The 144,179-nt window shown below is 39.7% G+C and overlaps 6 protein-coding genes across 9 annotated transcripts; 3 read left to right on the top strand and 3 right to left on the bottom strand.

Moving 5' to 3' along the window:
• Positions 1 to 47,870: 47,870 nt before the first annotated feature.
• LOC139163855 (zona pellucida-binding protein 2-like) lies at positions 47,871 to 63,046 on the bottom strand. 4 transcript variants are annotated; one of them, XM_070745073.1, is made up of 10 exons: positions 62,941 to 63,046; positions 60,240 to 60,320; positions 59,875 to 59,988; positions 54,916 to 55,053; positions 53,969 to 54,181; positions 52,761 to 52,861; positions 51,617 to 51,791; positions 50,270 to 50,440; positions 48,834 to 48,912; positions 47,871 to 48,271 (listed from the first exon to the last, which is right to left on the bottom strand). In XM_070745073.1, the coding sequence occupies exons 1-10, from the start codon at positions 63,029 to 63,031 to the stop codon at positions 47,920 to 47,922; spliced, it is 1,515 nt and encodes a 504-aa protein (XP_070601174.1). In that variant the 5' UTR covers positions 63,032 to 63,046; the 3' UTR covers positions 47,871 to 47,919. The 4 variants fall into 4 exon arrangements, with proteins under 4 accessions (XP_070601174.1, XP_070601175.1, XP_070601176.1 ...); XM_070745074.1 differs by lacking the exon at positions 60,240 to 60,320; XM_070745076.1 differs by lacking the exon at positions 48,834 to 48,912 and having other exon boundaries at positions 48,016 to 48,271.
• Positions 63,047 to 63,165: 119 nt separating this feature from the next.
• SNAPC2 (small nuclear RNA activating complex polypeptide 2) lies at positions 63,166 to 73,672 on the top strand. The gene is made up of 5 exons (XM_070745077.1): positions 63,166 to 63,595; positions 67,261 to 67,374; positions 67,461 to 67,529; positions 67,764 to 68,034; positions 72,957 to 73,672. Exons 1-5 carry the CDS (start codon positions 63,413 to 63,415, stop codon positions 73,313 to 73,315), a joined length of 996 nt encoding a protein of 331 aa, XP_070601178.1. The 5' UTR covers positions 63,166 to 63,412; the 3' UTR covers positions 73,316 to 73,672.
• A 2,080-nt stretch (positions 73,673 to 75,752) lies between these two features.
• Positions 75,753 to 95,698, bottom strand: PIF1 (PIF1 5'-to-3' DNA helicase). Its single transcript, XM_070745071.1, has 12 exons — positions 94,886 to 95,698; positions 92,535 to 92,661; positions 89,588 to 89,713; positions 89,349 to 89,502; positions 85,696 to 85,810; positions 85,513 to 85,619; positions 83,895 to 84,034; positions 82,807 to 82,913; positions 82,444 to 82,531; positions 81,125 to 81,270; positions 77,540 to 77,731; positions 75,753 to 76,196 (listed from the first exon to the last, which is right to left on the bottom strand). The coding sequence occupies exons 1-12, from the start codon at positions 95,456 to 95,458 to the stop codon at positions 76,143 to 76,145; spliced, it is 1,929 nt and encodes a 642-aa protein (XP_070601172.1). The 5' UTR covers positions 95,459 to 95,698; the 3' UTR covers positions 75,753 to 76,142.
• A 186-nt stretch (positions 95,699 to 95,884) lies between these two features.
• CFAP144 (cilia and flagella associated protein 144) lies at positions 95,885 to 100,295 on the top strand. The gene is made up of 4 exons (XM_070745079.1): positions 95,885 to 96,117; positions 97,396 to 97,455; positions 99,315 to 99,418; positions 100,029 to 100,295. Exons 1-4 carry the CDS (start codon positions 95,982 to 95,984, stop codon positions 100,137 to 100,139), a joined length of 411 nt encoding a protein of 136 aa, XP_070601180.1. The 5' UTR covers positions 95,885 to 95,981; the 3' UTR covers positions 100,140 to 100,295.
• Positions 100,296 to 100,583: 288 nt separating this feature from the next.
• EBNA1BP2 (EBNA1 binding protein 2) lies at positions 100,584 to 110,884 on the bottom strand. The gene is made up of 10 exons (XM_070745078.1): positions 110,735 to 110,884; positions 110,008 to 110,121; positions 107,802 to 107,885; positions 106,905 to 107,071; positions 105,525 to 105,648; positions 103,949 to 104,038; positions 103,689 to 103,764; positions 102,715 to 102,811; positions 100,975 to 101,137; positions 100,584 to 100,875 (listed from the first exon to the last, which is right to left on the bottom strand). Exons 2-10 carry the CDS (start codon positions 110,080 to 110,082, stop codon positions 100,828 to 100,830), a joined length of 924 nt encoding a protein of 307 aa, XP_070601179.1. The 5' UTR covers positions 110,083 to 110,121; positions 110,735 to 110,884; the 3' UTR covers positions 100,584 to 100,827.
• A 33-nt stretch (positions 110,885 to 110,917) lies between these two features.
• On the top strand, positions 110,918 to 140,445 carry CFAP57 (cilia and flagella associated protein 57). Its single transcript, XM_070745070.1, has 22 exons — positions 110,918 to 111,354; positions 113,592 to 113,908; positions 116,982 to 117,265; positions 117,915 to 118,122; positions 119,170 to 119,322; positions 120,378 to 120,517; positions 121,438 to 121,603; positions 122,460 to 122,573; positions 124,463 to 124,675; positions 125,082 to 125,255; positions 126,291 to 126,452; positions 127,216 to 127,371; positions 127,509 to 127,602; positions 128,283 to 128,473; positions 129,628 to 129,801; positions 130,823 to 130,981; positions 131,293 to 131,436; positions 132,823 to 132,939; positions 134,949 to 135,083; positions 135,482 to 135,625; positions 136,025 to 136,166; positions 139,627 to 140,445. Exons 1-22 carry the CDS (start codon positions 111,198 to 111,200, stop codon positions 139,836 to 139,838), a joined length of 3,756 nt encoding a protein of 1,251 aa, XP_070601171.1. The 5' UTR covers positions 110,918 to 111,197; the 3' UTR covers positions 139,839 to 140,445.
• Positions 140,446 to 144,179: the final 3,734 nt, after the last annotated feature.

Genomic DNA, 144,179 nt, shown 5'->3' with positions numbered 1-144,179 from the left:
CAAACAACTATTTTTCATAATGCTTTGAAAGATCATCCTAAGAATATAACAGTAAATGTAATACTTTACCACTGAACAATGAGATTTGGTATCTAAACAGGATCAGCCCTTACTCCTCTCAAATTACATCGGGTTATTCAAGCTAAATGACTCCACTGACATTGATGAAGCATCTAGCTAAATCCTAACCATCCCATAGCTATGTAGAAAGTTGCAACTCACAGTACAAGAAGATCTATTTTAATACTCTAAAAGTATGATTAAAGCATGGGATTATGCTTGCCAAACAATGTTAATTCATATTCCTCCATAAGAGAGATCATGTTGTAGGAACTATTACAATAGCAACAAATGATACACAGTTACCCATCTGCAAAGCTCCTGTTACATACCATTATTTTATCATAAGATAAAATATCATTTTGCAAAGCAATTTAATCTCTAATCCAGAGATTTGCCATAGTTTATGCATTCACTCTAATGTAACAACATTTCACATAATGATTATGTTTACCTTGAAACAATGTTCAGTTAAATATTTTTAAAGTTTATTGGAATGATTCTCAGGTGTGATCATAACAGTACAAAATTGACAAAATATTGTTTCATATGTTTGGGCTCTTATTACAAAGTTCAGATTGAAAATTGATGCTACTCTGGCAAAGAATCAGATAAGTGAAGAATTTACCAATGGCTATGTGATCATTCATTTGCAATGTATTTTTTTTGATGGTTTGAAATCTACTCAGTTCTGGAAGGATTATAACCATAATGTAAATAACTGATAAGTAAGTTATTTACTTATTGTTTTAAAATATTTATTATTTTTCTTTTACTTAGAAATCTAAACCATGTTGATACTTCTTGTAACACTTTGGAAAATGTTCATTCCTGTGCATAGACAAAGAAAGAATATTGTCTTATGAATGCAGGTATTTGAGAATAACCTATTAATAAAAAAAGAGAATAACACCTTATTTTCATAGTCTCTATCTTTACTATTTTGTCATTATTCTAGTTTGTGAGATAGACACCTCTTTCTCTTGTGTACAACCTGATAGAATCTGTAGTTGGACAATTGCGCACAACAGCAAATGATTTATTGTGCCTTCGATATCTCATGTCATCACCAAGGGCATTCAGATGACATACAAAAATAGAGCGTGACTCTGAAATGTAATTATCCTCTCTTCAAAGAGAGGCAAAAGGAAAACAGTGCCTTGTTTTTATAATGATTATTTTCCCCATATTTAAAAAATGGTAGCAAGCTTTTTATTTTGCTAATGAGATTTGCATTATGCAATGTGTTTAGAAAATTTAGGAAGTAATCTACTGAATAAAAAGAATGAAGGATAGGATCACAGGTATAGATAGCCCTGAAACCAGATTAAGAATATCATTTAAATTTATCATAGAAAATAAAATACAAATACAAAACAGTAAAACAAATAAAATGAATAAAACACAACGAGGGTTTTATATATATTCAGGAAGAAGAAGGAGGAGGAGGAGAAATAGTGTACAAAAAAGGTCAATTAAATTTAACATTTAACTAAGATCACCCCTGGCTAGATGCTAAAAGGAAAGAAAAAGTAATATGTTGTCCTCCCCTTTTACAAATACATATACAGGTATATAAAAGGGAAAAAAAGTAGTTAACAGGTTACCAGTGTTTCCCAACCTTGGCAATTTAAAGATATTTGGACTTCAACTCCTAGAATTCCCCAGCCAGCGGATGCTGGCTGGGGAATTCTGGGAGTTGAAGTCCAGATATCTTCAAGTTGCCAAGGTTGGGAAACAATGGGTTAAGCTAACACTAATGTTCAAATCCCTCTGTTAAACATCTTTTATTACATTTAGCACATAGAAAGTCCACAAATTGTTTCCAGCCACTTAGAAAGCTGTCTAGTCCATTGCTTTTAATCAAAGCAGTTAAGTTCACCAGCGGAGAGGGGCGGCATACAAATCTAAATAATAAATAAATAAATAAATCTCTGCTAATTCTGGCAATGTCAAAATCCATTCTTCAACAGTCGGCATCTCTTTTTCTTTCCAGTGTTTGGCCAGTACAATCCTAAATAAGACTAAGAATATCTTAAGACCCAACTAAGAAAGACGCCTCATGTAACGTAGGATTACATTATTCAGTCATCGTATTTGTATAAATCTATAAGCGGACCTCTGGAAAACGTAAATCTTTTGTAACTATCTTTGAGACCACCTCCTACCGCATAGCTCCCAGTGACCGATAAGGGCCCATAGAGTTGGTCTTCTCCGCGTTCTGTCGGATAAACAGTGTCGGCTGGCAGGCCTGCAGGGTAGGGCCTTCTCTGTGGTGGTTGCGGCTCTTTGGAACCAGCTACCTCCTGAGATCTGGACTGCCCCCACCCTACTGGCCGTCCAAAAAGCCATAAAAACATAGCTTTTCTGGCAGGTCTGGGATCGTTGATCCACTACAGACATGCATGAATTTTTTCTTAACTGTTTTAATGTTCTAATTGTTGATTTTAAATGGTTCTGAATTGTTTTTAGTATTTTTATACTGCATTTATACAAAGTTTATATAATTTATATAAAATTTATAAATTCAAGTCAGTTTATTAGATTTGTATGCCACCCCCCTCTGAAAACTCGGGGCGGCTCACAGAATAAGTATAAAACAAAGCATGTAGAACAAATCTAATATAGTTAAAAAATTCAACTAAAAACCCTAAATCAGTCAGACAAAGCATGATGGTTTTTCGAGACTGAAGAATGCCAATGCCCAGAATTTTTTTGTATTTGACTCACCCAGAGTCCTTTGGGAGTTGGGCGACATAGAAGTCTAAATGAATGAATGAATGAATGAATAAATAAACAAACAAACAAACAAATAGTTTCACAAATATCCAGCAATCAGAACATTCATTTAGGAACAATCACCTTGTTCTAAAATCCATTACAGTTGTTCTAGGATTCCAAATGTTGGGGAGACCAGAGGAATAAAAGAAATGGAGAAATTCTAGATTGCAGGAAGTGCTTCTCACTCCTTTTTAATTTTTACAGGGTTTTTTTGTTTTGTTTTGTTTTGTTTTGCCCAGGACTGCAGGACATTTTGCCAGGAGCCCCATTTCACTTGCAAAAGTAGAAAAGTGACGTTCTTCAATCCACTGAAAATGTTTGTTTTATATTAATGAAAAGGCTAAGCATTCCCTTGAGTTAAGTTCAACTCTTGTCTATATACAGATGGTCCTTAACTTACAAATTCATTTTTTGAGTGACCAAAGTTACAATAACATTTAAAAAAATGACTTATGACCATTTTTCACGCTTACAACCAATTTAGCATCCCCGTGGTAACATGATCAAATTCCAGACACTTGGCAACTGGCATGTATTTATGATAGTTGCAGTGTGTCAATGTCATGTGGTCATCTTTTGTGACCAGACAAGCAACGTGGAAGTCAGATTCATTTAACAACTGTGTTACTAACTTAACTGCAGTGTTCACTTAACTGTAGCAAGATTGTAAAATCGGCAAAACTCACTTAATAACTGTTTTGCTTAAGTGGTGGTAAGTCAAGGACTATTTGTAGTTCTTGCACATATATCAGAGTGGTTTGCCACTGTCACATTCATTCTGCACCTTCATTATCCTCCAACACTTACCCTTTCTTAGATCTATCCACCATCCTGTCTTCTTTGTTTCTATCTTATTGTGTCACTAGATGACAAAGATGGAATCAGAAAGTAAAGTGAACTTGTCCTAAAGGTTGTCATGCTACTGATGTACGTGTTCCGAAGTTACAAACTCGCACTTACATTAATCCAAGCTTTCCTAGCTGGCTGCTTTATAATCTATTAGAATGCAAGGCACAATCAGTATGGGCACAATTGCCATAATCACCACCACCATCTGACATAGAATGCTAGAGTCAACGTGTCCAGTCAACGAAGCAGTGGAAGTGATGTGCCGGTGTCTGGAGGCTGTTGGGGTCTGGATGGGTGTCAACAGACTCAAACTCAACCCTGATAAGACGGAGTGGCTGTGGGTTTTGCCTCCAAAGGACAATTCTATCTGTCCGTCCATCACCCGGGGGGGGGGATTATTGACCCCCTCAGAGAGAGTCCGCAATTTGGGCGTCCTTCTCGATCCACAGCTCACATTAGAGAAACATCTTTCAGCTGTGGCGAGGGGGGCGTTTGCCCAGGTTCGCCTGGTGCACCAGTTGTGGCCCTACTTGGACCGGGAGTCACTGCTCACAGTCACTCATGCCCTCATCACCTCGAGGTTCGACTACTGTAACGCTCTCTACATGGGGCTACCTTTGAAGAGTGTTTGGAAACTTCAGATCGTGCAGAATGCAGCTGCGAGAGCAATCATGGGCTTCCCTAGGTATGCCCATGTCACACCAACACTCTGCAGTCTGCATTGGTTGCCGATCAGTTTCCGGTCACAATTCAAAGTGTTGGTTATGACCTATAAAGCCCTTCATGGCACCGGACCAGAATATCTGCGAGACCGCCTTCTGCCGCACAAATCCCAGCGGCCTTCTCCAGGTCCCGTCGACTAAACAATGTCATCTGGCGGGACCCAAGCGAAGAGCCTTCTCTGTGGTGGCCCCGACCCTCTGGAACCAGCTCCCCCAAGAGATTAGGACTGCCCCCACCCTCCTTGCCTTTTGTAAACTTCTTAAAACCCACCTCTGCCATCAGGCATGGGGGAACTGAGACATCTCCCCTTGCCTATGTAGTTTTATGTATGGTATGTGTGTATGCTTTTTATATAATGGGGTTTTTAGGCTTTTAATGTTAAATTGTTATTTTAGACTTTAATATTAGATTTGTTATTGTATATTGTTTTATCACTGCTGTGAGCCACCCCGAGTCTGCGGAGAGGGGCGGCATACAAATCTAATAAATAATAATAATAATAATAATAATAATAATAATAATAATAATAATAATAGAGGCGACTAGGCTAAGTACATAAGAATCATGTATTTTAATGGCCAATTATGTGTTTCTACATTTTTTTTCATTTGAGCAAACTGTGCGCATGCATATGCATATTGTCTTAAGCACAGATGTTAGCTCCTACCCTTATTCTGAAAATAGTTGCTGTTTCCACACCGCCATAGCTTCACAGTGCAAGGTGGAATCAAGTAATTAAACACTGAGTCCAGTCACTGCCTTGCTGAATATAGCATTAGAAGCCAAACAATAAGGATAAGAAGCACAATAGCGCATGAAGCAAAGGCAAATAGACGTAATAGAACGTTCTTATTTGCACTTCCAGTATCTGTGATCTCTTCACTTCTTCTCCCATTAACTGTGCTTTTCCCTAAATAAGCATCAAAGAGCATTCAGAGTGTTCCTTTCATCTATAAATGCTGGAGAAGCCCCAAGATTGGATCTCCTCTCCATACCACTTTGGAGTTGATATAACAAATTCCATCCATTGCTAAGGGAACATAAAAACATTGACAAGTACAGCTTATTCACTTCTGTTGCCTTAAGCCGGCTCAGCTGGAAAGGCTCAGGAAGTGCCACGACTTTACTTCCATGTATCAAGCTCTTTCAATTATATGATGACACTGGCAGTTTAGAGGTGGGATTTACCTAATTATTCCTATTATTGGAATTGCCTTGTTAGGATGGTATAGAACAGTAGGATGACCTTGAAGTGCTAAGGAGAGCAAATACAGCTCATTTTATAGCCCACAGAAATTTCACAGTGTACCTGTAATTTTGCTTGCTTGTACAGAAACAACGAGAACCTTGAGATACTTAATGCTGGTATACTCGTAAGACACTTAATGCTATCTAGGTTCTGTTGATATGTCCTGAAACAACAGAGAAAGATAGGCATTGTGAACTAGTATCACTGTGAATCATAATTTTATGGAGATGGAAGGACCTATTTGGGCCATTTGGGTCATATCCAGTGCAGAAATCCAAATTAAGCAAACCCAACAAATGATTGTGTAGCTACCACTTAAATATATCTAGGAATGGAAAGCTCACAATCTCCTTTGTTGAATTGCTCTTACTATTAGTACTGCCTATGACTATTATTCTGTACACTGGTGGGACAACAAAAAATAGAATGTGACCTATTTCTGGGTTCCATATCTTCAGTTGCTTTATTTCAGGACAAAACTTCTCAATCTTTCTTTCTATGACCTTGTTGGAATTAGCTTTAATCCCTCAGTTATCATCAATGCCTTTTTCTACACCCGTTCCAAATTGTATCCAAAGTGTCCAGAATTTGACACAATTCTCAAGGTATGGGTCTGGCTGATGATGAATATAATAAGTAGAACTATTATATCCCGTGTTCCAGAGACTAGACCTATTTTGATTAACCTGTAATTACACTTATTTTGGCCCCAATTAATGTGTACCTTGTGTTTGTCTTAGAGCCAATAGATTATGATCTGGATGCTGTTTCTACCAGCAATTTGCAATAATCAGATCACTTCTGATTTGATATGTGTAGGATTTAAGAATAGGGAAATAAAGAGGTCAACAATAGATATATTAGAGATACAGAAATTTATGAGAATACAGCTTTTAGGAAATACAGGCAGTCCTTGACTTACGACCAAAATTGAGCCAAAAATTTATGTAGCTATGAACTATATTCACAATTAAGTGAATTTTGCCCAGTTTATGACCCTTTGTTAAGTGAATCACCACAATGGTTAATAACACAGTTTTTAAGGGAATCTGCTTCCCCATTGACTTTGCTTGTCAGAAGGTCGCAAAAGATGATCACATGACCCTGGGGCACTGCGATTGTTGTAAATATGAATCTATTACCAAGTGGCCAAATGCTGATCACTTGAGTATGGGGAAGCTGCAACAGTCTTAAGTGTGAAAAACTGCCATACGTTTTCAGTCACTTTTTTCAGTTCCATTGTAACTTTGAATGGTCACTAAATTAACTCTTGTAAGTCAAGGATTGCCTGTAGATAATTTAAATATATTATAGATTTAGTAGTAAGATATTAATTTCTAAAACAGTCAAAAGCATTTATAATGAACAATTTTTTTTCTTTGTAAGTTTTCTTTTGTAGAAATCAGACCATGACTCAGAAATATCCAAGCAAACAACATTCAGACTAATTTGCAGCTCATAAAAAGGTATTTAAACACCTGTGTTCTGATAGACAAGCACAATTCAAAACACACTTATAATGTCTCCTCAAATGGTGACAAACCATTTGCAACCAAGTTGCCAAGCTCTGAGCTCAAACCAGCAGCCTAACTAAGAGCCGTGATGGTGCAGTGGTTAGAGTGCCGTACTGCAGGCTACTTCTGCTGATCACCAGCTGCCAGCTAAAAGTTGGCCCATCCTCCATCCTTCCAAGGTTGGTAAAATGAGGACCCAGATTCTTGGGGGCAATATGCTGACTCTAAACCGCTTAGAGAGGGCTGTAAAGGACTGTGGAGCTGTATATCTTGGCCCCATATTTTGGCCCTGAGTCCTCTGGGATTGGGCGGCATAATAATAATAATAATAATAATAATAATAATAATAATAATAATAATAATAATAATAATAACAACAACAACAACAACAACAATAATAAAAGACTAAGTGCTATTGCTATTGCTATTACCAACCCAAGCTACTAATATTTAAACACATTTCTTTTGTAGTATCCCTATCGGGTTCTTAAACATCCAGATGACTATTCGCTGGCAGCCAAGCATATTAGAGTTCTCTGTACATTTTTGCATTTTAATTTATGCTGCCTGGATCTCATAAACGTATGTCTGTGGGATTGATATCTGAAAGTAGACACAGTTGCGGAAACAGAAATAGCGGAGATTGCATGAAAAACAGCATGTATTGCAACACTAAAAAAGGAGGGTGTTTCCTGATAAGATACTTAAATGTTTTCAGAAAAACATTTTTATAGATAAAGCAATGGAGATGATTGTGGTACCTTAATGCTGAGCTTTTATAGATCTCAAACTATCACCACATTTGTCAAATGGAGTGCGTTTCCTGTTGAATCGCAGCTGAGCCAAAAGTAAAGTAATTTAGTAGCCCTCTGGAAAACTTCATAGCCATGCAGCCCCTTGGGAATGTGCAAATCCCATATAGGGATATGCACTTCAATTTATCATGACAAACCTTTTAACATCTATTACTGGTTTCAGCATCTGCTATTATGTGACAAAAGTGGTCTTTGCCATTTCTTTTCTCAAGAATCTCAAGACCATGTTGAGGTCGGAGGCAGAGTGTCTTGGAAAACTGTGGTGCTGCCTCGTTTTTTTTAATATTACCATTTTTAAAATCAGATTTGTGCCTTTTTTCCTTCTGCTTAGAGATTAACTACATTGTTCAATATAAAAATACAACAAACATTGTTTGCAGATGATATTGTCTACTACAATAGAAGTTAGCAAGTGCATGTTCTTCTGATTTGTGGGGAATTTCCTAAAACCATGACACCAACATAGCTAAAACAGCCAAAAAATCCATATGCCACATTTTTTTACACCATCTTAGAGATATCTCTGGCTGGCAATGATGAGAATAAATGTGGATGAATTTAAAACATTTTTATAATTTCGGGAGTGAAAATAGAGGCAGGATTTGCATATGGATAAGAGATTCTCATCAGCATTATTTTAACCAGCTAGTCTATGCAGGAAAATCTTGTTGTTTTTAATTACTGTTTTGCTAAAGGAGGCTTTAAGTAATCCTCATGACCTCTTGACTTTCTAGCATGCTGCCTGTCTCATTCCCAACAATATATATCTAAATGCTATTCGTGCTGTATGTGCCATTTTTTCTGCCACAAGACTTGATTTGCAGATGGTGATTACACAAGTAGAAATGAAACATGAACAGCAACCGAACAAATATAATTTATACTGTGTATCTCTGCAAACAATGAGAAAAGGAAGGAAAGGAAATCAAAGGACCAGTCATATATAATAATTTTTAAATGATCATGCAATCAAGAACAACAAATATTAGATAAGTCAAACAAAGTTAAAATATTAGTAAACCTTTGTAATTAATAAATCAAATGCTGTAACTAATAGTTTTCAAGTTTTTATAACATATGAGGAGGGAAAACATCAGCTAATTCAAAGGACTTTATTTGTGGATGTGAAGTGTGAAATTTAACTAGATTTTATCAAAGTGGCCTTGTTGAAAAGATCTCATGTCCTTGCTGGAATAGGAAAAGAAAAATATTGAAAAACTTTAATATTTTGTCCATGTAAGAAGGGTTTTTTTTTTTCAGACGGTAACAGTTTCACCCGCATTATTCATTTAAAATGTACAATAAATCTGATTGCTTCATAACTGTATACAATAGAACAGTATATTTGTTTCAAGCAAATAATAAATCAGATCTGATCAGCAGATTAATGATGAAGCCTGATGCCCTGCTCATTCTTCACCCCCAGCATTCTGATTAGTAAGTGCAAAGACTCTGCAATTACTTACCAGCAACAAAGGAACCAGTAACATCTTATATAAAGCAAGGTTTATATAAAGCAAAGTGTTGGTCCTGACCTTTAAAGCCCTACATGGCATTGGACCAGATTACCTCCGGAACTGCCTGCTACCGCACGAATCCCAGCGGCCGATAAGGTCCCACAGAGTTGGCCTTCTCCGGGTCCCGTCGAATAAACAATGTTGTTTGGCGGGCCCCAGGGGAAGATCCTTCTCTGTGGCGGCCCCAGCCCTCTGGAACCAACTCCCACCAGAGATTAGAACTGCCCTCACCCTACCTGTCTTTCGTAAACTACTCAAGACTCACTTATACCACCAGGCATGGGGGAGTTGAGATATTCCTTCCCCCTAGGCCATTACAAGATATGCATGGTATGTTTGTGTGTATGTTTGGTTTTATAATAAGGGTTTTTAGTTGTTTTTTATTATTGGATTGTTACATGTTGTTTTATCATTGTTGTTAGCCGCCCCGAGTCTACGGAAGGGGGCAGCATACAAATCCAATATATTATTATTATTATTATTATTATTATTATTATTATTATTATTATTATTATTTAGGAGGAGAGAAGGGCTAGAGATAAATGTATTAATCATTCCATTTATTGATTAGATTGATGCCCATCACAGGGTTCTTGGTCTTTACATCCTCCATCATTGCAAAGAATAAAAAGTCCAGGTTAAAAACACATGAGAGAAAGTAGCAAAATAAATCCTAATATTCACAGCATTAGAACTATTGGTTACAACTCATATTTCAAAGGATTCCTGAACATTCACTATTTTTATAACATTTGAACATTTGATAGCACAAAGGTGTATCAAATTCCTGGGTAGGGGCTATTCAAAGGTGCAGATGTACTAACCAAAAGTACAGAATCTGCAAGTCTCACTCGACTTCCTTTATGGAATTGGAGACTTCTAGCAGGTTGTCTTGGGACATAAGTTTTGGGCAGGGGGCAGTTGAAGGGCTACCAAAATTTTTACTACCACACTGTGGGCATGGCTTATTAAAATTATTATAAAAATAGATTAAATGATCTTTTAGATTTTGTCCAGGATTTCAACAATCAGTTTAAAGCAGAATCATCAACAACATTTTTATTCAATAATTTCTTCTAGGAATTAACAGCACCTCCACCTAACTCCATCAGATCGTGCTAATTAAATGTTAAACGTTGGAGCGATTGTTGCGTTGTGATGCATTCTGTTATCATTGGTTTGGTTTTTTTGATCAGACTGAAGCATATAAGATTTTCATTAAAATTCACATATCCATACTTCTGTGCTGATAAGGTGCTAGAGTAAGATTGGGAAGAAACAGGTTAAAATCCACTGTCAATAATGGATGCCTGCTGGAGGTCTGAGCCAGTCATTTCCCTTCAATTTAATCTCCCTCACAGTGGTTGTGAGGAAAAAAATCGAGGCAGCATTCTGTCACGCTGAGTTTCCTAGAGGAAAGATGAAATGGAAAATGAATTAGTGGAATATTCTTAATTACAGTGATCCCTCGATTTTCGCGATCTCGTTCTTCGCGAAACGCTATATCGCGATTTTTCCACCCGATGACGTCACTCTCTTCCTTCCTTTCTCATCTTTCTTTCTCTCTCTCTTTCTCTATCTTGCTTCTTCCTCTCTCACACTCTCTTCCTCCCTCTCTCATCTCTTTCTTTCCTTCTCTCTCTTTCTCTATCTCTCCCCCTCTTGCTGGCGGGCGGCGGGCGGCGGGCGGGCGCATCAGCAAGGAGCCGGGGTTTCCCCTTTGCGTGGGCGGCGGGGAAACCCCGATCTTCGTCTGCTCGCTGCTGCTGCAGGCAGGCAGCGGACAAGCGGCGGGCGGACAAGCGAGGCGGCGGACAAGCAGCGGCGGACAAGCGGCGGACAAGCGGCGGGCAGGCAGGCAGGCGGCGGACAAGCGGCAGGCGGACAAGCGGCGGACAAGCGGCGGGCGGACAAGCGGCGGGCGCGGCAGCAGCGAGAAGCCGAAGATCGGGGTTTCCCCTTTGCGTGGGCGGCGGGGAAACCCGGATCTTCGGCTCCTCGCTGCTGCGGCACTGCCGAGCAGATCAGATGCTGGGCGGCAGAAGGAACCTTCCCTGGGTCTTCCCAGGTGCAGAAGTAAAAACACTATCTGCGCATGTGCGGCCATGGAAAAAAGGGCGCGCATGCGCAGATGGTGTTTTTACTTCCGCACCACTATATTGCGAAAAATCGAGTATCGCGAGGGGTCTTGGAACGTAACCCTCGCGATACTCGAGGGATCACTGTATTACCAAAGACCAGTAACAATTACTTTATCATTTTCTGCATTATATGCTATTTTTGTATGATGATGTATTTAAAAATATAACACTTGTGGTGGGGAGTTTCCTGATTTAAAAAAAAAAAAGTTTCCTGAAGACTCATCACAAGGTATAATTGATTATTCATGAGAAATGGAAGCCTGATCCTCTCTTTATGGAACTTCAAGGTGAGAATGATATGTTCCAGACCTAAACAAAGATTGATACTGTGACTGTTCCAAAATTAAACTACTTGAAAAGTGATCCGTTCTTTTTATGTCTTTGCTTCAATCAGTTGGAGGGGGTAGTATTTGTTTTGATCCCATGATGAGTGTGGAGAAGATAGTTAGATGTTCTATCTTTCCCTGTAATTATTTGCTGTTTAAGAGAAAACTTCTCCCCAGGCAGGTGCTGTTATTGGCTGCATAGGAAGAAAAAAGATAAGTACAACAAAGAACATACTCCATGTTCTATGTTGTAAGCTGCCCTGAGGCCTTCGGAGACGGGCGGCATATGAGTCCAATCAATCGATCGATCGATCGATCGATCAATCAATCAATGCTACTTTGGGATGATTGAAATTGCAAAACTGTCAGGGCAGGAAGTGTTTTAAAATAACTCTTGGTCAGTGTTGGGCTGCCCCTGGAACGCCTGGGATCGTTGATCCGTTAGCGTCCCCATGTGCCTCCGCACAATAATTTTGGCGATTTTTAGTGTTTTTTGGCCTTCCTTTGCTTCTGCACATGTGCAGAAGCAAAGAAACTGTTGAAATCTCCTGCGTGCGAATGTCCTCATGCGAGATTTTGGCAATTTTCAACTATTTCTTTGCTTCCATGCATGCGCAGAAGCAAATTCTCATGCAAGAGTGCATGCACCCACCGCCGCTTCCCCTGCACCCATGCCGGCCTCCGGGACCAATCCAGTAGGGAAAGGTAAATGTTAATGTTGGGAAAGTCAGTCCCATACTCCAAGGATGTAACTATAGTCCCTTCCCTTCCCACCTTTCCTCTTTTCTTCTTCCTTTCCTTTCCTTTCCTTTCTTCTTCTTGGACTGGATTAATTGTTCTGGGCCATCTCTGGCCCAGGGGCCAAGATTTCTCCACTGACCACCAAAATTTTCTCGCGAACCACAAATGGTCCACGGATCACAGGTTGGTCAACTGTGCTCTATATCATCTCAACATTTTTACCCCTTCCCACAAACAATCATATTCCTGATTGAATTTATCTTATATTATTAGTTTGCTGCCCACATTGTAAGATTTATTATCCCTTAATAGTAGATGGCCAAGAAAGTGAAAACGGGGGAGGACTAGGACCATATTGACAATACTACTTTGCCGAACTACTGAAAGGAATCTGATTTTAAAAAAAAAAAAGGTTAACAACAAGGTTTCGTGAGAAAATGAACAGAATATTCAAGAGATACAAAATTATACTGTAGAATTCCAAAATTGAATACAGTGAGATTGAATACCAATACTACTCTCTCTTGGTTTAACAATGCTTAATGAAAATGCCATTCTACTGCATTTGGACTGTCCTAGATGAAGAAGACTGACTTTCCCTCTTTGACATGCTCTCCCTCTCCCTCCCACCCACTCCCCACCCATGCACAAATGTGTGTGAGTGCACACCAGGGGTGGGTTCTGGATTATTTTACTGCCAGTTTGCTCAGGGATGTGACACGTGGAAGCGCACGCTTTGTGCGGATGGGTGCACTTGCACAGTGCTAAAACAAAGTTTCTGTACATGCAAAAAACAAGATGGTACCACCAAGAGAATCAGCTTGGGGACATGGCAAGCCTGGGTTACTACCGGTTCCAAAGACCCGGGCTGCCAAGTTACTACCAGTTCTGTAGAACCAGTCCAAACTGGGAGAAACCCATCTCTGGTGCACATGCACAATAATCATTATAGCACAAGAGAATTGCTTCACGGCTATCATTGCGTCCGATCATTGACTATATTGGGCTGGTGGGATTCCCAGGCCACGCTGGCCATGCAAATTTAATTAATAAATAAATATAGTCATTAGTTTTGAGATTAAGAATGTGGCCTAAAACCATTGGGAGCTTTGCCATTTGCCATAATCAAATCAGTAGACCAGTGTAATGCAATAGATCTAACATACTCTACTTGGACTTTAGTAATGCTTTTGATAAAGTAGACTACAACCTGTTTCTCTACAAATTGGAATTATCAACAACCTAGATGAGGGAATAGAGGGGGAACTAATCTGGTGGAGGTAGCCAATACCCCAGAGGATAGACTCAAAATACAGAAAGATCTAGATAGACTAGTAATGTGGGCTCAAACTAACAAAATGAAATTTAATGTTGAAAAAAGCAAAATCTTACACTTAGGTAAGAAAAATCTAAGAGAAACTACACTTAACAGCAGCGACTGTGAGAGAGATCTTGGAGTCTTGGTGGATAACAAACTAAACAAATAATTCCCTCAACACTGTCAGACTTTCTACTAAATCTGCACTTCTATTCTACTAGTTTTTCTCATCATTCCTATCACCCATTTCCTCCCATGTTGACTGTATGACTGTAACTTGTTGCTTATATCCTAAGATTTTTATTAATATTGCTTCTCCATTGCTTATTTGACCCCTATGACAATCATTAAGTGTTGTACCACATGATTCTTGACAAATGTATATTTTGTTTTATGTACTCTGAGAGCATATGCACCAAGACAAATTCCTTGTGTGTCCAATCACACTTGGCCAATAAAAATTCTATTCTATTCTAAATGTGAGCCAACAATGTAAAGTGGCAGCTAAAAAAGCCAACACAATCTTAAGCTGCATCAACAGGGGGATACACTCCAAGGTTAAGGAGGTACTAATATCACTCTATAGTGCCCTAGTCAGACCACACCTAGAGTACTGCATTCAATTTTGGTCAGCCCACTACAAAAAGGACATTGAAACTCTTGAGAAACAGAAAAGAACAACCAGAATGATAAGGGGACTGGAAACCAAGACATAAGAAGCGAGGTTGCTGGAACTGGGCATGGATAGTCCAGCAAAAAGGAGGGGCAGGGGGACATCATAGCAGTATACAGATACTTGAGGGGTTGCCAAAGAGAGGAAGAGTCACATTATTTTCTAGGGCACCAGAGAGCCTGACCAGGAGCAATGGATGCAAACTGGCCAAGGAGAGACTCAATCTGGAAATAAGGAAGAACTTTCTGACGGTGAGAGCAATCAACCAGTGGAACAGCCTGCCAGCGGAGGTTGCGAATGGCCCATCACTCGACACATTCAAAAGGAAATTGGACTGCTATCTGGCTGGAGTGGTGTAGGGTTTCCTGCTTGAGCAGGGGGTTGGACTTGATGACCTGCAAGGTCCCTTTCAACATAGGTAGGTAGGTAGGTAGGTAGGTAGGTAGGTAGGTAGGTAGGTAGATAGATAGATAGATAGATAGATAGATAGATAGATAGATAGATAGATAGATAGATAGATAGATAGATAGATAGATAGATAGATTTGCTTCATCCCATTGATTACCATTTCTCAAGCTCCAGGAAAGCCTTCAAATCAAGTTGTCCTTTTGGTTTTTTTACTCTTACAAAGCACACATGGATCGCTTTTATTGATGAACAGTAAAAAACAATTATTATTCTGTGTTTTCCAAGCCTGGTGAATTTTAATAACATTAAGAATAGCTGTTCTTTGTTTATTGTTTCACATTTCTGTTGCATCTGATGGAGATTATGAATATTTTGTTTTCTGGGAAGTCATTATCACTAAAAGAGCATAAAATGCAGTGAAGTCTATCCATAAATGAAAGATAAACCTCCTCAGAGTATTGTTGTCCTACATATTTCAAAAACAACAGGATAATGTCATGTGGCAACCTATAAACCTGCCCTAGTTCTACTTTCTGTATGCCTTGCAGTGAATCACCAAAATGTCAAAAGAAACACTTGCAGATAGCAGTTTTTCAAGATAAAGAAGGCCATATCCCAGCTGATATCTATTTGTGTCACTTATGCTAAATTCATCAGAACCATGCTGATTCACACCACCTCAAGAAATCTTACCAAAGGTGATCTGACATATTAGAAGACCAAGAGAATTAATCTCCTTGGGCAGAATCATTCGCCCCCAATTCTACATGTTTTGACCAATTTCCAATGGTGGCTGTTCTGGGTTCACAGGATTTTGGGAGAACCTCTAGCTAAGATTCTGTGCAGTTCAGAGAACCCCCAAATCCCACTCCTAGCTGGCCCTGCCCACCTGACTCCTCTCAGGAGTCCCCATGCAGCCCATTTTTGGATGCAGATAAATATAGGGTACGTGGGGCGGGTGAAAAATGGGTCTACCGGAAATTTGGGAAGGCTGGAAACAGACCTGTTAACAGGTTTCAGAGGGCCTCTGGAGCCTGGGGAGGCTGTTTTCACTCTCCAGGAGGCTCAAGGAAAGCCTCCGGAGCCCAGGGAGGGCAAAATCACTCCACCCAACATTGTGCAGAAGGCTGGCTAGGCCACGCCCACCATAGCCACACCCACCCATCAACTTCCACAGATCAGGAGGGAAGTGTTTTTAATAGGAAAGTGAACACAAGAACAAGGGGACACAATCTGACGTTAGTTGGGGGAAAGATCAAAAGCAACGTGAGAAAATATTATTTCACTGAAAGAGTAGTAGATCCTTGGAACAAACCTCCAGCAGACGTGGTTGGTAAATCCACAGTAACTGAATTTAAACATGCCTGGGATAAACATATATCCATCCTAAGATAAAATACAGGAAATAGTATAAGGGCAGACTAGATGGACCATGAGGTCTTTTTCTGCCATCAGTCTTCTATGTTTCTATGTTTCTATCATATTTCCACAGAATCAGTCTGTGCTCTCCAGGGTTGTGATGACATATAGAAAAGATATTTAAAATACTTAGGAATTTGCATTGTTCTCTTTGTTGTCTCCGTACTACTGCTCCATGTTATTGTTATTGCACATCTTCAACATTACCTTTCTAGTCTTCTTCAAGCCCCCCTCTTCTGAGCTGAAGTGCTTTCCAGCAATACTTGAGTCAGCATGTAGCATCTTGTTAAACACTTTTTCTCCCTGTGGATCACAATCAGGCTCGGTACCTCTTCGTCGCCAAGATGCTTTGTGCCTGATAGTCACCAAAAAGTTTCGAGCAAACTGGCTGATGAAAAGGACTGCACTTTTCAGAAAATGGACCAGATGTTAGCAAAGGCAGCTTAACAAACGTGGCATTTCTCTACTCTTTCCTTTAATTTTCCTAGAATAAATGCAAGTACAGAAGGAAGCTGTGAGGAAGAGAGGGAGATAATGAAACAGATAAGACACTGTAAAATGCTCTTTGAAATTGGCTGCTTAGAGTTGAATGTTTATACACTGCTCAAAAAAATAAAGGGAACACTTGAACAACACTATATAACTCCAGGTCAATAAAAATTCTGTGAAATCAAACTGTCCACTTAGGAAGCAACACTGATTGACAATCAATTTCACATGCTGTTGTGCACATTCAACTTTGTACAGAACAAAGTATTCAATGAGAATATTTCATTCATTCAGATCTAGGATGTATTATTTGAGTGTTCCCTTTATTTTTTTGAGCTAACAAATAGTTTGTTAGGCTAAGGCTACTGCTTGATCTTCACCAACTCAAGGTTGACTCAGTCTTCCATTCTTTACAGGTTGATAAAATGAGGACCCAGGTGGTTGGGGGCAAATTGCTGAGTCTGTAAACTGCTTAGAGGGGGCTGTAATTTAGGATTCAATAGTATATTTTGTATGTTCAGTAATAGTAAATATCTTGTATCTCTTTGAGGCAGGAAAGGCCAGGCACCCTAACCCCTGACATGAGTGACGTCAAATTGGCCACCTTTAAGCCAGTCACATGACCTTTGAGCCACTCCTAGTCACGTGATCATCAAGTCACTCCCACCTGGTCACATGGCCAGCAAGCCACTCCTACCCAATCACATGGTTGACAAGCCACTCCCACCCAAACACATTACCATCAAGCCACACCCACAAAATAAGCTATGCCCACAGTATGGTAGTAAAAAATTTTGTGGCCCTGTGAAGTGGTATATAAGTCTAAGTACTATTGCCATTCTTACTGCGTACATTAAATGCTACTGCAAATTGCTGTGTATGTAGGGGAAAGTCTTGTTCTTCCTCCACAAAAATTGAAATGAAATAGGTGTGAAATTTGTTGTCTACTTGCAAACCCCTGACCTGTCCCTCTTGCCAGCAGTGACAGTGGCATGATTTCCTCCCAATACAATGACTGACAAGTCCTAGCAGTTGTTTTTTTAATATATAAAATTGAGGTTGATCTTGAATTACATCAGAATGAAGAGGAAAATATTTTAATGTAATTTAAAGATGCCTGTCTTACCATGGGCTTAGGATAAGATAAAGGCAGTATTTTGTGCAGAAAAAGCAAAATCTGTTGTCAGGAATGCTACTGCAGCACTCGTTAGATACCAGCTAAGAAGGCCCTAAGTGTTGTCTGAGCATCAGTAACAGCCTGTGTGAATATGGTGTGAATATTGCCTTCTATTCATTATCAAGTAAACATGCTTAGAAAGATTCATTCCACAAAACCACACACTTGTGTTAATTCCATTCATAAGGAGATTGTTTTGAGAAGGATATTAAGTGAACAGTGACACCACGATTGTACACTTGTCTTCTCAGAAATAAGCCTTATTGAGCTGACTTTAAGCAGCTAAAGAAGCGAAAGCTGCAGCTTAACTCCTGTCATTACAGAATGAGTGAAGGCACTGGCACAGAACTTGGGTCATTATTTTAATGTCATTTTATCCCACAAAAAAATTCACGTGCGACTCCCTGCAATCGTAACAAATTGAACTGAAATGCTAGATGAAAGTAGTAGGTGCTTTGGGCACATTTACAAGCATGTAACATACGCAGGGAAAGCAAAATGTTTCATCCTGCTTTGTTCTTAAATTATCTAATTCGTGATCATGACAATAGCAAAGATCTACTCCAAGTATTCTAAGCCAGTGTTTCCCAACCTTGGCAACTTGAAGATATCTGGACTTCAACTCCCAGAATCCCCCAGCCAGCATTCGCTGGCTGGGGGATTCTGGGAGTTGAAGTCCAGATATCTTCAAGTTGCCAAGGTTGGGAAACACTGTTGTAAGCAACCTGGAAGGGTCCTTATGAACAGGTGAATAAAGCAAACAGAATTCTAAACGAACACCATTTGCTCAATACCAAAAGCATTGGACCTAAAACATCCATGAAGTATGCTTGATGTGTTTCCAGGTTTGAACTTTCAAGGTGCTACTAGGATCCCTTGGCCTAACACGATTAGGCCTTTTTGGTTAAAAGAAGTCCCACCTGGGCTCTCTAATAACCACCTCCTAGGAATGCTTGCCTTTACTTTGATACTGAAATAAGAATCTAAAAGGAATGGTTGTACTTGTCTCGCTTTCCGTAAAAGTGTGTCCTTTAAGCATCTCTCTACCGAGCTTTGTTCCCTGGGATTCTTCGTGGCGCTTTCAGTGGGGTCATGGTTTTATATTTTTTTTGAGAAATGTCAGTTTGACAGGAGTTCACAAGGGGTAGAAGCAGAGGCTCTGAAAATGCCACACCAGCCTTGTGACAGCATTTTTAAGTTATTCATTTTCATGCAGTGTTTGTCAATACTTAAAGATTTATTTATTTAATTTATTTATTAGATTTGTATGCCACCCCTCTCCGTAGACTCGGGGCAGCTAACAACAATAATAAAAACAGCATATAACAAATCTAATATTTAAATTACTAAAAACCCTTATTAAAAACCAAACATGCACACAAATATACCATACATAAATTGTATAGGCCTGGGGGGAAGAAATATCTCAGTTTCCCCATGCCTGACGAGAGAGATAGGTTTTAAGGAGCTTACGAAAGGCGAGGAGGGTGGGGGCAATTCTGATCTCTGGGGGGAGTTGGTTCTAGAGGGCCGGGGCCACCACAGAGAAGGCTCTTCCCCTGGGCCCCGCCAAAAGACATTGTTTAGTTGATGGGACCCGGAGAAGGCCAACTCTGTGGGACCTAACTGGTCGCTGGGATTCATGTGGCAGAAGGCGGTCCTGGAGATACACTATGAAAAAGTCCAAGCACTTTGTTTAAGGACTCTGGCATCTGCCATGAAATAAATACACATAGTTTGAGAATCTTAAAATTAGGATTCTCTCTTTTTTTTCCTTTGGTTGATTGTGAGCTGCCAACTGGCCATAGGGGGGGGGGACCCCAACTTAGTTTACTCTTAGTTTACTCTTGGATCCTTAACCAGATCTGCAGAAATAACAACAAATAAGTAGTACAGATAGTCCTCATTTAGCAACTGTACGGCCTAGCAGCCATTCAAAGCAGCAGGGGTTGCTGCTCATGGTGTGCTGAGCACACAGCTTCAGGTCTTTGGCATGTGTGCGTGCACATCCCAGCAAGATTTTGCTTCTGTGCATGTGCAGGAAGCAAAATCTCATGAGGGGACACACGTGTCAGAGAGATTTTGGCAATTTTTTTGCTTCTGCACATGCACAGAAGCAAAATCTCACTGGGATGTGCATGCACACCAGAGACCCAAAGCTTCATGTGCAACTCCATTTTTACTACCAGTGCAACAATCTCATTCCTACCAGTGGGAACCCAATACTAGTTCAAAGTTACGATGGAGTTGAAAAAATAATTTGATGACCAGCCTTCACGCTTACAACCACGGCGTCCTCCCCATGGTTACATGATCGAAATTGGGCCACTGTCCAACCAGCAGGTGTTTATGATACCATGTTTCTCTGAAAATAAGCCCTGTCCTTGTTGTGGTTGGCTCTGGCCCAGCTCCTGCCCCAAGGAATGTGGAGGTGGATGCATGGGAAACATCAACATGTCCTAGGCCTGTTTTATTGCCGACAGAAGCGGGTAGTGCAGTTTCCTCGGATGAAGAAGAAGGTGGGGGTGACTTGGAAGAGGGGGGGCTTGGCACACAGCCCAGGAAGCCAATCTCCATTATCCTCAGTCGATTCGGATGTGGAAGTCTTGGACCCACGCAGGCACAGAATTATGCATCGAAGAGACCAATTGAAGAAATATTACAGGAGATAAGAGAGGCCACCTGTTTTTGGGTGGGGCTCTAGTAATTAGAGCTGCTGATACAAATAGCAGCGTGCTGGCTTGGCCGTTGTGGAAGATTGTCTGATCGTTGTTCTTCAGGACCGTGCCTTGCTGTTTCCGGACTTTGTTTGTTGATTTTTCATGACTTGGAAACCAAAGCAGAGCAAAGTGTGTGTGTCTCACTTTGTTGGAAGAAGGAGGGCTGTGACTTTTCTTCACAGCTGCTAGCTAAGTACTTAAGGACTGATTAAGGGGATTGTACACACTACAAGGTTGTTTTGGGACGAGTGCTCTTTGCAATACAAAAAGGGTGCTTTGTTTCTTTTGAATTTTTGTGATAAAGAACATTGTTTTTGAACTTTCAAGTGTGTGTGTGTGAAATTTGTACCCTTGAATTTTCTGGAGACTCATACCATAGAGCCTGGCAGAACAGTCCTGAAAATAGACCCTAGCTTGATTTTATGTCTGCCCCTCCTATCACCCTATCCCAAAAATAAGCCCTAGTTAAGACCCCGCCCTGATTGTACCCCATTTCCCCAAAAATAAGTCACCCCTGAAAGTAGGACATAGGGGAAGTGTCGTAGAATTGCCTAATATAAGGCGTCCCCCGAAAGTAAGACGTAGGAGACGTTTCGTTTTGCAGCATTCCAGACCAGAACATATATAACATATACTGTATTTGAAGAAAGTATAATTGTTGTACATGGAAATAATGGTACAGTAATAGTAAGAAATTCTTGATAGGATTCAGTTTGTCTGGTTATGCTGGTTTGTGATGACAACTACTGTATAGTATATAATAAGTGTTCAGTTTTTTTGTTCAGCAATAAATGTGAATTCTTCTTCATTGAAAAAAAATAAGACATCCCCTGAAAATAAGACGTAGCACATCTTTGGGAGCAAAAATTAATATAAGACGCTGTCTTATTTTCGGGGGGAAAAGGTATGAGGTGGGGTGAGGCCTCAGATGCCCTGTACCTCCTTATCTTATGACCACTGCAGCTAGGCCTCCCACACCCCAATACTTGAATTGAATTGAATTTGAACTTATTAGATGAATAAGCTGTTGTGGTTAGTTCTGGCCCAGCTCCTGCCCCAAGGAATGTGCAGGTGGATATGGGGGAGACATCCACATGCCGCAGGCCTGTTTTGCTCCCGATGGAATCTGCCGACGAAGCCTCCTCTGACCAAGGAAGCATGAGTGACAGGGAAGAGGGGAGTTTGGCAGACAGCCCAGGAGGAGATCAATAATCTGTATCATCTTTGGATTCTGAACAAGAATTAATGACACATCCACACATGCGTAGAGTGTTGCATAGGAGACAACAACTGAAGGATTATTACAAGAGAAAATGAGGCCACCTGTGGTTAGGTGGGGCTCCAGTAATTAGGGCTGCTGCTATAAATAGCAGCATGTAGGTTTGGCCGTTGTGGAAGAATATCTGATCGGAGTTCGTCAGGAAACTTGTGTTGCTGGACTTTGTTGCTTTTTTACGCCTTTGAAACCAAAGCAGAGCAACGTGTGTGTGTGTGTCTCACTTTATTGGAAGAAGAAGAGGTGTGAAGTTTCTTCACAGCTGCTAGCTAAGTACTTAATGACTGCTTAAGGGAAATTGTACAGACTACCCGGTTGTTTTGGGAAGAGTGCTCTTTGCAATACAAAAAGAGTGCTTTGTTTATTTTAAATTTTGTGATAAGGAACATTGTTTTGAATTTTCAAACACGTGTGTGTCTGAAATTTGTACCCTTGAATTTTCGGGAGGCTCCTATCAGAGAGCCCAGCAGAACAATAAGCTGCCCTTCTGCAATGGATTCAGGGTGGCGTATACAATGAGTAAACCTCCATGAATTTAAAACATTCACCCGTCAATCATTCATCATAAAACCTTCGTCCTAATATCATAAAAACATTCGTTCATCGATTCGGGCTGGAGCAGTGTGTTCTGGCTCAAAACCATGTTTTTAGGGCATTTCGGAAGGCCAGGAGGGAGATGGGGTATATTGATTCCAGAGAGCTGGAGCCCCCACAGAGAAGGCTCTCTCCTGTGGTCCCACCAGGCAACACTGTTTGGTCGATGGGACTCGGAGGAGGCCAACTTGTCGTGCCACTTCCCCAATCCTGACACACATTGATTTTCACGCATGTGCCTCACCTCACCTCATATAATCAGACAGTGGAACAGAGTGGGCGGGATCTTAAATAGGGCTTATTTTGGGGTAGGACTTATATTAGATGCACAGGTTAAAAGTCTCACTGCCAGTCCCAATCGTGGTTTCTTAAGGATGGACTACCTGTACCGTTTATTTCTTCCCTAAGCTTGGCAATGGCAAAGATTCACACAAAAAAGGCCACATGATGTGACAGTTGAATTTGTGTTTTACTGGCTTTTGTCAAGCCCAGTTTCTTTGACAAAATTAGCCCATTAATGCTGGGAGAACAAATTTCAAGGACTTCTATGCGACACAGTTTTTATTAATTTTCCACCCTCCCTCAATGCAGAGTTAAAGTTTATTTATTTTATTTATTGGATTTGTATGCCGCCCCTCTCCACAGACTCGGGGCGGCTAACAACAATGATAAAAAACAACATGTAACAATCCAATTTAATAAAACAACTAAAAACCCTTATTATAAAAACCAAACATACACACAAACATACCATACATAACTTGTAATGGCCTAGGGGAAGGAATATCCTAACTCCCCCATGCCTGGTGACAAAGGTGGGTCTTGAATAATTTGCGAAAGACAAGGAGGATGGGGGCCGTTCTAATCTCTGGTGGGAGTTGATTCCAGAGGGCCGGGGCCGCCACAGAGAAGGCACTTCCCCTGGGGCCCGCCAAACGACATTGTTTGGTCGACGGGACCCGGAGAAGGCCAACTGTGTGGGACCTTATCGGTTGCTGGGATTTGTGCGGTAGAAGGCGGTTCCGGATGTATTCTAGCCCAATACCATGTAGGGCTTTAAAGGTCATTACCAACACTTTGAATTGTGACCGGAAACCGATCAGCAGCCAGTGCAGACCGTGGAGTATTGAAAGTGACATCTCCTAACCTGTGAGCCAAGATAAAACTGAACAGGAATAACATTTGCGCTCTTCACTGTTGATGTATGCTCTGCCACAGACACCTGTCATCCACCAGACTGAGGTATCCTTATTTACTGGGTGAAGGGCACATTGAGGAAAGTTATTCTTGAATTTCCCGGGGGAGGGAGATGTTCTTCTCCCCCCAACAACCAACACCAGCCAGCAGAAGTAGAGTCACCGGAAATCCTCCTTAATGTGGAATAGGGAGGTTAGAGTGTGTCCTTGGGCATCTGTCAAAACTTACTTCAAAGCAAATATAAGTAATCTTTAAGAATTATGTGTTTTAATAGTGCAGATTTTCAATGTGTGTGTTTGCACTTTAAAATATTTGCATTGCATTTTTATTCTTGTTTGTCACTCAGAGTTGCTACGGGTAACAGGCAGCCTTATATTTGTTAAATGAGTAAATGGCAGGGTTGCATAGTGTAGCAAGAAGGACAATGCCACCTGCTTCTTGGCCAGGTTATTTCTAATCATGTGTTTGTCACCATTTTGGAAGAGCATTAGGTTCATAGATAAAAATATCTTGTTACAGCTAAATGAGCTCACCAGTTTTGGGAATGGAGACCACAAAGGGATTGGAGCAAATCAGGTTTATTGTGTACAGTGGGACCTCTACCTACAGACGCCTCTACTTATGAATTTTTCTAGATAAGAACCAGGTATTCAAGATTTTTTTGCCTCTTCTCAAGAACCATTTTCCACTTACAAACACCGAGCCTCCGAAAAAGGAAAAGGAAAAGGCAGGGAGAAGCCTCCTTGGGGCCTCTCTAGGAATCTCCTCCGAGGAAACAGGGCCATAAAAGGTGGGGAAAAGTCTCCATGGGGCCTCTCTAGGAATCTCCTGGGAGGAAACAGGGCCTCCACCCTCCCTATGGTTTCCCCAATCACACACATTATTTGGTTTTACATTGATTCCTCTGAGGAAAAATGCTTCTTCTTAGAAACTTTTCTACTTAAGAACATGGTCACGGAACGAATTAGAGGTATCACTGTGTACAGGTTCAGGTACTCCTGTCTGAACCCCGGGTTGTGCCCGAGGTGAGATTTTTTATTTATTTATTTATATATTATTTATTAGATTTGTATGCCGCCCCTCTCCGTAGACTCGTGGCGGCTCACAGCAACAATAAAGCAATGTACAACAAATCTAATAATTTAAAAAACACTAAAAACCCCATTATTAAAAGCAAACATACACACAACCATACCATGCATAAACTGTATAGGCCCGGGGGAGATGTCTCAATTCCCCCACGCCTGATGGCAGAGATGGGTTTTAAGGAGTTTGCGAAAGGCAAGGAGGGTGAGGGCAGTTCTAATCTCCGGGGGGAGCTGGTTCCAGAGGGTCGGGGCCACCACAGAGAAGGCTCTTCCCTTGGGTCCTGCCAAACGACATTGTTTAGTCGACAGGACCCGGAGAAGGCCAACTCTGTGGGACCTAACTGGTCGCTGGGATTCATGCGGCAGAAGGCAGTCCCAGAGATATTCTGATCCAATGCCATGAAGGGCTTTATAGGTCATAACCAACACTTTGAATTGTGACCGGAAACTGATCGGCAACCAATGCAGACTGCAGAGTGTTGGTGTAACATGGGCATACCAAGGGAAGCCCATGATTGCTCTCGCAACTGCATCCAGTCAACGAAGCAGTGGAAGTGATGTGCCGGTGCCTGGACGCTGTTGGGGTCTGGATGGGTGTCAACAAGCTCAAACTCAACCCAGACAAGATGGAGTGGCTGTGGGTTTTGCCTCCCAAGGACAATTCCATCTGTCCTTCCATTTCCCTGGGGGGGGATTATTGACCCCCTCAGAGAGGGTCGCAACTTGGGCATCCTCCTCGATCCACAGCTAACATTGGAACACCATCTTTCGGCTGTGGTGAGGAGGGCGTTTGCCCAGGTTTGCCTGGTGCACCAGTTGTGGCCCTATTTGGGCAGGGAGTCATTGCTCACAGTCGCTCATGCCCTCATCACCTCGAGCTTTGATTACTGCAATGCTCTCTACATGGGGCTACCTTTGAAAAGTGTAATTTAATTAAGATATAGATTAATTATTAAAACAAGGAAAAGAAAATCTAAAAATATAAAAATATAAATAAGTTCTGACTTATTAGAATGTTCAGAGTCCCGAGGGGGAATGTCTCAGTCCTGGGTAAAAAGTCTCTTCTTGATGTTAATTATCCTTTTTCCGGCTCTTTGGTGCTGGCCAATGCCACGGGCCGACACTCCCAGGTTTCCCCTCTGCCACCGGCTTCTTGGCTCCCACAGGACCCCAGATCTCGCTGGTCGCTCCCCGATAGCTTCCAAAAGCGTCGCTGATTTCCGAGCGACATCTCTGGTTCCCTATCTGCCAAACAGCACTGCATGGCCTCCAGTCGCTTGTAGTCCAGTGGAGCAGCATCTCCTAACTTCCTCCTGCTGCCCCACCGGAGCCAGAACCGGCCAGCAGCCCCCTCCAGTATGCTCTCAGCTGGGCTCCTCGGTTGCCGCCCAGGTCGCAGCGGCTCTCACCCGCCCCCCACGCTGGACGTCTTAGATGGTCCTCCACTTTTATACCTTACATCACATCAGGATGACCAGGCGTGTCATCCATCAGCCAATAACAATTTATAGATGATATTATGTCCTTAAACAGAAAAAGGAGAAGTTAGCAAATTCAAATCACATAAACAGGAAAATGTAGGTCCAAACAGGCACTTTATAACCACATCTTACACCATCTGGTACTTTCTGGCTTGTGATATTGTTCTTTGCGTGTTCCAGTAAGCAAGAAGTTTTCTAAAAGTTAGCAAAGTGTAAAAAGGGGAAGTTAGTGTAAAAGCTTAGCATTGTAGAAATGATGATGAATATAATGTATGTGAAATAATCAGTGATGGGCTGCCAAAAATTTTACTGCTATACTGTGGGTGTGGCTTATTTTGTGGGTGTGGCTTGAAGGTCACGTGACTGGGTATGAGCGACTTGCAGACCATGTGACCAGGTGGGAGTGGCTTGAGCGATCATCAACGTTCAAGTGAATTGTTAAGTTTTTGGCTGACAACCTCACCAGTGTTGCTCTCTGGGATAACAATTTGTTTCGCTCTCCTTCCTGGGTAATTCCCTGCCTCAGGCTGGGTAGCTAGGCAAACGGGGGCCAATCAGCTGTTGAGAAAAGAGGGGGAGGAAATGGGCCCCCTACAACTCCTGCCGGTGCTGGTCTCTCTGCCGCTTTCCGAGGAGGAGGAAGAGGATGGGAGGGTGGGATGGTCAGCTGGAGTTGGGCACACAGCTTCATTTATGTTGTGAGCTGGCCCGAGTCCTCAGAGAGGGACAGCATACAAATCCAATAAATAAATAAATAAATTTCCACTGGTGGAACTGTATTCCACCCCGTCCTGCCTGCTGTCCACATTTGTCTGTGTGTCTGTGTGTCTGTGTAATATCTCTCAACACATGCTGTTCACATTGGGTTTTGCAGCACTCCTTATCCTTCATTTTATTGTTACATAACACATCACATGAAAATTATCCAAAGCTACGGGGCACCCTCATCGCCACGGTTAAATCAGAGGCTGGAGACCACGGGTAGGTAACCGATCTTTTATTGACGTAGAATAACCAGTAGTGCTTTAGCTGAGAAGGCAAGCTTCAACTGAGGCAGCGGTGAAAGCCGCACCTATTTATACTTTTTAAAACGCGGGAACTTTTTTGACAGCCGTTTGTTTTTGGCGGCAAGTCTATTTTGACTTGCTGCGTCAGAACCAATCAGCTACCTCAAGCAGGACATAACTACACAGCTTCTGCTCAGGCAATCTCACACTACTCACAAGGGCCTACAAAACTTTTGCCAGACCCATCCTAGACTACTGCTCATCTGTCTGGAACCCATACCACATCTCAGACATCAACACCCTTGAAAATGTCCAAAGATATTTCACCAGAAGAGCCCTTCACTCCTCCACTCGAAACAGAATATCCTACGAAAATAGACTAACAATCCTGGGCTTAGAAAGCCTAGAACTACGGCGCCTAAAACACGATTTGAGTATTGCCCACAAGATCATATGCTGCAACGTCCTACCGGTCAATGACTACTTCAGCTTCAACCGCAACAACACAAGAGCACGCAACAGATTCAAACTTAATACGAACCGCTCCAAACTTGACTGTAAAAAATATGATTTCAACAATCAAGTTATCGAACTCATTACCGGACTCAATTGTGTCAACCCCTAACCCCCAACATTTCTCCCTTAGACTCTCCACAATTGACCTCTCCAGGTTCCTAAGAGGCCAGTAAGGGCCGTACATAAGTGCACTGGTGTGCCTTTCATCCCCTGTCCAATTGTCTTTCCTTTCTCTCGCTTTTCATATATATTTTCTTCCTTTCATATATCCTCTCCTATAAGTTCACTTTACCCCTATATATATTACTACCTGTCTATTTTTCTTTCTATGTATTTGTGTATTGGACAAATGAATAAATAAAATAAATAAATAAATAAAATAGCAGCTATGTTCCCTCCTACTTTGTTTAATTATATTATAATGTAGGGTCTTTGGGGTTTTGGTGGCTTTAGGTTTAGGACTATTCAGTCTACATCTCAGATTCATCATTGTACCCAAAGGGAGAGTCACTTAAACATCCATGAAGTACGTTTTGTTTGATGTGTTCCCAGATTTGAACTTTCAAGGATCATTTGGGCTGTATAATTAGGCCCTTTGGTCAAAAGAAATCCCAACTGGCCTCTCCACTAACCATTTCCTAGGAATGCTTGACTCTACTCTGAAACCTTACTAAAGTTTTCTCCAGCAGAAATATTGCAAATGGAAACAGCTGGGTTTTCAATTTTCCAATGTTTTCTTCAGGCTATGTAGGCAGCAGGAGGACTAAAAACATGTTCCTAACCTTAGGGAGTACTTTATAAAAAGAAAAATAAAGCAATTGTATTAGGCATATTAGGAGTGTGATTTGGAATGTAGGTCAAATTCCATGGTGCCACATTGGGTGAAAAATAGATCCGACTTCTGACAAAAGCATCCCATTGCCATTTATCCTCTAGTTTAGGGATGGATTCTGTTAAAGATATCTTGGAAAAATATTAGATTTAGACAAGGTTCTGATATTCTCATTTGTCCAGTTTCTACCATCTTTTGTAAGAGGCCAATGCCTGCAATTTGGTTTACTGGACTCCCTAGGCCAGGGGTCTTGTGGACTTCAAGTCCCAGAATTCTTGTGGACTTCAACTCCCAGAATTCTTGTGGACTTCAACTCCCAGAATTCTCCAGCCAGTTGACTGAATAATTCTGGGAGTTGAAGTTCACAAGTCTTAAAGTTGCCAAGTTTGAATACCTCTGCCCTAGACTAAGGCTAATAATAATTTTTAAAAACTTGACAGGGCTCTGATATGAGAAGCATGCATGTAGGTTGCAGCATCCAAATCTTGTCTTGCTCTTTATTTCCAGTTTCAGTCTCCCAATGTGTATTCTGTGAGAAGAGGTAGGATGTTTACAATTGGGCATTGCAAAATCATATAGAAAGCTAGTGGGCAATCTCAGAATCAGGAAGTGAGTAGAAATAACATGGCGCAATTCAACGGCACATAATTAAGATGCGTTATGGCATTTCTTTATTTCCTGAGAGAGAAATTCTTAGGCAACTGCAGAGATGTCAATATTCTAAATAACTATTTTAAATTATGAAGAGTTGCATCTAGATAACATGATTAGGCCTAACTCTTAGCTTCACACAGTGGAGGGCTGATAAGGCTGTTTTAAGTAACAGATGCCCTGTGAATCAACATTTCACAGCAATATAGACAAACCCAAGGACTGATGGCTTAGTTCAAAAGTATGCAACATAGCTTTTTCAATTTGTTTGTTTGTTTGTTTGTTTATTTATTTATTAGATTTGTATGCCGCCACTCTCCGTGGACTCGGGGCGGCTCACAACAACAATAGAAAACAGTTCATAACAAATCTAATAATTTAATGATTAAAAAAGAAAACATTAAAATCCCCATTATTAAAACATACATATACACAGACATACCATACTTAAATTGTATAGGCCCGGGGGAGATGATTCAATTCCCCCATGCCTGACGCCAAAGGTGGGTTTTAAGGAGTTTACAAAAGGCAGGGAGGGTGGGAGCAGTTCTAATCTCCGGGGGCAGCTGGTTCCAGAGGGTCGGGGCCGCCACAGAGAAGGCTCTTCCCCTGGGGCCCGCCAAACAACATTGTTTAGTCGACGGGACCCGGAGAAGGCCAATTCTGTGGGACCTAATCGGTCGTTGGGATTCGGAGAGGGGCGGCATACAAATCCAATAAATAAATAAAATAAAAATAAATAATAAAATAATAAAATAAATAAATTTGTGCGGCAGAATTTGCAGCTATCTGCTTTGGCACAGGTTGAGCATTCTGTTCCTGTACCTGATTTAATTCTTTTAGGCAGGCAGGAAGGGAACCCATATACTGGAAAGCTAAGGCCATCTCTGACCTTTCCAGAGGTGTTCCTGACCTCATAACCAGATTTCTTCAAAAATGAAAATGGTGAGTGGGTTTTGTTTCAATGATTGTTGATTTTTGAGGGGGTACATATGCCCGTCTGACCAGACAAAAGCCAAAGATCAAACGTGGGGGCAGAGAGGTTCATTGCTCTGTGCTGTTTGTTCTTTGTCTGATGAATGTAAATCCTTACATAACAAGTGAGTCCTTGTGGGTCATTTCTATTCTAAGCTGATGGTGCTGATAGATTAACTGAGAAATGTTATGTACGCAATTTTAGAGATCACCACATGCTCACACCCATAGTATTGGGATTCTCCCAGAGCACAAAGCAGCTCAGGGACATGCTATTAGCAGCTCTGCAAAGTTGTCTGGACTCCATGGCCAGGTGCTGCAAGTTCTGAACATAGGACTGATTTTCTGCCAGGAAACTCTCCAAAAACACACATCTGTAAGGAGAAGAATACAGGCTGTTAACCTGATCCTACGTAGCTTCTGCTCCGGCAATCTCACACTACTCACAAGAGCCTACAAAACTTTTGCCAGACCCATCCTAGAATACAGCTCATCTGTCTGGAACCCATACCACATCTCGGACATCAACACCCTTGAAAACGTCCAAAGATATTTCAGCAGAAGAGCTCTTCACTCCTCCACTCGAAGCAGAATACCTTACGAAAATAGACTAACAATCCTGGGTCTAGAAAGCTTAGAACTATGATGCCTAAAACACGATTTAAGTATTGCCCACAAGATCATATGCTGCAATGTCCTACCTGTCAATGACTACTTCAGCTTCAACCGCAACAACACAAGAGCACGCAACAGATTCAAACTTAATATTAACCACTACAAACTTGACTGTAAAAAATATGACTTTAACAATCGAGTTGTCGAAGCATGGAACTCATTGCCAGACTCAATAGTGTCAACCCCTAACCCCCACATTTCTCCCTTAGACTATCCACAATTGTCCTCTCCAGGTTCCTAAGAGGTCAGTAAGGGGCGTACATAAGTGCACCAGTGTGCCTCTCGTCCCTTGTCCAATTGTCTTTCCTTTATCTCATATATCATATATATTTTCTTCCTTTCATATATCTTGTCCTCTATTTTATATTTTTCTTTATATATATTACCTCATGTCTATTCTCTTCTATATGTATTGTGTATTGGACTAAATGAATGAATGAATGAATGAATGAATGAATGGCTGCAATGGATGACAGAACATTCTCTTCCACCCCAGGGGTCTGATAGCTGGCAGTGATCCTTGACTTTCAGTACCCAAGTACCTGCTCCACAGCTTTACCGCACCCACTGCAATTTCTGGAACCAGGGGATCACAAGTAACCTCTTCAGCCATCTTCCAAAAGAATCCTATCATCTAAAATGGTGGGATGGAAAGAAGATGCCAACATCTATAGATGGTAGTGGGATAACCTGAGACAAATATACCAACTTTCATTTGCATTGAACAACAGAGAGTTTTATAAAAGGAAAGGAACACACTGGATTCCACTATAACCCACTCTCATGGAAAATTGTGGGAAATATTTAATATGGCAAAACCCTTCAGGATCATCTGGCCTAAGTACAGATGAAACCTAATGGCATGTGACTCCAGCAATATCTCATGGCTCATCTACCCCTCTTTTTCCTCTGTCTTATTCATTGTACTTCTAGTTCTTATTCATCAGACCCTTAGACTATCCACTGTTGACCTCACCCGATTCCTAAGAGGTCAGTAAGGGGCATGCAGAAATGCACTGCATGCTTACCGTCCCTGTCCTAATGTTTCTCTATTATTAGTACCAATATCATGTATATAAACATTGTTATATCTGTCACATTTTTTTTGCTGAAGTTGAAAATCAAGAGAGACTAGAATATATCTATTTCAGCCTTATTTTAGCCTCATCAGCTAGCCATACCCTCACTGGAACTTGAACTTGCAACCTTTGCCTTATAAGGCAGAGAATTAACCCCTAGGCTACAGTATCCAATCCCTTCAGCTCTGTACCAGGGAAGGGTTACATCATTTTTGTGTCAAATCACCCTGTATCTATGTATACTACCAATACGTACTTGACAAACAAACAAATAAATAAATAAATAAACAAACAATTAAATAAATAAACAGATAGACAGACAAACAAACAAAATCTGCAGCTTATACCTGCAGACAGAATATGGAATTCAGGCAGGCCCAAGGAACGCTGCTAAACAAGCAATTAGTAAGATAACTTCAGCAATTTTCAGCGAATGCTTATATGTGCCATCCATTTTGTCACCCCATCCTTTTACAGGTGATTTCCAGTTTAAATTGTAGAAACAGAAGTTGTCCAGTGGGCAACCTCATCAAACAGGTTGGAATTTTTTGCAACTCCAAGTATAAATCCAATGTGAGGCATCCGAGTCTTCGGAGAGAGGCGGCATACAAATCTAATAAATTGTTGTTGTTGTTGTTGTTGTTGTTGTTGTTATTATTATCCAATAGTTGAGGTGAGGTGCAAAATTGTGGCACACCTGGAACAATGTTGACCACAACATGTAACCTTTCAAGGGCAGAGGATGTAGCCATTCTCTCCCATGAAGCTCTGTAACCATGATATTTCAGCCTTCCCAGATTATTTCTGAATATTTTAGTCATGTAATTCTGCCTGCTGCCCACTGACACTGAAAGAAGGGTATCTTCTGTATTTCCAAACATACAGGATCACTGTTTCCTGAGTATCAGGCAGTTGGGAAGTTTTTTTAGGTTGCGCGTGTATGCAGGCACACACACATGCACATATTTGAGTCAGTGTTGATTCCTGGCAATTCCCTACACTTTTATTGGCATTTTCAGAAGTAATCTGCCATTACCTGCTTCCAAGGCAAAGAGAGAGTGACTAGCCCAATGTCATCTAGCTGGTTTCATGCATAAAGTGGGACTAGAGCTCAAAATCTCCCAGTTTAGGGCCTGGTGTCTTAACCACTGCACCAAATTGGTTCTCTTTAGGACTAATGCTTGCTTCCCTTTGAAGAAAGTGGAGAAGCTGAAGGAAGTAGAGGTAAGCTGTTGATTCCCACTCTTAGGAATGGTCATAGATAAATGCCTTCCAAAAATATCAGTTGACCGGTTTCCATTGTGTGGCAGCCAAAAATAGAGTAGGGGTTTTACCAGAAAGAGTTGGCTGATTTTCATGAAGCTTGGCGAGCTAGTAATTCCCGGTACCAAATGTTTGACCTGCCTTTAAGACTTTATAACATCTTGCATGGCAATCTATAGCTGAATCTCAGCAGTTTTGATCTATGAAAGAAAGGGCTAGATGGCAGAGGCTACCTTGGGGGACCAAGGTAAATAACAAAGGCAGCATCAGCATCCATTGTGACCTTTACAAATATAAACAAAAGCTGTAGGACTTGCAGCACAATGGTTTCATGCTGCTTTTGTTATTTTAATAAACAGGTTCAAACCAACAAACACCTCTGCTTAGTTGCTTGACCCCAAAATATACCAAGCCCACTACCTATTTGCCTTTGAAATACAGTCATACCTCATCTTACGAACCTAATTGGTTCCAGGGGGAGGTTCGTAAGACAAAAGGTTCGGAAGACGAAACATTGTTTCCCATAGGAAACAATGTAAAGTCAATTAATCTGTGCAACCAAAAAAAACCCCCCGCAAAAAAACGCTGCCGCCCGGCTGTCACCTTTTAAAACAGCCTGGGGGCTTCCCAGCAGCCTCCAAACACCAAACCCGGAAGTTCGGGTTTGGCGTTTGTAACACGAAAAAAGTTCGTAAGACGAGGCAAATTTTTTTCTGAACCGTTCGGAGGCTGCTGGGAAGCCGCGCGGCTGTTTTAAAAGGTGACAGCCGGGCTGGGGGGCTTCCCAGCAGCCTCTGAACGCCGAACACGGAAGTTCGGGTTTGGCGTTCCGCTTCGGGAGGCTGCTGGGAAGCCCCCCAGCCCGGCTATCACCTTTTAAAACAGCGTGCGGTTTCCCAGCAGCCTCCGAACGCCGAACGCGGAAGTTCGGGTTTGGCTTTGGGGGGCTGCTGGAAAGCCGCGTGGCTGTTTTAAAAGGTGATAGCCGGGCTGGGGGGCTTCCCAGCAGCCTCCCGAAGCGGAATGCCAAACCCGAACTTCCAGGTTTGGCGTTCGGAGGCTGCTGGGAAGCCCCCCAGCCCGGCTGTCACCTTTTAAAACAGCCGCGCAGCTTCCCAGCAGCCTCCGAACGGTTCAGAAAAAATTTGCCTCTTCTTACAAACTTTTTTCGTGTTACGAACGCCAAATCCGAACTTCCGGGTTTGGCGTTCGGAGGCTGCTGGGAAGCCCCGCAGCCCGGCTGTCACCTTTTAAAACAGCCGGGGGGCTTCCCAGCAGCCTCCCGAACGCCGAACCCGGAAGTTCAGGTTTGGCGTTCGTAAGACCAAAAAAGTTCGTAAGAAGAGGCAAATTTTTTCTGAACCCCGGGTTCGTATCTTGAGTTGTTCGTAAGATGAGGGGTTCGTATCTTGAGGTACCACTGTATAGACATTAAGTTAGACCAGTTTTATGTAAAGCTGGGAAGGCAGGCTCTGTTTTTAACATATTTCTACTTCTTGCAATGTAGGAGCGTACACTTCCAGCCCATTTTGCACTTGCTTTTAAGTGATATAAAAACTGAGATAATAACAAATAATAATAATAGAATGGATAGTTTGACTGCATGCAGCCAATTATCACTCCACTGTGTGAGCTGAATAGCTGTTGATCAAAAACTCCTAATTACAGTTCATGTTAATAAAAAAGTTTGCCTGGATACAACCCAATATTTGATGTTAAAATTGACTTCCCAACACCTTTCCCTTCCGTTTCTTTTTGAGCTTTCCTTAATCCCAGTTCTGCACCTTCAGTGAGACAAAAATCTATTCTTGTGTCACCTCAGGACTTGTGAAAGCTAACATTATTGTCACATGCATATAAATTGCTTTCCTTGTTGTTAGATTCCATATTGAGGACTACAGCGTTCCCTCGATTTTCGTTGGTTCGAACTTTGCGAATAGCCTATACCACTGTTTTTTTAAAAAAATATTAATTTAAAAATACTTTGCGGTTTTTTTCCTATACCACGGTTTTTCCTGCCTGATGACGTCGTACGTCATCACCAAACTAATAATTTTTGCAAATACTGTAAATAACAAAAAAATAATTATTGTGAATAAATAATTATGTTTATAAATATCAGGATCACTAAGTGTCTTATTCAATGGTGAGTACCAGTAATAATGGTGAGTAAATGGTTGTTAAAGGAATGGGAAATGTTAAAAGTGTTATGGGATGGGTTGTGATACTGTCCATAGCCAAAAATGGTGTATTTACTTCCGCATCTCTACTTCGCAGAAATTTGACTTTCGCGGGAGGTCTCGGAACGCATCCCCTGCGAAAATTGAGGGAACACTGTATTTCTCGTCACATTGCACCCAAAAAATAAAAATGAGATAATGTATTTTAGAAAAGGGGGGGGGGGGATAATCATTTTCTCTTGATTCCATGGGTAAACTGCCTTCTTTAGAATTATTGTAAATGATTCAATATGCTGCTAGTATTTTAATTTCTTTTGACTTCAGTGGGAGAGATTCTGCAGATGTTTACGGTTCTCATTGAAGACAATGAGTCTGCAACTGAGCAATTTTGTGAACATTTGTGCTGATGGGGGACAGGAGACCCACTATCTTGCACCACACCAGCAGCGGCCCAATCCTGTACTCATCCAGTCCAAAATGGCAAAGACACAATCTAGTTACCCTGTTAACATCTGAAACAAAGCATGTCGTGCCCACCCATCCTGGATGATTATAGCAATCGTCTGCCATACAACTCAGATACAAAAGATAGATAATTCCCTGCCTGCAACGTTGATCTACTTTCAGCCCAGGATAGCTTCCTGTCCTACATAAATACAAATGATGCCACAGGCTTCTGGAATGCAGCTAGCAATGATCGGGTTGGTGAGAATTTCCCTCACCCCTACAGGAAAAAGTTTGTCCTGTTAGATCACAATGTCACACAAACGGAAGGAAGGCATTATTTACATTGCTCGGACCAATTAATCTTTCCAGCACTGTTCTGCCTTGGCAAACAATGTGAACAATCAGTTCTGCTAACGTTTCTTTCCCATTAGCTTCTTCTTAATGCCATAAACCTAAGTATAGAAAAGAAAATTCTTCAATAATACTGATTTTCCCTGTGATCTCCCTATGATGTCTTTTGAGCCGCCATGAAAACAGACTGACAAGAAGGGGTTTCTATCCATTTTCATTGCATCCTGCATTGCTTATTAATTCTATCTTTTGTTTTCACTGCTTTTTTAAAAATTCTTTTTAGAAACTTTTAATTTTCTGGGCAGGTTGTCTAACCTGCTTATTTAATGGTTTAGGTCAGGCGTGTCAAACTCGGTTTCACTGAGGACCACATCAGGGATGTGCTTGACCTTGGGGGTTTTATTGAGATTGTTATTTCCTCCAGGGGCCAGGGGAGGCCATTTTTGTCCTCCCTAAGCACCAGGAAAGCCTCTTCAGCTTGGGGAGGGCAAAAAACAGGCTCAATGGGCCTACGCAAACTTCCAGGAGGCTCATTGGGCCTGTTTTCCACCATTCCTAGGCTCCAGAGGTTTTCCTGAAGCCTGGGGAGGGAGAAAACAGCTGAAAATCTGCTGGCCAGCACATGCATGTGTATTGGAGCTGACAGCTTGCGTGCCGGAAGATATGGCTCCGTGTGCCACCTCTGGCACACATGCCATAGGTTTGCCATTACAGTCATAGGTCATGCTGGTCATCTTTCCAAAGTCATGCAAGACTTCCAAAAGCTCCGAAAGTCCAGCATGGACAATCTATATTTATCACAGAAGCCACTTCACAGTTCATCAAGTTGCATAAAAAAGCTCTCAGAATGGAGAGTTTATTGTTAAATTGGCAGAGGAAGAGGCAGGAGGACACAGCTGAGACAAATAACACAACTGTTTTATTTAGTGACAACTTGCAACCCAACAAAGCCATGTCAGACTGCTTAACCAATCAGGGCTGAGTATCTTTCCCGCCATTCTGAGTGGAGCCCCAGTTCTTGGCTCTTTGAATATGTAACATCCCTCCTCCCCTGATTAAGTCTTTGTCCAATGGTTTGGATGTAGTCGTGTAAGTAGGCGGGCCGATGCTGTGTACCATTAGACCTGCACAGATCAGTTGCCTCGATGCTGCCTCCTGGTTCGGATGGGGTAGCTGCTGCCTCTTGTTCTCCTAATGGAATTTTTTGGGCATCGATCTGGAGCGTGGTCATCTGGACTTCAGCCTGCCTCCTTGAGCATTCCTCGCTGGATCTATGGTTCCTGAAGTGGGTCAAACTGTTATTTATACTGAGTTGAGTTTATTTTAGGTATTGATTCGTTTTGCAGGCGAGGGACCATAGGGACTTGGTGCTGGTCAGTTTGGGCTATCTCTGCCACAGTCTGGAGATTTCCAAGTGGCTATGGAATTGGTCTATGTGCCATCACCATAGCCTTCTGTCCTCCAGTTCTATTTTGTATGATTTGGGTCCGGTTGATGTCATCATTAAGTGAGGCAGGAGGCAAGAATCGCATCATCTGGGAAAGGCATCTTGTCCTGGACAAGGCCTTGCACCTCTTTTTATTGTCATCCATTAGCCATCATCTCATTGGGTACTGGAGAATACAGAATCTTACTGGCTAGTTCAATACATGGGTGGGCCTCATGATTGCCTCGTGGACAGTGAATGATCAGTTATGTTGTTTCATGGCCTACGTGCAGTTTTGGGGGGTATCTCTTCTCTCCAGGGTTGATCAAGGAGGAAGTCTGTTTTTAGAAAAGGTGGTATCTGTGGAATGTCAGTAATTGTTTATCTGGTGCCTTATCACAGGATTTAAGTCATTTCCGTGGTATGCCAGCCAGAGACAGATTTTAATCCTGTCTCCACATCCGGTTACTTCAACCATCTTGCCAGGGACCCAGGGAGGCCCTTCTGTGTAACTGTGGCTGTATACTTTATCCACTGCTGGTTGAGTCTGGGAGTGTTTGTGCAATGAACTTGGAGTGTAGGTGGTCTAATTGGGACCTGAACCATCAGCTTATTAGAAGTTCAGCTGGACTTCTATTAGTGGCAGCTGAGGGGTCAATATGTTGTATTAGCAGGAATTTGGGCATGCCAGTCCCTGGGGCCCATCCTTGACAAGGCTTGCTTAGCTGACCGGACCATTCTTTCAACCAATCCGTTGCTGGCCAGATGGAGTGGAGCAACCAGGGCATGTCTGGTTCCCAGCCCAGTTAGGAATGATTCAAAAATGGTGGCCATGAATTGGGGTCCATTGCCTGAGACCAAGATGTCCAGTAGGCATGGGTGGCGGATAATCACCATAGTACCCACTGCTTTGGAGGTGGTTGTGGGCATGAGCACCATCTCTAGCCATTTAGAGTTAGTATCTATCACTATAAGGAAGTTCTGGCCTTTTACTGACCCTGTGAAATCAATGTGGATTCTTCCCCAGGAACACTTGAGGACTTCCCACTCCCTGACTCGGGCAGTGGGGGATGGGGGTGCCCTGGATTCCTGGCAAGACGAGTATGTGGCAACCCATTTGGCTATTTCTTTGTCTAGATTTGACCACCAGACATAGCCAGTGCCTTTGAGGAAGATGAGCTAAGCACATTATTTTCTATCACCTTTACAAGCAGTGTATATATATATATATAATTTTATCTTTAGATATTCATAAGTATGAACACTTTCTCTTTAGTAAACCTTCCATCGCCTTTAGTGAAACATACATTGTCTCCCTAAAGCAAACCTTGCATCGTTACTTCCTCTTCTTTCCTCTTACTAACTTCTGAATAACCGATGCTTACTGGAACTCGCAAGAAACAGGAACACTCAAGGAACAGTGTCACAAGAGTGAAACTAACAGATGGCATAAAATACGAATATAGCTGCACGATTAAACCTACCTTTCCTATTTACGTGATTGTATTTGATAACTTCTATTTTCTCTTATTAAGGACGTGATATTATGCATGGTCTGTAATTGGTAGAGATAATGAAATGCCTCGATCATTCTAACTTTCTGTAAGTATAAAAGTACTTCCTCAACCACAAACCGAGGTTCAAACATTGCCTTTTATTTTCTGAACCTGCATGCATAACACACCTGTATGAACTGTGTGAACCCTGAACTGATGAACTGATTCACCTGCAACACCTTCATCTTGACTATGCCATGGATGCCCTTCATGCAATACCGATAAAATCATTTGATGTAAATTCTGTGGCACCATGACCCATTCCCCCCCATAGCGAGCAGCCTTTAATAACAGACAGCTCATGTTGACGAATAGAAAGTGGTTGTACTTCCCCTTTATTTTATTTATAGTTTGTGTTGGAAGGGACCCTGTGGGTCTTCTAGTCCAACCTCCCACTGGTGCAGGAGACCCTATAGCATCCCAGACATATGGCAGTCCAGTCTCCTCTTGAAGATCTCCAGTGTTGGGGCGTTCACAACCTCTGCAGGCTGGCCGTTCCATTGGTTTATCGCTCTCACCATCAGAAAGTTCTTCCTTATTTCTAGGTTGAATCTCTCCTTGGTCAGCTTCCATCTGTTGCTCCTTGTGTGGCCGTCTGGTGCCTTGGAAAACAGTGTGACCCTCTCCTCACTGTGGCAGCACTTCAAGTATTTGAAGACTACTATCATGTCCCCCACTGGACCTTCTTTCACTAGACTATCCATGCCCAGTTCCTGCAACCTTTCCTCGTATGTTTTGGTTTCTAGTTCCCTTATCATTCTGGTTGCCCTCTACTGTACTTTTTTCAGACTTTCAATGTCTTTTTTGTAGTGTGGAGCCCAAAATTGAATGCAGTACTCTAGGTGAGGTCTGACTAGGGGATTATATTAGTGCCTCTTTAGTCTTAGATTGTATGCCTCTGTTGATGTAGCTCAAAATTGTATTGGCTTTTTTAGCCACTGCTGCACATTGCTGGTTTATATTTAGTTGCCTGTCCACCAAGACTCTCAGATCTCTCTCGCAGTCACTTGTGGTGAGTGTGGTTTCACCCAGTTTGTATGTATGTTTTGTTTTTGTTTTTTACCATGCTGCTTTACTTTTCTCTACATTCACTGAGCCGCCCCGAGTCTACGGAGAGGGGCAGCATACAAATTTAATAAATAAGTAATAAATGAATAAATGAATAAATGAATAAATGAATAAATGAATAAATGAATAAATGAATAAATGAATAAATGAATAAATGAATAAATGAATGAATGAATGAATGAATGAATGAATAAACAAACAAACAAACAAACAAACAAACTTTAAGTGGTCGCGCTGGCCACCTCCTCCACACCCAATTCAAAATTTGAGATAACACTTTTTCTTTGGTGGAATGCCTCACTATTTCAGCTGCTGTGAATGGGCCAGAGGCAATGTCCTCGGTCATTAGGACAGAAGTGGCCGGAGCGGAATAGTCCCAAAGATCCAGGGGGGTCAATTTAGGGACTTCCCAGGTTGATGCCGCAGGGTGTAGCTGTACTCTGCCAGGAAAATAAGCCACCCTTATGGAGAAGGGTGGCATAGAAATCGGACCAAATAAATAAATAAAATAGTCCAGCGAGTCATTCTTGGTGACAGTACAGTGAGGGTAGGGTCGTCACCAGCCAGCAAACCCAGTAAGGGCTTGTGATACATGACCAACTCGAATTTCCTGGTATACAGGTATTCGTGAAAACCCCGGATTGCTGCAGTTGCAGCCTATGCCTCTCTGTCCAGCTGGCTGTAGGGTTTTTTGGCCACTGATAATGTTCTTGAATAAAAAGCAACGGGCGCCTGAGTCCCACTAGGCATGCAGTGGCTGAGGACAGCCCTGACCCCAAATGGTGAGGCATCACAAGTCAGGATCAACAGCCAAATGTCATTGGATTGAATCAGGAAACTGTCCTATGATAAGTCTTTTAACTGCTGCAAAGGTGGTGGCCTCAACCTGTCCCCACTGCCAAATTGCTTTTTTTATCTAGTAATTTATTTATTTATCTAGTAATTTATCTAGTAATATGAGCCGGGGTGGCGCAGCAGGTAGAGTGCTGTACTACAGGCCACTGAAGCTGGCTGTAGATCTGAAGGTCAGCGGTTCAAATCTCATCACCGGCTCAAGGTTCACTTAGCCTTCCATCCTTCCGAGATGGGCAAAATGAGGACCCAGATTGTGGGGAAAATATGCTGGCTCTGTTAAAAAGTGCTATTGCTACCATGTTGTAAGCCGCCCTGAGTCTAAGGAGAAGGGCGGCATAAAAATAGAATAAATAAATAAATAAATAAATAAATAAATAAATAAATAAATAAATAAATAAATAAATAAATAAATAAATAAATAAATAAATAAATAAATAAATAAACAAACAAACAAACAAACAAACAAACAAACAAACAAACAAATAAATAAATAAATAAATAAATAAATAAATAATTGTTGGAAGGGTTCTGCCACAGTTGTCTTGCATGGCAAAAATATGTTACATAAATTCAGGAGGCCCAGGAATGCCTGGAGCTTCATTTTGTTTGTAGGGGTGAGGGTTTCCTTGATAGCCTTAATTTTGCTCTTTGTGGCTACATGAATATGTAATATTGATGTTTCAGACTTGGGACAGAGAAGAAATTTTGAAATCTCTAATTCTAAAATTCACTCACCAGATCTACATGTGGATAGCCTTGAGAAAAGGAGGGCCAGGGCGGACATGATAGCAGTCTACAAGTATACGAGGGGATGTCACAGAGAGGAGGGGATCACTTTTCCTTTTATGAATGACCAAGCTCCATGTTAGTTAATATAAATATTCCAAAAGAATGGACTATTTTGTGACAACAAAAACACCCCCAAGGATTTTGCAGCATGGAGCAGATGTTCTTTCTAGACAGTATTTCATTCCATAAGTACTTAAGAAAGTTTCTGCTTGAATTGTTCCTGACTATATTTCACTATATTTTATGAATATAGTGTATTTCTTCAGCAGCAGTGTAATTCCAAAACTGATTTGCATTGCCTCAAGTCCTAAGAGCAATAGCAGAATCATAGAAGAACTCTAATCTGATTATGTTGGAATAAATTACTTTGTCATGAACCATGTAATGATTTGGTTTCCTTATCTAAATGCCGAGATTGCTTCCCCTATTTTCTCAGTAGATATGAGTAATATTTACTCATTTGATATTCCATATATGGTTCCAGGTAAAGAGAAGTATGGTGTTTTTGTTTGCTTATGTGCTTCTATCAGCTTCTGGATCTGCTGAAACCACCAGAAAAAATCTTTACAGGAGTTAATAAATGGGATTGACTAGTGTTTATAGGCAGAGCAAGAGTAAGTTATTGTAAAAGAAATGTAAATGCAACAATAGGAATGAACAAATGGACACACTAGATGTACAGTGATACCTTGTCTTACAAACGCCTCATCATACAAACTTTTTGAGATACAAACCCGGGGTTTAAGATTTGTTTGCCTCTTCTTACAAACTATTTTCATCTTACAAACCCATCGCCGCCGCAGGGATGCCCCGCCTCAGGACTTCCGTTGCCAGCGAAGCACCTGTTTTTGCACTGCTGGAATTCCTCTGAGGCTCCCCTCCATTGGAAACCCCACCTCCGGACTTCCGTGTTTTTGTGATGCTGCAGGGGAATCCCAGCAGTGCAAAAACGGGTGCTTCGCTGGCAACGGAAGTCCGGAAGTGGGGTTTCCCAGCGAGGGGAGCCTCAGTGAAATCGCAGCATCGCAAAAACATGGAAGTCCGGAGGTGGGGTTTCCCATGGAGGGGAGCCTCAGGGGAATCCCAGCAGCACAAAAACGGGCGCTTCGGCTGGCAAAAGGGGTGAATGCATTAATTGCTTTTCCATTGATTCCTATGAGAAACATTATTTCGTCTTACAAACTTTTCACCTTAAGAACCTCATCCTGGAAACAATTAAGTTTGTAAGACAAGGTATCACTGTATTACATATTTGGTCTTAAGCAGTTTTAGAAATGTGCCACCAAAAAACTCTCAGCTTCTAAATTGCTGATGGATCATTGGATCACCGCTGTATAAAAACTTAGAATTGAGATCCAAGTTTCTCGACCATAAGAATTGTGGACTAGAATTCCCCAGCAGGCATGTGCTTTAGATGAATATTTGGATCAGATTCTTGTCAGAGGAAAACAGGACTTGTTACCTTAATTTCTTCCAGCAGTGTACTCATCTAACCTACCTCCCTTGCTAACAAGATAAATACTGGGCATTATTTTGTGGAAATGCAGCCTCAGTTCTGGCCCATTTATTTTCTTTCTCATTAGCAATACGTTCTTTGAGCTCTTTATCAAGAACTGGCAGATGGGTGGTCTATTTATCACTGCTGCATAGGAAATGAGGAAATTAACAGAGGCTGTCAAACGCAAGACACATAAACTAGGTGTGCCCAGTTTCTGTTCCTGAAAAAATTAAGAGATTATGCTTTCCTTGAGCCTATAAAATATCATTAATCAGGAATTGGCAACCTTTTGGTAGCTGATGGCCACACAAATCTTTGAGATGTTGAAGACAAAGTGTAAACAGCATCTAAATTTGGGGGGATTTTTCTGCATTTTTAAAGGAACTATAAGGTCTTTGTTCTTTTAAATCAGGGTCACAATTCATCCTTCTTATTTTCTGAAGGACCAGACATCATCCAGGGTTGATATAATTGAGAAAATGTGTATGTTATGTAGACATGTCAGTCTTTAACACAGGAGAGTTTGAGAATAACGAAGGGGAGATGAGCCACCCCCAAAGGCAAACTGCTCCTATTCTAACTCTTAAAAGCACTTTAAATACTGAATAAAGTTATGACAAAATTCAGGAATAATTGCTGCTAAATGACTCAGTAGAATGACTTTGGGATGAGGAGAGGTGTGTATCTATCCATTATATTAGAGATTACACTGGATTTTGCATTTTAACTAAGTCAGGACTGACTTCTCATTTTCTCTTTCCTATTTCATTACCCTCTCCTTTTGAGATAATTGCGTATTGGTGTATTTCTACTCTTGTTCATGAATATGGCTGCATGATTTCTCTCTTGCAAAATACTAGCTAGCACTTCTTACAGAAAGTAATACAAATCTAAACCTACACACCAAATTTATTTGTTTGTTTGTTTGTTTGTTTGTTTTGTATGCCGCCCCTCTCTGCAGACTCGGGGCGGTTCACAACAACAGAAAACAATATATAATACAAATTCAATAATTAGAAAGTTAAAACCCATAATTTAAAAACCATACACACAACATACCATACATAAACAGTATAGGCCTGGGGAAGTTGTCTCAGCTCCCCCATGCCTGATGGCAGAGGTGGGTTTTAAGGAGTTTACGAAAGGCAAGGAGGGTGGGGGCAGTTCTAATCTCAGGGGGGAGCTGGTTCCAGAGGTCGGGGCCACCACATAGAAGGCTCTTCCCCTGGGACCCACCAAATGACATTGTTTAGTCAATGGGACCCAGAGAAGGTCAACTCTGTGGGACCTAACCGGTAGCTGGGATTCGTGTGGCAGAAGGTGGTCCCAGAGATATTCTGGTCTGATGCCATAAATCTAGTTGAGCCTTCTACAACTTTGTCAACAACAAACTCAAGGACTCTAGACCTACCCCACCTCTCAAAGGACCCAACAACAATACCATGATGATTCATCCAAAGCTAACCTCCTCAACTCATTCTTTGGCTCTGTCTTTGTTAACAGTAACGGCTTGATATATTTTCATACCATTTGATATAGTTTACTTCGAGTATATTCACTATAACCTTCATTGTGCATTATTATGTATTGGAATAAATAAATAAATAAATAAATTGTCTGCAGCATCTTAAAAATGTAGTGCTGTACCATAATTTGTAAAAATAAACATATAAAAGATTACAACAATAAAATTAAATATGCAGTACTATGATTTTTTTTCATAAAACAATCACCAACAAATATCTAAATTTAAACCTGAGACCCAGTTTTTGTGTCCCCACAACCCTAGGACAGGACTCGAATTTGCTAGTTTCCTTATGAAAATGTTGTATTCATATAGCCACAACTTGTGCAAAAGAACATATATAACCCGGATAAGACGGAGTGGCTATGGGTTTTGCCTCCCAAGGACAATTCCATCTGTCCTTCCATTACCCTGGGGGGGGAATTATTGACCCCCTCGGAGAAGGTCCGCAGCTTGGGCATCCTCCTTGATCCACAGCTCATCTTTCAGCTGTGGCGAGGGGCGCGTTTGCCCAGGTTCGCCTGGTGCACCAGTTGCGGCCCTATCTGGACCGGGACTCATTACTCACAGTCACTCATGCCCTCATCACCTCGAGGTTCGACTACTGTAATGCTCTCTACATGGGGCTACCTTTGAAAAGTGTTCGAAAACTTCAGATCGTGCAGAATGCAGCTGCGAGAGCAGTCATGGGCTTACCTAGGTATGCCCATGTTTCACCAACACTCCGCAGTCTGCATTGGTTGCCGATCAACTTCCGGTCACAATTCAAAGTGTTAGTTATGACCTTTAAAGCCCTTCATGGCACTGGACCAGAATATCTCCGAGACCGCCTGCTGCCACACGAATCCCAGCGACCGATTAGGTCCCACAGAGTGGGCCTTCTCCGGGTCCCGTCAACTAAACAATGTCGGTTGGTGGGCCCCAGGGGAAGAGCCTTCTCTGTGGCGGCCCCGGCCCTCTGGAATCAACTCCCTCCGGAGATTAGAACTGCCCCTACTCTCCTTGCCTTTCGTAAACTCCTTAAGACCCACCTCTGTCGTCAGGCATGGGGGAACTGAAACATCTCCCCTGGGCAGATACAATTTATGAATGGTATGTTTGTATGTATGTGTGTTTAGAATATGGGGTCTTTTAAATATTTTTAAACAGTAATTTAGATTTGTTGTAGATTGTTTTTTCACTTGTTGTGAGCCGCCCCGAGTCTGCAGAGAGGGGCGGCATACAAATCTAAATAATAAATAATAAATAAATAAATAAATAAATAACACACCAATGGAATATGTGTCCCAGAATAATGATGTCAAATCGAATTTGGGTTGGTCAATGGGACAAAAGATTTACTCTCCTGCACTTTCTGCTGTAGCCACTTCTGAACCCTGCTTGCTCCTTTGGTTGTGCATGATTTAATCTTTTCAATATTTTTTTTGCTATCTTGGTGAAAACCTTGCAGATGACTGAAAGAGGGCTTATTGGGCAATAGTTCTTCAAATCATCTTGAGCCCCTTTCTTCTGTATAAAAATCACTTCAGCATTTTTTCATGCATCAGCTACTTTTTCTTCTCCGAGATATCTCAAGTATAGTTTTCTAGTATCTTGTGTAAAATGTGACCACCAGCTTTCAAGATTTCAACACTCATTTTTTGGAGCTTTGCCATTTTTCATTAATTTTATGGGACTTGATACTTCGTCCACTGGGATACTTCGTCCACTGGCATTTCCTCTTTTGTGTATTGCTACTTTTGAGTGATCATAATCTTTCTGGCTCTGAGTAGAATTTTCCAATTATTTTTAACATTTCCTGTTTTGTTTTACACACAGAACCATCTTCACATTTTAATGCGAAAACCTTCTTTCTTGTATTTATAAGTTTGCATTTTGCTCTATTAATCCCTTTGTTTTCTTATGTTTATTTATTCATTCATTCATTCATTCATTCATTTATTTATTTATTCATTCATTCATTCATTCATTCATTTATCAGATTTGTATGCCGTCCCTCTCCATAGACTCGGGGCGGCTAACAACAATAATAAGACAATATAAACAAATATAATATTTAAGTTAATTTAAAAACCCTAATTTAAGAAACCAATCATACATACAGACATACCATGCATAACTTTTATAAGCCTAGGGGGAAGGGAAAGTCTCAATTCCCCCATGCCTGATGACAGAGGTGGTTTTAAGGAGCTTAGGAAAAGCAAGGAGGGTGGGGACAACTCTGATATCTGGAGGGAGTTGGTTCCAAAGGGTCGGGCCGCCACAGAGAAGGCTCTTCCCCTGGGTCCTGCCAAATGACATTGTTTAGTTGACGGGACCCGGAGAAGGCCAACTCTGTGAGACCTAACTGGTCACTGAGATTCATGCGAAACTGAAGTGTTTCTTCTTGCATCCTAGAAATGAACACTCCGCTCAAATTTTATCCAATCTGCTAGCCTATAATGTTAGTGTAATAAGATACAATGTGTTGTGATTACTAAGGAATGCATAACTTTTAACCTTCTTAGTAGAGAAATAAATTAGCAAAAAATACAGCGGAAGAGAACCATAGAAAATGAAAAATCTGAGTACGGGCATTAGTGGGGACTAACGTATCAGTAGAAACAACAAGACTAAAGCTGTTTCCTGGATAATAATTTATTGGGAATGATCATTCAAAGCAAGTTAGAGCTATGATGACAAAAGGCCTCTGGCAGAAGGATTTGCCAGTCCAGGAAGAGCCCGTGGCTCTTGCTTGGAAAAAGGTAGAGCTGTGCCTCCTTCATTGTTCGGATTTTCAGAACTAGAAGTAGGCAAGGGGAGAGATTGAGATTCTTCAGTGGCTACAAGGGCAATGTCATTAGCAGAAGCTGGAGCTTCGTCTTCTATTTTGGTCTCTTCATCAACTGTAGTAGAAACGGGAACTGTAGTAGAAGCGGGAACTGTAGTAGAAGCGGGAACTTCTTCTTGTACTTTGGTCTGTCCATCAACTTTAGCAGAGGAACGGCGTTTCTGCCAGCAACGATGAAAGCAATAGCAACAGCTGCAAGAAATGGACAGAGAAGTACTTAACTAGAAACGTGTGAACTCCAAAAGGCAGCCACACCATTGTTTTTCCAAAACAACATTCTCTTTTCAGTGAGTTGTGATTTTCTTTTTTTTAGGTAGAATTTTTTTATTTTTTTTCTCTCCCCATAAACCCATACAATGCAATATACCATCTATTTTCCATACAATAAAAGGCAATGTAGTATTAGTAAATCATATATAATCTCAAAAAATTCTTCATCCGTCTATTTGATTTCAGTATCAGTCGCTTCTCTTCGTTCCGTGAGTTGTGTTTTTCAATTCTCTAGGAATCCACTGTATATCCACTGTATGCTTTTACAAAGCATAGTGAGAAATGTCATATACTGAAAAGAAGTTTTGTAATGGCTAACTTAAAATAAACTTTTAGGTAATTATACCTAAATTACCTGATTAGATAATTATAACTACTGTAGATCATAATTCTTCTTTAGACTGATTTAAACTCATTACCTGTAAATCTGCCTATGAATTTTTTCAATGAAATAAGATAGGAAATGAGAATAGTCAGAACTTACATCACAATGAGACAGAGGCAACCAAGTGGAGGCACGGCAAAGGCTATCATCACTACAGAAAATCGACGTGAAGGAGGGACTATATGAAGACAGATTAAGGGATCCTTAGCATCCAAAGTCAAGCCTCCTATATAGTTATAGCACCTATCCCAATTAAGAAAACAGGAAACTAGGGTACATAAATATTGGGACCAAGCATTAAATTTACATGTGTTCTTCTATGTTCACCTGCTACTTCCTCATTTCCACTTACTACTATATAAACCTTCCCAAACCTAATGTTCTTCTCATGTGTTGAGGCTACACGTGTATTAAGATTCGCAACTGGGACAGTAAACTAGATATTTGTATTTATTTACAAACAGGATTACCACCACCACCACTACCACTCCGAAAAAAATGTCTTGAAAACTATTTTTCAGACACCTCCATAACCTTACTCATGGAAGTGGGCTCACCACTTCCTTCAACTTATATCACTGAAAGAACAACACTAGGAGGCCAAACAAGGCCCAATGTTAACTGCATTTATGCGTTTAGCATGGAGTTCTTAACATGTATAAGAAATGTTAGTAAGGCTATGGGGTTGCTTAGGACTATGACTGAAAGAAGAGAAAAAAATTGGATCCTTTTCCTGCTGAAGTTCTGAAAATTCCTTCTGAAGGTAATACAGTAATACCTCGTCTTATGAACTTAATTGGTTCCCGGAGGAGGTTTGTAAGGCGAAAAGTTCGTAAGATGAAACAATGTTTCCCATAGGAAACAATGTAAAATGAATTAATCCGTGCAAGAAAAAAACCCAAAAACACCGCCGCCCGGCTGTCAGCTTTTGAAACAGCCGGGCACTTCTCAGCGTTCTCCCAATGCTGAACCCGGAAGTTTGGCAAAAGTTCGGGTTCGGGTGGCCGCCGAGAAGCCCCGCCGCCCGGTATCGCCTTTTGAAACAGCTGGGGGGCTTCTCGGCATCCTCCTGAACCCGAACACAAAACCTGAACTTTTGCCTAACTTCCGGGTTCAGCATTCTGGAGGCCGCCAAGAAGCCCCGCCCCCCAGCTGTCGCCTTTTGAAACAGCTGGGGGGCTTCTCTGGAAGTTCAGCAAAAGTTCGGGTTTGGCGTTCAGGTTCGGGAGGATGCCGAGAAGACCCCCGGCTGTTTCAAAAGGCGACAGCCGGGTGGCAGGGCTTCTCGGTGGCTACCCGAACCCGAACTTTTGCCAAACTTCCGAGTTCGGCGTTCGGGCGGCGGGTTCGTAAGGCGGAAAAAGTTCGGAAGAAGAGGCAAAAAATTGCCGAATCCGGGTTCGTATCTCAGAAAGTTTGTATGACGAGGTACCACTGTATTTGTATTTTTAAAAATAATAATAAAAAACCTGATTGCCAACCAATAATTGCTGCCAAAAATGAGACTCTAAGGAAACATCCAGTCTAATACACACCTCTCATATTTATGCAGTCTGCAGATGTTCTGGCACCAGGGTGAGAGGTAAGCCAATTGTTCTCGCATGAAATACAAAGGACTGTCCCATAGTACAAGCTATAGCTCCCAATTGGACAGAGAATACAGCTGTCACTGGCAGCCACACTGTATGTTCCAGGAGGGCACAAAGCTGTTCAGAAAATTGGTAGATAAAGGGAAAAAAGAAAGGGTAAAGTGAAAAGAATAAATGTCATTCCTATATTAACCTAAATTGTGGGGAGCAGAGAAGATGAATTTCAACGCTGACCACATTAAGGGCAATCCGCACCAAAAGTATCTTTTTAGAAAACCTGAGCTCTTCTAAACATTCTGTTTTAAAGTCTTGATTTGGAGAAATCATATGCAGAGCAATAGAAAGCACTCAGGCGGTAATAGTCCTAGGCTGGAAGGATGCGACAAAATGGACAATACAAAATTGGTATCGATACATGGTGGATCATATTCAATTTGAGATTATGGATAAGAGGATGAATTCGGTCAATGAAACTAATCTGCGGAAACTGATGGGACGATGGGACAATGTAAGAGGATATGTGGTCAGTAGAATTCAAGACCAAGGTATAAAGAATAAATTAGAATTACTTTATGATATGTAAATAGATATATTGCTCTTGAGTTAAAATGTTATATAGAAATTATGCCCCCATTTTGGTGGAGGGGTATGAATGTTGTTTGGTGGTGGGCACTTAGAACACTGAGTACACTGTTATGTGTTGTGTGAATGTTTAATGATTATATTGTTAATATGAAAATCAGGAGATTATAAGGAGCTGTGATGTTTCTTCAATACACCAGGGTGATTCGACACAAAAATATGTAATCTTTCCCTGGTGCAGAGCTGAAGGGATTGATACTGTAGCCTAGAGGATAATTCTCTGCCTTACAAGGCAAAGGTTGCAGGTTCAAGTCCCAGTGGGTATGGCTAGCTGATGAGGCCAAAATAAGGCTGAAATAGATCTATCCTAGTCTCCCTTAATTTTCAAATTCAGCACAAAAAAACCAAAAAAAACATGTGACACACACACACACACACACACACACACATATATATATAAAGAGAGCAATAATATGCAGTACAGGCTGATAAAAAGATAAGTCCCTACATTTGGATAGAATCTGCATGGGTTCCAAGATACACTTGACAGAGCTACAGAAAACAGTATATGAAAAAAAACAAAGACAAATGGATAGGAACAGAAAGAGTAAAAGACTTCCCACAGCATAGAGAGAAACAGAAGTTTATAGACCAAAGACAGGGTCTGAAGACAGATGATGCAGTAGCTTTTGGATCACCTGCTTAACTCACTACAGCAGTCGGGACAGCGTGACTGTAGCTCCTGTGTCTGTCCATAACCATCTTGGCACTTTCCATCTTCTAAGAAATTGAAAAAGGTGTTGACAAAAGAAACATGCGAACCATTTGATGCTTCCAGAGAAAAGTTTTTATTCTTCTCCATAAATTCAGTCATGGCTTCCTTGGTCTGTAGAGCAATGGGTCAAGAAAAGAAAACTTTTGGGGCCACAAAGTGAAACAGACAACCACTTCTCCTATGAGTGTGTGTGTGTACATTTATGAGTAGTTGAAAAAAGAAGTTAAAAAGTGAACAGAACATTTAGGTGATCAGCAATTGCTGGCAATGTCATGTATATTCCATAAAACAATGGCGTTTGGCGGGGCCCAGGGGAAGGGCCTTCTCTGTGGCGACCCCGACCCTCTGGAACCAACTCCCCCCCGGAGATTAGAATTGCCCCCATCCTCCTCGCCTTTGGTAAGCTCCTAAAAACCCACCTTTGCCGTCAGGCATGGGGGAACTGAGATATTCTTTCCCCCTTGGCCTTTACAATTTATGCATGGTATGTTTGTTTGTTTGTTTGTATGTATCTTTGGTTTTAGTAATAAGGGTTTTTTAGCTGTTTTAATATTGGATTTATATGCTGTTTTGTTACTGTTGTTAGCCGCCCCGAGTCTGCGGAGAGGGGCGGCATACAAATCCAATAAATAATAATAATAATAATAATAATAATAATAATAATAATAATAATAATAATAATAATTAAAAAAAAAAAAGTCAGCAGGCAAACTTAGTTAATTGTATACTAAATGTCTTATGGATAAAAACATGCACCAACTTCTTCAACAGACTTGCTGTTTGATGTTCTTGATTCCTACCTAACAGTAAATAGCCCCAACAATATAGATCAATTAAGTATCAACTATTAGTTTGAAGATGCAAAATGCATATCCACCGACTCTGATTAGGTGTAAGTGTAGTAGCAAGAGCAGAATAAAAAAGCTATGCATCCTGTTGACCTTTGCCAGATGTGCTTGATCCAAGTACATGAAACCTTTTGTTCCATTTTGAAAGACAAGCTTTCTAGCAGGCATTTGGTGAAAATGTAACTGGCTCCAAATCCCAGCAAGTCATTTCCTAGTGGGACAAATTACAAACCTCCTGTAGATTTTTCTGGACTGCTGAGTGGTAACATTCTAATGCCATCGAATCAATCTCAGGGTAGCAGGACTTATCCCAGTCATTTCCAAATGGAGTTACTGGAAAACAAAAACACATTACTGCTCTTGTGATCTGCTCTTCCCAATACATTCTCTTTTTTACCACCACACACAGAAACCAAACACCATGAAATACTGAAAAATAATAAAACAAAAAACATTTTCATCAAAAGTCTTTTTTGGACAGAGAAGAAGTGCATTGTAAAATCAATTGACAGTATTCTACTTGCTCTTCCCCAGTTTGAATGCATGAAAAGTACAGTGGCTAAACTTTAGACAGTTGTGCATTTCATAATACAGTGATACCTTGTCTTACGAAATTAATTTTTTCCAGGACGAGGTTCGTAAGGTGAAAAGTTTGTAAGACCAAACAATGTGTCCCATAGGAATCAATGGAAAAGTGATTAATACGTGGAAGCCCAAAATTCACCCCTTTTGCCAGCCAAAGCGCCCGTTTTTGCACTGCTGGGGTTCCCATGAGGGTCCCCTCCATGGGAAACCCCACCTCCAGACTTCCACGTTTTTGCGATGCTGCAGGGGAATCCCAGCATCGCAAAAACGGGCACTTCGCTGGCAACGGAAGTCTGGAGGTGGCGTTTCACAGCAAGGGAAGCCTCAGCGAAATTGCAGCATTCCCCATGGAGGGGAACCTCAGGGGAATCCCACCAGCATGAAAACGGGTGCTTCGGTTGGCAACGGAAGGTCCAGAGGTGGGGTTTCCCAACAAGGGGAGCCTTCGCCTGGCAACGAAAGGTCCAGAGGCGGCGGGTTCATAAGGTGAAAATAGTTTGGAAGAAGAGGCAAAAAATCTTAAACCCCGGGTTCGTATCTCGAAAAGTTCATATGACGAGGGGTTCGTAAGACGAGGTATCACTGTATATAATAGTCCTTGCCCCTCAAACAAGAGTTTTTCCACTGTTCCAAGAAAACAATTCTTTACTCAAAATTTATTATGAGCAATAGGCAGCGATGTCAGGGTAAATTTACCTTTGAAAGTTTGAAAGCCAAACTTAAAGTAGAAAAATATTCTTTTCTGCATGAATCTTTCCTATGCTAAACTTCACTTTCTTCCCCAAAGTATAACTAAAATCTATCTTACTGAATTCATCAGGGAGTCTCCAAACCATATTGCTTTTTGGCTCTGACCTTTTAGCTCTACTTGGAGGTTGAATTCATCCAAAGGCTTCTCCACAGTAGGAAAACAAGTGGTGCTCCCAGAAAGGAGTTCACAATGGAGGTGAGACACTAATTGAGTCAGCTGTGTGTGTAGACTCCTCACAAACTCACGCGCCAATGGTTGATCACATGAATTGCTCTGAAAAATCAAGAGGACCTGTACTTCTCCACGTATGTGATACCCTGCAAAAAGGAACAAAATTAAATGTAAATGTAAATTTAGTTTCTACTATAAGGATAGTGAATGCACAACATCATAGCAATCTGGAAGAAAAGAGCAAATTCTAAATTATGCAAACAATAATGTATTCCTAGAAAATTGAAAAAGTATGTTGGCATTTGGCTGAAGGATCCAGTCGTGGGAAAGTTGTTTTCTTCATACTTGTTTCTGAAAAACATTTTCTTCCACAATCTCTCCATATATAGTGTTCCCTCGATTTTCGCAGGGGATGCGTTCCGAGACTGCCCGTGAAAGTCGAATTTCCGCGAAGTAGACATGCGGAAGTAAATACACTATTTTTGGCTATGGACAGTATCACAAGCCTTCCCTTAACACTTTAAACCCCTTAATTGCAATTTCCCATTCCCTTAGCAACCATTTAGATCATTACTCACCATGTTTATTTATTAAAGTTTAATAAGAAAAATATTTATTAAAGTCGGATGAAAGTTTGGCGATGACATATGACGTCATCGGGCGGGAAAAACCGTGGTATAGGGAAAAAACCCGCAAAGTATTTTTCAATTAATATTTTTTTAAAACCGTGGTATAGATTTTTCGTGAAGTTCAAACCGGCAAAAATCGAGGGAACACTGTAATCAAATAAATCAAATCAAATGCTGTTCTCTTTTCAAGCATCCACAGCATTGGTTTCCTGTTGTTTAGCTATCCTTCATAACAGCAGGGATATACTCACCCACCACCGTATGGGAGAAAGTAATAGTATGGAGCTGGTCTTCCTCCATGAAAGTAATGGAACAGGTATAGCGTCCACTCTCCTCAGCACGAAATTCATGGAAAGTTAGGGAGGCACCAGAATGGAGAGTTAGGTTTTCTAGAAAGCAGACAATAAAGTCGTATCACTTGAGAATGGCAACTTCATCTCAGTCAATTAACCAAAGCACCTGCACTGAATTAGAAATTTTATTTATTCATTTATTAAAGAAATTTACATGGCTGCCCAAAATCATCAAAAGTGACTCCTGGCAGCTTATAGTATTAACATTTCACAATGTAAGAACCCATAACCCACTCCCATACGTTGAACAGTCCTTTTGGAAATGAATCTTCTCCGATATGAGCTCTCTCTTTGCCCAGTTCATGAAACCTTGAAACCTAATTTCTCCTGATTTTATTTATTATCTATCTATCTATCTATCTATCTATCTATCTATCTATCTATCTATCTATCTATCTATCTATTTTAATTTATTTATCAGATTTGTATGCCGCCCCTCTCCGCAGACTCGGGGCGGTTCACAGCAATAATAATACAAGGTAAACAAATCTAATATTTAAGTTACCGTAATTTAAAACCCCAATTTAGAAACCAATCATACATACTAACATACCATGCATAAATTTTATAGGCCTAGGGGGAGGGAAAGTCTCAATTCCCCCATGCCTGACGACAGAGGTGGGTTTTTTTTATGACTATCCCACATAAAACCAGTGATTAACCTTACTTTTTCATATCATGCCTTCACTAAAAATTTACCTTCTGAACTTCAAATTTTAAAATTAAATGTACATATATCATCAATCATATAATTCAATTACATGCTCGAAAATATTAAGTTTTCTCATGACTTACTCCAATTATTATTTTCCATAGTCAAGGGCCTTAAAGATAAAAATGTATGTTACTCAATTGAATTGGAAAAAAAAGTTAAAATAGTTATGTCAAGTTGAAAAGCTGATTTGCAGATTTGTCTTCGGGCTCAAATTATTTGCTTGTAGTTGGATAAGAGTCAAATAATTAGAACCACTGCAAAAAAAATGGAGGGCCAATACATGGCAGCACAGTTAGAATTTTCTGCATCTCTTAGTGCCATCTAGTTTTTGTATAATGTTTTTGAAGCCCAGGTACAGACGTCTTACATAAATCTACTTGCCTCACTGTCACAATCCTATGAGACTAGTCACAACAATGAGACTAGACTTTCAATCCTGGGCCTAGAACGTTTAGAACTAAGACGCCTTAAACAAGATCTAAGTATTGCCCATAAGATCATATGCTGCAACGTCCTGCCTGTCGGCGACTACTTCAGCTTCAACTACAACAACACAAGAGCACACAACAGATTTAAACTTAATACTAACCGATCCAAACTTGACTGTAAAAAATATGACTTCAGTAACCGAGTTGTCGAAGCGTGGAACTCATTACTCAATACCATAGTGTCATCCCCAAACCCCCAACACTTTACCCTTAGATTATCTACGGTTGACCTATCCAGATTCCTAAGAGGTCAGTAAGGGGCGAGTAAAAGTGCACTAGTGTGCCTTCCGTCCCCTGTCCTATTGCTCTCCTATATCTCCTAGACCTTTCTTCTATTCCTATATCTCTTCTTCTATTCTTTCATTGATATGTTCTATTACTATACCTTCTTTTCTATTATTTCTTAGATATATTTTACTATGAGTATCTCCTCTATAACCTTCATCATGTATTTTACTATGTGTATATAGATATATACCCACTAAAACCCTCATTGTGTATTGGACAAAATAAATAAATAAACAAATAAACAAACAAACAAACGAACGAACGAATGAATAAATGAACAAACAAACAAACAAACAAACTTTAGACCAATGTTGGTCTGCAATCAGTAGCATCTGGGAGGGCAGACCATTAGTAAGCCATCAATGTAATTACAGTACTACCACCAGCACTTCTTAAGATTTGGATCCAGATGGCAGAAATTGGCTGGACAAGCTAAATTTCTTTCTCTAGGCTGTAATTTCCATCTTTCTGTGTGTGCACATTCAGATACACATATTAGCAAACCAAACACTTGTGATTTGGCCTAAGGAAGAAGTAAACTACATTCCTTCCGGGTATTTAAAGTTATATATTTATACAGAACATACAATAACAACACATTGAAAGAAATATCATGAAGAATAAAATACAATATAGAAACTAGAAAAAATATTTACATTTCCATCTCCTCAAAATCTTTTGCCCAGATTGAATAACCGAGTATTATCCAGAAATATTATTATGTTGGAAACCAACTAAAAATTGAAAGGCCAATTTAATATAATTTTAAGGGTGTGTGATGCTACCTGTAAATTTGTATTTATAGCCAGTTCTTAATAATTTTGTATTTTGTAAATTTGTATTTATAGCCAGTTCTTAAAACCAGGATAGAAAAGAATTTTATGTTCTAATTTAATATAGGAAGTTCAAATATTTTAGCATTCTTAAAAAAGAACCCTCCAGATAGTCTGAAGTCCAAAAGTCATAGCCAGCATGACCAACCATCAGATATCTTAACAATTACAGACTAAAACATCTGAAGGACAGATGTTTTACATCTACATGCAGATCCACCAGCTTCAATTTGGTGCTTTGTCGGCATTCTGACACCTATCGGGAAAGGGACAGGGAACAAATGGGCAATAAAGATGTATACCTTAATGATGGGAAACTGGAAGGGGAGATTGACAGTTGAGGAAGAACAGTATGATTTGGAATCAGTTTGTGATGGCGTGATGGCATTTTCAAGGCAGTTTACCCCGTGAGTGGAATTTCACCACCCCAAATAACCTCATTGTTTCTGAAAATATCTTGGTGATTCCAGATTGACTACACACAGATGGACCACGGGAGTGGGGGGGGAGGGCTAACAGGAACCAAAGGGTTAATCCCTTATTGGTGCACAGGAACTTTAAATTCCTCTTGACTCTATTGCAATCAGCATCTCTTAATAAAAGTGCCTTTTCACTTCAAGCAAATAGATTTGAGAGTCTTACTTCCCTAGGAGATCAGACTGGTTCAGATCTAAAAGGCACTTGGAATTTATTCCTACTGTAAAATATTTATTAAGTATTTGAATTCAGCTGTTCAAAAAAATGAGGGTATGTTTAGCTGATGAGGCCAAAATAAGGTCAAAATAGATCTATCCTAGTCTTCCTTAATTTTTAAATTCAGCAAAAAAACATGTGACACATTACAGATAGAATTGTCGGCTATCAATAAAATTAACTGCCTTGGAAATGGCCCTGGGTTGGGCCGAGAGGCAAAAAAGGAGCTGTGATGTTCCTTCAATACACCAAAATATGTAACCCTTCCCTGGTGCAGAGCTGAAGGGATTGGATACTGTAGCCTAGAGCAGCGTTTCCCAACCGGTGTGCCGCGGCACACTAGTGTGCCGCGAGACATGGCCAGGTGTGCCGCCAAGCTCCAGCTGGGCGGGGCGCTGCCGGTACTTCCGTCCTGGGGCTCCCGCTCGCAGCTGTCCCCCGGCTCCTGCTCGATGCCGCGGTTTTCGGCACTCTCCTGCTGGGCCCCAAAGAAGGAAGGCAGGAAGGAGAGCTCCATTCTTCGCGCCTTTTTCCCGCCTTCCTTCTTTGGGGCCCAGCAGGAGAGCGCCGAAAACCGCGGCATCGAGCAGGAGCCGGTTGACAGCTGCGAGCGGGAGCCCCAGGACAGAAGTACCGGCAGCGCCCCACCCAGCTGGAGCTCCTCTGGCGTCGACGGCAAGTGTTCTTTGTGGCCCGGCGGGAGGGCACTGGCGATGGGAGTGGGGGGGTGGCCGCAGCGGCCGCAGGCAGTCGCGGGGAGATGGCGGCGGCGAGAGGGAGCGCTCTCTCTCTCTCTCTCTCTCAGCTGACTGCAAGCGGGAGCCCTGACGGTGGCGGTTGGACGTGCTGCTAGACATTGTACATGCTGGCGCTGCGGGTCTGGCATATACGGTGTCCAGCAGCACGTCCAGCTGCCGCCATCAGGGCTCCCGCTTGCAGTCAGCTGAGAGAGAGAGAGAGAAAGAAAGAGAGACATATAAGAGAGGCAGAGAGAGAGAAAGAGAGACATAGTAAGAGAGGCAGAGAAAGAGAGACAGAGCAAGAAAGAGAGGCAGAGAAAGAGAGATAGAGAAAGAGAGAGAGAAAGAGAGACATAGCAAGAGAGGCAGAGAGAGAGAAAAAGAAAGAGAGACATAGCAAGAGAAAAAGAGAGACTTAGCAAGAGAGGCACAGAGAGAGAGAGAAAGAGAAAGAAAGACATAGCAAGAGAGACAGAGAGAGAGAAAGAGAGAGAAAGAAAGAGAGATAGCAAGAGAGGCAAAGAGAAAGAAAGAGACATATAGCAAGACAGTGAAAGAGAGAGAGAAAAAAGCAAGAAAGAGATAGCAAGAGAGACAGAGAGAGAGAGCAAGGGAGAGAGAAAGACATAGAGGAAGGGAAGGAGGGAGAGAGAAAGAGAGCAAAAAATAGAGGAAGAAAGAAAGAAAGAGGGATAGAGAGAGAGAAAGAAGGGAAGGAAGGAAAAGAGAGAAAGAGGGAGAAATAGAGCGAAAGGGAGGAAGAGAGAGGGGTTTTTTGTCCAAACTTTTCTTTAGCCCGCCCCTCCGCCCCGCCCCCCCTTCAGTGTTCCCCAGGATTTTGAAAATATGAATAATGTGCCGCGGCTCAAAAAAGGTTGGGAAACACTGGCCTAGAGGTTAATTCTCTGCCTTACAATGCAAAAGTTGCAGGTTCAAGTCCCAGTGAGGGTATGGCTAGCTGATGAGGCCAAAATAAGGCTGAAATAGATCTATCCTAGTCTCCCTTAATTTTCAAATTCAGCAAAAAAAAACATGTGACATATATATATATAGTCTGTTCTCTATAAAGAAATCTTCAGCCCTAAGCAACAAAGCCTAACCTCCATTTTCCCGGTTCCAGTTGTAGGTAGGATTTATACCAATCATAACATCTGTTTTCTCAGGCTTGCATGGTACAGTGAATTCCTTGGCACCAATGTGGACAAAAATGAGTTCTGAAAGAAATGAAAATGAGTTAGAGTCCTAATAGAGTAGGATGACAAGGTTATTCAGCTGTATTAATGTATAGTTCTAAATAATACCTATATTTAGACTAAATAGTTGGACAGAACATGATGCCATGACTAGAGATTTAAGACTTAATATCTAGGGTTTACACATGTGGAAAAGCTAAATACCCCCATCTTTTGTTAGAGACCTCAAACTCTTCATGGAAAAGTGTAATTCAACTTTATTATTTTTTTACCTGTCTCTTTCCCTTCAATAGGTGCTTGCCCTGAAAAAGTTTCATTATCAGACTTGTACAAATCAAGAAAGAGGGCACGGCCTGAAAAACAAGACAAAACCTCAGCAAGCTGCTATGGTTGAAATTATTTTACAGTACTTTTCTTTCAATGTTTACAAAACTGCCCTTTCCAGTATAAGGGCACACTGCAACTCTTGAACGCTAGCTCACACCTACCAAGAAAGTGTAAGGTAAAAGTTAATCAGAATATAGTATCAGATCTTTGGATCACAACCTGATTTTATAAGGACTGTCAGCTTAATAACCAATATAAAATATTCAAGTGGGCCTTGTTCTAATACAGTGAGCCTCAAATCAGGATTCACAGCTAGTTGAACTCATCACAATTTTCTCATAATCAGTGACGATCAGGTGGCCAAATCACAATCAGTGCACTTATTATACTGTTTCCACCACTGCCTTCCTGCATTCACCTTCAATCCATTGTTTGGCAAAGTTACATATGTGACTGAAAGGTGGCTCATTAAAACTAAAAGCAACAAGTCCTAGAAGTAGCAATGAGAATATTAAGAAAACTGAGAGTAATGAACAGATCTAAACTATAGTTACTGAGTTCTCAGGTGTTGTCAAGTATAACTGTGATCTCACTTAATCAATTTTTATCTCCCCCCCCCATGTAAATGGGAGATATAAAGCAAGATTTCTTTGTATTATAAATCTATCCATCCCAACTTATTAATATTCAAAGATCACTTTATAAGAATTTTCTTGACTAGGAAGCTTGTGATTATAATTTTCACTATTAGGGCATAGGGAACCTAAAGTAGCTCAACAAATATTTCATTTGGACAATATTTTGGTACACAATTTAAGTGTCTTTTAAAACCGAAAGGATGGTAACACAACTATAATCATTATTTGCCAAGAAATTGGATGCTCTTAAAATTGAAAATGTAGATATGGGTATTTGTATAACTGGGTAACTCTCAAGTTTCTAAATGTTTACTGAATGGACTACAAATATAGTACCTGTATATTGCCCTTACAGAAAGTCTGCATGTTATGTCTTAGAGCGCTTGCTCAGAAAATGACTTGAGTGAATATTTATTTTAATAAACAATTAGCATTCTCCTATTAGTTCAACCTTCTGTTTACTCTTCTCACCTCCCACCTCTCTCTTTCCATTTGCCCTTGCCTTCACTCGATGTGCTTTAAACTCCTCAATGAAATGAATTGTGCACATCTGTGATTTAGGACTTCACCCCAAACTCAAAGTTTTTCATGAAATAACACAGACAGTCATTTTCCCTGGGAGCCAAGGCAAAACACGTTGATATATTTTCATCAGCTAATGACAAAGTCAAATTGTTTTGTTGACTGTTCCCAGCAAACAGTTACTGATAAATATTGTTCATCAGTAAGAGGGCGCCATCATGGGGAAAGTTACACCTTCAATCTTTTGCCTAGAACTACAACACGTAATAGATTCAAACTACTGCAAATGTAAACTGCTCTAAACTCGACTGCAGAAAATACAACTTCAGCAATAGAGTGATCAATGCCTGGAATGCACTACCTGACTCTGTGGTTTCTTCCCCAAACCCCAAAAACTTTAACCTTAGATTGTCTACAGTCGACCTCTCCCCATTTCTAAGAGGTCTGTAAGGGGTATGCATAAGTGCAACCTTGTGCCTACCGTCCCTGTCCTACTGTCCTATTGCCCTCTTTTATGGTTACTTTTTACTTACCGTATGTTATGTTTATACAAACTATACTGCTCAAAAAAATAAAGGGAACACTTAAACAGCAGAATATAACTCCAAATAAATCAAACTTCTGTGAAAACAAACTGTCCACTTAGGAAGCAACACTGATTGACAATCAATTTCATTTTGTTGTCAGCACATTCAACTTTGTACAGAATAAAGTATTCAATGAGAATATTTCATTCATTCATATCTAGGATGCGTTCTTTGAGTGTTCCCTTTATTTTTTTGAGCAGTGTACTACTATCACCCATTTCCTCCCACTTAGGACTGTATGATTGTAACTTGTTGCTTGTAGCCTAAGATTTTTATTAATATTTATTGTTTCTTCATTATTTATTTGACCCCTATGACAATCATTTAGTGTTGTACCACATGATTCTTAACAAAGCTATATTTTCTTTTATGTACACTGAGAGCATATGCACCAAGACAAATTCCTTGTGTGTCCAATCACACTTGGCCAATAAAGAATTCTATTCTATCCTATACATGTTTGACAAATAAATAAAATAAATTTAAAAAAACATCTTTACAACACAATAACCCTATATAGTTGCAGCTCTCAAACGCTTTGTTTTATTCAAGGCCTTTTGCATCTCCTGGAATCCCAGCCTCCAAGGAATGGAAACCAGAATAGCAGATTTGGAACGGACCTTGTAGATCATCTAGTCCAGTGTTTCCCAACCTCGGCAACTTGAAGATATTTGGACTTCAACTCCCAGAAATTCTGGGAGTTGAAGTCCAAATATCTTCAAGTTGCCAAGGTTGGGAAACCCTGATATAGTCCACCCCCGCACTCCACCCACCCGCCTAAGCGGGAGACCCTACACTATTTCTGATAGATGACAGTCTAGCCTCTTCTTGAAAGCTTCCAGGGGTGAAGCTCCCACCCTTCTAGGACCGGTCCCCTCACTGCAGTCCAGTCTCCATACCAGGTCTTTCCCAAAGAAAGAGGATTACGACACCCAAAGCAACTCCAACCCCTCGACCTGACATGGACATGTAGCCAAACTCGAGGATCATTTGCTCCGCTCCGGAGGGCGTTCCCACTCTGTCACCATGGTAACGAGAGGGAGGATAGCCATTCTACTACGCATGCTCCTTAGTTACCCTTTCGAAAGCCTTCTGTCACTCCGCGACCGCTGGCCGGCCCCGCCCCTCCTTTGGAAGCGATCTGCTACGTCACCAGCCCCCTCGCCTCCTTCTGGTCGCCGGTGATTGCGTAAGCTACTACGTCATCAAAACGCGAGTCTCGCGTACCTTGGCGAAGGGTTGCAAATTTGTGTACTAAATGTGGCCTTGAGCCGCGCGGGATGCCAAGTTTATTCCGCGAGGGCGCGAAAAGGCCGCGAAAACGCGGCGTTTTCTTAGTTTAGTGCCTGGGCTTTTCTGGGGCGGAGAGCTATGAAGCCCCCGTCGAGGCTGCGGTCGGTGCCGGCTCGCTTCCGCCTTGACCAGGCAATCCAGGTTTGGACGGATCGAGAAAAGCGGCGTCTCCTGCAGGCTTTGAGAGCTCAAGCGCAGACTCCGGGCCCACTGCGGCCGGAAGAGCTGAAGAAATACTTGCCTTCCAGAACTGAAGATGAGGTGGGTTTAATAGGCGCAGTTCTGCGGGTTGGGATAAACTTGAAAAGGCTTCGATGGGGATCCTCTCGAAATGAAAGGCAGGAACATCTGAAGCATTTGTGGAAACAGAGAAACTGCCAGCTTATTTAGACGGTGCTAAGAATCATTCGAAGTACATAGGATGGATATGCATATAAAACATAATATCTGTTTCTAACAGTACAGTACAGCCGAAACAATCGACAGGTCATGCTATACATCTTTTATTTATTTATTTTTTCTCCACTTTCTCACATACAAATTAACATATATATACCTTCCAATGTTACAAACAACATACATAGTTACACATTTTTATCCATTGTTCAAAAGTCCATATCTAATAATAATACCCTACACTACTTCAGACAGAAGGTTATCCAACATCTGCTTAAAAACTTCCAGTGTTGGGACATTCACAACTTCTGGAGGCAAGCTGTTTCAGATTAATTGTTCTGACTGTCAGGAAATTTATTTACAGTAGAATCTCAATTATCCGATATAAACGGGCGGGCTGATAGTTGGGTACCCGAAAATGTTGTATAATCCAGACTCTATTGTCAAGGCAGGAGAAAAATAAATAGGAGGTCCTGAGATAAAGCATTCCGTCCGTCCCTTGCTCCCTGGCTGGTCCAGGGAGAAACGGGACCTCTCGAGACTCTTTAGTTGCACAGCCTCCAATGGGCAGAAGGGTGGACATGGGTTTTTATAGCCCAGTCCCAGCCTGACCCAGCCCAGCCTGAAATGCCGCCACTGCTGTCAGAGAAGGTAAAGCAGTCCCTCCAAACCCTTCAGCTCCCTGACGTCTTCCGAGGAAGCTGGGAGGAAACTACAGGATTGGGCCCTACTGTTTTTACGGCACGCTGACCCATCCACCCCATCGCTATGGGCTGAGAGAGGGGCAAAGACCCCCACTGCCTCCCAATTGGAACTTTAAAGAAGGAAGTGGGGAAGGGAGTTCTGACAGCGGGCTGACCTGAAGTGTTTCTCTGGGGCAACAGCCTGCGCGTCCTTGGGGACTGTTTCCCCATCGCGGCTGCATTGTTTGGGGGCATGTCTGGTGTCACAGAAATGCCTACAGTGATGTCCCCAAGCATCTGCGATGTTGGATGATCCAGAGTGTTGGATATCCGAAGGACGGATATCCAAGACTACTGTATTTATTTATTTATTCGATTTCTATGCTGCCCAATTCTGAAGGACTCACGGTGCTTTACATTAATATAAAAAGTACAGTTAACAATAAAAAGAAGTAAAATACAAATTAAAACAATAATCCCAGTTAAAACCCACAACTCAGCAATCTAATCAAAACATACATATCATTCAATACAATTTGGCCTGCCGGCAAATCCAGGTCTTCGTAGCCGTTCGGAAAGCCAACAGGGTGAGAGCAGTATGGACATGGGGGGGGGGGGTGTAGGTTGGTTCCACAGAGCTGGGACAGCCACAGAGAAGGCCCTCCCCTGCCACCTGACCAACCTGCATTACGTAGTCGACAGGACCCAGAGAAGGCCAAACTTGTTCAATCTTATTGGTCTCTGGGAGGTATATGGCAGGAGACGGTCCCTAAATAGTCTGGCCCTAAGCCATGTAGGGCTTTACAGATAATAATCAACACCTTGAATTGTGACCGGAGACCAATCAGTGGCCAGTGCAGCTCATGGAGCATAGGTGTTATATGAATGTACCGAGGTGCACCCATGATAGTTCACGTGGCAACATTTGCAGTCCCCGAACACTTCAATGTTAGCCCCATGTAGAGCGGGTTGCAATGGTGATGAAAGCCTGAGTGACTGTGCGTAAAGCCACCTGATCCAGAAAGGGCCGCAACTGGTATACCAGGCAAACCTGGGCAAAGGTCCTCCTGGCCACAGCCAAGAGATGGTGATCAAGGCTCAACTATGGATCCAAAAGGACATCCAAGTTGCGGACCTTATCTGAGGGTATCATAGTGCCTCCCCCCTTGAATGATGGATGGACAGTTAGAATGGTCCTTAGGAGGAAATGCCCACAGCAACTCGGTCTTGTCTGGGTTGAGCTTGAGCCTGTTGGCTCCCATCCAGATCCTTACAGCTTTAAAGAGAGTTATTGTTAATGGCGAGTATTCTGAGCAGAGTCAGGTTACAAGCGGTGTGCCACAAGGGTCTGTTCTGGGTCCTATTCTTTTTAATATGTTTGTGAGTGACATAGGGGAAGGTTTGGTAGGGAAGGTTTGCCTATTTGCCGATGACTCTAAAGTGTGCAATAGGGTTGATATTCCTGGAGGGGTCTGTAATATGGTAAATGATTTAGCGTTACTAGATAAATGGTCAAAGCAATGGAAACTGCAGTTTAATGTTTCCAAATGTAAAATAATGCACTTGGGGAAAAGGAATCCTAAATCTGAGTATTGCATTGGCAGTTCTGTGTTAGCAAAAACTTCAGAAGAGAAGGATTTAGGGGTAGTGATTTCTGACAGTCTCAAAATGGGTGAACAGTGTGGTCGGGCGGTAGGAAAGGCAAGTAGGATGCTTGGCTGCATAGCTAGGGGTATAACAAGCAGGAAGAGGGAGATTGTGATCCCCTTATATAGAGCGCTGGTGAGACCACATTTGGAGTACTGTGTTCAGTTCTGGAGACCTCACCTACAAAAAGATATTGACAAAATTGAACGGGTCCAAAGACGGGCTACAAGAATGGTGGAAGGTCTTAAGTATAAAACGTATCAGGAAAGACTGAATGAACTCAATCTGTATAGTCTGGAAGACAGAAGGAAAAGGGGAGACATGATCGAAACATTTAAATATGTTAAAGGGTTAAATAGGGTTCAGGAGGGAAGTGTTTTTAACAGGAAAGTGAACACAAGAACAAGGGGACACAATCTGAAGTTAGTTGGGGGAAAGATCAAAGGCAACATGAGAAAATATTATTTTACTGAAAGAGTAGTAGATCCTTCGAACAAACTTCCAGCAGACGTGGTTGGGAAATCCACAGTAACTGAATTTAAACATGCCTGGGATAAACATATATCCATCCTAAGATAAAATACAGGAAATAGTAAAAGGGCAGACTAGATGGACCAAGAGGTCTTTTTCTGCCGTCAGTCTTCTATGTTTCTATGTTTCTAAAGCACATTACTTCCACCGCTTGACTGAATTGGCATGGGATGGAGATGTATAGCTGGGTATCATCAGTATATTGATAATATCTCACCCCATGCCAACAGATTATCTTACCCAGAGGCTTTATGTAAATGTTAAATAGTAGGGTGGAGAGGACAGACCCCTGTGGCACCCCACAACGTAGGGGCTAAGGGGTGAACCTCTGACTCCCCACTATTACCGACTGCGAATACAGTATTGGCTGCAATACTGCATTCCAAATATTATGTCATCAAAGCTCTTAAGATTCACTTTACACTTTATGGTTAAAGAATTTTCATTAATGGATGACTCTAGTTCTCCATTTTTGAAAATGGAAAGTTCAGTAGATATCTCAATTTGTTTGTGCAATCAGCAAAATTATAAGTTGAGGGCTTTCATGAAGTCAGCTGGATATAATTATTTCTATGACAAAGCTCAAAGTTACAGAAAACAAAATAATTCAGTGCTGTTTTAATAGTAGAATGTGCCACCTTCTAAACATTCATGTGTAATATTTTGCAGATCTTAACATTTGTAGACCTGCTGAAAGAACGTGTGGCAAGGGAAGCAGTCAAGGCACGGTATCGATATCGCCAGTGCAAAGAGAAGGATGCCCCAGTTCCAGCGCCTATAGAGGTCTGAAATTATTAAAAGTATAGTTTCAGAAATAAGACAAGTAGGTTAAAAGATACTCACTTTTTGTGTCATACTCTCCTTTCCAGGTATGGATTCGTTTAGCTAAGAAGTTAACAGGTTGCCTTGAGGATGCAGTAACAGTTGCTTTTTCCCAGGTAACATTGATATCCCCTCTCTGACATGACATTAAGATAAATATTTCTATGACTATAATAATTTCAGATATTTTAAAGTTTGGATATGCATGTCTACCATTGCTAGCTATAGTTATTCAATTCTTTTCATCTTTCGAAGCAAAGATGTAGTAAGTCAAAAATATACTCTATAGAGAATTTCTATTTTCTGACAGTTTTATTGGATATTTTTTTCTTTCTGATTATCTCAATTAGGTTTTAACAATTGCATCTGCAGAGCCACTCTCTTTGCTTCACTCTGTGCCACCAAAGCCTGTAGAAGTAAATGCTCCTCAATGCATGATCTCAGCTGTTCCTAGCAAGAATATGAAATCCAATACAGAATCTGAGGAAGCAACTATATCATCAAATGTAGAACAGTTGACCCCTGCAAAAAATTGTGAATTACACGTGGACTTTGAAAAGATATACAAGTATCTTTCGGTGATCTCACGGGGAATTAAAGCAACACAGCTACCACCTGGTGGTAAGTCAGGATTTATTTATTTTATTATTATTATTTATTAGATTTGTATGCCGCCCCTCTCCGAAGACTTGCTTCTTGCTTTTAGACCAAGATGAAAAGATAAGATGAAATATTCCTGCATCTGGAGCTATATCTAATTTTTTGTGTATGTGTGTGGCAGTAATTGTTCTATTTACTCTATCTTTAAATCTTAGTTGCTTTTGTATCTACTTTTTAATACCGTGTTCTTCTTAATAATAAATTACATTTTTGTAAACTGCTCCGGGTTTTGCATAAAAGCTGCAGGGAATGAAAAAGCCCTAGAACTGGAAAGAACATATTGAACATCTCCCAAGGTTTTCAGTACATTTGAAAGCTTATTTACCAATAAAGGGGAATATTTGGAGCTCAGGGTTGAAATCAAGGATCTTGGTACTCTCTGAGCTTGGTAGTTTTTATCTGCATGTTTCATTACCCAAATTAGGTAACATCATTAATGCTTGTCATTGTTAATGGGAGTGGTCTTGGAGGTTCTGCTCCTTCCTATTGACATTTGGTTGGACTGTTTACTGATATATTGTTTGGCAGTTCGTAATTAGGACAGTAGAACCTCCAAGACACAATATCCATTAACACTGAGAAGGGAAATACTAGCACTGGTTATGTCGCTTAATTTGGGTAGTGAAATATCTGCAGAAAACAACCAAGCTGAGAACATCAAGGATCCCCAAAAGCTTCTTTATTGCAAATGTGACTGGTGAGAGATACTATATCTTTTTTAATTGCAATATTGATGTGTGAAACCCATAAAACGAGCAATATTTACAGTGAAGGAAGCAAGAATATGGCAATCGGATAAGCATTTGAGATTTTGGTTGTGTTACACGTATATACAAATTTACAAACTCAACAAGTTATTTCACTTTAAAATGTCAAAATTTTAACTATAGGAATCAGTAGAAATTCAAAATAAATTTTAGTAAACAAAACAGCAGTTATGAAACATATAGTCTGTCCTGCAATGTTTTAAAATAATTTCCCATCAAATATTCTAGGGCCAGGTCTGTGGGCCACCTACTGTTGCACTTTTAGGATGATAAGTGAAGGAAAGGCTTGTTTAAAGTTCCAATTATTCCTCATGAGCTCAAAATAAAGCATGTTGTTTATTAGCAATGTTTATGAAACAATGGTTGAGATTTTAGAGAGCAGGAAAAATGTTCAAATGCAAATTTCTCCATGTGAAAATAAGAATGAGAAGTGAGCTAAGAGAATTTTCTACATATATTGTAGGGAAATTATAGAAACATAGAAGACTGACGGCAGAAAAAGACCTCATGGTCCATCTAGTCTGCCCTTTTACTATTTCCTGTATTTTATCTTACAATGGATATGTTTATCCCAGGCATGTTTAAATTCGGTTACTGTGGATTTACCAACCACGTCTGCTGGAAGTTTGTTCCAAGGATCTACTACTCTTTCAGTAAAATAATATTTTCTCATGTTGCCTTTGATCTTTCCCCCAACTAACTTCAGATTGTGTCCCCTTGTTCTTGTGTTCACTTTCCTGTTAAAAACACTTCCCTCCTGAACCCTATTTAACCCTTTAACATATTTAAATGTTTCGATCATGTCCCCCCCTTTTCCTTCTGTCTTCCAGACTATACAGATTGAGTTCATTAAGTCTTTCCTGATACGTTTTATACTTAAGACCTTCCACCATTCTTGTAGCCCGTCTTTGGACCCGTTCAATTTTGTCAATATCTTTTTGTAGGTGAGGTCTCCAGAACTGAACACAGTACTCCAAATGTGGTCTCACCAGCGCTCTATATAAGGGGATCACAATCTCCCTCTTCCTGCTTGTTATACCTCTAGCTATGCAGCCAAGCATCCTACTTGCCTTTCCTACCGCCCGACCACACTGCTCACCCATTTTGAGACTGTCAGAAATCACTACCCCTAAATCCTTCTCTTCTGAAGTTTTTGCTAACACAGAACTGCCAATGCAATACTCAGATTTAGGATTCCTTTTCCCCAAGTGCATTATTTTACATTTGGAAACATTAAACTGCAGTTTCCATTGCTTTGACCATTTCTCTAGTAACGCTAAATCATTTACCATATTACAGACCCCTCCAGGAATATCAACCCTATTGCACACTTTAGAGTCATCGGCAAATAGGCAAACCTTCCCTACCAAACCTTCCCCTATGTCACTCACAAACATATTAAAAAGAATAGGACCCAGAACAGACCCTTGTGGCACACCGCTTGTAACCTGTCTCTGCTCAGAATACTCGCCATTAACAATAACTCTCTGATGTCTATGCTTCAGCCAGCTTGAAATCCACTGAACTATCCAGGGATTAAGTCCAATCTTCACTAATTTATCTATCAGCTCTTTATGTGGAACCGTATCAAAGGCTTTGCTGAAGTCCAGATAGGCAATATCCACGGCACCACCTTGATCCAACACCTTTGTGATATAGTCAAAGAACTCAATGAGATTAGTCTGACACGATTTGCCTTCAGTAAAGCCATGCTGATTTGGGTCCAATAAGTTATTGTTTTTTAGATGCTGATTTATCCTCTTTTTGAGTAGAGTCTCCATCATTTTAACTACAACTGATGTCAAGCTAACTGGCCTGTAGTTACCAGCTTCTTCTCTACTACCCTTCTTGTGGATAGGCACAACACTGGCCATTCTCCAATCCTCAGGAACATCTCCTGTTAACAGGGATTGGTTAAACAAATCAGTCAGGGGGGTAGCAATGACAGATCTGAGTTCTTTAAGAACTCTGGGGTGGATGCCATCTGGACCCCTTGCCTTATTTATCTTTAATCTTTCAAGTTCTTCTAAGACATCGGCTTCTAAGATCACTGGAGCTGAATCCGTACAGCTGGAAGCAATGCTATATCCCTCTATAGTATTATTTTGTAAGGTGTCTTTTGAGAAAACTGAACAGAAGTAGCTATTGAAATGGTCAGCGATCTCCTTATTCCCATCAATGCATGTATTATTCCCGGTACTAAGCTTTGTGATGCTGCAGTTTTTCTTCTTCCTATCACTAATATATCTGAAGAAGGTTTTATCCCCCTTCTTTACAGATTTTGCTATTTCTTCCTCTTTTGAGGCTTTAGCAGCATATATTATCTGTTTCGCCTCCTTCTGTCTCATTTTATACACCTCTCTATCAGCTATACTTCCAGACTCTTTATACCTCCTATAGGCAGCCTTTTTTTCATTGACTATAGCCCTTACATCATTGCTAAACCATAGCGGTTTCTTCTTCCTTTTACCTTTAGTTACTTGCTTTACATAAAGTCTTGTGGCTTTTAAGATGGCCTTTTTTAATACAGTCCACTGGGTGCTCGCTCCTGCCATTTTATCCCTCCCCTTTAATTCATTATTTAAATATTCCCCCATTGCATTAAAATTTGTTTTTCTGAAATCCAATACTTTGGTTGCAGTATAGGATTGCTCACAATCAGTTTTTACATCAAACCACAAACATAGATGGTCACTGCAACCTAAATTTTCTCCCACCTTGACCTCTGAAACCCGATTCCCATTGGTAAAAACTAAATCTAGAATATTCTCCCCTCTAGTTGGTGTCTTAACTAGCTGTGCCATAGCTGCTCCTGTAAAGGCCTCTACTATATTCTTACTTTTGCATGTAAGGGCACTGGGGATATTCCAGTCAACATCAGGAATGTTGAAATCACCCATAACCACAATATCTCCCTTTACTGCCATTAGGGTAATCTCATCCACCATCTTGTTGTCATGTTCCTCAGATTGCCCTGGAGGCCTATAGATCACCCCAATTCTAATGACAGAACCGTCTTTATTTTGCATGCAAATCCAGAGGGTCTCCAGATCTTTACATGTATTTTCAATTAGTATTGTTTTTAGACTTTCTTTAACATAAATGGCTACTCCACCTCCCCTTCTCTCTATTCTATCCTTCCTATACAGTGTATATCCTGGTATGGATATTTCCCATTCATTAGAATCCTTAAACCATGTCTCAGTTATGGCAACCAGATCCAAATTATCTCTAGATATTATGGCCATTAACTCACAGAGCTTGTTGCTCAAGCTTCGAGCATTCGTGTACATTAACCGGAGAACATTATTTTCATTATTAGTTTGCCCCTTATCAACAACAACTACATCTATTTTATTTACAGCTCCCTTTTCATAAGCTTCCAGAAACTGATTTATCCTCATTGGTCGGGGACAGAAATCCTCCACATCTGGTACATCTCTGTCCCCTTTACCTAGTTTAAATGCCTGTCCAAAAAAGTTCTGAATTCCTCACCGAGCTGGGTACCTCTGTATGATGGATGCAAACCATCCCTCTTAAACAACTCCCTATTAGACCACCTACTGACATCATGACTTACATAACCAAAACCTTCAGCTTTACACCACTGCCTTAACCACACATTAAACTCTCTGATACAACTTGTTTTACCCTCCTGGCCACAAACCGGTAACACCTCTGAGAAAGTCACTGAATCAGTTATTTTACCCAGCTCCACACTTAGACATTGAAAATCTCTTTTTACTACATTAACATTTCTCTGGGACAAATCGTTTGTGCCAAGATGCACCACCACATCAACTTTATTACCTTTACTCAAAGCCTTGACAATGTGTGGTGTATAGCGGTTATTGTAATGGCCACAGATTTCATTTAGCTTTTCATTAAAAAGAACCATGTTAGAAATTGCCATAAATCTCCAAGATAAACTTGGAGATAATTAAAATTCAAATAAGCTGATGCAGGAAAGAGTGAACAATAACAATTATTTTGTTACACCTTTTGAAGAATTATACGAGAAAAAAACTTGTGAAAATGTCAATTAAAAAATAAAATACAGAATGAATTAGCTCCCAGTCACTACTTACATTATGCTTCTTTTATTGCTTTCTGCAGAGTCAGCTGTTCTACTAGATCTGCTTTTGTCATTACCAGAAGAATTGCACCACCTGGATTATAAAAAACTTCAGGGGCATATGTACAAATGCTATATTGATTTAAGTGCACACCATAAGAATGAAAACACTACAGGGAAAGCAAAGATCAACCCGCCTGTAAACAATAATGAAGATCTTCCTGAAACATTTTATAACGCGCCATTAGCTGGAAATAGCTTTTCACAAGAGCAAGCAGATACTAGCTCTAGTGCTTCTACAAGTGGCACAGCATCAACATCTTCCACGGATTGGAAGACGCTGGGTATTTGCCCACTGAATTCATTTTGGTTTCCTTTGGATATTCTAACACCAAAATGAGAGATTTTGGATTGAAAACTCTATTTTATTACATGTCATGAATGTTGTGTCTTGATATCTGTAAGAGTGGAAAAACAACTTGTCATATTTTGGCCAACTATGGTGAATTTGATTCAGTATTTAACACTGGATATATGAATGTTTTCTTTGTATTTTTAAATTAAGGATATATGTGATTTTTAGAATTTTTCCTTCAAAAATCCTGAAGTTTATTGGTTATTCCTGGGAAAAGTCTCATCTTAAAAAGTTTGTGCTTACATAATTAATGTTCAGAGTATGCGTCTTTGTTGACAGGATGTGGATTATTCCAAATGTATAAAATGCAATCAGTGTTATTAAAGTGTTTCTGCAGTATAATAGAGCTGAAATGTTGTTTTAGTGCTATGAAAAAGATTGCATGCTCCTTTATGTATAATTGGCCAAGCTTCTTTAATTCAAGATCACTTTGAATCCAATCACCCTCTGTGAGCTGATGATGAGGCAAAACTCCTGTTAAATTTCTGGTCTCATGTGCAATTGCTTCATAAAAATAAGATGACTCCAAATTGAGAGGAAAGGACCGTTGAACTTACCTTAACGGTCTTCTCGATGCACTGCGAGGAGAGTCCAACATGGGGTGATACTTCAGCCTGATTGGTTAGAGACTGAGTTAGAAATAGAATATTAATTAGCTCCGCCCTGTAGCCACCCCCTATAGCTCAGTCAATAAAAACGAAGGAGTAGTGCAATCAACACAACTTTATTAACTCAACAGTAAAAACAATAACTGAGCCCCTGGGCCAAATGGCCGGGATGGGTTTGGACTCTCCTCGCAGTGCATGGAGAAGACCGTTCAGGTAAGTTCAACGGTCCTTTCCTCTCAATTTGAGGGCGTAGATTCGAAGCTCCTCTCAGAAAGTCCCTCACCCAAGGATGATGAGAGATGGATCTCCAATCGTCTAGTTTAACTATGGTGGAGATGGCAGCCACCTGTCTGCGTAGGGTATTAGGGGCAAGTCCCCTATCTAATCCCGACTGCAAGAATGACAAAATATGTTCCACTGATGAAGACTGTGGTTCCACCCCTTTGTTAGTGCAAAAGTGGTGGAATGCTGTCCAGGTAGCTTGATAAATTCTAGTGGTGGAAGGTCTCCGGGCTGCTTGAATGGTTGAAATCACATCTTCCGGAAATTGAGAGGAAACTTCAAAATCTCATTTAATCTGATGTGTGCATACAGTCAATCTGCAGTAGCTTGATTGGTGTGCAGATCACAGATAAGGAATAATTGACATAAGTTTAGTTCTGTAATACTTTCAATACAATATAAAAGCAATATTTTTATTTATTTACCGTACTTGTATCCTGCCTTATTTTGCAAGGCATCAAACATACCTAATATGCCCTCTTCCTCATATTTTCCTCACAACAACCCCCCTGTAAGGTGGGTGGGGCTGAGAGAATGATTGAGAGTGAAAGTCACCCAACTAGCTTTCATGGTAGGACTAGAATTCACAATCTACCATTTTCTAGCCTGGTGCCTTAACAAGTTTATTTAAGTAGCAAAATTAATATTTCTTCAAAAAGTGTTGATTTTAATTGAATGATTTTGTTTCAAATTCTAAGGGAACAAATTCTATTCTTGAAATTGCAATGTGTACAGAAAATATACTGTATTTGTAGGCTCCAGGATGTGACGCAGATTACAGTGATCCCTCGCCACTTCGCAGTTCACCTTTCGTGGACTCAGTGTATTGCGGGTTTTTATAAAATATTAATGGAAAAAATATATCGCAGATTTTCGCTACTTTGCGGGTTCTCTGCAGAACTCAAACTGAGACAATACTTGCCTACATGAGATTGTAAACAACACACGATTGGTTGATTGATGGAGAAGTGACCAACCAGAGAGTGCTGCTTTGTATCCCAGAGCCTGATTGGCTCAGTACAGTAGCGTGTTGTTTACTTTTTGTCTGTGCGCAGCTTCCCCATCTCTGAGTCTGCTCCTACATGCGGAGCATCGTTTCATCACGTAGGTTTAGGAATTCAAAACATTTTACAGTAAACATTAAGGTACAAAACATGCACAGAACAGTGTGGGAATGGTTATTAAGGGAATGGGAAAGGTTTATGTAGCATAAAAGTGTGGGGAAGGGTTTATAAAGCCTTAAAATAGTGTCTAAATGCTTAAATAAATATAGCATCTCTACTTTGTGGATTTTCCTTTATCACAGGTGGTCCTGGAACCTAACACCCGCGATAGGTCACTGTAAACTTATCTGATTGGCTTTCTTTTAACCTTGAGAAGCTATACTGTATACAATATTCTGTTGTACAAAGAAAATGAAAGTGTCTCTTTTTAATTAAAAAAAATTCTAAGACTTTTCTCAAATGTGGAACATTAAGAGAAGTAAAATGGTCCAGGGTATAGAATTATCAATCATACATTTATAACAATAATTAAGTAAAATCTCATTTGGTTTATTAAGGAAGTAGTATGAGTCCTTAAAGTTAAGTTTTATTCAGTAATATCAAATATTCACTATACACACAGTGTAAGTGCTATTTGAAGTAAATATCCTAGTAAATTTATTCCATCAAGGTGGCTTCAAGTAATGTTTAAGATCTGTAAGTGCAAACTCCAAGACAGATAGATTTGGGTTAAAACCTCTGTTCCTTTCAGGCAGATGGACTGTCCGTGTTTATGGAAAACAATGTCTCATGATTCCTCTCTTCACAATGCTCCAATACCTTATAGAAATACTGAATTTGCAGAAGCAGTTGTTCCAAAGGTAGATTAATTTTAAGAATGGTACCAAGGATTCTCAACCTGTAAATGTTCCTTTAAATTCAAGTTCCTTTTTCATTTTCTTTATCAGTGTGAATATAAGAATGCATAGAGGCCTAAAGGATAAAAACAAACAAAGACAGACTCAAGTTATTAAACACCTTATACCAGTGATGGCAAACCCATGGTACGGGTGCCACAGGTGGCACGCGGAGCCATATCAGCTGGCACATGAGCCATTGCCCTAGCTCAACTCCAATGTGCATGTGTGTGCCAGCCAGCTGATTTTTGGGTCGCATAGAGGCCCTGGAAGGGTATTTTTGACTCCTCCTCCAGGGGTGATGGGGGAGGCATTTTTACCTTCCCTCGGCTCCAGGGAAGCCTTTGGAGTTCGGGGAGGGCAAAACACGAGCCCACTGGGCCCACCAGAAATTGGAAAACACGTCATTTCCGGCCTCCAGGGGGCAGGGTAAGCTATTTTCACCCTCCCCAGGCATTGATTTACGGGTGTGGGCACTCACATATGCACAATAGCATGTGCCCACACTCTTTCGGCACCCGACAGAAAAAATGTTCGCCATCACTGCCTTATACCAATGATGGTGATTTTTTTTTGGTTCAGGTGCCAAAAGGGTGTGTACACGCATGCTAGTGCATGCGTGCCCACACCTATACCTTCCCCCTGCACATGTCATAACCGTGCATGCACAGAAACCCCCCCCCACGCACACACACACACTGCCCCCCCTCCCATCCATGCGCACAGGCTTCACTGAAGCCTCCAGACTCCTAAAGCGTGGGGATGGTGAAAAATAGACCAACTGGAAGTTTGGAAGCAAACTTCAGGTTGGCCCCTTTTTCACTGTATCCAAAGTTCAGGGAAACCTAAAGCCTCGGGATGGTGAAAAATGGCCCAACAGGCCCACCGGAAGATTGGAAACAAACATTTGGTTGGGCTGTTTTTCACCACCCTCAGGGTTCAGGAGGCTTTTTTGAAGCTTGGAAAGAGCGGAAATGGCTGAAAAGGCGGTCAGAAATCAGCTGGTCAGCATGTGCATGCATACTACAGTTGACAGGGCAACACTTCGCATGACCTCAGATATGGCTCCACATGTGCCCTAGATTCGCCATCACTGCCTTATACTGTTCAGCCCTTTATACTATGAACTATTTCGATCTGTTAAAACCTTTTTTAACTAAAGTGGCCTGTGAATTATTAAAGATGATGAGGACAAATGGAAAATACCTTTTGCAAAAACAGAAAACTACAAACCAAAAATATTTGTTCAAGGGTTTGGGACTCTTCTATCCAGAAACGTTAGTAACGCCGCTAATCAGTTAAGGACCTTGCTCTAGTCTCTTCTAGTTCTCATCCACCCACCCCCCCAAGTATCCAGGCTGTGTAGGAATATATTGCCTCCAAATTGTACTACTTTGGAATAGCCCAATGACAAATTACCTGATTTAAAAATTTGTCTCTCTTCAGCTCCTTGTAAAATCGTAGTACACATGGATTCGCTCTGACTACCTTGGCTTCAAAATCCAAAACTCGAAGACTTGCCAAACTTCGAGCTCGAGAAAGTGCTACATATGCCTGCCCACTTTCAAAGACACGAGCTAGAGAAACCTCGGCACAGTCTAAAGACATACCCTAGAAAAAGAAATAAGCAAAAATTAAAAGTCATTAGTAGACATGACTAAGCTAGCAACACCAATAGTTAAATGCATATTGAAGTACGTATATAAGTCATCTGCTGGGATGTATATCCCAGGTTTATCTTTAGAATAATAATGAAAAATATTCAGTAACTAGAAGTACAACTATGAGCTTGTTGCATTCCAACTGCAGCACAATTATGTCATTGTAACTTTTTTAAAAAAAATTACAATTGACTAGAAATTAGAACTAAATTAGAAATTAGGAACCAAAGTTCAAAGAAACTAGGAACCAAATTAGAAATTAGGAACCAAAGTAAGAAACAGAAAAAATTAAAATCTGAATTACAAAGTATTTATGTATATCTAAAAGAGGTTAAATTACTAATGGCAAAAAAATACATACCAAGTTAAATGGTAAAGCATGAAAATAGCATATTTTGATACGAAATAATGCAATATATTGTATAGTGTTCTTAATGTTCATAATTTTAGGTATTTTTTATTTGTTTTATGTAGGGTTCTTATTAACATGAGTAGCACTTGGCATTAAATATAGGTCTTGCTGCCCAGAAGTTAATCTTAAACCAGGGGGGGAAATCTGGATTCTGTAAACTACATCTTGCTTGTTCGGTTTACTTTCAATAGATTTTCTGCTGCTCTAACCAACATATTTTTGTACAGTTATACTGATAGCGCTATTTTTACTACTCTTTTCTGCTTCATGGACATTCGTAGGCTGCTGATGATCAAAAGGACAGAATTGGATTAATCTTGCAGGCACTGCCATTTTTTGCGAGATTACATGAGGATGAAGTTCACATTTTCTCAATCGCTTTTTTCTCCCTTTAGCTTATTGTCCTCCTCCACGACTGTGACCTGTCATCCAGTCAATTTTGGCATATATATTATATTTAGCATTCTTTTAATTGGACAGTTTGACAGGAGGCTAATTATGCCATTCTGAGTACCTGCCTACACTCACCTAACCCTGTCCTAACCTACATTAGCAAAAGCCTTTTGTTGTTTTCCAGCTGGTGAGCAATGCTTGATAGGAAGGGAAGCCGAGGAAAGAGAAGCCAAGGGAATCCACCAATTTCTTTCCTTGCTGTCCCAGATTTTTTTAAAAAGGTGGGGGGCACTAATCATCAAGTTAATTACTGTGTAGCAGTATATATCCTCAGAAACTGGGGCAGCAAATTTTAGGCGACCCTATATTTAGGGGATAGGACTTTAAATGGTATAATTAGGTTACCAGATTAGGGCTGCAAACACCCAGATAACTTGTTGCTCTTTGAGCTTGTTGTTTCTCATGGATGTTTCATTACCTAACCAGGTAACATTAGTGCTGGGGGAGGGGGGGTGTATGGGGATGGTGCTCTCTGTTTATATACAATAGGTTTGCCCTGCCAGTATTGGTGGAGGTCTGGTTTTCTCCTTGGCCGTTCCTTGATTAGGGCATTGTATAGTGTGTGATCATTTTTTTAGCGCTAATCCCTGACTATCTGGATGTTGGCTACTGGAAATGATGTATGTAGTGATTTTTTTTTGTTTCCCACCAAAATTGGCAGGGGAAGCTACAGACAGTCCTTGACTTATCATTCATTTAATGATTGTTTGAAGATACAATGGCCCATAAAGTTTTGAACTGATACCACCAAGTGGTTGCATGTTAGATACTGTACTTGGTAACTGGCTCACATTTATGACTAGGTGCAGCATCCCACTAATTCAACTCCCTGCTTAGGCAGGAAACCCTGTACCATTTCAGACAAATGGTTATCCAATCTCTTCTTTAAAAACTTCCAGTGTTGGAGCATTCACAACTTCTGGAGGCAAGCTGTTCCACTGATTAATTGTTCTGTCAGAAAATTTCTCCTTAGTTCTAGGTTGCTTCTATCTTTGATTAGTTGCCACCCATTGCTTCTTCTCCTACCCTCAGGTGCTTTGGAGAATAGTTTGACTCCCTCTTCTTTGTAGCAGCCCCTGAGATATTGGAACATTGCTATCATGTCACCCCTAGTTCTTCTTTTCATCAAACTAGACATACCCAATTCCAGCAACCATTCTTTATATGTTTTAGCCTCCAGTCCCCTAATCATCTTGCTCTTCTCTGCAGTCTCAACATCTTTTTTACATCATGATGACCAAAACTGAATGCAGTATTCCAAGTGTGGCCTTACCAAAACGTAATAAAATGGTATTAACACTTCACATGATCTTGATTCTCTCCCTCTATTTATGCAACCTAGAATTGTGTTGGCTTTTTTGGCAGCTTCAGCACAGCGCTGGTTCATATTTAAATGGTTGTCCACCAGGATTCCAATTACTATGTGATTTGGATTTAACAACCGCTGTAAAAACAGCAAAAAAACTAGGTCCAATCTTGTGGGTATCTTGCCTCACAACAACAACATATGACTAAAATTCCAGTCTCAATTATTTTTTTTAAGTTGAGGACTATACTGTATATAAACGGGGGGGGGGGGGCACGACCCACACTGACTCTCACTGATGGTATTATTTGTATGTTGTGTGTGTGTATGCACATACATGTGCATGAGATAAAGGAGAGATTGCCCACAGAAATCACTACCCTTTATTTATCCCCCCTGCCTCAGAGTAGAGAGACTGAAGAGAAAGAAATTCCAAGAGAATAAGTCATTGGTCTTCTACACTTCAATAGAAAGCGTGCAGTAGGAAAAGGTCAGACAAAGAAGAGCTTGCTCACAGAAATTGCTTGACTTTTTCATCCCCTCACCCTGCAAAGCAGAGAGATTGGAAAGAGATTTCTACAGATTACTAGGCCTGAGGTTCCTAGCCCTCGGCTGCCGACGTGATCGGATTCTTTTTAGAAAACCAAACAGCTTATTTTCTTCCAATCCCTTTCTCTTCAATTAATCTGTGAGGTGGAGATTGGGGTGAAAAAAAAACACAGGTTGGGCAAAGAACCACACCTACGGACTGTAATGGTACTCACGACCGAGGAATGCTGCGGAGGTCATCAATGAGCTATAAAGTTATTTTTTCACCATTGTTGCAACTTGTCACTGAACAAGTAGTTAATAAATGAGGATTACAGTATCTGTACATGATTTTTTTAGTATTAGAATATCTATTTTAAAGTTTAGGTATAAAGCTGTGCCTTAATGGCATTTAATGTGCAACTTTAATCTACTCAGTTTTTTAAATCATTGATAGGAACAAAACAAGCTGGATTCCATAAGATATGGACAAAAAAGAAGAAACTGACTGATAATATTCCAGGATTTTAACACTGATGAAGTGTCTAGTACAAAAATCCCAAATTCTGCTGTTACTTAAAGAAGCCCAGTGATAAACCATCATTACTGTGTATTTTCCACAAAAATTAAGATATATTACAAACCTGGCTCTTGTGGATAGAAATGGCCCAGGCAAGCTTCAGGGGCAACTGGTGGCGACTCAGGTAAATGCCTGCTGGCCCCTTAAAAACCCACCTTTCCAAGCCAATAATATTAGTCACACCACAAAGAAATCTCACTTTGGGCAGGCCTGTAGCAAAAAACACAAGCCTACAGTTATTATTCGATACTGCAATATGTGGTATTACAGGTAGTTCTCAACTTACAACCGTAATTTAGCCTGAAGTTATTGTCATAGGTTCTAGGTGTTTTCAGGAGATGAAATCATATGACCATGCTTGATTTTATTACCTATTTTTCAGTGATTAAGCAAATATTGATGTTAAATAAACTCTCATGGTCAGTAAATGAAGCCACTGCTTTTTTGCCAGAAAGCAGAAGTAAATAACAGTTTCCAGCAAAACAAAAAGCACCAAAAATTGCAGTCACTGGGGACACTGCAAATAGTCATAAATAAATCTAGTTGCCAAGTGCCTTAACTGTAATCATATGACACAAATCGCAGTTGGACGGGGCAGTGACCAGAACTTTGAAAACTGACTGTAATTAGCAATTGGTTGCTATGTAAATTGAGGGTTACCTCTAGAATATGCCAATCTACCATACATCACAGTATTTTCCTACATTTTCTTATTTTATATAGAATGATTGTCAACTATATGTGAAGCAAAAATAGAACTTCTTCCGGAAAGAAGTTGTGGCACAGAGAAGAGAAATATAAGACTATGGTAAAACTTTTCTAAAGGAACAATGCACAAACTTACATTAGAAAGTGAAATCTAGACTTAATCTGTACCAATGGAGTTTGTTAGAACTGAACTCGATTGTTTGGGTCAAAGGGAAAGGAACAACACTTTCAAACAAGTTGGACAATGGAAGAGGGATGGAGGTTTTTCTGCATACGACGTAACTTTTTTGATGGCTTTCCTTGCTATTTTTTAATTAATATTAATGCCAGTGTTGCATTACAATCTTAACAGTTAAATGTACACTGCTCAAAAAAATAAAGGGAACACTTAAACAATACAACATAACTCCAAGTAAATCAAACTTCTGTGAAATCAAACTGTCCACTTAGGAAGCAACACTGATTGACAATCAATTCCACATGCTGTTGTGCACATTTAAATTTGGACAGAACAAAGTATTCAATGAGAATATTTCATTCATTCAGATCTAGGATGTGTTATTTGAGTGTTCCCTTTATTTTTTTGAGCAGCATATTTTCTTCATTGCATAAAGAAACCAAACCACATGACTACCCAGAAGGAGATCACGCAAAGTTTGCCTGTTAGAAACCAACCTTTTCCTTCAGTTTCAAATCCAATCACAACTCCACGAGCCCCGTTCACCAGACCTTGAGAAACATCAAGATTCTTTGTAAGCATAACCTATTACAAAAGGGAAAGGCACAGAAATGTTTTCGTGGATTTTTCCATGGCACCTTCAAAAGCAGATGCACATCCACTGAATGCTAACAAAACCATCCTCCACCCATTTGTGGGAAAGGGAATCATCCAGAGAAGTGCTTAGCGATTAGGATAAAAGTGTTAAAATCAAGGAGACTCTAGCATTTGTCAAGATCTGATGTGTTATGGAGAAAGAGAAGGATCTCAGAAGCAGCCACAACACCTCTGTCCCAAGCAGTGCTGTTTTGTTTGTTCACCTGGGCACCTTCCTTGAGTTCAATCATGCTCTTCACAGGACATTGTGCATCAAGAGTCTTTGCCAACATAGGATCACTGTCAACAGCCTTGAAAGACTTTAGCTGCCCTGGAAAAGAAAACATTTTATTCACTAGAGTTCTGATTGCAGTGTTGCAAACATCCTGCAACACTAAACTTGTTAACATTTTTTTTTCAAAGCTCCAGCCTCTACAAAAAATGACCTTTAAAGTATTTGGGAAAGAGGGAGAAAGAGGAAGTAGAAAGGTGAAGGGAGGGAAGAAGTAGGAGTGGGAGAGAAGGAGGGGAGTGTAACCAAATGAAGGAAAACAGACTGATGAATAGGATAAAATAGGTGCAAAGTAGGACATTGTTTTTGATTGAACAAAAATGTATAAATATGTATGTTATTGACATTTTAAGGTAAACGTGTTGATATAAAAATAGAAATTGTGGAGGAAAAAAAAATACAAAAAAAGTATTTGAAGAAATAATATGGCAGGGGGATGTTGCACATGAATTTGTAAATAAATGCAATTGCTTATAAAAGTAGTAGCAGGGAGGGAAGAGGATAGGGGAATAACAGAAAGATTTTGCAAGCAACATACCTGCCTAGTTAATTTCTGAGAAATGTCAGTTCTATGACACATATCAAAAATTATGTGAGTAGACAACCCAATATTGCATCTAATTTATGAAGCTGCCCCACAGTATGTTCTCAAATTTCCAAATTTATCCAATTGGTGCAAATGAGTGGAGGACGTCTGGCTAAATTGAGTTTGAAAAAATAGCTTCCCAAATAATATTCCAGTAACCGACCACAAGTCTCTCAGTTTATCTTTCTACAATCATAAATATTTTGAACATCACAAGTTCACAGGATTCCCAAAGTGCAACAACCTTATAATCTCTACAATTGGTAGGACAGTATATCACATTTTGCCATTTCATTCAAAAACGACATGCAATAATTCCTATTATTGATTCTAAGTTTTTAAAACTTGTGTCGGAAGTCATCTTCTTTCTCCAAAGGCAAACGAAGAGCTACTCACTGTACCTCACTCACTAAGAACCACTGCATGATTCTTACCGGTTAATTGTTGCAGCTGCATGGTATTTGTGAGCTCTACATCATCCTTGTGAGTACACAACCGTGTAGCCAGTATTCCATGTCTCTCCACTTTTTGCATTACTGTTTGGGTCAGCAGTCTGGTGACTTCCTCTGTACATCTATCAGATTGCAATAGAGGTATTTAAAATTACAAGAGCTAAGGTCTGTAATGGAGATCCCTGGACGTATACAAATCCTGGCATCACAACAGATGCATCACAGTCTAGAAAACACTAAATATTTACCCATTTGACAAATTGTATTGTATGTTTCCCTGCCTGTTGAGTAAAAAAGACCATTCCTCCGCTCTAACTTCCTATTAACTCACAGGTATCAAACTCACCATGTCATGTTGCCATCACGTGACATTTCGCAGCATTTCCCCCATTTGCAGGGATGGGCGTGGTCTGTGTGTGATACATCTGGCCCATCGACCTCCAATTTCACATTCCTATCTTAACTCCATGCATCGATCTGACTTATTGATTGACCTATCTGACCTATCTGGACCGGGACTCACTACTCACAGTCACTCATGCCCTCATCACCTCAAGATTCAACTACTGTAATGCTCTCTACATGGGGCTACCTTTGAAAAGTGTTCGGAAACTTCAGATCGTGCAGAATGCAGCTGCGAGAGCTATCATGGGCTTCCCTAGGTATGCCCATGTCACTCCAACACTCCGCAGTCTGCATTGGTTGCCGATCAATTTCCGGTCACAATTCAAAGTGTTGGTTATGACCTATAAAGCCCTTCATGGCATCGGACCAGAATACCTCCGGGACCGCCTTCTGCCGCACGAATCCCAGCGACTGATTAGGTCCCACAGAGTTGGCCTTCTCTGGGTCCCATCCATTAAACAATGTTGTTTGGCGGATCCCAGGGGAAGAGCCTTCTCTGTGGCGGCCTCGAATCTCTGGAACCAGCTCCCCCGGAGATGAAAACTGCCCCCACCCTCCTTGCCTTTCATGAATTCCTTAAAACCCACCTTTGCCGCCAGGCATGGGGGAATTGAGATATCTCCTTCGGGCCTATACAATTTATGTATGGTATGTTTGTGTTTATGTGTGCTTAATAACGGGTTTTTTAAAAAAAAAATTAAATTATTAGATTTGTCATGAATTGTTTTATTGCTGTTGTGAGCCACCCCGAGTCTATGGAGAGGGGCGGCATACAAATCTAATGAATGAATGAATGAATGAATGAATGAATGAATGAATGAATGAATGAATGAATAAATAAATAAATAAATAAATTATTCCTAGCTAGTGATAGGAATAACTGAACCAATGAATCCGGAATATTGCCATAACCATTGTTAAAAATTATTTGGTGGCCAATATCAACCAATATTTCTCTTAGGATCCCAGCATTCGAAGAAAGTTACATTTGTTCACTAGAACAATTAAAAGAAAATGATGAAATTTCAAGCAGCATTCAATCTTGGCAGATGTAACAAGTGTCAACATTCAGAAGTAAAATTAGGGAGAGATGGGAAAAGAAGTATCCCCAAATTTCAGTTATCCCACCCCAAGAGGACAGATCCCCATCCTTTCCAACCTGATGCTTCTAATGAGCAAGAAGATGATATCTCACCTGCCAAGACGGACAGCATTCAGAAGAGAAATGAACTCCTTGTCAGTCTGTCTCCGAACCTCTGTCAACTCCATGTTCAGATGGATGCACTTTCTCCAGCTCTTTGCCTGTAAAAGCAAAGTCGTGGTCAGCCAGGGACCGACCACATAGTCAGAAGCAGCAGCAGCAGCATCGACAACAAACCTGGAAACAGAACTTGGGCTGTCTGTGGTCCTTGGTAACGGGAGGCAATTGCAAGAAGTCTCCACAGATAATAAGCTGGATTCCTCCAAATGGATCCTCACATTTCCTGACATCTCTAGCCAGAAAGCCAAAAAAAAAAAAAAAAGTCAATTTCTTTTTTTAAAAAAAATATTTTTTATTATTTTCCAAAAAGGACAAACAAAGACATACAACATTAAACATTTAAGGAGCTGCCATTGCTCCGCTTATCGTAGAAGTCTAACTAATACAGAATATAAAAAACTCTAACTGTTACCAGATCTATGCAGAAGTACCACACTTGTGAATTACAGTCTTGTTGAATTTAATTCTATGTTTTTAATATTAAACTTGTTAATTACATTTCTTTGTATTTTAAAAAGTGATATACTTGTATGTATGTATGTATGTATGTATATATATATATATATATATATATTGTTGAAACGTTTAGTCATCATGTCTAATTCTGCACATTCTATAATTTTTTTGAATACCTCAACATCTTTCGGTATCGTCTTTTCTTTCCATTTCTGTATACTATTCGTGCCACCACCAATACAGTGATCCCCCGGGTATTGCGATCCCGATCATTGCGAAACAGCTATATGGCGATTTTTGAACCCGGAAGTAAAAACACCATCTGCGCATGCGTGCCCTTTTTTTCTATGGGCACGCATGCGTAGATGGCGCCGGGCAGATCAGCTGCTGGCCGGCTTCCCTGGGTCTTCCCCCTCTTGCTGGCGGGAGGGCGAAGCCCCCCCCAGCACCCGCTCGCCCGCCCTTCGCCCGGCCACCCGCCGTTCGCCGCTCGCCCGCCATTCGCCTGGCCACCCGCCGTTCACCCGCCGTTCGCCTGGCTCGCCCGCCCTTCGCCCGGCCACCCGCCGTTCGCTCGCTGCTCGCCCGGCCACCCGGGTTCGTTTGGCTTCGGGACATGCCGGCAGCGACATTTTAAAACAGCCGCGCGGCTTCCCAACTGAGTCCCGAAGTTTGTCTTTGACTGCGGGACTCAGTTGGGAAGCCGCGCGGCTGTTTTAAAACGTCGCCGCCGGCATGTCCCGAAGCCAAACGAACCCGGGTGGCCGGGCGAGCAGCGAGCAAACGGCGGGTGGCCGGGCGAAGGGCGGGCGAGCGGCGGGCGCGGCAGCAGCAAGGAGTTTGCGTGGGCGGCGGGGAAACCCCAATCTTCGGCTCCTCGCTGCTGCGGCGGAAGTAAAAACACCATCTGCGCATGCGCAGATGGTGTTTTTACTTCCGCAGCGCTACTTCGCGCAAAACCGATCATTGCGAGGGGTCCTGGAACGGAACCCTCGCAATGATCGGGGGATCACTGTATATGTATTATTAAATAATAAATTTCTTTTTTATACTTTATATTTGAAATACCCAATAAGAAAAGTTCAGGAGATTTTTTAATCCTCTCCTTTGTTATTTCATTTATCCAATTCTCTACTGTATTCCAAAATATTTTGGTCTCAGAACAAGTCCACCATGTATGATAATATGTACTGACTTCTTTTTTGCATTTCCAACAAATAGGCGATACAGATGGAAACATTTTAGAAATTCTATATGGTGGAAGGTGCCATCTATAAAACATCTTGATTTGGTTTTCTTTAAAAGAAATTGATTTTGTTATTTTCCAATTATACATCCATATCTTTTCCCAAGTATCTAAATTGATCTCTTTGCCAAAAATTTTGCACCAACTGATCATATTATCTTTCAATATCCAACCTATCGTTCTATAATTTAATAAATATTTATAGACATTTCCAATTGTCTTTGTTTGATTTTGAAATAATAATTTACTCAAAATTCAATTTCTTTTAATGCTCCGGGCCAAGAAAGTTGAGTGCAGTATCCATCTTTTTTAGTGTTTAAATCTGCAATCCCAGGATTCCCAGTCAAGCTGGGAAAATGTGCTTTTCTTAAAAGTAAGGCATACTCCCATTTCCAATAGCTGGCTTTTTCCGCCCACCCAAATATCTTCAAGTTGCCAAGGTTGGGAAACGCTGCCCTAAGGGTTAATCAGACCCTTGGCACACTCCCTACCAAAATTTGAAAGAAAAGTTTTAAGCATCTCAGACACTTTTGGTGATGTGGCTACAGAAGTAATTTAAAAAACCTCATGACTGTCAGTATTTTATATAAGTTTTTAAAAAAACAGAGTATCTATGGTACAATATGATTAAAAGTGATGACACTAAAGCATAACATTAAGAACCAAGATCGAGATTAACAATAAAACTAAACAAAAATAGGGAATAAAAAGATGGCATAGTGGTTAAGCTTAGCAAACTTTCTATGGAAATAGTACTCTATTTTCAACAAACTTCTAAATGTCATCCAGGAAGAAGCTAATCCAGTGATGGCAAACCATTTTTTCCTTGGGTGCCAAAAGCATTTGTGCATGTGCTGTCGTGCATTTGTGAGTGCCCACACCCATAACTCAATGCCTGGGGATGGTGAAAATGGCCTTTCCCACCACGACCCCTGGGGGCCTGAAATAGCCCATTTCCCACTATCTAGTAGAAACATAGAAGACTGACGGCAGAAAAAGACCTCATGATCCATCTAATCTGCCCGTATACTATTTCCTGTATTTTTATCTTAGGATGGATATACTGTATGTTTATCCCAGGCATATTTAAATTCAGTTACTGTGGATTTACCAACCACGTCTGCTGGAAGTTTGTTCCAAGGATCTACTACTCTTTCAGTAAAATAATATTTTCTCATGTTGCTTTTGATCTTTCCCTCAACTAACTTCAGATTGTGTTCCCTTGTTCTTGTGAGTAAGCCCGGTAGGCCTGTTTTTCACCCTCTCCAGGCTCCAAAGACTTCTCTTACATCAACACTCCGCAGTCTGCATTGGTTGCCGATCAGTTTCCGGTCACAATTCAAAGTGTTGGTTATGACCTATAAAGCCCTTCATGGCACCGGACCAGATTACCTCAGGGACCGCCTTCTGCTGCACGAATCCCAGCGACCAGTTAGGTCCCACAGAGTGGGTCTTCTCGGGTCCCGTCAACCAAACAATGTCGTTTGGTGAGACCCAGGGGAAGAGCCTTCTCTGTGGCGGCCCCGGCCCTCTGGAACCAACTCTCCCCAGAGATTAGAATTGCCCCCACCCTCCTTGCCTTTTGTAAGCTCCTTAAAACCCACCTCTGCTGCCAGGCATGGGGGAATTGAGATACACTTTCCCCCTAGGCCTTTAAAATTTTATGCATGGTATGTCTGTATGTATGATTGGTTTTTATATAATGGGTTTTAACTGTTTTTAGTATTGGATTATACTGTTTTGTTACTATTGTTAGCCGCCCCGAGTCTGCGGAGAGGGGCGGCATACAAATCCAATAAATAATAATAATAATAATAATAATAATAATAATAATGCCCTACCCTTACCCCCATGGATGCTCTGGAAGCCGAAAATGCTCTCCCAGAGCCTCCTGGAGGTCCGAAGATCAACTGGCTGGCATTCACATGCACATTGGAGCTGAGCTAGGGTAACAACTCACGTGCCAGCAGATATGGCTTCGCATGCCACCTGTGGCACTCTTGCCATAGGTTTGCCATCACTGAGCTAATCTAATAACCGCAAAGTGACTGCATACGGTTCTACATACCTAGCCACCGCTTCCAGTTTATCAAAGAATTCTCCCTCCACCATTGAGATCTCATCGATGATCAGACAGCGGCAATTCAGCCATTGCTGGCGAACCCCAGGTCTCTGGGCCAGTTCAAGACACTGAGGCAGAGGGGCCTTTCCTGACCCAATACCTACGAAAGGGAAATGAAGAGGGCGTGGGAGTGGTATTCCAGACCCAAATTTTTCAAATCTTCTCAGGTTTTGAACTCCAGTTACCTGCAAAAGCATGGAGCGTGATTCCCCCGATCTGGCATGCTGCCACTCCTGTGCTGGCTGTGACGTAAGTGCCATTTGGAGGAAAGGAGGCCACAATCTTTTTCAGCAAATAAGATTTTCCAGTGCCTTTGAAAACAAAAGTTCATTTTAGAGAAAACACCATTCAGCTCAATTCATCCCAAGTTGCTCATATTTTCCTCCCTTCAATTTTTTTCATGCGTAGAATAGAATATTCTGTATTGGCCAAGGGTGATTGGACACACAAGGAATTTGTCTTTGGTGCATATGCTCTCAGTGTACGTAAAAGAAAAAGATACATTTCTCAAGAATCATGTGATACAACACTTAATGATTGTCAGGATATAAATATGCAATCAGGGAACAATCAATATGAATATAAATCATAAGGATACAAGCAACAAGAAGTATCTCCAAGTCTACGGAGAGGGGCGACATACAAATCTAATAATAATAATAATAATAATAATAATAATAATAATAATAATAACAACAACAACAACAACAACAAGTTACAGTCATACAGTCTTAAGTGGGAGGAAATGGGTGATAGAAATGATGAGAAAAAACTAGTAGTAATAGTAGTGCAAACTTAGTAAATAGTTTGACAGTGTTGAGGAAATTATTTGTTCAGCAGAGTGATGACGTTCTTGTATCTTGGTGTGCAGTGCTCTGTAGCGATGTTTTGAGGGTAGGAGTTGAAACAGTTTATGTCCAGGATGTGAGGGATCAGTAAATAATTTCACGCCCTTCATTTTGACTTTTTGACTACAGGTTGAAGGCAGGTTGGCAGCAATTGTTTTTTTCTGCAGTTCTAATTATTTAAGGAGTATTTAAATGGCAAGTACTTGGGCTTAAGTAGTGGTACTTGAGATGCAAACCTAAGTCAGTTTAAAACAGAGCAATTCAGGGGTGGGTTCCACCTGCCTTCGCGATTGGTTCACAGCGTGATGTTTCGAATGCATCTGCTTATGTGAATCCACTTCCACGCATGCTTAGAAGGTGGTTTCTGCCCAAAATTCAGCTGAGGAATTGCTCAGCTGTGCTTCCGGTGAAGAAATAGAGGTTGGTATTAAATCAAGGGTGGGCAGGAGGGCTTTTTTCAAAGCAGAGATGAGGAGAGGACATCCAAACAGAGGAAAAAATAGCTGAAAATTTTAAAAAAAGATGGCGGCGCGCACAGACTGAACCGTATCCATGACACCATCTTGACATCACTAGCAGGTCACTAACGGTTCAGATGATTTGGTTCAAACTGTGAGGAACTCACCCCTGGAGCAATTCCACTGAACCAGTGACTCTGTGTGTGTGTGTGTGTGTGTGTGTGTGTGTGTGTGTGTGTTTGTGAAAGAAATTTTAACAAATTAAAAACCATTGAAAAAGAAAGAGAGTGCATATTGAGAAGGGAAAAAAAGGAAAGATTATATGGGAGAATCTTACGATCTTCTTTGAGGCAATTATAAATGCATTTACATTTTATCCTCTCTCTAAAAGCTACATCATAGCTTCCTTCTTTCCATAAAGTGCCCTTTTTAAAATTGTCAAACTCATAAATCACAAGGTTACTTTGGTCAGTAAAAAGTACAAAGGGTAAGAGCAAACAGTGTAAAGATCAATAAAATATGAAGATCCCAATAGGAGGTGAATAAATGTAGCTCAGAGTTGAATAATAGCCGCCCAGAGTCCACTGCAGTTGGGTGGCATATAAATCTTGTTAAATAAAGAAATAATGGAGTCCTTGAGGATCTCTGAGCTTGACTATTTGCCCGCAGATGTTTCATTACCTGATTAGTTAACATCATCTGCGCAAGTGAGAGTGGGGCTTGCTCCTTGTTTATATACACACCGTATTTCCCTGAAAATTAGACCCTGTCTTAATTTTTTTGAACTCTGAAATAAGCGCTTGGCCTTATTGCCATGCACTCAAAAGCCCAATTGGGCTTATTATCAGGGAATGTCTTATTTTGGGGAAAACAGGGTAGGAGCCTGCCCTGCCAGTTTTGGGTTGTTGTTTTTTTCCTCTTGGTAGTTTCTTAATTAGAATATTGGTTTACAATTCTCTAATCCTCAGAATTAGGATTTCACATTATTCTAATCAAGGAGAAAATAACAAGCCCCCACACCGGCAGAGCAAACTACTGTATATGCAACAGGGAACAAACTACACCAAGTAGCATTGATACTACCTGGTCAGACTTATATACCGCTTCACAGTGCTTTACGTTAAATAAGGTCCAGGAGGGAAGTGTTTTTAATAGGAAAGTGAACACAAGAACAAGGGGACACAATCTGAAGTTAGTTGGGGGAAAGATCAAAAGCAACATGAGAAAATATTATTTTACTGAAAGAGTAGTAGATCCTTGGAACAAACTTCCAGCAGACGTGGTTGATAAATTCACAGTAACTGAATTTAAACATGCCTGGGATAAACATATATCCATCCTAAGATAAAATACAGGAAATAGTATAAGGGCAGACTAGATGGACCATGAGGTCTTTTTCTGCCGTCAATCTTCTATGTTTCTATGTTTACAGCCCTCTCTAAGAGGTTTACAAAGTCAGCCTATCTGAACCCAACAATCTGGGTCCTCATTTTACCAACTTCAAAAGGATGGAAGGTTGAGTCAACCTTGACATGTCTGTGAACAAACAACAAAGCTGAGATTACCAAGAACCCTGAGCTACATTTATTTGCTTCTATTGGGATTTTAATTTTTTTATTTGTAGCATGATTTTAACATCATTTACTTTTATCCTTTGGACTTTTTACTGACCAAAGTGACCTTGTAAGTTATCGGTTTGACAATAAAAAAAGGGCAGCTTATCTCAAACTCCACAAAAAAAAATGAAAGCAGTCTATTCATGCACACTCAAAAGAAATCCCAAACCATTAGTTAAACCTCTTATGAATGATACCCTTTTCATTTACCAGCACTTCCTGTGAAGAAGATATTCTTTCCACTCAACACAGCATTCAGCACTGTTGACTGCTCCTGGGAAAGCGTTGCTCGGGCACCCATCAACCAAGGTTTCTTCACCTGCTTTTGTTCTGTCATCTGGTGGGACAATCCATATTTAATTGACATCCCAAAGGCAAAAGACATACATCTGGATCTCAGGAAATCAGAACTGGTTATTATAGTGACTGCCATTAAAGGTTTACATTTTCATCTCTTTGCCAAAAAAGGGAAGGAAAGAAAGTTTCAGATGAGGGAAGAGGAGTTGGGAGTACGAGTTCAGTTCTAGTGGAAACTGACTTATGAAATTCGACTTACAACCACAATTGAGCCCAACATTTCTGTTGTTAACCAAAACATTGGTTAAGTAGTCATCCCCCCCCCCCCCCCCAAATTTGAAGAACTTTCTTGCCACAGTGGACCACTGTAGTGGATAAATTAGTAACATGGTTGTTAAGTGAATCTGGCTTTCCCATTGATTTTGCTTGTCACAAGGTTGCAAAAGTTTATCACCGCAACTGTCTCCTAAGTATGAATCCTTTGCCACGCATCTGAATTTTGAGTACATGATTATGGGGCTGCTACAAAGATCACTTTTTCTGACGCCATTGTATCTTTGACTGATCACTAAATAAACTGTTGTAAAATAAGGACTACCTGTCTAAGTATAATGTATATAGAGCCTCGGTGGTGCAGTGGTTACAGTCCAGTACTACAAGCTACTTCTGCTCATCACCAGCTGCCAGCAATTTGGCAGATCAAATCTCAATAAGCTCAAGGTTGACTCAGCCTTCCATCCTTCCAAGGTCCGTAAAATGAGGACCCAGATTATTGGGGGCAATATGCGATAAACCACTTAGAGAGGGGCTATAAAGCACTGTGAAGGGGCTTATAAGACTAAATGCTATTGGTATTCATGGTTTCATTTCTATTTCTTTCCACTCTTCTTCTTTTTTACATTATTCTTAGTTGGTCCCCCCCCCCCTTTTATTTTAAGCTTTAATAAAATTATTGGCAAAATCTCTCTTTCCAACATATTATCCTCTAGTCAACAAGGTCAATGGTCTTCTTGGATTTGGGGAAAGCACCATCAGAGGGCATGACTCTCTACATCTTTTCTTTAGCGCTTAATATTTCCTATTGATGCTTTTGTCAGTATAATTTTTTTTTATTTTCTCCACCATAAAATAAAACAATATATAGTTAGGAACACAACAACAATGCTTAAAATCAGTCGTATATAAACTTTTCTTTTCTTATTACTCACTCAATGGAGGCTCTTATCACTCCTCATCTAAAAAAAATATATTAATGTTATACAACATTATCAATTCTTAAGAGTCTAAATAAAAAAATTCCTCCTCTCCATCTTCTATAAAAAGTTACATTACATCAATGCAAACATTAATAAAATCTTTTATCTAAATTTTAATGTTATATCATATAGCTAATAAAAATTATATATACAGTATATATGTTTTTGTAGATTTTTACAGGTATATGTATGTAGATTGTTCTGAGTTCGGGGGTAAAACCTGAACTCAGAACAATCTACACACACACACACACACACACATATATATATATATCTATGAAGATCTTGGCATATTCGGGTTTCTTCCTGTGTAGGTTTCAGAGATTTCTGGCAACATTTTGACAAGGTCCCATTCGTCATCTTCAGGCTGGTGCTTCTGTCCTTGTGCTAGGGTGTTTGCCCTAGCACAAGGACAGAAGCACCAGCCTGAAGATGACAAGTGGGACCTCATCAAAACGTTGCCAGAAATCTCTGAAACCTACATGGGAAGAAACCCGAAGATGCCAAGCTCTTCATACCTGTACCCGTGAAAATCTACGAAAACATATATATATATGTGTGTGTGTGTGTTTAATAAAAGAAACTATTTATAATACATCACCTACTGTACTTCATAAAATAAAGTTCTATATGCTTAAAGTCTAAACAATGAGTACATTTTGTGTTATATCTTTCTATAGTGCTACCACCATTTATCATCTTCACCATCTGGCTTCCAAGGTTTTTTTGGTGTGTGTGTGTGTGTGTGTGTGTGTGTGTGTGTGTGTGTGTGTGTAATTAAAACAAGAGAATTTGACCTATTGATGCTTAATAGCATAAGCCAGGGGAAGGCAGAGTTGGCTCTTCTATGACATGTGGACTTCAACTCCCAGAATTCCTGAGCCAATCATGCTAGCTCAGGAATTCTGGGAGTTGAAGTCCATTTGTCACAGAAGAGCTAACTTTGCCTTCCCCTGGCATAAGCAAATACTGTACCGAAGTTGCCTGTTCAGGCAGAAGATCGCTTACCTGCCTCCCATCCACCGATTCCAAAGGGCGCTTCTTAGCTCGGCAGCGCGGAGCCTGTCCTTTGGTGGGGGTGGCTGTAACGTCCGCCAGAGCTTCTCTGGCCTTGGCTTGTTGCAGATCCCGAACTTGCACCGGGCTGACCGTGTCGAAGGTGCGCGGCAAGCCAGAGACCAGCTTCGTCCGCTCAGCCACCGGCCGCCCTGCGCGCTGGGCCGCTTCAAATTTGACGCGCAACGTCTGAACGAAGCGACGCAAGCGATCCGGAGGGCAGTTGGAGAGCAGCACCTGCACGTAACTGGAACCCGGGGCCCCCAACCGGATCGAGCTCTTCCCTTCCTTCGCGAAACGCGTGAACAGGCGCAGCTCGTTCGGCCGCAGAGGGAAAGTCTGGAGACGGGCCGGACCCGAGGCGCTCGTCACCTGCAAGACCAGTTCGCGAAACTCGTTCCGCCCGAGGTGGACCCAGGCATCTCGCAGCAGCAGCCGGTTCGGAGCCGCCGTCGCGCCCAGATGCTCCACTGCCACCGTGCAGCGAATCCGCCCATCCAGCTCCGAGTCTTCCGCCTGTCGCATTCTGCGGGGTGAAGCCGAGAGAGCGGACACGCAAACATGACAAAGACCCGAGCTCGGGATCCACTCAAACCCCGCGTTGGGTTGCGGTGCAGATCACTTCTTCAGCCCGCCGTCGACCGAGCCGGTTTTGGAAGAGACATTTCTCACGTTCGAGTTGCCTGACTCGCGCTGCGGGATTCAAATATTTTTCTACCGGCCGCAACCACCAATCAGCCTTGGGGAAGCTTTAATTTTTCAGCCAATGAAAAAGAGGAGAGGTGGAGTTAAAAGTCCCGACTTGCGTTCTTTAAAGCATTAATTTTTCAGCCAATGAAAAAGAAGAGAGGCGGAGTTAGAGATCCCGGCTTGCGTTGAGCTTTAATTTTTTCAGCCAATGAAAAGAGGAGAGGCGGAGTTAGAATTCCCGGCTTGCCACCTTCATTGAAGTCACTAGCTGGGAGACCAGAAAGCGACCATCTCCGCCCCTAGATACGGCTGGAGACAACATCGGCGGAGGTTCTGATAGCGATCCAAGGAAGGCCTCATGGCTGCGTTTAAAGGGGGCGTAAAGGAACCATTGGACCCAGTAAGCCAGAACAAGATCTTCACAGAGACGGTCCAGAAGGAGCTGCGATGCCAGCGGCTACATACCGAGTATGCGGTAAACCCGCTCCTGAAAGGTCGGTGGGCTGGAAGGAGGCGGGTTTGTACGGGCGGTCCTCGACTTACAACGGTTCGTTTGGTGACCGTTCAAAGTGGAAGAAGTGATTTATGGGCGTTTTTCGCACTTAAATGACCATCTCAAGAGTGCCCATGCTCACACCTTCAAAATTCAGGTGCTTGACAACCGATTGTTATTTATAATTGTAATGTGCTCGGTGGGAGGATGTGATCAGCTTTTGCAACCTAACAAAGTCAATAGGGAAGCCAGATTCACATAACATAAGAACAGGGGTCCCCAAACTTGGCAACTTCATAAGAACATTTCCTTGATCAATCTTGTTGCCCTTTTTTGCACCTTTTCCAATTCCATGATATCCTCCTTGAGGTGCGGTGACCAGAACTGTACACAACCAACTATACACTTAACAAACACGATACCAACATCATTTGGTTCACTTAACAACTATGGTGAGAAAAATTGTAAAATGGGGGAAAGCTCACCTAACAAATATTTCAGTCGGCAACATAAATTTTGGGTCATACCTCGACTACCTGTATTGCTCCCTTTTCCTTTATTTTATTTTTTGTTGTTGTTAGCATATCCTAGCCATTGAATGTAATAAATACCTGATGTAGACCATGCTGATGAAAAGGGAGTGGGAGCAAACCATGATAAAAACCTGGCTTAAATTGTGGATTCTCTGTGCATGTTTTTGGTTCTGCAAAAGTCAGCATTTCAATCTAAACATTAACCAAAATGTCCGCAAAGAAATAAAGGTAAGGAGAAAAACATTAGATTAATTAGAGTTGGAAGGGATCTTGTAGGTCATCTAGTCCAATGTTTCCCAACCTTGGCAACTTGAAGATATCTGGACTTCAACTCCCAGAATTCCCCAGCCAGCATTCGCTGGTTGAATCTCTCCTTGGTCAGCTTCCACCCATTATTCCTTGTCTGGCCTTCTGGTGCCTTGGAAAACAGCCTGACCCCCTCTTCTCTGTGGCAGCCCCTCAAATATTAGAACGATGCTATCATATCTCCCCTGGTCCTTCTCTTTGCTTGATAAGCCATGCCCAGTACCTGCAACCGCTCTTCGTATACTGTATGATAGTTTCCAGTCCCCTAATCATCCTGGTTGCTCACCTCTGCACTTTTTCTAGAGTCTCAATGTCTTTTTTGTGGTGTGGTAACCAAAATTGGATGCAATATTAACTTTCTCATTCTCTTATGGTAGTTTAAGTGTCTAAATTTGAAGATCAGTAATAGCTAATTTCATAATTTTGCTTTTGCCTTCCAGTTCATGCTTTTACTGGGAAACCTGCCTCTTGGCATGATAACTTGGAGGAACCTGAAGATAGTAAGACACTGTTGCAGTATTTTTTTTAATTGCAGTTTGTTATGAATGCCACTGATATTTTATTATGGCTGGTTGCAAGATCCTTAGACTGGTATCAGTATTATTACTATCTGTTCACAAATACATGGTCAGCTGCCAGTCCTTTAACTGATATTTGTTTCATATGCAGTTTTCTGAAAGTACCCAGTATGTCTTTATTATTACGGTTCATCGTAGTTAGCATATGTACAGATCGGATGTGGCATTTTTGTCCACCTATCAAGCCCTTCCCAAGGACCTGGGATAGGCAATGTGGATGTTGGTGATATTACAGACATTGCCACAAGGTGTAAACTTTGAAGTAAAGATACCTTTTGTAATTGACTCATGGTAAATTTGTCAGTGCCGGTGGTGTTCAAGTGGTGCTCATTGTTTTGGGATTGCATCAAAACACCTAATGGTACTTCCTGTTTTCTTAAAAGTTCAAAAAAGTGCTTATATCTTTAAAATGGTGCCATCAAATTTGGGTTCAGCCCTTTTCCTATCTTAATCATATTATTCCCTTTTGGATTAACCAACATTGTGTAAAATTCTGCAAAGAAATTAGGGCATGAGGTAAGAGCCTTCTCTGTGGCGGCCCCAACACTCTGGAATCAACTCCCCCCAGAGATTAGGACTGCCCCCACCCTCCTTGCCTTTCGCAAACTCCTCAAAACCCACCTCTGTCGTCAGTCATGGGGAAATTGATTCCCCTGGGCCGTTTCCACTTTATGTATGGTCTGTATGAGATGTATGATTGTTTTTATATTAAGGGTTTTAATTTGTTTTAAGTATTGGATTTGTACTGTTTCTTGCTGTGAGCCGCTTCGAGTCCTCGGAGAGGGGTGGCATACAAATCTAATTAATAAATAAATAAATAAGAGGGGGGGAAGAGAAACCATAACTAAATCTACTTTGCAGGATCCAATCTGGGTGGGTCACTGGGACAAAAGTCTTCCAAGCTTTTGGCCTCGTGCTAGAGAGCCCATCCTCAGGGAACGTCTCTCATCAGAATGTGAAACAAAACACATTCAAACACAAACAAAAATCTAAAAGTACAGTACTCTAAAATGAAAAGTGCACACTTTAGATGGGGGTAAGGATTGGTTTTTGGCCAAGGTCAAGAGTGGGAGGTTTTTTTTCATCTCTCACATTTTCAAAAAAGTATATTCTGCATTATTTTGTATTGCCTTCTGTATGTCTATAAATTATACAAAGTATTATCTAAAAGTAATAGCAGGATATAAGATTTCTTGGAATTGAAAGGGAACTAGATGCCAAGCAAAATCCATTTTCAGAAGGGCAAAATCTAGATCAGAATGAAAATCCATGATAAAAAAATATGAGGTTACTAGGTAGAAATTATTCATGATCTATAATTTTGCATTAAAAACAGGAATGGGTTAAATGCAGTGTTTTACATTGAAGTACGTCAATTCAGCACACAAAAGGAATATGTATCTTGCAGTTTTGCTTCATTAAACATGTCTGCCAAAGCTGCCTAGCTTTTCCCCAGAAAGAACAATTAAAGCAATTTAGTAAACTAATTTTTTATGCATTTGGTGTTCTATTTTATGTCAGTCATCTTATGACAGTATTTGTTGAACAGCATCATATACTGTATATTCCAAAGTTTTAAAAAAATTATTAATACTGGATACAGGCCTGTAAAAGATATGCAAACCAAAATACCATTAAATGTTCAATAGAACTCACTATTTACATAACTCTAAGTAAAAGTCACTATTTATATAACTCGAAGTGATCTTCCAACATTTACTATTTCACACCTACCTAATTAAAACCATCCAATAATTACTGTCAATGATTTAACCCAACAGCTAAATTCCTGAAGCTTATTCATCATGCTGCACTTGAGCCACCCAAGAAATATTCAGAACCACAAACCACAAGTCAGGAAATTGGTTGGTTTTCCACACCATTGGTAAGTAGGATTTCAGGGAAAGCTCAATATTGTGGAACAAGCGCCACCCCAAATTTAGAAACATAGAAGACTGACAGCAGAAAAAGACCTCATGGTCCATCTAGTCTGCCCTTATACTATTTCCTGTATTTTATCTTACAATGGATATATGTTTGTCCCAGGCATGTTTAAATTCAGTTACAGTACTGTGGATTTACCAACCACGTCTGCTGGAAGTTTGTTCCAAGGATCTACTACTCTTTCAGTGAAATAATATTTTCTCACGTTGCTTTTGATCTTTCCCCCAACTAATTACAGATTTTGTACTAAAATAATTAAAATGAGCCTTCCCAGGAAGATGATACCATTTTGGAGCATTAGAATCACAAGGAAAGCCTTCAAAGATGTTGGATAACCATCTGTGTCTGAAGTAATGTAAGGTTACCTGCCAGGCAAGGGGTTGGACTAGAAGACCTCCAAGGTCCCTTCCAACTCTGTTATTGTTATTGTAAAGGGCTCAGGTAGCATCAAATGAGTTATCAGATGAGAGGAAGTTCTATTGAAGCATCCAACACTTTGTTCCTTCTTTTATTTCAATGCTCTTATGTTATAATCATATTCTCTTTCACAGATCGCTATCGACCGAAACGATCATAGGCTGCACTTCCCAAGTCGGAGCACTGAAATCAGCAGGTACATGGAGGCTCTGTGGCACCTGAATGAGATGACCAAAAGCAAATAGCAAACACTGCCGGATCTTACTATGAAGATGTTGAGCTTTCATTTAGGATTTCTGCCCTGCAAGATTATCATCTTGTCATTCTAGTTGGTTATTTTAAGAAAGGAAGCTGTCTCGCTTTTTGAACTGTTAGTGGTGGCAATAAACTTTTTTCCCAAATCGTGTGTATGTTTCATAAGATACCTAGGCAATGAATTTCTCATCCATAACTAACTTTTGCCATCTCTCCAAGTACTTATATGCACAAGTGATTAATGCCCAATTCACGATACTCAAAGAGAGGGAGCAATCGAGTGCCATTATGTGACGGAAGTAATAAAGAGGTCAAACACAGGAACTACTACTATACTTTGTAGTTCCAACATTGATTTTGCAAAGAATTGAAGGGCACTGGTATCTTCCCCAAATAGTCCAGTATGTATCTTTCCAAAGCTTAAAGGAGGAGGATGAAACAAATCAACACTTTTTAATTCACTTAAGGAATTTTCAAACTAGTCTGAAAGGAAAGGCAATAAAAAGCATCCATTTGCCATTTGTGCATGGATAGTATTGTGCGCTGGATCAAACAGAAACATCTGCCATTCCACAGCACACCCATAACCAGGGAGGTTCAAGTTCCATATCTGTTCATGGTTCTATGCCAATACTGTATGGAGCTGGGCTCAAAATGTCATTCCATTTCCAATCCTCATCACGAACGGCTCTTCATTTTCTGCCTCATCTTTTTGCCAGGCCTCTTCTGAAAAGAGAGGAAAAAAATATATAGAATTCACTAGTCTTACCAGCGTAGTCACGCGTGCTCTTCTAGTGATCCAATTGTAACCCAATTGTAACTTACTTTGGCACCCTTTTTCCCTGCTTTGCCAGTTCCCTTCTTGTGGGCTTTGCTAGCACGGAAGCTGGACACGTCGTTGTAGCTTTCTTTGGTGTTCCATTTGGATCCTTTCTTTCTGCCACCAAAGCCAAATTTCTGGTTCTTGAAGCGTCTTTTCGCATTTGGTCTGAAAGAAAAGACAATATGTCAGTCATGACTGGGTATTTGTTCTTACAATTTTTTTAAAAAAAAGATACTTTGGCCCATACATGTTTCGTTTCTTCAAAATAGCCAAATATTACACTTTCTGGAATGTTTCAGCAAACATTCCTTTTAACCTAGCAAAAAGACTACTCAATCTACACTGCTCATAAAAAATAAAGGGAACACTTAAACAACACAATGTAACTTCAAGTAAATCAAACTTCTGTGAAATCAAACTGTCTTCTTAGGAAGCAACATTGAGATGAGAGAATTCAGAGAAATAAAACAAGCAGCGATAGAAAGCGCTCAGGCGGTAATCGTCTTGGGTTGGAAGGACGCGACAAAATGCACAATGTAAAATTGGTGCCAGTACATGGTGGATCACATTCAATTTGAGATTATGGATAAAAGGATGAATTTGATTAATGAAACTGATTTGTGACAACTGATGGGACAAGGTAAGACGATATATGGCGAGTAGAATCCGAGACCAAGCTATAAGAAACAAGTTGGAATCAATGTATAATATGTAAATAAATATTTTGCTCTTGGGTTAAAATGGTTTATACAAGAAACACCTCCGATTGGTGGTGGGGTACAAATGTTTGTCTGGTGGTGGACACAATCACTGAGCACTTGTTATATGTTGCGTGTTTGTTTTTATATTATAAAATCAATTAAAAAATTTTTTTAAAATACTTACGAAGCAACACTGATTGACAAGCAATTTCACATGCTGTTGTGCACATTCAACTTTGTACAGAACAAAATATTCAATGAGAATACTTCATTCATTCAGATGTAGGATGTGTTATTTGAATGTTCCCTTTATTTTTTTGACCAGTATATATTCAAGATCATTTTGTAAATGTTAGATATCAGCATCTGATTTAAGTTTTCTCCATATGTACAAGTTGTAACACAACTAAGTTCTGCTTTATAAGAGAGTTCTTGCATTTTGGGAATGCAAGTCTTAAATGTTCATATTTATGATATACTGTAATTCCTTTTAGCTGATTATACACATGATGCTCACTCCTTTGTTTCCTTCAGTTACTGAAGACACTTTTTGAAACTTGAATAATACTTGATAACATAGCATACAATCACTGATAGTCTCACAAATAAAGAAACTGCACCACATAAATTATAACGTTTCTCGGTGGATCAACCTTTGATCTTGGTTGTATGGACAATCACTTGTCTGAAATAGTATAAACCAGAGGTCTCCAACCATGAAAACTCCTGGTATAGACTCACCTGCTCGTGCAGAATTGGATTAGATGACCTCCAAGTTAGCAACAACACTTAGACTTTACAGCCCTCTTTATAGAGTCAGCGTATTGCTCCCAACAGTCTGGGTTTGGTAAGGATGGAAGGCTGAGTCAACCTTAAACCAGTGAGATCTGAATTGCCGAATTGCAGCTAGCAGTCAGCTGATGTAGCCTGCAGTACTGCACTCTAACCACTGCGCTACCTCAATCCCTTCCAACTCTTCTATTCTACTTTATTCTACTACAAAAGACTCATATTCAGAACAAAGATGCACTTTAGTCTTACCCCTTCTTTACTGGCTGCTTCTCTGTTCCTTCCTTCTTCTTCTTCTGAGGCTCGGATGATTTGTCACCTTCCAAGAATTCCAGCTTGTCCAAGAGACCTTACATGAAATAAGGAATAAGTGGCTACAACCGTCTGGCACTTTTAACCCTTGGATTCCAAAGTTCTGTAATATTTTATGCACATCGAACCAAATTTAAAGAAAGTCATTCTATGGTTATGTTAACATAAAGCAAGGTTACTCTTTGAAAGTCTCAAATACATCCAATTAACCGACTTCCAAATGACATAACATTGAGCTTGTTGAATCTACAGTGATCTTACAGCATTCTCAACTATTTTTATATTGCATTGGCATCCTTCAATCTTGAAAGACTGTGGTGTCATGCTCTGGATTTCCCATTCCCTATTCTCAACTCTTACCAACCAGAAAATGGATAAAACCGTATTTTGAGGTGAGTATCTCTGAATCTGGTCGTTTGTTTTCAGTTCATAAGACAATTATTCACAAAATAGCCAGTCTTCTGTCAAGTTTTCTATTTCAGCTGTATATATGAAATAAAGGTCAGCTGACTGATGCAGCTATTAAACAAGGTTTACAGAGCCACTAAAATCTCTCGGTGCCTACGATCCACATTCTACTCTTCCTTTTTTATTGTGAATTAATAGAATGGAGAAAAGTAGGCCAAAGGAGAAAGTCTGCAGAAAATCAGAAGTCAAGAGAAAACGAACAGAAACAAGAGTCCATAGCTGACATTTAATGCAGGATCCCTTATCAGTTAACTGGACAGTGCTGATTGTCCAGTTTTAAATATAAAACTGTTATCAACATATAGCTGGTTCAATGATTCAGACATAACAGACTATTTACTGGCACAACAAGCCTTTATTAGGCAGCTGATGCTTAGACTCGTGTTTTCTTGTTATCACATCTTATTCCTTTTCTAAAATTGAGAGGTGGGAAGGAAGTGACTCACCCTTCTGATATTTTTTGACTGCATTCAACATTGTGGACTTCTCTTTCTGTCTCTTCTGCAACACCTCAATTTGAACCTATCAACAAGAAATCAAACATGAGCCTTGTATCTGAACTTTTCCAAAATGTTCCAATTTTATGGATCTGCAGATACATATGGTTTCTCATTCAGCTTCTGAGGAATCCTGTCTACCGAAAATCTTCCAAGCAAAACAGTTTGAATAAGTTGAAAGGACTTTTGTTAACTAATTGCAAGTGTACCTGTTTGCCATATTTCCTTAGGGCACGGAGTTGTTTGGCCTTTTCAGACTTTTCCATGGCTTCTTTTTTGCTCTTCAGCTTTTCACGAATCTAATGCAAAAGAATATTTTTTAGCAGCTGGAAGCATACTCCTACTGTTTAGACATGACAAACACTTTATCGGGTTTTTGTAACAATGCTACAGCAATTTAAATATGTTATTAAATTTTATCATCACTTTTCATCTTCAGGGCCAGGAACAAGGTTCACGAGCATTTCGCATTAGGCAAGATAGCCATGTCAGAAAACATATCCAACCGCAACATATAAGAGTCAAAGCAAAAAGGTATTTTAGCACCACAAATATTGATAAAATATTTAGGCACACAGATATTGATAAAATTGAACGGGTCCAAAGATGGGCTACAAAAATGGTAGAAGGCCTTAAGCATAAAACTTATCAGGAAAGACTTAATGAACTCGATCTGTATAATCTGGAGGACAGAAGGGAAAGGGGGGACATGATCAAAACATTTAAATATGTTAAAGGGTTAAATAAGGTTCAGGAGGGAAGTGTTTTTAATAGGAAAGTGAACACAAGAACAAGGGGGCACAATCTGAGGTTAGTTGGGGGAAAGATCAGAAGCAACGTGGGAAAATATTATTTTACAGAAAGAGTAGTAGATGCTTGGAACAAACTTCCAGCAGACGTGGTTGGTAAATCCACAGTAACTGAATTTAAACATGCCTGGGATAAACATACCGTATATCCATCCTAAGATAAAATACAGGAAATAGTATAAGGGCACACTAGATGGACCATGAGGTCTTTTTTTGCCATCAATCTTCTATGTTTCTAAATACATATTAAATGCACCAAATGTATTGTAACTTTAGATGGCAACTTTCACTAACTTGAGAACAACACTGAATTTCACACTGCACATCATTCCAAAAGTGGGGGGTGGAGGACATAACTTAATTTTAAACTTTTTAAAAAAAATTGATAATAAAAAAAAAAACCCTGCCCCCTTTTTCTTTATCAGTAAGGGACACTACACTGCAGGATGAAATTCCGCCCTTTTTTTTAGAAATCTCCCATAAAAACACTATGGTATTTGCTTCCTTGAATTATTTATAAAGTAATAAAGGTGGGGTAAAAATCTAATCTTTAAATAAAAACTAAATGCATATTTCTAAGCGAGAGAGGTAGACTCCCCACAAGGAAAAATATCAGCTTGAATTAGAATGGGGGAAATGAAGAAGAGAGATAGGTTCCGTTTATTAAAATGTATAGCCCACCAAAATTTTCAAGACTTCAGGTAGCTCAGATAAAAGTTGATAAAAACCATTAAACCATAAACACAACCATATGCATTATGTTTTAAAATTAATAATCTAAGAGATTGTGAAAACTAAACATTGCATTTACATATTCCTGTTTTTTCCCAGTAGATGTTCACTTGTTTTATTTTTGATATTCACTGGCATAAATAATACTAACTATAAAATTCTACATTTCCATATGAATATTTTGCAACATTCATTAATAATGACAACTAGGAAAGGTGTGAAATTGAAGACCTGTAAAGCTCACTTTTTGCATCTGCTGATCAGATTTTGCCATCTCTGCAAAATAGTCATCAGGCCGCCTCGTGAGGATTTTAAACTGACGTAACCGAGGTAATGCTTCCAGAACAGAGGCTTGGGCTTGATGGTAACTGGAGAAATCAGAACCAACATTACTATTTCTAATCAGTGGTTAAATATTCCATAAATTTCAGGATTCATGACCTACTAAATACAGTGGTAACTCGGTTCTCGACCACAATTTGTTCCAGAAGTGTGGTCGAGAACCGATTTGGTCGAGTACCGTATTAATTTATCCCATAGGAAATAATGGATATGGATTTAATTGGTTCTCAGCCCCTGTTGACTCACTGGGAACCAATTAAATCTATTTTCTTTATTTCCTATGGGATAAAAAATCTGAGGAGCTCTATAGTCTAAGCCCTCCAAGCTGCAGGAAGGGTGGGGGCGGCTGCAATCCCGGCAGCTTCGGAGGGCTCCTTTCCTCAGTGCTTCGTCTTGTTAGCTATAGGCAACTGCACCAACTTTCTCCTTCCCAGCGGCGGTGGCAACGGCTTCCCTTCGAGTAGCAACAGCACCGGGAACGTCACGTGATGAAGGGAAGCCGCCGGAGCCATCTCAGCAGTTGTTGCTGCTCCAGCAGCTTCCCTTCATTATGTGATGTTCCCGGCGCTGTTGCTACTCGAAGGGAAGCCGCCGCCATTGCCGCCTCCGGGAAGGAGAAAGTTGGTGCAGCTGCCTACAGGTAACAAGACGAAGCATTGAGGAAAGGAGCCCCCTGAAGCTGCCAGGATTGCAGCCGCCCCCAGCGGTAACATTTCAGATAATTAACAAAATTTTCTGTGGCTGTTCGGTATCCGAATTTTTGTTCGGATATCGAAGGAAATTTTTGCTGAAAATTTTGTTCGTTATCCGAAATGTACGACAACCAAGGCATTCGAGAACCGAGGTACCACTGTATACAATTCACTGAAATCAAAAGCATCTAGCCTAGCTGCCCTTTCAAGCTGAAATCGTAACTGCTAAGGAGGCACGAAAGAGGTAAGCTTTTTAATATGCATTATCAAACAACTGCAGCTATACAAATAGTGTCAACATGCTAATAAGTTGTTACATGTGTGCAGTGGGAAGAAAAATAACTTATTGTTAACATTATAGCAGCATATAGCTTATATATAGTGTGGTGGACCAGTTAACACACATTATTAAGCTATATCACTTTTGTTTCATATATGTAAGAATCCTTTCATTATGGATTAGTGCCCTATGTAGACCTGTCTAGCACTTCATGTGCAGTCACACTGTATCACCTATTGTGCATAACAATGAAACAAAGGCTGCATATAACAGCATAAGAGAAACTTTTGCCTCATACGCTAAGACTTACAAGTTCATTTCTCTTTTGAAGTCATCTTCAGGGTCAACAGAATCCTTTTCAACTATGTTCTTAGAAGCTGCATTGGTAACATTTGTTTGCAGCGGAGAGGTAATATCAAGCCTTTCGATCCAGGGCAGGTTTCTTTGGAATTCAGACAAGCATCGTTTCAATCCATCCTAGGAAGATCATATTAATTCTATATCACCTCAATGCTTAGATGTTTCTCCATATCAGTTAATATATTATCCAAACTATCATTCAGAATGGTTGCAGATAATATTCATTTTAAAGCAAGCAACAGGATTTTGCACTAACACACCAATTTCTCTCAAAAAGCCAGATTCTGCTACATGCCCATCAGACCAAATGTGCAATATTTCAAAAATTCTAGTGAATGAATGTCAGATCTTCTGAGTTCAAGATCTTCCTAGCAAAGATCTACATAGAAAACTTAGTGTTTTGTTATACTGGCTACATGCTCCACAAGTCTCTCTTCATATTATGTTTGAATTACATTCATATTACGGTATAGTACGTTCATAATATACCAAACTGAAAACACTGTACCTTTATAAATGGAGTGTTTCACTTGCCAACATTTCTAACTTTTTTTCAAAAACCAAGGAATTAAAGCTTGTAACCAATCAACAACACCTAATCTAAAAGGTTAGATCCACTGAGTTGCCAGACAAATAGACCAAACCCTTGAATGCTTGGTGTTAATTTTAGAATTCCAATTTGGTATACTAAAAGGCTGATGTTTAAAAATGCGAGGTGAACATTGAGTTGTTCAAAAATAACCCCAAAAGTTCAAACAGCTGATATATTTATTTATTTATTTATTTATTAATTAATTAATTATTTGGATTTGTATGCCGCCCCTCTCCGAAGACTCACAGTACTTACCACATTATTCAAGGCTTTTGGTCGTCCCTCTAACACAACATTTAAGCCTGGTTTCAACGAACCTTTAGCAAACGCTTCCTGAAGCTACATTGAAAAAAGGTAGTATTTATGTTAGCATATTACCAAATTAATATATACAATATAAAACTCATCCCATTGATAATAAAAGTGAGCACGTGACATCAAAGCACATAAATGAGCACACAAGGGAATAGAAATCTCTGGCCAGTGATTTCCAAGCTACAGCATTAATTCTGATGCCACATGAGTACTTCTGGTTTAGGTGAAGCTAGGAAAAATCACATCAGATACATGTACAATTAGCACAGGTGCCCTCCAAGGCTGTATACTCTCACCACTTCTCTTCTCTCTATACACTAATGACTGCATCTCAAACGATCCATCGGTTAAACTACTGAAGTTTGCAGATGATACAACAGTGATCGGACTCATTCGAGACAATGATGAATCCGCATACAGACGGGAAGTTGAACAACTATCCTTGTGGTGTGACCAGAACAATCTAGAACTGAACACACTCAAAACTGTAGAAATGGTGGTAGACTTTAAGAGAAACTGTTCCACCTCTCACAATACTAGACAACACAGTATCAACAGTAGAGACCTTCAAATTTCTAGGTTCTATCATATCTCGAGACCTAAAATGGTCACCTAACATCAAAAACATCATCAAAAAAGCACAACAAAGAATGTTCTTTCTGTGCCAGCTCAGGAAGCTCAAACTGCCCAAGGAGCTGCTGATACAGTTCTTCCAAGGAATCATTGAGTCTGTCATCTGCACCTCTATAACTGTCTGGTTTGGTGCTGCAACCCAACAGGATTGACACAGACTTCAGAGGATAATCAGAACTGCAGAAAAAACAATTGCTGCCAATCTGCCTTCCATTGAGGACCTGTATACTGCACGAGTCAAAAAGAGGGTGGGGAAAATATTTACTGACCCCTCACATCCTGGACACAAATTGTTTCAACTCCTACCCTCAAAATGTCGCTACAGAGCACTGCACACCAAGACAACTAGACACAAGAACAGTTTTTTTCTGAACGCCATCACTCTACTAAACAAATAATTCCCTCAACACTGTCAGACTTTCTACTAAATCTGCACTTCTATTCTACTAGTTTTTCTCATCATTCCTTTCACCCATTTCCTCCCATGTTGACTGTAGGACTGTAACTTGTTGCTTATATCCTAATATTTTTTATTAATATTGCTTCTTCATTGCTTATTTGACCCCTATGACAATCATTAAGTGTTGTACCACATGATTCTTGACAAATGTATATTTTATTTTATGTACGCTGAGAGCATATGCACCAAGACAAATTCCTTGTGTGTCCAATCACACTTGGCCAATAAAAATTCTATTATATTCTATTCTATTAGATCAGTGGTTCCCAACCATTTTTGATCACACCCCACCTAGGCATCTAAGCCCCCTCCCCCCATGACAAATAATTCTTACTATTCAAAAATATAATATAAATCCTTCTATTCCCCACCATCTAGTCAGAACTTGTGAAGCTTTTAACAGAGTTGGAAGGGACCTTGTAGATCTTCCTAGTCCAAACCTCCCCACCCTCTGCCCAAGCAGGAGACCCTACATCATTTCTGACAAATGGCAGTTCAATCTCTTCTTGAAAACTTCCAGACATGAAGCTCCCACAACTTCTGGAGAAGCGAAACATCTGGAGAAGCGAAACCGAGTCCAGTTGCCTCTTTGAAAAAGCACCTTTGGGACAACAATGACCTGGATGACAGATATCTCTATCTTTATGATAATCATGATTTGAATATTTGAAACATCTTGTATAAATATTAACTAGCATTATTTTATCTATTAAATAAGTGCATACTTGCAGCTACAAGTAATCTAAAGCAGCTATAAATCTTTAAGATTATTGAAAGTTTGTATAATTATACTAGACAAATTGAAGCAGAATAACAGAGTTCAAAGGGACCTTGGAGGTTTTCCAGTCCAACCCCCTGCTCAGACAGGAAACACTATACCATTTCAGGTAAATGGTTGTCCAATCTCTGCTAAAAAATATCCAAAACACTCCATACCAACCTGCATTTATCAATTCACGCAAGATCTTTTAAAATTCAGCTTAAATGTTAGCTTCATTCCTATAGTTTATACACTTCTAGAATATTAGGGTACTTCTCAAGTGCCAAACTTACCTCTTGATCTTTTACAACAGATTCTTCAGAATCAGAGGATAATGACAATTCCTGCTCCATAGATATGGGCGGCATCTTAGACTGCTTTTGAGATGTTTAGATTTTGCCTCCAATCTATATCAAAACCAAGAAAATAATCAAGATAACATAATGCAAATTTAAGGCCATGGAACAAATTCAAAATTGGACTGCTAACTTCATCCTTCCCTCCCCAAGTCACATACAATGTTAATTGATGAGGTTTTCTCCATCCATTCTATAAGCTGTATTAAATTAGGAGCTACCAGTATTATGCATAAATGTTTAAAATAATTGCACACAAGAAAAACAACATATCAATTTCAATTTAATCTGGAAAGTCTTTTGCAAATACAATTCTGTACATGACCTGTTACCACATTTGACCCGGAAGCTTTTAAAATAAGGATTCTACACTCTTTTAATTATGATTATGCTTTATCAAACAGAACTCTCAGCAAATCTAAAACCTGATGTAATAGTTAAAAGTACTATTGAAAACACTAAAGTGTTTAACTATCATGACTTTGCTTTATATTTGTTTTAATCCAAGCTCTACATAAGGAAATCCCCCTCCCCAGTAACTTTAAATTAAATGCAAATTAAATTTAAACAGTTCATTTTACATTAGCTATGATCGATGCTTTTATGTCGGTGAGCTTTAGAGGCTTCTTTTTAATTTTAAATTTCTAAAGGTGTCTTTACTCACTTTGATCAAACGGTCCCCGGTTAACTCAATTTAGCCTGGAAGCCCCTTCGAGCCATCCACCTCTCCGTTCACCACGAGGAATTGTTAAAAAAAAAAGGAACTTCCGCTTTCCGTGGCTGTCCCATCTCTACTTCCGTTTCCGCTCCGCCAACTTGTTAGCCTTGGTCTGGGAACGCTGTCGCCATGGCAACCCCTTCTCTTCCTTCCTACTTCGGCTCAGAGTCGCATCTTCTTCATACTCTTTTAGAGAGCGGGACTGAGGCGGTCCTGGGGGAAATTTCTGGGTAGTTGGTAGCAGTTTTTGAAAACGGACCGGCGCGAGCGACCAACAGAAAGAGCGAGACTGCCGAAAGTCCCATCTCAGGGAGACTACCCGTGAAAGGAAAGACCCCCCTCCGCCCAATAAATCCTCTCTCCCGTTTGTCTCTCCCCTTTCCAGCACAGCTTTCTGAATTCAGTCGCGATGTCAGTGATTGTGGCTCAGGCTCTCCACATCTTTGGGTTCCAGTCCAAAGTAGCAAATAATATTTGCTTTTTTGACGAGCAGATAATAGTCTACCCCGCGGGAAATAGCTGTTTGAAATACCACATAGAACAGAAATGGCAGAAGTTCATCCCAGGTAAATTAGCTTTGCCCCTCTTTTTCCCCTCTAATTCCGATGCAAGAAAGGGAAACCCCAAAAGTGCTTTTTCGAGAGGCAACTGGACTTTCTGAGTTTTCTTTTGAAGACATTTCGCTTTCCATACAGGCAGCTTCTTCAGCTCTGAAGGGGAAAGTTGACGTCCTCTCTACACCCTAGAAAATGTTTCCTTTGATTATAATACCCTTACAAAGAGATAATGGTTCTTATATATTGTTTGTTGTTTCCTCTCCTCACTTGCAGGATTTAAATACAGGTGGTCCTAAGAACATAAGAGCCATGCTGAAGCAGGCCAAAGCCCATCAAGTCCAATATTCTGTGTCACATAGTGGCCCACCAATTGTACAATCTTGAGCAGAAAGAGAGGGCAAAACCCTCCCTGTCCCCTGACTCCCAACAAATGGTACCCAAGGGAATCCTGCCTGCCTCAACCAACATAGAGACAGCCATTTCAATAACCAATTTGTGGCTCCCAGTGTGCTTTTTTTCTGTGGGAAACAGGTCCAAATGGCTCTTTGAATGTTTAAGTTTGCTGACTCCTGTCCTATACCATTTCAGGCAAATGATTGTCCAATCTCCGGTTCTCAATTTACAACAGTTTGTTTAACGATGGTTTCAAGTTACAACGGCACTGAACAATGTGATTAATGAGTATTTTTCACAGTTTCGACCTTTGCAATGTCTCCATGATTGTGTGATCAAAATTCAGATACTTGGCAACTGGTTCATATTTATGACTGTTGTTGTGTCCCAAGGTCATATGATCACCTTTTGCAACTTTCTGACAAGCAAAGTCAATGGGGAAAACAGATTCATTTAGCAACCAGGTTACTAACCTATCAGCTGCAGTGATTCACTTAACAACTAATGCAAGAAAGATCGTAAAATGGGACAAAACTCACTTAAGAAATTTCCCATTTAACAACAATTGGGCTCAACTGGGGTTATAAGTCAAGGGCCACTATAATAAGTTCATAAATTAACAAATTTGAAAACTTTAAAATTATGTATTGTGTTAAGTCCAATTTTATTATGAAGGAAAGTGACTGATCTTAAGTCACCAGTGAGCTTTCATGGATGAGAATAAATCACAACATGGGTCTCCAAATTCATAATTCAACACATTAATTATACTGATTCTTGTAAGGAGCATATTGAGATAACATTTTGGGGGGGAAAGAGCTATTTTATATTATTCGTTCTTTCCAAATGTGAGATACAAAGTTTGTTTTCACTATTCTCTGTTATCATCAGTGCTGATAAACAAAAACAATAATCTCTCTGTTTTTAACAATATATTTAATGGGTTAAAAATATAGGCAATATGAACTTCCACTTTACTTTTTAAAGCTTTGGGTTTTCTTTAATTTAATATACTCAGATTGGATGTTTTTGCTTCTGTTTATCTTCTGTTTACAGTCACAGATGAATAATTATTTATTGGAAAAAGTTACATTCTTAAACCTAAGATTTAAATTAATATAGTTCAATACTGTGAAACTAGCCACAGTTGTTAGGTCTATATATAATATGATTAAAATCGCTTAAAACCTATGTGAATTATTCCAGTTTTCTTGTGAATATACCAAGAAGGACAGGAGAAATTGTTTGAGGCTAAGCTAATTCAATTCGCTTGAGTAATGTGAATTGCAAGGCATTAGAGTTAAATCTAAACAAGGCAGTGACTTGCATCATTGCAGTTAAATATGAGCCAATGATGACAAGTACATCAAGAATTCTGTCAACAATTTCTATCTATTATAATGCAGAACTAGCATTTAAGAATCTTATGCCAGGTTGAAATGTTACGGGTTCAGCCCGGTTCGGGCGTACTGGTAGCAACAGTTGCCAATGGTTCAGAGAACTGGTGATGGCAGCGCAAGGCTCTGCCTACCTGCCCAGACATTGCCATTTTCTTGTTTTTAAACCACTGCACATGCACAAAACCTTATGTGCATATGTAGAGGGTGAAAAAGCGTGCTCTTACAAACCAGTAGGGAAAGTAATTGGATTTCACCGCTGATTTTGTGGATTTCTCATAAATTACTTAATTGCATTATTACTGGGAGATATTTTAAATTTTTTATTAGAAAACAAAGTGATTTATGTGGATACCCATAACATTATAATTTGGTGCTATTTTGTTCTTAATCAAAATTTAATATTGCAATGTTAAACTTACAGGAATTTTGTATTTTTGCATGTGTACTATATAGGCTCAGAAAAAAGCCAAGGGATGCTTGCACTAGCAATAAGTCCCAATCGACGTTATCTGGCCATTTCAGAGACACTTCAAGATAAACCAGCTATCACAATTTATGAACTGTCATCCGTCCCATGCAAGAAGCGGAAGATTTTGAATACCTTTGATTTTGCTGTGCAGGAATTTATCAGCCTGGCTTTTTCTCCTGATTCCAAATATTTAGTGGCACAGGCAGGACCTCCTGAATCACAGCTTGCCTACTGGATGTGGGAAAAACAAAGAACAATGGCAATTATTAGGGTTGATGTTCAGAATAATCCTCTTTATCAAGTAAGTTGAAGATAAGTAATATTTTGGGAACAAGTGTCAGTAATTATATTGGCCCTCTGGATACAGTATTGAAAAACATTTAGTTTCAGTATGCAATTCCAGTTATCTCTGTTCTGTATTTGTCTTAATACCTCCACAAATGGTAGAAATTTCAATAGTTTGCAAATTGGCAAACTTGTGACAGCTTGTTCTGCTGTTGCTGCCACTCATAACAATCTAAACATAGTACTGTATTCCTTTTATTGTAAAGTCCTAATCCAAAAATTCCAAAATTCTTGCATATGTTTTGGAGACATGGTTGTCAATTTAACTAAATGTTCTTTAAAATATCTTCCAGTTCTTACATGATGTAATTCTGTGACTAATAATTTTGTAAGTCGCCCTGAATCTACGGAGAAGGGCAGCTTAGAAATCCAAACAAATAAATACAAATAAAATAAAGTAATAGTGCTCATAATTAAAGTGAAATTTTAATTTGAATTTATGGACAAAGAATTATATAACTATTAAGGAGTGTAGGAAAAATATCTACTTATCCTAAATTTCCAATAAAGCAATCTATTATTTTTTAAGTACTATAAATATAATTTGTTCGTTCTGTGATGATAATGTTGTCAAAACTTTATACCCTAAAATTCTTATGTTCACATCTTTTTGTATTGTAAGGAATATATCTGTACAATTTATATTAACTGGTTCCTAATATGATTTGATTACTTATTTGTACCCGGAATATCATTAAGTGTTGTATTGTGATTCTTGATTAACATATCTTTACTTTTATGTACACTGACAGCATATGCACCAAAGACAAATTCCTTGTGTGTCCAATCACACTTGGCCAAAAAAAATTCTATTCTATTCTATTATTTTTTGTCATTATTTTTTGTGTTAGTTCTTTTATCTCCCATAAGATTCTGTTGGACTCAAGAAAAAATGATTATTTTTATTATCATTGCTATAATATTTAATTAAAAGTCATTATTTTTATTAAAATAATTAATACAAATATTGTAATGCATCCATTATACTTAAGTTCCGTTTAATCGGTTTTCTAGCACTGAATTAAGTTATATGTAGAATGACCACTACAATTTTGCTTTTAACTAAATGTCTAAATACAGTGGTACCTCAAGATACGAACCCCTCGTCTTACGAACAACTCGTGATATGAACCCGGGGTTCAGAAAAATTTTGCCTCTTCTTACGAACTTTTTTCGAGTTACGAACCGGCGTTCGGAGACTGCTGGGAAGCCGCGCGGCTGTTTTAAAAGGTGACAGCCGGGCGGCGGGGCTTCCCAGAAGCCTCCCGAACGCCGGTTCATAACTCGAACAAAGTTCGTAAGAAGAGGCAACATTTTTCTGAATCCCGGGTTCGGTTCGGGGGGGTGCTGGAAAGCCCCCCAGGCCGGCTGCGACCTTTTAAAACAGCCACGCCGCTTCCCAGCTGTCTCCCGAAGCTGAACGCAGAAGTTCGGCTTTGGCGTTCGGCTTCAGGAGACAGCTGGGAAGCTGCGTGGCTGTTTTAAAAGGTCGCAGCCGGCCTGGGGGGCTTCCCAGCACCCCCCGAACCCGGGGGGGGGTGCTGGGAAGCCCCCCAGGCCGGCTGTCACCTTTTAAAACAGCCGCGCAGCTTCCCAGCAGTCGCCGAAAGCCGTTTTTTGCGGGGGGGTTTTGGTTGCACGGATTAATTGACTTTACATTGTTTCCTATGGGAAACAATGTTTCGTCTTACGAACCTTTCATCATACGAACCTCCTCCTTGCACCAATTAAGTTCGTATCATGAGGTATTACGGTATTTGAAAGACATCCTTTTCAAAAGTCTGTAAAGATTCGCAGGCTAAGAAAAAAATAATAATATGGTGAACAAAAATAATTTTAAAAAGTTTGATGACATAAAGTCATAATCAACTTGCATGACTGAGTATGAAGCCTTCACTGAACCATTCTTCAGGGATAATTCTAGGTTTGCCTTGTCATCCATCACCATATCATGTATGAATATGTCTTATTATACTGGGATTCAACACCAATTAATAGCAACCTGAGGTTCAGTATGTGCAGGAAACTGGCTTCCAGACTAGGAACTGGCCTAGAAGTGAAAATGTGCATAAGGTTGCTTCTCTTATAATAGAGGTCAGGCAAACATCTTTCTTATATTGTTTAAAAATGTAAAATTCTAAATAATTGGTTTTTCTTCTATGTTTTAGGAACATTTGGCTCTCATTATAAGTCTATAATATTCATACCATATTCATTTTGTTTATGGGTGTTTTATTTAGCTATCTTTATCCAAAAAGCTGCCATGAATCAATCTGGATTTGGTGCCATACAAATCTAATAAATACACCTATACATGTAGAGAGTAGGAAAAATGATCTTAACAGAAATATATAGGAATTGGTACCAAAGCAGCATCTGAAAGAAGAAATAGCAGACTGTAGATGGCTTTGGATTCAACAACGCTGGCAGAATGAATAGCTGATGAATACATTGGCTCTTCAATAATTTATTTTAAATGAAGGTGTTACAAACTTGTTTATACCTGTTGTGATGAAGGTGATAAATCACATGAATACTTTTTCTTTACTATATATTTATTTTTTTTCTCTCCTTTTCCCTTCCTCTCTTCTGCACTTCTACTCTTTTTACTTTTCTATCTTTTTCAGTTTATATATTCAATTGTTATAAATAAATTAATTTGATAATATTAATGACATTACTATTTTAAAAAGAAACAGTTATACTAAGACAAAGGTGGGTTGAAACATTTTAGGTCCAGAACCATGGACTTAACATCCGGAAGTGGTTCAGGTAGATATTGGTACTTTCCTAATTCAGTGGTATATAAGAAGCAAGGTTCTGTTAACATAGCCAATCCCAGTAAAAATAAATTTAGCCTTCCTGTGGATTTCTTGGTCTGGACTGCATAGTAAGGTTAACATATGCACATATACACACTAAATATAACAGAATTATGTTGCCCTTGATTTTAATGAAATAGATCAATTCTTTGAATTGCACATACAATAATAATTATCAAATGATCTTGTATGTGTGTTTCTTTTCAGGTGAGCTTCAATCCTCAGGATAATACTCAGGTCTGTGTTATAGGAAATGGTATTTTCAAGCTATACAAATACACAGAAGGTATCTTTAAGCAGACCAATTTCTTACGGGGAGAGCCTCAAAATTACTTGTCCCATGCCTGGCTGTCTGAAGATAAAGTGATTACGGGTACTGATACGGGCAAACTCTATTTATTTGATTCTGGTGATTTAAGGTGGGAGACAAGTATTGAGAGGAAAGAGCCAACCACTGAAACGACTGAAGAACAAGTTCGTGAATCAGAAAGGTGAGATTTCTGCAAATCGTTTAATCAAAGATCAAAAATAAGCTTGATTCAACAACTGGATTAAATCTCCAGTTTCTGATAAAGCTATATTAAGATTATTATTGTACAATGACGTTGATCAAATTATTATCTTTGAGTACTTTAAAGATATCATTAAATGTTTGCTTCCAGGAAATGTTCTTGGTATGGAATTTACCTTAAATGTTCTAAATTCCAATCTTGAGTTTGTAAACTATATTTACCGTAGTCAGAAAATAAGCCATATTTTAAACCCTAGAAAATTATACAGTACAGCAACTTTAAAATCACATATTGGGGAGACAACTATCTTAAAATAAAGGAGCACAATATTTTTTTTTACACACTGCACAACATATTATTATTATTTATTTATTGGATTTGTATGCCGCCCCTCTCCGCAGACTCGGGGCGGCTAACAACAGTAACAAAACAGTATAATCCAATACTAAAAACAGTTAAAACCCATTATATAAAAACCAATCATACATACAGACATACCATGCATAAAATTTTAAAGGCCTAGGGGGGAAGTGTATCTCATATTTGTAAAGTGTATTCTCATATTTGAAAGTGTATTCTCATATTTGAAATTCCTAACCATTGCTCTCTGTCTCATTTACTTTTCAAGCCTTATTGAATTTCCTGTTACTAATTCCCCTGAGTACTCTACTGAGGCAGTTTCTGAAACTGAAGGGCAACAGCAAGCCTCTCTGCCCCGAGTCACTGCTATTGCTTCATATTCCAAGGGATTTGCTTGCTCTGCTGGTCCGGGTATTGTTTTACTCTTTGAGAAGTCAGAGGAAAAGGATGCTTATCGAGAAAGTCGAGAGATTCGGGTACGTAAAAACTATGAAAGGTATAATCTTTCATTTTGCTGCTCTGAAACACTAGGCTAATAAAACTGATGCTTGGAAAGAGAAGACTGAAAGGGATCCTGCCAAGCCAAACAAAAAGCATAGTGTTTGATAGTGACAAAGTTGTTATGTAAGCCTCTCACCTAGTTCTCATCCATCATATATGGCTTGTCATAGGACCACACTCAAGAGAAAACTGTTCTGCTTATTTGTAGCACAAATGAATTGCGCTAACTCCACCTACAGTTCAATCCTTGAGGCGGTTCAAAGTTGACTCCATCCTTCTGAGGTTGGTAAAATGAAGATGCGCAGAAACATTCCAGGTGGGTGGAGCCTCATGCCGCCACTGCTACCAGTTTGCCGAACCGGGCTGAACTGGGAGCAATCCACCACTGATGCTGACACAGTAAACTCCTCAGAGAATGCTGAAAAGCACTCTGGGATAGTATATAAGTCTTAGTGCTATTGCTATTTACCATATTTTTCAGAATATAAGACACATCGGAGTATAAGATGCACCTTAGTTTTAGGGAAATATTCATCTGGCTACTATCCTTAGTCTGATCAGCTTCAGCACATTATTTTATCCCCTGGTTAGGGCTTTAAAAAAAACCTTATTTGGAGAGAGTAACGAAAGAACTTGCAAGCTGGTAAGAGCTGGGAACATCATTAGTACCTGGGTAGGGCTGGAAAGAAACATATTCAGAGTAAGTGGAGCAATGAAAAAAGGCCTATAAAGACTTAGGACTGGAAAAATATTCTTCACAGAGAGTAACAATGAAAGAGCTTGCAAGATAAGAGCTGGGAAGATCGTTGGCACCTAGTTCGGCTGGAAAAAAAAAGCTTAAAAAAAGCTACATTCAGAGAAAAAGATGTCCCCAAATTTTCCACCTCTTTTAGGGAGGAAAAAGGTGCATTTTATACTCTGAAAAATACAGTAAGATGTGTTTTTAATTACTATTTTTCTGCAGAATTGCTGTAAGCATATATTTATAGAAACAAAGTCTAATATGATTACTTTATTTTTAGGTTCCTCAAGATCTATGCAGCAGTGATCCAAACCAATCAGATAAACAAGAGATTGTGTGTATTGCCTTCAGCCCTGCAGAAGAGACACTTCTCATCAGCACAAATAAAAATCAGGTGTATTACCTTTCCATGTCATCAGCTGACTTAACTAAAGTAAGTTATCTCAGAGCCCTCTCTGAGGAAGATGGGAGGTTTAGAAATATAAATATAAATAAATAATAAATTCACTCCAAACAATGAAAAGAAGTACTACACAGGCAACATTTAAAAATGTATTTCTACAATGCAAAAAATGTAATAAGTGTGCATGAGTCCGATATTGTTCTATGCACAATCTTTTTTTTATTGATCGCATGTAATATTCTAATTTTTTGAGATGGGGGATTTGGAGTTTTCAAGAGCTGAACCCCATAATCATCACAATTATGGCAAATCATGGCTTGAACTATCTTGCCTTGCATGTTATGAATATATCTCATATATTAAGTTTCACCTTTTAAGTTACGTTACTGAAATAAATGAATGTTTGCACGATATTCTGATTTTTCGAGTTTCACTTGTTTAAGGTTGACAGCTCTTCAATATAAGAACAAATTGGCAGGTATCCATGATCAGACTTTTCCAATAAGAGGGTTATTATGAAATATGCTTTCTGCTTGAACATCTATTAAGATTCTTTTAATACTGTGCGTGGATATTTGTTGAAAAAGTTTCTATTTTTTTGGAGTAATTTTATCTGTTTAAATCATGCAGCTATTTTAGATGTGGCTGTTTCTAGCTAAGTTATTTGAGGGTAATTTTTGAAGATTTGGGTACAATATAAATATGTGAAGTCTCCTTCAAGTCAACCTGTTGACTTGAAGGATATGCCCAAGCAGTTTTCTTGGCAAAGGGATAGAAATGGTTTGGCATTGGCATTTTTAAAGGATATTTACTTCCCTTGTAGCACAAGTCCTGGAATTTCCCAGACGGCTTCTACAAGATTTGATCCTGGACCTAGTAACTAAGTCCAGACTGGATTAGCTATCTGCTGAAGTACATTGCTATAATCTCTTTGTTTTCTCTTTTTGATGATAATTAAAAGCTAAGGTCATTGCACATTTTCTGATAGATCTGGTGTATATTTAACCCCATGAGAATGTTTGGTAGGTTTAGTGTTAGACTATCATATAAGTATTTGTGCAATAACACGTATGATGTTTCATAAGGGAGAGACGGCTCATTTTGAATACCTGAACTTCCCAATACACTCTTCTGCTGTTACTGGCTTGGATACCTGCATTCGCAAACCACTTGTTGCTACATGTTCACTGGACAAATCTGTCCGTATCTGGAATTACGAAACAAAGTAAGTAGGCATGGTTTCTTGGTTATTGCATATGTTTTTTGACTAAGTGAGCAATATAATAGAACCATTGAAAATTGCACGCCCACGGTATGGTAGTAAAAAATTTAGTAGCCCTTCACTGGTTATACCACAAAGATTAAAAGCATTCCTTGTGTGTACAAAATCATCATCTGATACATATCACTATCCTTTGTTCCTTTATTTTTAATGTAATTCTTCTCTTGGAAGTTAGAGAACGCTAGGCTATTAAAAGCTGATTATGTCCACTTCATTACAATATGCATAAATAAATCTTATGTAACTTTTATAATGATTACAGTTAGAAGGTGCCTGTATCTAAATAAGTAGCCTTCTTAAAAACTTTCTCTTACTAAGTAAATTAATCAAGTAAGTATGAAATTAATTATATATCTTCTACTTTATATTATAATATTATTGGTATATATCTTCAGAAGCCACAGCTGAATGGAGGATACAAGGCAACAATGTCTCCCATAAGCCTATCAAATCAATGTATGGTAATTTAACAATTAAATGGAATTTGTTAAATTATATCAGTTTTGTCAAGACATAGTAGCGGCAGTTCTAAATGTGCCAATTACTTAAAATATAAATATAAAATATAAGTATAAATGAGAAAAAACTGAGCGGGTTTTAGGAATAGAGCTTTAAATTTTCTCTAAACAACTGATTTTCCAACTGCATGAAATCCTCAGATGTACCATACTGAATTACTTCTTTTGTAGTGATATTATTTTTGCTACCTTGTACTGAATTGGATAGTTTAGTCTTTGACCTGTGGCCCTTCTTTTTGGTTTCTCAGTATTTCATCATAAAGTATGGCCAAGAATAGCACCAGCTGTAGGGTTGTTGTTTTTTTAACTGTTATACATTAATTGCCATGGCTGATCCTGCTACAGCACACTCGACTTATATAAAGAGTACCAAGAAGAGGCATATGCACTTGCTTTTCATCCTGGTGGTCTGTGTATTTTGGTTGGTTTTGCTGACAAACTTCGACTGATGAATTTACTTATTGATGACATCCGAACTTTTAAGGACTTCACTGTACGAGGATGCCGAGAGGTAAGGATTTGGGAAAGGTACTTATATAGAAACTTGTGTGGAAAATATGTAAAAGCACGATCACTGAGAAAAGTCTATAAGCAAATTGAAATGAGGCCAACTTATTAGAAAGCAATGTGTATTGTGTAGTTTGTATTTGTAAACTACGTGTCTGCATTCAGGGAATATAACTTTTATAAAATACAAAACATTCAAGGAAAATAGTTAAAATATCTCTGATGTCCAGTTTCCTGTTATTATGATTTTAGTTCTAATCTACTTTAGCCAGATAAGTCTATTTTCCCCACAACAACAACAACCATGTAAGGGGGTTTCATCTGAGAGAAAGTGACTGGCCCAAAATCATTCAGCTAGCTTTCATCATATTTAAATGATTATAGAAAGACATGTGGAAAGTACACTGTTCAAAAAAATAACTCCAAACAAATCAAACTTCTGTGAAGTCAAATTGTCCACTTACTTCCCTGAAGTCTCTGGAGGGCAAAATGGCCTTCCCCAAGGCCGCAAATCAGCTGGCTAGCACATGTGCATGCATGTGCGCTGGAGCTGACATAGGGCAACACCTGATGTGCCCTCTGATATGGCTCCGCATAGCACCTGTGGCACACCTGCCATAGGTTTGCCATCACTGGTATAGATCATTTCCTTGACAGGTTTTATAAGAATTCTGAATACATTTTGGTATTTTCCTAGACACAATTTAGCTTTTTGAACAAAATTGCTTATTGGGAGACACTGAAAGATTAACTTTATCTGTCAATCAAAGGGGTACAGGATTACTAGTTGCTGCTTTCTGCATAATTTCCAAATTATGTATATATTACTGATTCTCATAGTCTCTTGCTTCTTTCTTCAGTGCACCTTCAGTACAGGTGGTCATCTGTTTGCGGCAGTTAATGGAAATGTGATTCACATTTATTCTACCATAAGTTTTGACAATGTCATAAATCTGAAAGGACACAATGGTAAGGTCAGTGATTAGAGCTATAAGATAGGTAAAATGCAAGTTAAATGCACACACAAAGAGGAAAACTATCTCCAAATTGGAAGTGAAGAATATGAACTTCCATAAATCTTCCAGGGAGGAAGAGAAAAAAACCCCTCTTCCAGTTGATCAATAGCAGCTAATGTATTTCCTTTAAAGTATTTAGGCTGGTTCCTTCCACTGGAATGTGTATGTTTCTCTCCAAATTCTTCCTGGGCTTGAGCCTTCAGTGCCTCTTCTACTTCAGACAAGAACCCTGCAGGAGGAAGAAAGCACTAATACTGTATATAGGATAAATTTAAAATGAACATTGTGAAAAACATCAAAACAAACCAAATAACATAATTAGAATGCATGTACCAAATTAAACATGTATCAAGCAGATTTCATTGAGAAACAGTACTTTGTCATCATAAATAATAATTTATAGAATAATTGTAAAGCTTAGAGTGCCCTAATTCTGTGTGATGACCCAGGGCATGGCGCAAAGGCAATACAGCCAGAGAGAATAAGTATGAGTCCCTTTATTAGCTCCAACTTTTCCCCCAACGTCCCTTTTACTCTCCTGTCTGGAGAAAAATTCTCTCACAAATCTGTAGCATCCTTTGGCTGAAAATACTCCAGTCCAATCATTATAGGCAAAAAACTTACAAATCTAAATCCAACAAAGAAAGATAAGGTAATTGATCCAGCAGAGCGAGCAAGATAAAGTGGTAGCACGGCAATAAATCAAACCAGTTGGGAGGATACTAGGAACTCAGATAAAGCAATTAACACAAGATGAATTCAGCATTTGTTCTCAACAATCACCCCCTCCCATTTGCCTCTTCTTTAAACTCCATCCCCAGGTGTGCCTTTTGAAGGGAATTGGGGCCCTTTCCTCCCTTGTAAGCCATGCAACCCACGTTGTTCTCATCTCCGTTTTTCCCTGCGTGCCCTAGGATGAGGATGGGATGGCCTTGGTCTTCATCTGACCCCCCTTCCTTGTTCTACTTCTCCCCTAAATATGATGGCATATTGTAAAGTTCAATGTGACAAAAGGGGAAACAATTGAATGTAGGGCTGAAAAATAATATTAGTTGCTTAATTGTAAATATATTTAAACAGAAATCCAATTAATCAAGGTTTCCTACAGTGCTTACAAAAAGATATTGACAAAATTGAATGGGTCCAAAGAGGGGCTACAAAAATGGTGGAAGGTCTTAAGCATAAAACTTATCAGGAAAGACTTAATGAACTCAATCTGTATAGTCTGGAGGACAGAAGGGAAAGGGAGGACATGATCGAAACATTTAAATATGTTAAAGGGTTAAATAAGGTTCAGGAGAAAAGTGTTTTTAATAGGAAAGTGAACACAAGAACAAGGAGGCACAATCTGAGGTTAGTTGGGGGAAAGATCAGAAGCAACATGAAAAAATATTTTACTGAAATAGTAGTAGATGTTTGGAACAAACTTCCAGCAGATGTGATTAGTAAATCCACAGTAACTGAATTTAAACATGCCTGGGATAAAGATGTATCCATCCTAAGATAAAATACAGGAAATAGTATAAGGGCAGACTAGATGGACCATGAGGTCTCTTTCTGCCATCAATCTTCTATGTTTCTATGCTTTTTGTAGTGCAGCCCTTGGCTTTTCACATAAAAGCAGACTGACTTTATACTGACCTGCTGTGTTTCCATCAGAGTTTCTCATAGGTAAACAGTGAGCACAGAGGTTAAAAACCCATACTACGATTCTAGCCTAAAAACAGAATGAACAGTCGCATAAATAATATGGGAATGATATAAAGCAGAAGACTGCTTAAGACTAATTGCCTGAATATTGTGCATTCTCATCCTTTTATCTTTCCCTTTCCCCATGCCATCTTCAGGTACGGTCAGTTGTGTGGAGCATGGATGATTATAAACTGATATCCTGCGGCACAGATGGAGCAGTATATGAATGGAACCTCCAGAATGGTAAAAGAGAATCAGAGTGCGTACTCAAATCTTGCAGCTATAGTGGAGTAGCAATATCTCCTGATGCAAAGGTCATCTTCGCTGTTGGTTCTGATCATTCTATCAAGGAGATTTGTGATTCTTCGGTGAGCCATTGCATACCTACAATACATGCATATATTATAGGGAATAGTAAAATTATATTGTTGAAGTTAGGGTCATGCCCTGAAATAACTTCATATACATAATTTTATGTAGTTAAGGTTATCCAATGGTGCTAGTTTTCATAATTTTCTCTATAGCAATCCAATTATTAAATCATTTTTTGGTATCATAGATTCTTCCTCCTAAAGATCACCTACTGGAGGAAGTGCAGTCCTTTCACAAAGATCGGGGTGGGAAGGAAAACTGATATGAAGCTTTCACTGTGGTGGATATGGTTGGTGTAAAGTGAATTCGGTTCCAAATAAGTCTTTGTGAATTACTACACATAGATACATCTACAATTACCAAAAGTTGTAATGCTTAAAAGGAATGCTATGTTTGTTTCAGATACTGAGAGAAGTGCCCTCTTTTGATGTTACCTACACTTGCATTGTGATAGCTCATAATGGGCGGATGGTATTCACTGGAACGTCTGCTGGGACCATCCGGTCCATGAAGTACCCATTACCTGTGCACAAGGAATTCAATGAGTATCAAGCTCATGCTGGTCCAGTCACCAAGGTAAAGTCTGTATTAACTTGACTGTCTGAGCTTTCCTGGGATCCCCCCCCCCCTTCCCAGTTTAAGCAACATAAGGCAGCTTTCATATGGTTGGGGACTATATTTAAATATGTTTGTCTTTTTAGGAATTCCAAGAGCTTGCTTTGTATTTGTTTTCTTGTGCATTGGGTGAGGATTGTTTTTTATTTTTAGAAAGTGCAGTAATACTTAGATAAATAGGAAAATGCTAGTTTTATTCTGAGAATGTAAATATCTGCTATGTGCTTTCTTCATTATCAACTAGTGCCTATGCATTTATACTGCAATCATGTCCATATTATGCATCTAGACCAGAGGTCTTCAGACTTGGCAACTTTAAGACTTTTGGACTTCAATTCCCAGAATTTGCCAGCCAGCTATTCTGGGAGTTGAAGTCCACAAGTCTTAAAGTTGCCAAGTATGAAGACCCCTGATCTAGATTAATAGTCTTTCTTGGTGATTTGAAAATGATCATTAGAATACTCTGTGTGAATCCAGATGTCAGTGATCACAATGATAACAATGTGTTATTATTTTATTTCTGAGAAAGTCAAGATTAAACATGAATAATACAGACTTACTTATTAAGGCCCTATTGAATCTAGTAGAATATACCTTTTAAACTAGAATATACACATAGCATATCAAACTTCCAGACTGAGTCAGCAGCAGTTATTTCTGGTGAGTACTGTATACATTTCAAAAACAGACCTAACTGACAGTAAGTTGCTTAAGCTTTCTTTACATACAGAATGTAATTATATAAAAGATGCACAATATTCTAAAAATGCAATAAGATATTCAGTGATGATTCCTGTTTTATGTACTCACTTGCAATGGAAAAGCCATTCAGAGGTAAGAAAAAATGTAGGTAGAAAACCACCCTTCATATCATCTTTCATAGCAGCCCTTATGAATCCAACAGGGACATCTTTACTATCACTATTGTCTATCTTTTAGTCACTCTTAAGAGTGAGGTCACACAGTTAACGAAGCTTCTTTTCTTAATTTCTACAGATATCCATAACATCTGATGATCAGTTTTTGTTAACATCTGCAGAAGATGGATGTATAATTATATGGAAAGTATATGACAAAGAAGGACGAGGATTGAAAAGGGAGCGAGAGGTGCCATATTCCGATGAAGTGTTGATTACTAGAACAGACATGGAAGAGAAGGTCAGTATAACTTCATGGTATTGGTTTGAGAATCATTACTAAATGTATTTCCAAATGGAAAAGTGTAGATAATCATAAATCTGAGAATCAACAATTGTTAGTCAATAAGCATCATCTGAATCATAGCAGAGATATAGGAGAAGTTAAAATGGTAAGATTTGTACTATAAGATTTAGACATTGATGACCTAGACTTTAGTTCCTAAGCCATACTGCTCCATATTTTTAGGAAATGTTTTAGATATTAGAGAAAACCCAGGTTTATTTTTGCCTATGTATGTGAATTGCAAAAACCATACAATATTTTGATTCATAGTTTTTTAGGAACGCATAAAAATGCATGTATATATGTAACAAGATAGATCACACTCATATTAATCTGGAAATATTTTCAAATATCTTCTCCAACACCAGAATTCAAAAGTGAATCCTGTTTCTAGCCTGCTTTTCAAAGTCTGATTTCCATTGAGTGTCACAGGAAATATCACTGCCTTTGTTTTAACCTTTGTTAAATACATCCTGGCACCTGAATGTCTTTTCCAAAGCCTTCATGACTAATGCTAGTTCTAGCTTCACTGTGCTAGTTTGTGTCTTATTTCTGGACTGCTGGTTACTTTACCATTCAGGATAACAATATAGGATCATACATTAGTTATATTTATGATAATTAACCTGTACAATCATTACTTTAATGTCCATGTATACATTTAAATATTTACACATTGATTTCTTTTACTAACATTTTACAATTTCTTATCCTGCAGACTCAGGTCATGCTAGAACTAAAAACACGGGTAGAGGAACTAAAGATGGAAAATGAATATCAGCTTCGTCTCAAGGATATGAATTATAATGAAAAAATAAAGGAATTAACTGAGAAATTCCTCCAGGAAATGGAATCTTTGAAAACTAAAAACCAGGTGTGGCTTAAATATCAATCACATCTCTCTCTCTCTTTCTATTATTGCATTACTCTGTTTCCAGTCATGCAGTTGGTTAAATAAATTAAAAGTTGTCAATAAATTTCAGGTGAAACTGTTATCTGTCTATATTTCAGGTTCTGCAAACAGAAAAAGAAAAACAAGAAGTACAACACCAGGAGCAGCTATCGGAATTAATAGAGAAACAGTCAGCAGAGGTGCAAGATTTAGGTTAGGAGAATTAGATATAACTGAATGAAAGTTTCAGTCTTTATAACAAAAGATAACAATCTTTCAGGTTTAAACTTTATAACGCCAAACAAGTAATTGAAGTTTATTTTATTTTTCATTTATTTTTATAATTTTTTAAGATTTTTCTGATAACGAAAGTGATCACTGCTCATGCATAACAAGCTGATAGATTTTTTTCAAGAATATTTTCAAAGAATCTATTCCTGAAAATCACTCATATTTATTTTGTCCTTCTTCCCTGCCCTAGTTGTTAAGATTTATGCAGTTTCTGTAATAACAATTTAGCTTGAAGCACCTAAACATTTATATAAGAATCCTCTAATATACCATTCTTGTCTTCATTTTCTGCACAGGGAATGGAGTGAAAGATATTTCCACTTTTATTTATGATCTTGTCTTGAAACAAAAAAAAACTGAATAGGAAAGTTGTATGTAGATATAAAGTTGCAAGAAATAAGAGTTCAAAGCTAATAGTGATTTAGAAATAGTGCAAAATGTAAGAATATGGATTTTACAAAGACACATTCTAAAAGATACGGGATACAGTACAAAAAATGCCCCTTCATTACTAATTTGTAGGCAGGTAAGGGCAGGGCATTCTTTACCACTTCATAGTGTATTTTTAAACCCGCATTTTAAAAAATTACTCTGGTGTTTAGAATCTGGTAATAACCAAAAGCTGCTGTTGGAATATGAAAAGTACCAAGAACTGCAAATGAAATCCCAAAGAATGCAAGAAGAGTATGAGAAACAACTTCATGAAATGGAAGAGAACAAAAGCCAAGCACTTGAGGAACTGACAGAATATTATGAGGCAAAGCTGATGGAGAAAGCAACTTTACTGGAAGAGGTATAACTATTATTATTATTATTATTATTATTATTATTATTATTATTATTATTATTACTATTATTATTATTATTATTATTATTATTATTATTATTTACAAAAAGCAGTAATACACAGCAAACGAGATTGATATGCTGGATTTAGTATCACAATATCACAAGTCGAACAATTCCCAGGCATATAGGACTGTGTGATGTATTTTCATATGATACATGCAGATCCAAGTACAGTGGCCTTTTGCAACTGACCGATTGTGATTTTGTCTATGTTTATTGTTTTCAAATGCTGGCTGAAGTCTTTTGGCACAGCATCCAATGTGCCAATTACTACTGGGACCACCTATACTGGTTTATACCAGAGTCATTGTAGTTCGATTTTAAGATCATGATATTGGCTAAGTTTTTCTGTTGTTTTTCATCAATTTGACTGTCACTTGGTATGGCAACATCAATGATCCACACTTTTTTCTTTTCCACAATCGTGAGGTCCGATGTATTGTGTTTCGATTTGAATTTGAATTTAGTTTGAATTTGAAAATCCCAAAATATTTTATTGCCAACTGCACATTTTGGTTGTTTGGAGTAGTATAAAACTCTTATAAATATATATTTATAAGAGTTCTTCCAAATAGATACCCTCCAATTAGGTTCTGATTTATATCGCTTTGCCTTTATAAATATTTCTTTTTTAAAAACCAGTGACTTGTAAGCATTCCAGCTCCTGAGAAGATTTGTTAACCAGCAAATTCCATGACTTAAAATGCTAATTTACATATTTTCAGTTGTGTTTCCAATCATACATCTAGGAAAAAAAACTTCTTAACAAGCATTGGCTGAACCACATTGAAGGAGTGTTCAGTTATAGACATATTAATACCAAACTCCCACACCATTCAAGATTTCCATGTCTAATGACTGCCAAGGTTGGTGATTGTAATTGAGCTCTATATCAGAAGGCACTAGCAAATAAGGCCTTCAGTCTCATAACATCATGCTACTGCTTTGGCATCATCATAATACCGTAGCCTATATTTTTCAAGATCTTGACTTTTCCAGGCTACCCTTAAGACTTCATTTGTTTGCCCAAGATGTTATGCCTAGGTTCTTTCCTCCCATCACTTACTTTTACTTTTATTTTTTTAATTCCCCTAACAGGCTCAAGATGATTCTAGACAGCAACTTAGGGAATTTGAGGAAACTAAGAAGCAGATTGAAGAAGACGAGGATAGAGAAATTCAGGATATAAAAATTAAATATGAGAGACGGCTTCGAGAAGAAAGGGAATCCAATCTGCGATTAAAGGGGGAAACAGGAATCATGAGAAAGAAGGTCTGCCTGATGTTATCTATTTTTGGTGCTTTTTTGAACATTGTGTATGTGTGTATATAAAATCAATAGCAAGCACACTGTTTTCTCTGCTAACAGCAATCAAGATATTAGCACACTACATGAATAAATTATTTAAGACTAAATAAATAAAAATATTTAAAACGACATCATAACTTTTAAGACCCAAGCACCTGTTAAAATATTTATAATAAAAACTTACTGAAAGAAGAGTCAGCAAAAATCACAGTAATAGTTATTAGGCTGATTCCTACCCATATTTTACCTTAAATCTAAATTTTGTAGCTCTCATTCAGCCAGGCTGATGCATTTAGTAAGGAAGTAGAATGAAAATTAAATTTGGGTATTGTTAGCATTTTGATGACATATTACAAATTGCTTTTCTCCCCAAATCTTCTATTTCATATTAGATTTTTTACAAACCATTAAGATAAACAGTAATTCTACTGTTCTCCAGAAGTTAAATCTCTTGGGAGATTGCTATCAGGAAAAATCTACAGTAGAATATAGACGTTTGTTCGTTCATTTATTTATTTAACTTTTATGCCACCCTTCTCGAAGTGACTCAAGGCGGCCACCTCTAGAAAAATATTTGCAGATAAATCAATGTGTCCCAAACCTTTCCCTGAAGTTAGACTCAAATGGCAATGCCAAGTTAGCATATCAGAAAGATTTATGTTAAATCAGGTGAAGAACCTGAATTTCTTGTTTGTCTTGCTTTTTCTTCATAGGCTTTTCTTTCTGAAATGGACAATTTACATCTTAAATTAATTATTTCCATAAGAAATTTCAGGTTTTTTTAGGTGGTCACGAAAAGTACATTGAGAATGTTTCTGAGTACAATATGATTTTTAGTGCAATAGCTTTTTAAAAGGATATGAAGATGTCCTGTTTCCTATAATTTGAATTGATCATTGTAAATGATTATTTTGTTGCTGTTACAGTACTGCAGAAAACACTGACTCATTGTTTTCAGTTTGAAAGATAAAACATTTTTTAACAGTTTAATAGTCTCCAAAAAGAGATTGAGGAGCGATGCAGTGATATTGAGGCAATGAAGTTGGAGCAGCAAAAGCTACAAGGGATTATTAAGGCTTTAGAGAAGGACATTATGGGACTGAAGAGAGAGATTCAAGAAAGAGATGAGACCATCCAAGATAAAGTAAGTTGACTGAGTAGTTTTGTCTGAGCTGCTTTCACATCCAAATATCTTTTTATGATGTTGATCCTCAAATAAAATCCTCAGTAGTCCTCATACAGAATTAGTCCTCAAATTGAAGAAAAGTTTTGTTCAGGATCAATTCATACCATTCAAGGGGCATTTAAGTTCTTTATCGTTTCTCTAATACAGTATTTCCGATTTGATACCACCTTTCTCCTACAATGTCCTTGTTCAAATCACAATGGATTGCTTTTATGTGATGAAAATCTGAAATGTCCTTACTACTCCCCTCCCCGCTTTGCCTACTTTAGGAAAAACGAATTTATGATCTCAAAAAGAAAAACCAGGAACTGGAAAAATTCAAATTTGTATTAGATTACAAAATTAAGGAGCTGAAGAAACAAATAGAGCCACGTGAGAATGATATCAAAGCCATGAAGGAACAGATCCAGGAGGTGAGAAATAAACAATCAACCCACTTGCTGCTCTTTTAGACAAGCATTGCCATGCTTCTTCTTTTTTTAACTTTTCCAGGATGGTTCATTTTTTGTTTTCTCCCATTTTTATCTTCTTTCCACAAAATATGTTATGTAGAAGGAAGGAAAGGCTGAAAGGAAGATCAAAAGCATCATTTTACTATCTCCACTACTACTTATTGACCCAGAGATTCAAGATGTGTAAAAACAAATGTAGTTTTGTTGTTCAGTTTCTGAATTAAAATATTTTTAGTTTTTACTTATCTCTAATTAGCTCAAAGAATAGCTGGTCAAATCAGACATGTGGTACTGAGGCAGGACTCCTATGGCTTATATAATGGTTCCAATCCCATTTTGGTACTTTCCTCATTTTTTTTGTTCACATCAGTGTCATTGTCTTATCCAATTAGACCAGACTCTTTCTTTCGATAGATAGATAGATAGATAGATAGATAGATAGATAGATAGATAGATAGATAGATAGATAGATAGATAGATGATAGATTAGATTAGATTAGTTTTATTAGATTTGTATGCTGTCCCTCTCTGGAGACTCGGAGCGGCTCACAACAGCAAAACACAGTACAAATCCAATGATTAAAAAAACCAGTTAAAACGCTTAATATAAAAAAACAGTCATACATCCCAGACAAACCATACATAAATGGAATGGCCCAGGGGAATCAATTTCCCCATGCCTGATGGCAAAGGTGGGTTTTAAGGAGTTTGCGAAAGGCAAGGAGGGTGGGGGCAGTCCTGATCTCCAGGGGGAGTTGATTCCAGAGGGTCGGGGCCACCACAGAGAAGGCTCTACCCCTGGGTCCCGCCAGACGACATTGTTTCGTCAGCGGGACCCGGAGGTAGGTAGGTAGGTGTAGGTATAGATGTAGATGTAGATGTAGATATATACACAGAGAGATAGAGATGTTACTGGCAATAATCCCTCTAACGTTAGAAAACAGTGCGTGGCAATTGGAAACTGCTGCACGCCGTTCTTTAGTCATGTGCGCAGGCACGCAGCCTCCAATATTAGAAAACGGCACACGGCAGTTGGAAACTGCCACGCGGCATTCTCTTGTTACGTGTGCAGCCACGCAGCTTCGAGGGAACATTGGTTTACCAGACAATGTCAATCAGGAAATAAAGAAATGTTTAGAATCAAATGGCAACCCATTCAATCATTTAATGTAATTTATAAATTGTTCATGGGGTCTGTGTATATATATGCAAACTGCATATTAATATAGATATATGATGCTATTAGCCAATATCTTTTGATTAGTAGTATTCAAGGGATCTCTGTCTGAAAGCACCCCATATCAGATTTTGTGTAATGTTTTATTGCTTCTCATGTCATCTCTTCAGATGGAGGGAGAGCTGGAACATTTCCATAAACAGAACACACAATTGGAACTTAATATAGCTGAACTGCGCCTAAAGCTGAGAGCTACAGATCGTGAGATGCACAAAGAGATGCAAAAAGTAAGTATATTAAGAGAGAAGGAAGTGTTCATTGCAGGGGTGGATTCTAACATACCTCTCTACCGTTTCGCTTCCTCCTGCAGTGTGTGGCTGTGCTTTGTGGGCTGTACCTCACGCCCAGTGAGGGAATTTTTTAAAAAAAGTGTTTTAAAGAGCCAAAAACAAGATGCTGAAGCATGCACATTGCTGTAAACTCATTTTTTCTGCACATGCACAAAAGGAAAAAACCCGGACAAAAAATCGGAATTTTTTTTTAAATTCCAAAAAAAAAGATGGTGGCCTCCACGGATGGGCACTGACCGAACCAGTTCTGTGACATCATCATGATGTCACCAATGGTTTGCTATCAGTTCAGGCGAACTGGTCCAATCTGGGAGGAACCCACCTCTGATTTATTAAATCACATTGAGGATTGGAAATTATGCAGATTGAAGAATTGCTTTCTGAAATCTACATGTGGCTACATTATTACGAATCTATCACTATAAAATGTTGGCATTATAAAATTGCAGAATTTCTTACCATTTGGGTATTTCCTTGTCCTAAATTTATCATTTTCATTAAGTACATTATTTATTTTATAATATTGTGTGATTAATGCATTTTAAGTAACAAAAGATTTAAATTTAGATTAGATTTAGATTTATTAGATTTGTATGCCTCCCCTCTCCAAAGACTCGGGGCGGCTCACAACATTAATGGCAATACAATACAAATCTAATGTTAAAAAACTAATTTAAAATACATTTATCATAAAAATAATTAGCTGCACAATCATATACACTCAATCCAATCATAATACAGAAGTCAGAAGGGGGGCATTAATCCCCCCACGCCTGGCGACAGAAGTGTGTCTTCAACATCTTTATTTATTTATTTTATTTATTTATTTTGTCCAATACACAATGAGGGTTTTAGTGGGTATATATATATACACATAGTAAAATACATGATGAAGGTTATAGAGGAGATACTCATAATAAAATATATCTAAGAAATAATAGAAAAGAAGGTATAGTAATAGAACATATCAATGAAAGAATAGAAGAAGAGATATAGGAATAGAAGAAAGGTATAGGACATATAGGAGAGCAATAGGAAAGAGGACGGAAGGTGAGGAGGGTAGGGGCAGTTCGAATCTCCGGGAGTTGATTCCAGAGGGCCAGGGCCGCCACTGAGAAGGCTCTTCCCCTGGGTCCCACCAGATGACATTGTTTAGTCGACGGGACCCGGACAAGGCCAACTCTGTGGGACCTAATCGAAAGAGTCTTCAGATTTGTACAAGTTATCAGTATAGGGCATTATGATTCTTTGTGTGAATATTATACAAAAAGTGAATGAGTTTTGAAATTTTCTTTCTTTATAGTTCTGTTATAGTTGCATTTTTTTTCCTAATGAGTACAAAGTAATGTTGAATCAATTTTGGTTCCATAATATGAACAATTAAATAGGTGACTATATATGTACCTTTGCACGAGGGACAATTATCTTAATTTAAAAACAACCAGGTCCCAATTTTCATATTTTGTCCAAATTATACTTTTCTTTAACATTGTTTGCATATTAATTCATCATTTACTAATTATTAAGTCATCTGGGATGAATTTTTAAATGATGGAAGCTTATTTGAATTGGGCCAAGGATTAATAAATTCAAAATTATATGCTGAAATATTTATTCGGTTATCTTCTATGTTCTTTTTGACTGGGTGCCATTTAGTTGATATGAATTTTTTAAAAAACATGTATGCAGGGGTGGGCTACTGCCCGGATGGGGGACGATGACACAGTGGGGTAGCGAAAATGGAGCTCCACCCCAGAGCACCCAATCTGCACTGAAAGATGTTGAAAGAAAATGCAGGGTGTCCTGCATAAGCCACGCCCACAGTGTGGTAGTAAAAATTTTGGTAGCCCCTCACTGCATGTATGCCTTTATTTGGGTCACGACCAGAAAATCTATCAAAGGAAGCAGTGTTCTGCATATTGTCTTAAATATTTCTTTGGCTGCAGGAACGAGATATGGAAGCACTTGTCAAGAGATTTAAAACAGATATTCACAACTGTGTTGGCTTCATCCAGGAGCCTAAGAAACTAAAGGAGTCCATTAGAGATATCTATGACAAGTATGTACAGAAGGCAGATAGGGTGAGTAAGGATGTACATCAATATAAATCTGGTCCAATTTACTCTTCATAGGTTAGTACAGTATATTTTTAAAATCTTTTTTAATTTATTTTTTTTACTGTATTTGGGTTTTTCCCCAATATACTCTGTCATTAACAAATACAGTGTGCAATTTCTCCTGATGTAGGTTATCTACATAAGTTTCTTGACTGATATTTTGTTAATGCTTACATCTTTGATATACATTATTTTATTCTCATACTCATTTCCCCAGTCAAAGCCAGAATTGCACTAAGTATGGAGTTTAGCAGACCTGCTGTTCAGTTATGTACAACAGATCTCTTTTACATCCCTAATAATTGAGAATCTTACCCCCTTTTGCAGTTGAACGCAAGCTTGTTGAACTCTTGTTTCTTCAGGTGGAAATTGTTGGGGTTGATTCAGACTTGCATCAGGAGTATACACGTCAGCGAGAGCATCTTGAACACAACCTAGCAACACTGAAAAAGAAAGTGGTAAAAGAAAGCGAGATCCACCGTACAGATTATGTGCGCATTATGCAGGTACAAACTCAAGATTTAAAAAGTGAAGTGGAGCTTCTTATTTTTCCACTGAGAGAAAAACGTGCTTTGTGTACAAACTCAAAACAGAGATGAATTATTTCCAAACCCAGAAGATATCTTTGAATTTCATGATGACATCCAAATATATTAATATGAAAAGTAACTGGGAAGTGAGGAAGAAAAATATATTGAAATTTGGTGGTAGAAAAGGATGGATCTATACTCCATTGTATATCAAGTTTAAGGCTGAATTTTTTGCATATGGATTGTTGTAAGCCACCCTAGAACCATTATATGAGTTAGATATAAGTCCAGTAAGCAAGTAAGTAAGTGAAAATCATGTTCACTATACTGGTCAACAACTGTACCAGTTAAACTGAGTTATTCTTGAATCTACAGGAAAATGTAGGCCTTATTAAGGAAATCAATGATTTGCGGAGAGAATTGAAGGTCACTCGCGTACAAGTCCATGATCTCCAGTCAACTCTGAGCCTGCTTAGGAAGCACAAGAAATCAGGACCACAACCCCCTGGTGCCCCAGGTGATTCCTGTTTTTTTAACTATCACTTCCTTCTACTTTTTCCACAGCAAGTAATATTCTATCTTTTTATTAGAGCAGTGGTGAGTAACCTTTTCATCCCTGCATGCTGACCTGCATGCTATAAATAGCATGTGAAACCATACCTCCTGGAGCGTGTGGCCTTGCATGCGGCCTCTTACAATTCAACTCTTTTTGTATGGATTTTTTTCCCATTAAACCACTTATATGAGAGTGGACAGACAGTCATGCCCATTGTTTCAATGGTGACCGAGCTGCAAAGCCAAGCAATACAAGGCAACACTTCATTCAGTCATAGGAAGGACAAGCGAGAGAAGCAACAGAATTAAGTGGGTATATGGCAGTGATGGGCTGCTCCCGGTGCGGGCCACTCTATAGACTGGTAGTAAATTCCGGGATGCCTGCACAGCTGCATGTCCCCGGGTGGCACATGTGCACCCCTGCACGAGATTTGGCTTCTGCGCATGCGCCTGAAGTCAAATCTGGCATGAGGATGCTCGTGCAAGCGAGATTTCAGCTACTTTTGCCAATTTTTTGCTTCTGTACATGCACAGCGAAAATTGCCAAAATCTCACTCACATGCATGCCGGACAGGTTCATGCCCGCACCTGCCACTGGGAGACAGTGGTAGCACCAATGGCGGGCAGCCCTCTGCTGGTATATGGTAAAAAGAGACTTGCACCTTCATCGGTGGCAGAGGGTGCTCATCTATTTCAGTGGCTTTTTAGTTTGTACTACCTAACTTATTGGCCACCAGATGGCGATAATAAGCAATCATGGAGCCTTTGCACTCAAATAGCTGTGAATGAAAGAAAGCAGTTCCCTTTTTTTTTTTGCAGTATAGAACCTTTCTGGATCCTCAGAGTTTAATTACTTGCTAAGAATTTCTCTGTCTCCAGTGAAGGATGAGAGCTTCTGAACTCTCCATCAAAAGCATTTTTCCTTTTAGTAGATCCCTCTCTTTCAATTCTCCAATGAAAGTTTAGTTATGCTCTAAAATACTTAACTGCAGCTTCAAAGACGTTTATGACAAGAGTCAAGATAAGATGATTCTTGGCAGTAATGAAGGAAGAATTATAGAACCATCTCTTTCTTTTTTTTTCTCCCTTGAAATTGTGGCTACAGAACAATTCTTTCTGCAGAGAAATTCCTTGTTATAGAACTAATAGTCTACATGATTCTAATGAGCCATAATCAACCCAAAATACTTTTAAAAAATCAAATATCACAAATATGAATTTTTTCTAGTATTCAGGCCTCCCTATCAAGATGTTTTACTAAAAGTTCTCAAATAAAAACAGCAGCAACAATAACAACTACTATTGGTGGGAAATTCTACATAGGTGTCTTCAAACAGTTTAGGAATGCCTATATTTGGAGTTTTAAAAATCAAGTCACTTTCTCTCTGCACATTCTACTACAATTTCTATATTGCTTTCATTTATAGAGCTACAGTCTCCAAGAGTAAAAGAGATCTGTTTATGAATCCCATCAGGGGTGGGTGCCACTTACCTTCCCTATCAGTTCTCATTGCCCCTTTGCTTCATTCAAAACACCCAGAAATAACCCTTTATGCATTCACAGAAGCCTTTGTGCATGCACAAAGGGTTTTTTTGCAAGCTGTAGTAACTGGAGGACCTGTTCGGGAACATGGACCGCTGGTCATTGCGGCCAATTCAGTGAGTGGCAATAAATTTCTGCTACCAGTTCTAAAGAACCGGTCCAAACTGGCAGCAACCCACCACTGAATGCCATACCTTAGATACCACTTCAGGGTCGATCTCTCTGTCTGGGCAAGAATCAAGCAGTTTACTTAGATATGTGATTCATATCTAAAAGAACAGCAACATTATGTTCTATTGAAAAAGACCTTAGGGTTTCAAATGACCTTAGTTAATTTCTTAGTCTCACTTTTTTGTAATTCTCTCATTGCTATTTGAAACAAAAAGTAACATGTTTCTCTGACTTCCCAAGTGAAGGAATCCAGTTCTTCAAACTATGCCAGTGAATTCCTTCAGGGCCCTCAGAACAGATGCTATGTCTGCAGTCAAGTAGTCAGGGCCATGTAGATGAAGGACAAAAGCTACTGCCATTAGGCTAATTGTCTTATTTTCACATCTCCTTCATCAGTTTTCTCCCTTCAGGATATGTGATGTGACATCTCGCATAAATTTAGAAGAGAATGCCCCTTGTGGCAGAAAGTGAGGGCGCTCAACTTCAATCATTTTTACCGTGACTACTTAAATTACATTGTTAAGTAAGATGTGTTATGTATGGTCATACATAGTCGGATTTGCACAGCCACTACTAATCTTGCAGCGGGAGAAATAAACTGCTGTCAGTGGCCAGCTAGGCTATAGGGATACCTATAAAGAAGGCATCCTGCAGGCTGTCGGCAGTTCACATTGCTAACAGCTAGGAGGAAAAAAGTGCTGAACTGTTCCCGTGCTTCATTCCTTCATTCGGGCCCAGATCTAACGGACATGACCTTGAAAATTGTTTAAACAGTTTGATATTTCTGGTTGAAAAATAATTTGTTTTATAGTTATAATTTCAACAGAAAAGTAACTGAAATCAGCTCTTATCCATAAAGGACAATTTGTCGTTCTTCTGTAAGAACATGACGATTAGTAAAATAGACTCTTCTTTCATTTTAAGTTATGCAAAAGGATTTATTAATCATGGGTCACCTAGGAGTCTATAGCCCTGAGGTCTTTCAGCAACTATGCATTACTAGTGTGTTTAGGCATTATAAACTTTTTAATTGAGGACTGCATCAGGATTGTGTTTGACCTCGGGGGCCAGGGTAGGGGTGGCCAGGTTGACAACACTCATATTGGGGGCATCTGTGGTGCCCTGAGCATTCTTCCAGCAAAAACGGTCTCCTGAGCTCCGTTTTCAGTTGCAACAGCCTCCTGTTGCCCCCTGCCAGTGAAAATGGAGCTTGAGGGAGCTGCATGTAGCCCCCAAGCTCCATTTTCACTGACCGAGGGTTGCAGAAGGCCCTCGCAGCTGAAAACTGAGTTCTGGAGGGCTGCGCGGGGCCCTCCCAAGCTCTGTTTTTGCTGGCAGAGGCACTGTGGGCCAGTCCGTTGCTGTTTCTAGGGTGGTCCTACAAGCCAGATCCGACCTGTGGGCCTCATCTGACCCTGAGCCTTGAGTTTGACACCCCTGCTACAGAGTATATAAAGGTATATTCTGTAATGCAACAAGTATAAACATTCCAGATACCAAAAATGAAAAATTAATTAATAACCAATCAGTACTATTTATTAGATAATATAAGCACATCTCTTCTTAAATCATTTCATATATGGCAGCATCTGTATTTTTCACTATTTTCTCTTGAGTTTCTAAATACTGTACCACCTGTCTTGACTTCTGACAAAAAAAGAAGTTGTCTATGACTTGTATTGACTTTTGACTTCTTTTTTTCATCTAGGTTCCTCCTCAGAACGGCAGCCAACTCCAGGCGTTCTGCGTTTGAATATTGAAGAGGAAACCGAGAGAATAATTCAAATACAGCGACTGGAAATCAAGTGCCTTCGAGAGCAAACGCAGGGGCAAGAGAAAACCATCGCCCTCCGGCCTTTGTCAAGCGGAAAACTCCCCATTCTGGAATTGGACAAAATGAGTGACTTGCAATCACATTGACCTGGCTAGAAAGAACTCCATGCTGCGGCTCTCTGCATTTCTAAACGTTCCCTAAATGAAGCTCTCTGCACTTGTAATCTTGCCCAAGTGTGATTGGAGGATGGCTTTTTCCTGTTCTTTTTTTTTGTTTTGTTTTGTTTTAGCATGTCTAGTTTTTGTTTGAGACAGAATGTTAAAGAAGCAGTAAACAAGCTATTCTGGATTTGCTTGTCTCCTGTTAATAAGTTTCAAGTATCAGGACTGGAAAATCAAGTGAGAGCATGCACAGAGCTTTAGGAAGGAAATTGGTCACCTGGCTTCAACTTAAAGCAGAATCCATTGAAGATAAAATCCTTGTGTGTGGCATTATTGGAAACAGGCTAAGGGATGTAAACTTTCAATATTTGTCCAGAACAATTTTATTTTGCTCTCATACAACTCTTTCTCCTTCCCCCCTTCTTTCTTGCCATTTTTGTTCTCTAACTCAGTCCCTATTTTTAAGGTTATACTTCCTTTAGTTTCTTCTATGTAGGTAATAAATTCCCTGTTGACCCAGATACTAAGGAATACTTTAATAACAGCATTGATGAGACCCCTTTAAATTATAATTAAAGATTCATGCTATTTCTGCCGTCTTCCTATAAGTGTTAGGTTTTTAGTGCTTGACTTTCTTTCAAAGCTTACATGCTGATTTTTGATCCTGCACATTGAAAACATGCTTGGAGTATTATTTATTTATTTTATTTATTTATTGGATTTGTATGCCGCCCCTCTGTGGATATCAGTGAAATGCTCCCACTGCCATTAGCCGGTTTGGGTAAGATGTTAGTTTAAACACTAGAAGACTGAGTTTCAGTCCAGCTACAGGACCTTATTAAAAATGGTACTGGTCACAGCTCTTTATAATACCTTACGAATTACATCAATCATATTCAGCATTCTTCTGTACGGCTATCATCATTTCCTGCAATGACAGCGGATGTAATTGATCTCTATCATTGATACTTACAAGGTAATTATTCTCCTCTGATAGCTTATATTAAAATAGCTTAGTTTTGGCTTCATCAAATTGTAGTGCTGCCCTTAGGTGATAAATTTTCTCAGCACCACATGTCCTGGAGGCGTCTGTAATATGGTAAATGATTTAGCTTTACTAGATAAATGGTCAAAGCAATGGAAACTGCAGTTTAATGTTTCCAAATGTAAAATAATGCACTTGGGGAAAAGGAATCCTCAATCTGAGTATTGTATTGGCAGTTCTGTGTTAGCAAATACTTCAGAAGAAAAGGATTTAGGGGTAGTGATTTCTGACAGTCTCAAAATGGGTGAACAGTGCAGTCAGGCGGTAGGGAAAGCGAGTAGGATGCTTGGCTGCATAGCTAGAGGTATAACAAGCAGGAAGAGGGAGATTATATCCCGCTATATAGAATGCTGGTGAGACCACATTTGGAATACTGTGTTCAGTTCTGGAGACCTCACCTACAAAAAGATATTGACAAAATTGAACGGGTCCAAAGACGGGCTACAAGAATGGTGGAAGGTCTTAAGCATAAAATGTATCAGGAAAGACTTAATGAACTCAATCTGTATAATCTGGAGGACAGAAGGAAAAGGGGGGACATGATCGAAACATTTAAATATATTAAAGGGTTAAATAAGGTCCAGGAGGGAAGTGTTTTTAATAGGAAAGTGAACACAAGGACAAGGGGACACAATGTGAAGTTAGTTGGGGGAAAGATCAAAAGCAACATGAGAAAATATTATTTTACTGAAAGAGTAGTAGATCCTTGGAACAAACTTCCAGCAGACGCGGTAGGTAAATCCACAGTAACTGAATTTAAACATGCCTGGGATAAACATATATCCATCCTAAGATAAAATACAGAAAATAGTATAAGGGCAGACTAGATGGACCATGAGGTCTTTTTCTGCCATCAAACTTCTATGTTTCTATGTTCTTTACATGTGCAGATACAACTTTTAAAGAGGAAATCTAAGATCCTCTTTAAAAATAGCTAACACAAATAGCTAACTGTTCCTGATTGGGGGGAAAAGGGCCAAGCAACTCATGTTGAAGAAGCACTTTGCCATATAATTGCTCTCTAGCACTAGAGAAAAGACAGTTTTCAAATGGGAAGATATTTATGGACTTGCTGCTTAATTGTAATGTGGGCTTCATAAAATCTGTTGCAAAATGTACAGTTCTGCTTGGGATTCCAAGGTAGAATAACAAATCTTTGTGCACAAGGTATGTCAATGTCAAACATACCCTTCTCTATGAACAGGTGCTAGTGTTGTTTTGTATCCATGGTATATGGAACGTAACTCCCATTATTGAGCACACAATGTACACTTCATATTGTCAGTATTGTCCTAGTAACCGTTACATTTTAAACAGGAATCAATGTAAGCTATATATCAATATATCCTGCTAAAACATTGTAATTTAAACAAGAACATTCAAGACAGGTAGCTGAAAAGTATTTAAAGCATAATCTTTGTGGTGAAAACAATATCACAAAATTACTATGTGATTAACCTAACAAGAAAATATGGCAGCCAACTTCAGTATTATTGCCAAGGAATCTTCAAAGGTGCCCAGGAAGTCACTATCAGTTATATTGGACTTGGAAACTTCAGGAATAGTATATTTATCAAACTAACAATTACATCATCTAGAAGATTTAGATTTAGATTTATTATTAGAGTTGGAAGGTACCTTGTAGGTCATCTAGTCCAACCCCACTCAAGCAGAAGTTCCTACACCACTCGAGACAGATGGCAGTCCAAACTCTCCTTGAAGGTTGCAAGTGATGGGGCTCCCACAACATCCACCAACAAGCTGTTTCACTTCTCGATCGCTCTCGCAGTCAGAAAGTTTCTCCTCATTTCCAGGTTGAATCTCTTCTTGGTCAGCTTCCATCCATTATTCCTTGTTTGGCTTTCTGGTGTTATAGAGAACAGCCTGACCGCCTCCTCTCTGTGGCACCACCTCAGGTATTGGAACACTGCTATCATGTCATCCCTGGTCCTTCTCTTTGCAAGAAGGAGAAAGTTAGATTGCAGGAGGAACTTAACACTTGATGCGCTTGAATCAAAAAAACCCTACTGTCATTTTGAAGGAAATATGCTGCTGCAAATCACAAATGAGAAATCAAGATACCGAAACAGAAAACATCCCAAGAGTTTGCCATAGTTTAGAAATATTATGAAAAAAACTACCGGTAGTGTAATTTTCCCTGATGATAGGCTTCCAGACAAGTTTAACTTCAGTTTCAACACTTTCTCTGTCACCTGCCTATGCCATCGGAATAGAAGAAATTTGAGCATCCACCAACTTTGTTGCATGCTCTTCAGAAGGCATTTCCCAACTTGAATCTAACGATGGGACAAATTTGCCTGATATGGGGCAACCTATTTTTTTCCTACTATATCCCCATTATATTGCTTTCCTATTGTCCTCAGGCTTTGTTTGAGGCAGGTGTACGCTATCCCATTGCTAAAGTAATAGCAACCCATGGTCGTTCCAAAGTGCTTAAAATATGATGTGCTTCACCAACCTTTCTATTGGCAATGGAGACTGGGAAGAGGGAGATGGGATCAATTTAGAACTAGTAGCCAGCTCAGGCTGATCTGGGGACATGTCTGTCAGTTACTGGGCCCACTCTACTGTCACCTTCTGGATTTCCACATTTCTCTGTATACCCATGAGAATTGGAGATAGCTTTGAGACCTCTGCCATGTTCAACTTTACAAAGGAGCAAGTTTTGAAAAACAGACCAACAGAGTGCAAAAACAGAGTGCACGAGTCTACCTAGTTGTCAAAAGTCAGCATCTCCAGAAATCCACTGAACAGCATTTGGCACTTTCCTCCTGTAGCACATACAGTATGTCAAAACAGCAGAAGCAGGTCAAGCCACTTGTTAGTTTGCCACCTGTCCCAGACACATCTTTTCATCACTGCTGATGATTGGCTTGTGCAGGTTGGTGAAATGCCGGAGGGCAGCAATCATAAATAAGGTTTTTTTCAAATTACAGTGGTACCTCTACTTACGAACTTAATTCGTTCCGTGACCAGGTTCTTAAGTAGAAAAGTTTATAAGAAGAAGCAATTTTTCCCATAGGAATCAATGTAAAAGCAAATAATGTGTGCGATTGGTGAAACCACAGGGAGGGTGGAAGCCCTGTTTCCTCCCAGGAGTACCTAGAGAGGCCCCACGGAGGCTTCTCCCCGCCTTTTCCGGCCCTGTTTCCTCCCAGGAGATTCTTAGAGAGGCCCCCCGAGGCTTCCCCCTGCCTTTTTCAGCTACAGTTTCAGAGACTCAAATTTGTAAGTGAAAAATGGTTCTTGAGAAGAGGCAA

The sequence above is a fragment of the Erythrolamprus reginae genome, chromosome 3 (assembly GCF_031021105.1).
Source record: "Erythrolamprus reginae isolate rEryReg1 chromosome 3, rEryReg1.hap1, whole genome shotgun sequence".
Taxonomy (NCBI): domain Eukaryota; kingdom Metazoa; phylum Chordata; class Lepidosauria; order Squamata; family Dipsadidae; genus Erythrolamprus; species Erythrolamprus reginae.
The sequence above is the reverse complement of the archived record's forward strand: the minus strand, read 5'-3'. Positions and strand labels throughout refer to the sequence as shown.

Bases quoted from the DNA above. Each gene is read 5' to 3' on its own strand.
- EBNA1BP2 (XM_070745078.1), bottom strand. From the start codon at position 110,082: ATGCCGCCCATATCTATGGAGCAGGAATTGTCATTATCCTCTGATTCT. The intron at 107,886-110,007 runs GTAAGTTTGGCA...TTTTCAATGTAG, and splicing joins CTGTTGTAAAAGATCAAGAG to CTTCAGGAAGCGTTTGCTAA. The intron at 102,812-103,688 runs GTGAGTCACTTC...ATTTCATGTAAG, and splicing joins AGTCAAAAAATATCAGAAGG to GTCTCTTGGACAAGCTGGAA.
- SNAPC2 (XM_070745077.1), top strand. From the start codon at position 63,413: ATGAAGCCCCCGTCGAGGCTGCGGTCGGTGCCGGCTCGCTTCCGCCTT. The intron at 67,375-67,460 runs GTCTGAAATTAT...TCTCCTTTCCAG, and splicing joins CAGTTCCAGCGCCTATAGAG to GTATGGATTCGTTTAGCTAA. The intron at 67,530-67,763 runs GTAACATTGATA...TATCTCAATTAG, and splicing joins TAACAGTTGCTTTTTCCCAG to GTTTTAACAATTGCATCTGC.
- CFAP57 (XM_070745070.1), top strand. From the start codon at position 111,198: ATGTCAGTGATTGTGGCTCAGGCTCTCCACATCTTTGGGTTCCAGTCC. The intron at 126,453-127,215 runs GTCAGTATAACT...CTTATCCTGCAG, and splicing joins GAACAGACATGGAAGAGAAG to ACTCAGGTCATGCTAGAACT. The intron at 130,982-131,292 runs GTAAGTTGACTG...TGCCTACTTTAG, and splicing joins ATGAGACCATCCAAGATAAA to GAAAAACGAATTTATGATCT.
- CFAP144 (XM_070745079.1), top strand. From the start codon at position 95,982: ATGGCTGCGTTTAAAGGGGGCGTAAAGGAACCATTGGACCCAGTAAGC. The intron at 96,118-97,395 runs GTCGGTGGGCTG...TTTGCCTTCCAG, and splicing joins GGTAAACCCGCTCCTGAAAG to TTCATGCTTTTACTGGGAAA. The intron at 97,456-99,314 runs GTAAGACACTGT...TTAACCCAACAG, and splicing joins CTTGGAGGAACCTGAAGATA to CTAAATTCCTGAAGCTTATT.
- LOC139163855 (XM_070745073.1), bottom strand. From the start codon at position 63,031: ATGATCCTCGAGTTTGGCTACATGTCCATGTCAGGTCGAGGGGTTGGA. The intron at 55,054-59,874 runs GTTAGGCTTTGT...TCTGCTTTCTAG, and splicing joins CTGGAACCGGGAAAATGGAG to AAAACCTAACTCTCCATTCT. The intron at 48,913-50,269 runs GTGTGTATTAGA...GTCTTCATATAG, and splicing joins AGACTGCATAAATATGAGAG to TCCCTCCTTCACGTCGATTT.
- PIF1 (XM_070745071.1), bottom strand. From the start codon at position 95,458: ATGCGACAGGCGGAAGACTCGGAGCTGGATGGGCGGATTCGCTGCACG. The intron at 84,035-85,512 runs GTGAGATATCAT...GCAATCTGATAG, and splicing joins AATGCTGTCCGTCTTGGCAG to ATGTACAGAGGAAGTCACCA. The intron at 82,914-83,894 runs GTAAGAATCATG...TTTCTTTTCCAG, and splicing joins GCAGCTGCAACAATTAACCG to GGCAGCTAAAGTCTTTCAAG.